The sequence below is a fragment of the Cupressus sempervirens genome, chromosome 4, assembly GCF_028749045.1.
Source record: "Cupressus sempervirens isolate cs-2001-9-10 chromosome 4, ASM2874904v1, whole genome shotgun sequence".
In the NCBI taxonomy this organism is placed as follows: domain Eukaryota; kingdom Viridiplantae; phylum Streptophyta; class Pinopsida; order Cupressales; family Cupressaceae; genus Cupressus; species Cupressus sempervirens.
Genome location: NC_143121.1, coordinates 255,986,506 through 256,130,684, shown reverse-complemented (window position 1 = coordinate 256,130,684; position 144,179 = coordinate 255,986,506). Strand labels below are relative to the sequence as shown.

At 32.5% G+C, this 144,179-nt stretch overlaps 1 protein-coding gene across 1 annotated transcript; it reads left to right on the top strand.

Annotated features, from left to right (window-relative positions):
* Window positions 1-26,249: 26,249 nt before the first annotated feature.
* On the top strand, window positions 26,250-124,487 carry LOC149560954 (putative nucleoredoxin 2). Its single transcript, XM_089827714.1, has 3 exons — window positions 26,250-26,534; window positions 121,214-121,813; window positions 123,586-124,487. The coding sequence occupies exons 1-3, from the start codon at window positions 26,445-26,447 to the stop codon at window positions 124,252-124,254; spliced, it is 1,359 nt and encodes a 452-aa protein (XP_089683840.1). The 5' UTR covers window positions 26,250-26,444; the 3' UTR covers window positions 124,255-124,487.
* Window positions 124,488-144,179: the final 19,692 nt, after the last annotated feature.

The following is a 144,179-nucleotide window of genomic DNA, read 5'->3' as shown; positions in this document are numbered from 1 at the left end:
TGCAATGTAGAAATTTCAAATTACTAGGATACATCCTTTCTTACTTGGGTCAATTTATGTTCTAGGTGTAGCAACAAATTCCTCCTTCTCCTCAATAGACTTCACATAAACTATCATTTTGTAGGTTGCACCTGTTGTATTCCTAGAATAGTCTCATAAAAACTAGCTATATATACCTCTATATATATTACGCCGAGAGTAATAATTCTCGAGGCGCCTATTTTTATTTAATCCCAAAGTTATTTTAATCGAAGTTGGGATTAATGAAAATAAAAATAGGTGCCTCGAGAACGATTACTCTCAGCGTAATATATATAGAGGTATATATAGCTAGTGGCAGTTGCGGCGCAATAGGAAAAATATTTACTTTTTATTTTTTATTTTGATAAGGTTACTATAAAATTGTTAATTAATTTTTAATTAGAGTTGTATGAAGTTAGTATAAAATTATGCTTCAAAATATTTTTAAAAATTTAATATAAGGAGTTTAATATAGATTAAAAATATATTTTTTATTTTTGGGATATTGTAATGTAAAATGTTATAGTCATACATAGATATATGGTTAGGGACAAAGTTACCATTATAGTTAATGTTAACCTTAGGGATAGAATTAGGGTTAGGGTTAGCATTAGAGTTAGGGTTGGAGTTAGGGTTAGGGTTTGAGCTATGGTTAAGGTTAGGGATAGAGTTATGGTTATGGTTATTGTTAGAGTTATGGTTATGGTTTAGATTAGAGTTATGTTTATGGTTAAGGTTAGGGTTAATGTTATGGTCATGGTTAAGGTTAGGGTTAGAGTTATGGTTATGGTTATGATTAGGGTTAGTGTTAGGGTTATAGTAAGGCTAACGTTAGAGTTATGCTCATGGTTAAGGCTAGGGTTAGAGTTATGCTTATAGTTAGGGTTAGGGATAGGATTAGAGTCCAATTATGGTAGAGTTAGAATTAGGGTTAGAGTTAGGTGTAGAGTTATGTTTATGGTTAAGGTTAGGGTTAGAGTAATGCTCATGGTTAAGGTTAGGGTTACGGTTAAGGTTTGAGTCAAATATTATTTTAAATTTAATATAAGGAGTTTAATTTAGATAAAAATATATATTTTATTTTTGGGATATTGTAATGTAAAATGTTATAGTCATACGTAGATATATGGTTAGGGACAAAGTTAGGGTAAGGGTTTGAGCTAGGGTTAAGGTTAGGGTTAGGGTTAGATTCTAATTATGGTAGAGTTAGATTTATGGTTAGAGTTAGGGGTAGGGTTAAGGTTAGTGTTAGGATTAGAATTAGGGTTAAGATTAGGATTAGAGTTAGGGTTAGGATTAGGGTTATAGATAGGGTTAGGGTTAGGGTTAGGGTAAGGTTATAGGTTAGGGTTAGGGCTAGGGTCAGGTTTAGGGTTAGAGTATGAGTTAGGGTTAGAGTTTGAGTTAGGGTTAGGGTTATAGTTTGAGTTAGGGGTAGACAGAGCATTATAATTTGGGTTAGGATTAGGGTTAGGTTTAGGGTTTGAGTTTGAGTTATGGTTAGAGTTAGGGTTAGAGCTAGAGCTAGAGTTAGAGTTAGGGTTAGAATTAGGGTTAGTTTTAGGGTTTGAGTTACCAATAGAGTTAATTTTATAGTTGGGTTAATGTTAGAGTTAGGGTTAGGGTTAGAGTTTTGAGTCAAGGTTAGGGTTAGAGTTAGGGTTAGGGTTAAAATTAAAATCCAATTATGGTAGAGTTAGATTTACAGTTAGAGTTATGGGTAGGGGTAGGGTTATGCTTACAGTTAGGGTTAGAGTTAGATTTAGGGTTAGGGTTAAGGTTAGGGTTAGGTTTATATTTAGAGTTAGGGTTATATATAGAGAGAGTTATATCAATGTTAAGGTTAGGGTAAGGGGATTGAGTCAGGGTTAAGGTTAGATTTAGGGTTAGGGTTAGGGTTTCAGTCAGGATTAAAGTTAGGGTTAGGGTTAAAGTCTAATTATGGTAGAGTTAGATTTACAGAAAGAGTTAGATTTAGAGTTAGAGTTAGGGGTAGGGTTAGGGTTAGGGTTAGGGTTAGGGTTAGAGATAGGGGTAGACAAAGGGTTAGGCTTAGGCTTAGGGTTAGGGTTAGGGTCAAGGTTAGGGTTAGGTTTAGGGTTAGAATATGAGTTACGGTTAGAGTTTGAGGTATAGTTAGGGCTATAGTTTGAGTTAGGGGTAGACAGAGTATTAGAATCCTAGCTACGATTAGGGTTAGGTTTTGGGTTACGGTTATGGTTACGGTTAAGGTTAGAGTTAGGTTTAGGGTTATAGTTATAGTTAGGGTTAAAGTCCAATTATGGTAGAGTTAGATTCAGGGTTACAGTTAGTGGTAGGGATAGGGTTACAATTATAGTTAGGGTTAGGGTTAGGGTTAGAGTTAGAGGAAGGGTTATATTTAGAAGTTTTCTTATGGTCACAGTTATAGTTAGGAGGGGAGTAAGGGTTGGGATTTTAGATTATATTTATTATTATATAAGGTGCCCTATATAATAATATGTATATTCCCACACTCATGGATAAGGTTAGGGAAAGAAGTAGGACTGTGGTTATTAGTGTTACATTTAGAATTTCATTTAGGAGGGCATTGTGTGCTATTTTTTCCCCCTATTCAACCCATCACTAATGTCTGATCTGAGAGACCTTAAATGGGATAGGTTCTTTGCAGAGGGTTAACATCGCTAAAGTTGGCGGCTAACATTTTGTGTTGGCTCGGTTTCTTCATTGACCACGCTGGATCATTTTTTCTTGGTCGGGTTGATTCATGCTGCGAGATTCGATAACTCTTATTTCTTCGCGAGCTATCTTCCCATCTTCCCAAAAGTGCAAGATGTTGCCATGCATTCCCATTCTAACGTTTCTTTATATGCTAGTGTCTTCGAAACACTCTAAAGCCTAGAATTGCACAAGATGCTGCCATGCATCTCCATTCTAATGCATCGTCATGCTACATTGTTTCTTCAATTCTCTGAAGCCCAAAATTGCATCATGCTACCACGCATTGCCTTTCCAACATTTCCTCACTCCACAATGCTTTCATGAGTCTTTAAGACCCAAAATTGTGCCACATGGAGGGGGTTCACACCTTTTGTGCTATCTGCTTCGTTTGTTGGGAGGAATCTCTTCACTACATCTTAGTCATCCATTGGAAATAAAGCCAATCTTGATCGACGAATGTGACTTAATCCTTCATTGGGAGGAGTTTCCTCGTTGCATCTCAATCATCCTTTTTGAGGGGAGAATCTACATCGACAGTTGCAACTTAATCCTTCATTGGTGAGGATTCACGATGCATCTATGCCGTCTATTTTGAGAGGAAGACCTTCATCGATGACCATCATTCATTTTTGGGGAAACTAAATTCCCCCTTGGGATCAACCTTGCATTTTTTGTGGGAGGTTAAGACATCATGTTATCTCTTTTCATAGTTTTTTGCCAGCGACATGAATGTCTTTCCTCTTCTTTCCATGAGTCTCCATTCTAGCGCCTCCTTAAGCTGCATTGTTTCTGCAATGCTCTAAAGCCCAAAATTGCATCATGCTACTACATGTCACCTTTATGACATTTCCTCACTTTGTAGTGCTTTCGCAAGGCTCCAAGACCCAGAATTGTGCCATGTAGCAGGGGTCCCCACCTTTCGTGCTATGGTTACAATTTAGATTTTAGGGTTATGGTTAGAATCAAGGTCAATTCTAGAGTTTATAGAATATTTAGAGTTAAGATTAGGGATTAAATATACATGAGGGTTAGCATTGGGTTGTATGATAATTACAATTAGGATTATAGTTAGATATATCATTTAGATTAGGTTTTAGTCAGGGTTTAATTAGACTTAAGATTAGGGTGAGGATCAAGGTGAAGTCTATATTAGGGTTCATATCATGGTAGGATTGAAACTAATGTTAGGGTTAACATTGAAATTATGATTAGGGGTAAGGTGAAGATTTATATTTGGTCATGATTGTGGTTTGTGCTAGGATTAGGGTCTAAGCTATGATTAATTTTATGATTGTACCTTTAGGGTTAGGGTTTTGTTTAAGTTTATGATTATAGTTGTGGTTCAAGTTTAAAGTTGGGAATGTGATTAGGATCAGGGATTAGTAAATTTTTTAAGAGTTCGGTTATAGGTTTACACCATGGTTAGGACCTTGGGACTGGATTTAGAGTTTAATATCATGGTTATCCATATAGGTAGGTTTAGGATTTTGATCAATATTTTGGAGTTTTTTTTTACATTATGGTTAAGGGTTAGATTTTAGGGTTAGGACTATAACCAATATTAGTGTGTAGGTTTTTTGTTTAGATTATGGTTTGGAATGAGATTTTCGTTATATCAATAGGGATATGTTTTAGTGCTATAATTATAGTTTAATGTTGGATTATAGTTATATTGTACATCATTGTTGGGGCTAGGGCTAAGGTAGGGGTTGTTGTTAGGGTTAACTAAGGATGACAATTAGGATGGTTTATCTTTTCAAGTAGAAAATAAAACTCATATTGATTCAAAAACAAAGAAATTATACTTCGAAAATATTTTTCTATGTCATAATAGATTCATTTATTTTAATTATTGTATTAGTTAATTAGTTGTTTGATGTTTCAAAGTAAACATGGCTTATTTTATTTAAATTTAAATAATATTATTGTTTTGAATTGAATTTAGCTTAATTGTTAATGATCATATTTATATTTCTAATATTAACTCCAATTTGATCAAAGACCAAATATATTTTTGGTATTTTTGTAAACGAACTTGCTTAACACTTCCCTATTTCAAAGTTAATAAAATATCATTTCTATTGTCTTAGATTTGAGAGTAAGTATATTAAATAAGTAATAATAAATGAACATTATGATTAATATATTTCTAAAATAAAAATATATTACTTAAAAACTTGTTTACTTTAAATGAATAAAGTACTCATTTACTTGTAAATTTTAAAAATAGAAATTAATCTACATATATATATAAAATATTTATTCTTTTTCCTATTTGCATACAAATTAATTAAAATCTAAACTTTAAACTACATAAATATTTTTAAAATATATATCCATCAATAAATAGTTTAGAATAAAGTAAAATCTAAAAATTAGACACATATAGAATCTTTTTAATTTCTATATACATGTTTTTCTAATTTATTTCTATAAACATGCAACTGATATTTCTATTATCCATTTTTTTCCATTCTAAAAAAATCTAGATGTAAATAGAATTTTTTTAGATGCATGCAATGTTTCTAATTTTTTCTACATACATATATTAACATTTCTATTTTATATTTTGTTTTTACATTATGGTTATTTCAATCAAAATATCTAGATGTAAATAGAATTCTTTTCAATAAATCTATATGTATATAGAATTCTTTTAATTTTTTACATACATAAAATCTTTCTAATTTTTTTCTACATACATAAAAGAATAATTTCTATTTTCTATTTTAAAAAAAAAGCTATCATAAAGATTGATAAAAAAATTGATTGCATATGCATTCTTTAGTTTGTGCACTAAATGCACAAAATAAATTGTATAGATTAAAACTTCCCGTGCTGGGCATGGGAATATACAATAGAAATATCAGTTACCAAGAATAGTCGGCCATAAGCAATCAAATCTTAAACTCTGCAAAATTTCTTGCAAGCAATCTTTGTTCTGTCTTCGGCTGAAAAGGAAAAAAAGAATTTCAGATTTGAGATTGTTTAGATTGCCCTATTCGATTCAAAAAGCCATGGAAGTCACCGCAATTACATCTCCAAGAGGCCTAATGTGCCTTGATTCAATACCCACATGCTTATCTCCACGAAAAACTCTGCACAGGTCCTCCAGTGGCCTCAATTTCGGTCATATGAACAGAATTCTAAATCTAAATGAAATTAATTAAAATTGAAATATAAATCAAAGTAGAATATTATAACTAATTTTGAATTTCAATTTACTTCTACATCTAAATCTAAATGAAAATGTAAATAAAAAATAGAAATCTCACCTGCAAAAATGTTACTCCAAAACTTCAATTTACTCCTATTCAAAAACTCCAATCTAATCCTCCAATAACCTCCACCTCTTCCTTCCTGCAAAAACATAAAATGAAAATGAAATGAGGAGCCTTGGATTTATAACTTCTGAGAGGCTCCTCATATCCCCCAATAGACGTCTCTTCACATTCCACGAATTTGTTTCAAATTCCCCCACTCCCCGCAAAAAAAAAAGCATGAATGTGCATGCAAAATTATATTTAACAAAAAAAAAATCATATTAAAATTATTTCGCCCCTATTTTTTCGGGCCCATTTTTTCGGGTCCTACTTTTTCGGGCCCTACTTTTTCGAGCCTATTATTTCGACCTCCATTTGGCTTCCTATTATTTCGGCCAACTATTATTTCGGGAATTCTTTTTTTATATTTAATTTGGAAGTTTGTAACTGCTCCCAATTCTTTTTTATTGACAAGGAATCTTGGCATATTCTCGTGCTGGGCATTTGTGCTGCCATTGTATAGAACGCCTCTCGGCGTAATGACTTGGGAATTTCTCTTTTTTCTTGTTCATAACAAGAAACCATCATAATTCCAACACCATACAATTATGTTCATCACAATGCTGACAACCACATGCTCTATTTAAAAAAATTGCAAAATATTCACAATTTCCTTAGCCATTAGAAATGGTTGTTGGAAGTGACCCCCTAATGTATAGTACTGGCTAATCTCTTGGCAAAACACACTAAAAGATAAAACAAAGTCAAACTTAATTTTTTTCCAGATTCATGAAAACACAATGATTATTTTTTTTCCAATTTTTTTGCTATTTTCAATTACAAACTATGCAAATCATGAATATCAAATGGTGAAATTTTTAGAAAAACTCATGATGCTTTTTATTTTTTAAATTTTGGTCAATGATACATTTTTTCTAGCTTAGCCATGTCCCTAATGTATTAGTGTCTTGATCAAAATAACCATCACTCTTTAAAAATATCCTTAGTACCTCATAGTGGGTTTTGCTAATAATATTGGTTCTCAAAAAAGTCATTGCATTTAAAATTATGATATTGTATTATTTACCAATTACACATCTAACACTTTTAAAAGTGTTTTTTCAGTTACTTATGAGCTTCTTGTAAAAGAAATAAACATCCTTTCTATTGAAGCAATCTGATATGATTCATCTTCTAAGATATCTACAATAAAGGGCTTGATTTTGTCACTATTTATATCTTAAGCAAAAGAAAGAGGTCATGGATGAAACAAAATGATAAATTGTAAGAACCATGTCCTAAAAAAATATGCCACATCAAACATCAATGAAAATGTGGAAAAGAAACCAATTACAACCATTGTGGAAAAGTCAAAAGTCTCATTTAATATCCATTAACTAATATTACAAATAGTTTATCAACAAATTTAGCATGACATTAAGGTGCTAAAATACAACGAATATACATCACATGTCCATCATAAACTTGATCAATGGCACATTACTAACTTTAAAGTTTACAATATCTGATAATCAACATTGCACAATTAGAATAATACCATACAACATCATTGAGTTGAAGATACAAGACCATATGATAGGTTTTGAAACATGGCAGGTGCCTTGAAGCATAACTGATCTCTAAAGCCATTAGATATCGTCCATCTACTATCTGAGAATGGGAGTGTGGCCCAAGAAATTTTACCTCACCAACCATGGAGTGTTTACTCCCTTGAGATTCTTTGTGATATGTAGAATACCTCGACCCTGGCACGAGAAGCCTAGCTTCCCGGAACAAGATGGATCGAATGGATCCTGTGTAGCTGTGAAACATACTACAAACAACCATGTGCCTAGTAGCTTAATCATGAAATGTGGTAGGAAAAAGAAAAGAACACTACAAATATACCCATATGGTGTGAATGAAAAATTATAACATATCTACCCACATGTACATTTCTTTTATCTAAGCATATCTACTCATATGTAGAATGAAAATAAGCATAGTCAAACACATATGCTAATGTTAGAAAGTAGCATACTTAAATGCAGTATAAATATGTCTTGGCCAAGTAGAACATCCATCAACATCATTGAAAAGGAAAGACAAAGTGTCATGTATCCTTATTTTCATAATCTGACAGGTTGAGAGAAGCACATCAAAATCCATTCATCCCCACCCTCTCTATTACCACATGACAACCTTCGATAAGGATATAAACAACTACACTCAGTCCATTAACCAATAACAACTATCTATCTCTAAATCTACTCATTCATATATAGTATAAGAAATTTATGAACTAATATTTCGTTGAGAGTAGTAACAATAGTATGAAAAGAATGTCAAACAAACAAGTAAAAACAAGGTGTAGGATCAACCTAAGATGTTGCACAAATTGCTAAAAAAACTAGTTAAGTTTTAACATGAAGATGGAAATATATGTTATTTAGCCGTTTACATAAAGATAGTAAGCTCTACATAAGTAATTTTACATTTCTAAATCTATGAGAAAACTTAACCAAATATCAAGGAACTTATAGACTATACAATCATAGAATAACAGGATTAACTCTATTAAAAATCGATTATAATTCAATAAAGAATATATATACAAATTTTACTCAAACTATGAAGTTTTGTATGTCTTCATGAATATACAACATGCACTGGTGAGAAACTAAGTCATGTTTACTAAGAGTGCTAAATCATTCTTTGAGGTTTACCATACTTAGATTTATGGCAAAAATTGACATAAATTATTCCATTTGAAGTCTTCAACAGATATGTAAGGGTATCCATTTCTCAAATTGATATCTACATCAGACATAAAAATGACAATTTAATACTAACAATCCAACACATGCCTAATATGTAGAACATGTTCATCAATAGTCAGTTTGAAGGGCTATTATTCATAACTTCTCTAGGCTCACAGCTTATAAGATTCTAGAGACGTTGAAGTTTAAGATTGGTCTTAATGCATTCCTAATATTTTACGTCTTAGTATTAATGCCAAAGTTCCAACTAGCCCACATAATATTTTTTTAAGCAGGGATGATAATCGATTTAAGCAAATACATGACTAAAAGAAATATTTTTCTCTTACTCTTCAAACATTGGTAATGTTATTAAGTAAAAAATAGAGAATAGAAAATCCCACAGTGCTATAAGAACCAAAATTAATGAGTGATACACAACTGCATGCACTAGTTAGTTGATATATCTTCTTCACCACACAAGGAGGTTTACGTACGACTGAGAAAGTTACCAAAAATGATTCCTTACTAGATCAAACATGATTCCTTATTGGCTTGAACACATCAAAAAAGATTATAATAAAAAAAATGGATAAGGAACGTTCCACTCTCAATTCAAAGAGAGAGAGAGAGTTGCAAAAAGAATATATCAAGTATCAAGAAAGTCAACAATTACGAGTAAAATAAACTCATTCTCCTACTCACAAAAGGAAATAGGTATGTCAATTAAGGAGAAACATTTTAGTTTATTCTAAAAAAGACCACAGACTTCTAGATGGGATATATATATGAAAAACTTAAGAATAAAAATATTTTCTATTGTAAATAAAACCAAAATAGGAAGTAAAACACCACAACTTCAAAACCTTTCCTTTCAAATTGACTCTGATCTATGGAACAAATTAAAAACTAGATATTAATATAGAGACAAGGAAACTTGGTACTCACTGGCAGAATCCTGAGTTGTAATGTTTTCCTTCTAGTCTGTCCCTTCTCCAATTACTTTTCTAGCCACTGATGGTCTCTTTGTTTTCTAGATGCCATCTGCTATCTAGACCCTATCTTCTTCCTAAGCTTCCCACTACAACCATCTTTCCTAATTCTCATTTCCCTTATCAAGATTTAGACTATATTAGTAATCGTAATCTCCTCCACTCCCTTCCATAACTGTTTCCCAAATCCAACCTAAATTCTCTCCTCGTACTTCTCCCTTAGTTGTAACTCAATGGCATTTAGGTAATAGCAATAAATGAAAGTATCATGATATGTTTCAACATAGAAAGAAATACCACCATCATGCTTAAATTTACCATCAAACAATCAAATAAAATATGTTTTGTTTAATCTCAATATGCTTGTACATTTGCATATTTTATTTATTGAACATCATGTATCAACAAAAGAATACCTTAAACACTCACATTCTAAATATACCTTTTGTAAATAAATAATTAAAAATAACATGTCACATTAAATAAAATCATCATAAAAACTAAGTATATATTTGTGTGTAGTTGCTAGACAATTCGATGCATCCCCTTTTGAGAGGCTAACCCTGTCTACCTCAACCACACTCTCATTCTATTGATCTTGCATCTACTCAAACACTCACATCTAATTATGAAGTCAGTATCCATAATAATCCAACATATTATATCATGAAATCATATCATCATCGTGTTCTATAAAACATGACAATATCCTTAACTTTTCACAACTATGAATTTAAAATATTACACAATGACATTGAGTTAAAGTTTGAAACATTTAACATCATATTTATGGTAACATCATCATTATAAAAGAAAATCATACATTTTGACTTGCATTCGAAACATATAATTTTGTTTGAAAATTTAAGATATTAAACTTCGTTTATCTTAAACAAGGTTAAAACTATATTTGACCAAGTTAGCATTTGGCTATTCACCACATAAGAATCCAAATACGAATGTTTACAAATGAGACATGACATTCCTTCCCTCTAGGAAAAGGCACCATCTTGATGTCAATCACAACAAAATAAACACACATACATCCAAAAATGAGATAAGACTAAAACAAAGTAACTGTACAAAATGATGGGGGAAGGATTTTTGTAAATCCTCTACATCCTCCCAAGTGGCACTATCCACACCAAATTTTTCCCATTGGACCTTGTATTGGAGGATGTCCCTATCTCACACCCTAATGGTACACTACTCAATGGGTCAGTTGGGCTAAACTGAATCACCCTTGGATTATGTACCTGCAACGCATGCTAGTGAAGCACATGAGATATCTCAGGATGGTATAGCTTAAGAAAAGACACATGGAAGACATTATGAATTTGGGCTAAAGTAGGTGGCAGAGAAAGGCAATAAGCGATTGAATTGATAACTTCTAAAACCTCAAATGGACCAACAAATCTCGAGACAAGATTTGAGCTCTTGTAGAATGAGATTGAACTCTTATGTTGTCTAACCCTCAAAAACATCTTATCCCTAGTCTGGAATCATTCAAAAGTGCATTTCTTGTTAGCATAACTATTTTGATGATCTATGACTTCTTTTAGCTGACTATAGATCGAGATCACCTTCTCTTCCATCTCTTTTAACATTTCAAGACCAACTGTAATGCCCCGCCTGGAGATCCTTGAAAACAAGGATGAAATACAAGCCAAGAATTTTTTTTTTACAAGTATGAATGCACATGACCACATCATACAGGGATCACAACAATCACAATGGTAGACATCACCACAATCTCGGCATCCAACGAATCTTTGAACACCACTACCAAACTAACACAAGCAAACAAAAGACAACAACGACCATGAACATGATGAGAGCTCAAGAAACAACCACTCATCAACAAAACACCAAGCTAGGGTAGAATAAAGAATCCTAAAATTTGGCTAAGCCTGAAATCTTGAAGCCCTGAAAATTGGCTAAGTCTAGATTTTTGAAGCCCTGAAATTTCCTAGAATCTTTATCTTATCTCGGAGAGGTTTGAAACTATCTCAAAAGATTCCTCACATATATTAAAATATATCTTAAGTATAAGTTGATGTATAATTAATTCCTTCATATATTTAATTCCTTATACTTAAATGATATATTTTAAACCCCCTAGAAAGACTGTTTTGAACTAGAAAGGTGCAAAATCCTAAAGGGTGTTCAAAACCAACTTTGAAAACTTCTTCAACCAAGCCTAACTATCCCCTATTTCTCGTGCGAGAAAGTGCATTGGTCTCGAGTTTTGCACGAGACCTTTCAACACTTTGCACAAGAAAGTGCATGCTTCACACAAAGATTCATAGCACACCACGTGAGGACTCGCATTCTCACGCGAGGAAATGGATTCTCGTGCGAAGAAGTACATTCTCGCACGAGGAAGTACATTCTCACATGAGGAGATACATTCTCATGTGAGGAACTTCCTAACCACGTGAGAAAACATAGCAGCACGACAACAAAACAAGAATAAAAAGCATAAAAATATGAAACCCTCCACATTGGGGAGTACTAGATCCACATAAATCGAGGAATGAACACTGGAGAACATAAACAACAAGAAAGAAGAACATCTATCCATCTAAATCATAATAGTAAAGAACATACTGAATGCAACATCATAGTGAACAAAAGTAACATCGTAATGTACATAAATAACATCACAAAAATTGAACAACCAAGTACGTGGTTCCTCCCAACCATCAATAGCATCATAAGACCATCATGGGTCCTAGCCATCCCCCACACGTAACATCCCAAGCCACTGATCAGATCGTCAATACTATTGTAATAGGGATGTCACTACTAAAACATGCTACAATATAAGCATAAGGAAATCTAACATGCTAGTAGTAAAGCATAAGATAATCCTACAAGGTAGATAAAATCACCTATCACATGCTAATCAACATACTAAGGAAATCTAGCATGCTATCCAAGAAGCAATAGATAATCCAATACAACAATTTACATCATCTAGTCACATGCTTAACATCATAATATGGGAATGCATCAAATAAACTAACATCATCCAAACATGATATCCAAGTGTTCCAATGAAAGCATAAATCAAAAGAAAGCATACTCCGAAACCTGAAGCATCAAGTGAAAACATCCAGCAATAGTCACACTAGAATAAGAGACCATCTCTATACACTGATCCCTAGTAGTGGTGAAGGTAGCTATGCCTCCCAACTACATGGCACCCATAGGTCCACACCCACCATGTTGTTGGAGATAAAGATCCAACCACAAACACACAAAAATAAAATCCATGGCTAACACTCATGCCAAATAGTGTGATAGCTGTAATGAAGAACCTAAGATAATGCAAGGAGTACAGGTCCTGGCCAGACACTCAATAGGCTACTAAGTAGGGGTTGAAATCATGGAGAGTCACTTAGCATTGAAAATCCCAAGCTTGGACTTGTGCAGATTCAACATCCCTCAATGGAAAGGCTCTAGCACCCCACATTTTTATTATCTTAAATTTATTACCAATAACACATTTTTAATTTAGTTATCACTTATTTAAAACTTCCTCTGCCAACCCTTTAGGTACAATGATCACTAGGCTACGGGATAGAAGCCCCCTCCATATGCTACCCTACCCTACCCATGCTCATCCTATGACGAGTTCTAGTGGGCATGCATATTCCCATCCCAACCCCAATGATCATAACTTCCAGAACTACCATGGAAGATCAAGCCTTGCAAGTCACTCGACAAATGTACGCACACGTACTCATGTGTGGCACACTGCCATCATGAACATCAAAACACAAGGACATGATGAGAATAGAATGCAATACAAAACACCCAACCGAAAGCAACTCAAGAGGACGGATTCTAGATGAATCCCAAAGACAATAAAACCATACATCATCAAATCACTCAACCGACCTCAATCCAAGAGTATGGATTCTACATGGATCCTAGCACTCATGAAACAAAGGCAAAGGTCTAAAAGAAACAATAACACCAGGTATAAAATCACTCAACCAAACACAATGTCGGGAGTACAGATGCAACACATATCCCAATGCAACATAAAAGTGCAATAGTGGTCTGACTGATATCTAAATGGATCATCCAAGTCCACGAGCCACATTGTGCCAAGAAAACCTGAGAAAATAGGGCAACACACAAAACGAGGTAAAAATCCCAAAATTTAGAAAACTTCAAAATTAAAACTCATTTGGCTTTTGGGTACAAAAACTCCAAAAATCCATAAATAAACAAGTTTAGACATCGTATGCAAAAACAACTAGTATAACGATGCAAAACCCCAAACCCTCATCTTGATAAATAAGGAAATGTTTGTACTTACCCAACTGGGTAGAACTAGCATACAAAAATAAAGGGGAACACTAGTTCTCAGCCTCTAAACAAACAACTACCAAAAATAGAAGCAGAAATAGAGAAAAAACAATAAAACAAGAAAGTACTACCTCACAGCCAAAAGGGTAAAATGAGAATCTGAACCATAAAATAAATATCTTGCAGAAGTAGCTAAAAATCATGGCAATCCAAGGTTTACTCGAGCTGGATCCAACAAGCTCAACCTCGCGATGATCCCATGCCCGTAGCTCCCACAATGAACAAAACAGTAAATCCTCATGAAGAGGATTTTGGGTTTTACTCTCCAACTTTCTAATTCAAAAGTGAGAAGTGAGGAATTAAATTTTTTTTTGGATATTTATTCACTTTTCAAGTGAATAATCGATTAGGGCAAATAACTAGCCAACCTAGTTAAACCTTGAATTGACCCAAACGAAAATAGGCTATTCATAGAAATAGAAATTCATCTATGGAAAAGCTGCCAAAAATTAAAATAAATCAATTAAAAAGCCTAAAAACCCAAAACACATAAATCTCCTTAACAACTTTCGTGACAATGCAAAACTCTAAATGCACAGACACGCTCACTGGTCTAATCACATAATTCAAATGAGTTCAGATTTAATAATCACTGAAAGGTTTAAATTAAACATTTAATTAAGGATACGTTGACCATACAAGGACAACATTGGTAAAATATGAAAGGCTGAATCACTAACTCAATGTGCCACTGCTAGGGATATAAATCCTACGCACTAAACAACATGATCAAATGCAATTGCATATAATAACATAGCTGAAGCAATAAATGCATTAAATCATCTAATTTAACCATTCATTTAATTATATTAAAATAATATATTTAAATCACTCACGTTCGCATAAAGAATAACAATGCAAGAATGAAGTAAATAGCCATAGCATTAAATCCATCACCTAACATAATCAGAGGTATGTCCAAATACAAGATAACTAGATATCATAAAAAAAACACATTGTCATCTCAAAATGGCATCATCATGCAATATGATCAACTGAACAACATAGTAGTCTAACATCTATGATACTAAAATCAAAGTATAAAATCTAACCCTCAGGTCCTCTCAAATATAAAACATCACATAAGCAACGAATGTCTCTCAGATCAAAATATAACAAGGTAAATGCCGCAACACATAACCAAATAATCCAACCTGAACAATCCATTTCTAATTACTTAAGCATTAAATAATGATTGTTTAAACAACATTAAAAAGGCACTTAAAACACATAAGCGAACATAGTCATAAACATGACTATCCACTGCTACAGGAACCTAGTCCAGAGTAGCATGGTAATAGTACATAGTGCAATCTCTGCACACATCTCAAGGTAATCATGGAACAACCTCATGATACCACATCAATCCTGGTAAGCACCGACACGAACCTTAGTGAACCATAAATCATCATAATCTAATAGATCAGTCAAAAGCATAATCAAAGTGACTAATATAGAAACATAAATCCCATCACCTCAATGGTGTAGACCACTCATGGTCACAATCATGATCCTATCTCAAGGAGAGATCAACCAGGTTGCATCCATCTGGATGACTCATTGAAGTCAAATGGGAGAGGCACTACATCATGCCCCCCAAAGGCTAGGCTTACTCCTAGAAGCCTGCAATCCAAGAATAGAAACCAAAACACACAAGAACCAAAAATTCAAAACTGAGCAAAAAGAATGACTCAAAAAACTCTCCACAAGTCAAACCAGATCACTCCAACATTCTCAAACCAACACGTCAACCCCCAAATAGGTCAACAATACAAGGTAAGGAACAAGCCACTCTAACCTGTCAACAAGTGCCCCAGCTAAACATGCACCTACCACATGACCACAAACAAGGTCAAAACAAGACATACTTCCAACAAGAATTGGAATCATGGGGAATAACCATCCCAAAATTCCCAAGAATACTATCATGTCACACATGATCATTCTGGAATCCATGTAAACTCACTCTTAGAATAAAGTGGATGATAGTTTACCAACAAAATTACACACTCCAAAAGACTACTCACCACCAAGCATAGGAGCACAATGCCTCTCCAAGGTACAAAAGCTCAACTACCACTAGAAACTAGGGTAACATAATCCAACTAGACAAGATATCACCTTTCCACAAGGTTCAAAGACTTTTGTCAGTGGACATAATCATGCAATGTCTGTATACCAACTCATAAGATGGTAACATTTTTCCAACAATACCATGTACCTCTAGCACAATGCTAGGAAAACTACACCCAACCTATTGCTAAACTCAATCTCTAGCCTCAAGTCAACGGTCAATGAGAAAACTTGACTGAGACAATCCACATGAAGATATAATCTTAGGAAGAAGGATACTATAGAGTATTAGGACTGAGAGGGAGTAACTCTCAACCTCTGCACCAAAATCAGCCCAAGATGCATTAGGGAACTCACAATTTCCCCAACCATCAAAATACTCACTTGAAAACACTAATTGAGCTAGTGGCATAACCACACTAGCCTACTCTCTCAAGAGAGATAGGGATACAAATATGCACCCAAGAAAACATCCAAAAAAAGAGAGTCTAGACTCATCAAGAGCTGAGTCATTCCCAAACGATAAGGCAACATCAACCACAAACAAGGAATGCTCACAAACCACACTTCACCTCACAAGGGTGGGTTAGTGCAATAGGAACTACACAAACCCAAGCACAAATTCCAACAAGTACCTAGTAGATTATGAAGACAAGATAACTCTTCCATTAAGAATAACATGAAGAGTTAAACTTCTCCAATGGCGATAAGTATGATATGTCATGATTGAGTTGGCCTCTACTCGAAAAAGGTACTCGAAACATTGATCAACAACTCTAGAAGTGTGAAAGAGTTACTTCTTGTTCCCTAGGAAAATTTTTCATAAGCACAATCTCATGCAAAGTTTCTCAGCCAACCAAGTGAGAAAGTGCATGACCACCAGTCTCTCGCACAAAAACTCAGATCAACGCAAAAAATACCTTCACTTTGGAGTCCATAACTTTCACATTCACAAACGGATTGAATCCATTGAAAAAGTGTCAGAAAGATATCAACGAGGACTACAACATGAAGAAGCTAAAAGAGACCTAAGACCTACGATTTGAGTCACCACTCAAAACAAAACCACAAAGGCAAAAATAATAGTCTTGGCCACCAAGACAAGCGACAAACAAAACGTCCAAATCCACTCAAGAACACACATGCCTAAAACAACATAAGACATGGAATGGAAGGTAATTCACACATTGAAACCATCATTACTTATCTTTCATAATCTCATTAATTAAACATAACATGAGCATTAATGCACAATGAAATTGAAAGGTTTTCAAAGCAAGGGTCCAAGAGTCACAATAAAACAAGTACATATCTTTCAATTTCTTTCAAGAATAATATTACATTTACTTATCTTTTAAACCATCCAATTACATTAACAACTTTTAAATCTACCAAAGGCACACTAGCATGTTCTCTATGATATTATCCCTTGAACATACTACCAGAGGTTTGAGATGAACATCATAGAGTCTCAACACACAACTGGGCAGCAATAAAACATGTCTAGAATAGTCATCATGAAACAAAACAAAAGCCCAAATAGGGGAATTGTCAATTCCAATAGTAAATATCAAAAAGAGCTCATTTCAACAATAATCCAAGTGTGAAAACAGCCACAAAGAGAGTGATGGATAAAATTTGATGACTACTCCAAGAGAGGAAAATATTGAAAACCAATGCTAGCCCAACAACATGAGGAAAGTACCTCCAAAAAAATAAAATAAGGCATCAATTAAATCACATTACACAAGAAGACTGAGACCACTATCCTTACTGATAGGAGTTCAACACTTCCATCTGTAAAGAGCCTCAAAAGGATCCATACCCAAGGAAGAATGATAGGAGTTGTTATAAGAAAAATCTACCAATGGAAGACACCCCTCCCATTTGTATTGCTTATCCATGTAGTACATACATAAAAAATCTTCAAGAACATGATTCACCCTCTCAGTCTACCCATCAATCTTAGGATGGTAAGCTATGTTGAAGTTCAGACATGTACCCAAAGAGAAATTCAAGGTTGTCCAAAACCTTGAAGTCATTAAAGTATCCCTATCAAAGATGATGGTTTCCAAAATACCATGTAGTTGAAAAATCTCTTGGATAAACTTTCTTGCTAGAACTGAAGATCTACCCTTCAGACTACCAAGAATGAAGTGGGAAAATTTTGTTAATTTTTTGACTATGACCAAGATGACATCATGCTTTCATTGAGTCATGGGTAAATCGTGTACAAACTCCATGCTAATAACCTACCTATTATACTATAGAATCTCACGTGGGTATAGAAGTCCTGCTGGATGGACATGCTCAGCCTTGACATGTTGAAATTCTAAACATTGGGCCACATACTCTGTCACATCCTATTTGTGTCTTAGCCAAAAGTATAAAGGTCTCGAATCAACCATCATCTTGTTTACCCCTAGGTGCCCTAAAAATGGAGTGCAATGCATCTCCTCAAGAATAACTTTCTACAACCCTTTACAGTTGGGAACCTATATCTAGTTATGGTATTTAAGCACATCATCATCATCAAAAGAGTAATCATCAAATCATGAATTAGAGGCATTGGTGTCCAAAAATGACTTCACCCATTCATAATGGGTATCTCTAGGGAGGTACTAAAGAATATACTCTTTGATATGAGTTTTAGATGTAGTGATAGTAGTGACATACCCTATTCTCTTTTCTTTTAATATACTCTATGCCAAAATCATATTAATTAAGGAATTCAAGCCACCACCTTTGTCTAGAATTTAGGTTAGGTTGAGTGAAAATGTATGTCAACTCCATATGATCAATTTTAAGCTCAAATAACTTTCCCAATAAGTAATGCTTCCACATTTGCAAAGCATGTGCTACCACAACCAACTCTAAATCATAAGGAGCATAATTTACTTCATGCAATTTGAGCTTCTTGGACTCGTGGGCAACAACCTTACTATCCTGCATTAATACACCCCCAAGCCCATCTCCTAAAGCATCTGTTCTGACAAAAAAGTGTCCATTTGGATTTATTATAACTAAGATAGGAGCAATGGTAAGCCTTTGTTTAAGAAAATAAAATGCTTTCTCACATGCTTCTGTCCACTTAAATCTTTTTCCCTTTCATTGAAGAGATGTAATCAGTGCTGCTATGCTAGAAAATCCCTAAACAAATTTCCTATAATACCTAGCAAGGACCATAAAACTCCTAACTTAACTTACATTTTGCAGAGTTGGCCATTCAAGGATGGATTTTATCTTTGCTAGGTCTACTGCTATGCCATTAATTGATAAAATATGTCCCAAGTAGTCAATCTCTTTCTAATAAAATGAGCACTTAGAGAGTTTCCCATACAACTTTCTATTCTCAAATGCTACAGAACTATGTGCAAATACTCTTCATACTCTTCTAAATCTTGGAGTATTTTAAAATATCATCAATAAATATCTACACAAATTTATCTAGATAGTCTTTGAATATGTTGTTGCTTAGGTTCATGAAGGTGATAGGTGCATTTGTCAATCCAAAAGGTAAGAATACAAACTCATAATGCCCATACCTTGATCTGAATGCTGTCTTAGGTATGTGTTCATCTCAAATTCAAAGTTGGTGATATTTGGATCTCAAATCAATTTTAGAGAATGTGGTTTCTCCCTTCATTTGATCAAAAAGTTCATGAATTCTTGGGAGAGGGTACTAATTCTTTATGGTAACCTTGTATCATGTGATAATCAATGCACAACCTTAAGGTACCATCCTTCTTCTTGATGAAGATTATAGGAGCTCCCCATAGTGATACACTAGGTCAAATGAAACCTTTATACAAGAGTTCTTGTAGCTGAGCATTCAACTCATACATCTTCATGGAGGTCATGTGGTAGGGAACCTTTGATTGCGGTTCTGCTCTTGGTACAAGATCTATCGAGAAATCAAACTCCATCTTAAGGGGTTGTTTGGGTAAGTCATTCAGAAACACATCTCTAAATTCCTAAAAAATAGGATGATCCTCAAGTTGATGTGACATGGGCAACATATAACTGGCAACCTTCCTCTTAGCTTTCTTCAATTGCATTGCTAAAATTTGTCTCAATTCAAATGGCCATTTGACACCATTATGATCATTGAGTGACCTACGTCATTGAGGCATTCAATCACCTTATCCTGATAGTTTACTAAAGCTTTATGCTCACTTAACCAATTGATACCTAGGATGACATCGTATGTGCCCAAATGAGCTACATACAGGTTGACCTCTGTTCAAAAACTAGGGAGTTCCAACTCACTACAAAATAAGCATTGCTTTACCCAATGTTCATCCCTATTACCATACTCCGTAATCCAAGGTTCAACCATAAAACTAGCTCTTACAAGTATCCTAGAAACTATCTCAAGATCTACAAAGAATTTAGTAGAACCAGTATCTATATGAATAGAAATAGGGTATCCAAAAAGTGTACCAGTCATCTATATAGGAGTGGCTTGATAATTTTCCTATCTATGATCAATTGTAACATGAATGTGGTGTTGTGATAGAGAGTCCTTGTCAGATCACTATGGATACTTAGTGAAAAATTGGTTACTACCACATACAAAGCATCCTGTCCTAGGACCTCTCCTATAATCATTCCTATTCTAATCACCCATATTGTTTCCATTCCTTCCATTTTCATTTTAGTTATTTTGGTTCTTGTTGCTATTCCAATTTCCCTTGTTCTTATTTTTTTCAAAATTTTCTTGATCCTTAGCCTTCATGTTTTTGATTTTTTGTTTCTTTCCATTTTCCTTTTGTTTATCATCATGATAACCCCTATTATCCTAATATGACCTATTATCCTAGAACTCCCTTTTATAGTTCTAGTTGGAAGATTTAGATGAGGAAGCATTCTTCAGACTCTATTCCTGCTTAAGGGCCTTACACAGTGCAAAATCCATAGTCTTAGGCTCTTGCATTTCAATTTCACTGTAAAATATAGGTTGCAAACCCATGACAAACTTTCAAGTTCTAAAAAGCTCATCATGCTGGTATTGCAAAATATACTTCACTAAATGACAAAAGCACACATGATGCTATGTAACATTCATGTTCCCCTGAACTAGCTTGTAGAAATTTGATGATTTCTTGTCATAGAATAATTGAGGTAACCATTATTTGTTGAAAAGCTGTAGAAATTCTTCCCAAGTTACCTCTCCATGCTGAAAATTTCTTTCAGCCATTACATTTTCCCACCAAGTAGTTGCCTTACCCATAAGCTAAAATATGGCCCAAACTACTCTAGATTTCCCTATATATTTTCGTACTAGGAAATGCTTCTCCATGCTAATAATCCATGCCTCAACATCTTCCCTAGAAGCTCTACCATGAAATGTAGGTGCTGTCACCTTCTTGAGATCTTTGCTCAAGTTAGCTGCTGTCTACACTCTATCAATATTAACGCGAGAAACTTGACAGTCATCTTCCAGCTTCTTCTCTACCTCAGATCTTCTATGAGCCTCAATCAACTATTCATCCTCATGTTTCTTCCTTGGTTCCTCCTCTTGATTACAAAAGGCTTCAATGTGCTGATCTTCTTTACACTTCCTTTCCTGTTTATCAACGTGCCTACCTCAAGTCTCATGCTAAGGATTATCCATCCTTTGGCCTTATTGCTATAACAAAGCTCTTGGTAGGGTAAATAGTGTCAATATCTGATCTAACCTCTCATTAGGTTCCTTAGCTCATGCACCACTGCTGGACCCACCTCTACGGTTAGCTCTTGTGGCCATGAAGATAACTCAAATACCTGACACACATCAATGCAAGTTAGCACAATAACCCAATGACCTAGGGTTTAAACACAACTTTGATAGCATATGTAAGAACCATGCCCTAAAAAAATATGCCACATCAAACATCAATGGAAAATGTAGAAAAGGAGCCAATCACAACCATCATGAAAAAGTCAAAAGCCTCATTCATTATCCATTAACTAATATTACAAATTGCAAATCAAAAAATTCAACATGACATTAAGGTGCTAAAATACAATGAATATACATCACATGTCCATTATAAACTTGATCAATGGAACAGTACTAACTTTAAAGTTTACAACATTCGATAGCATTACATCAATAGAATGATATCATACATCATCGCTAAGATAAAGAGACAAGACCATATGATAGGTTTTGAAACATGACATGTGCCTTGAACTATATTTGGGCTCTAAAGCCATTAGACATTATCCATCTTCTATCTGAGAATGAGAGTGTGGCCCAAGTACTCTTACCTTGCCAACTACGAAGTGTTTACTCCCTTGAGATTCTTCCTAACATGAAGAATAACTTGACCCTCACATGAGAAGCCTAGCTTCCTGGAACAAGATGGATCAAATGAATCTGGTATAGCCGTGAAACATACTACATACAACCATGTGCCTAGTAGCCTAATTACAGAATGTGGTAGGGAAAAGAAAAGAACACTACACATCTACCCATATGTAGTGAAAAAAAACTATAACATATCTACCCACATGTACATTTCTTTTATCTAAGCATATCTACTCATATGCAGAATGAAAATAAGAATAGTCACACACATATGATAATGTCAAAAAGTAGCACATTTAAATGAAATATAATTATGGCTTGGCCAAACACAAAATTCATCAGCATCACTAAAAAGGAGAGACATAGCGTAATGAATCCTACTTTTCATAATCTCATAGGTTCAAAGAAGCAAAACAAAATGTATCCATCTCCACCCTCCATAAGGACTTAAACAACTACACTCAGTCCATCAACTAGTAACAACTATGTATCTTTGAATCTATTCGTTCATCTATAGTATAAGAAATTTATGAACTAAGATGTCATTGAGTGCAGTAACAATATGGAAATAACATCAAACAAAAAAGTAAAAACAAGGTATAGGATCAACCTAAGATGTTGCACGAATTGCTAAAAAACTAGTTTAGTTTTAACATGAAGATGGAAATATATGTTATTCAACTGTCTACATAAAGATAGATAGTAAGCTTTGTATAAGTACTTTTACATTTCTAAATCTATCAGAAAACTTAACCAAATATTAAGGAACTTCTAGACTGTATAATCATAGAATACCAAGATTGACTCTATTAAACTTCGATTACTGTTCAACAAAGAATATATACATGTAGCTTTCAATTTCTCAAACTATGAAGCTTGTATGTCTTCATGAAAATATACAACATGCACTAGTGAGAAACTAAACCATGTTTACTAAGAGTGCTAAATTGTTCTTTGAGGTTTACCCTACTCAAATTTATGGAAAGCATTGGAATAAATTATTCCATTTGAAGTCTTCAGCAAATATGTAAGGGCATACGTTTCTCAAATTTATATCTATAGAAGATATAGAAATGGAAATTTAATACTAAAAATCCAACACATACCTAATATGCAGAGTATGTTCATTAGCAGTCAGTTTGGAAGGGTATTTCTCATAAATTTTCTAGGCATGCAGCAGATAAGGTTCTAGAGATGTTGAAGTTTAAGACTATTCTTAATGCATTCCTAATGTTTTAGGGCTTAGTATTAATGTCAAAGTTCCAACTAATCCACATAAGCTTATGTTAACCATGAACAATAGTTAGATTTAAGGAGATATATGACTAAAATAAAAAAAATTCTCTTATTGTTCGAATACCAGTAAAGTTACTAAGTAAAAAACAAAGAAAATAAAAGCCCACAGTGCTATAAGGACCAAAATTAATGAGTTATGATACAAAATCGCATGCAGTAGTTAGTTGAAATATCTTTTTCATGACACAATGAGGTTTACATATAGCTGAGAAAGTTATGGAACATGATTCCTTACTGGCTTGAACACATCACTTGAAAAAGATTGTAATTAAAAAAAAAGACAAGGAATATTCCACTTGTAGTTCGAAGAGAGAGAGAGAGAAAGAGAGAGAGAGAGAGTTGTGAAAAGAAGATATCAGGTATCAAGAAAGTGAACAGTTACAGGTAATGAACTCATGCTCCTACTCATGACAGGATATAGGTATGTTAATTAAGGAGAAGTGTTTTTGTTTATTCTAAAAAAGGCCACAAAATTCTAGATGGGATATACAATTGACAAACTTAAGAATAAAAATCTTTGCTATAATTGTAAACAAAACCAAAATAGGAAGTAAAACACCACAACTTCACAATCTTTCCTTTCAAATTGATTCTGATCTATGGAATAAAGTAAAAACTATATATTAATATAGAGACAAGGAAACCTTGTAGTCACTAAGTAGAATCCTAAGCTGTGATGTTTTCCTTCTAGTCTACCCCTTTTCCAATTACTTTTTCAACCACTGATGGTTTCTTTGCCCTCTAGATGTCATTTTCTATAGACCCCATCTTCTTCTTGAGCTTCCCACTGCTACCCTCTTTCCTAATTCCTGCTTCCCTTATCAAGATTTAGGTTGTATCATTAATAGTCACCTCCTCCACTCCCTTTCCATAACTATTTCCCCAAAACCAACCTAAATTCTCTCCTCATACTTCTCCCTTAGTTGTAACTCAATGTTGTTTAGGTAATAGCAATAAATGAAAGAACCATGATATGTTTCAACATAGAAAGAAATACCACCATTATGCTTAAATTTACCATCAAACAATTAAATAAAATATGTTTTGTTTGATCTCAACGTGCTTGTACATTTGCATAGTTTATTTATTAAACATCATGTATTGGTAAAAGAATACCTTAAACACTCACATTCTAAATATACCTTTCATAAACAAATAATTAAAACAACACGTCACATTAAATCAAATCATCATAAAAACTAGGTGTATATGTGTGTGTGGCTACGAGACCATTTGATGCATCCCCTTCCGAGAGGCTAACCCCATCTACCTCATCCACACTCTCATTCTATTGATCCTACATCCACTCAAACACTCACATCTAATAATGAAGTCAATATCCATCATAATCCAACATATTATATCATGAAATCATATCATCATCGTATTCTGTAAAACATGACAATATCCTTAACTTTTCACAACTGTGAATTTAACATATTACATAATCATATCAAGTTAAAGTTCAACATTTAACATCATATTTATGGTAACATCATCATTATAAAAGAAAATCATACATTTCAACTTACATTCAAAATGTATAATTTTGTTTGAAAATTTAAGCTATTAAACTTCATTTATCTTAAACACGGTTAAAACTATCTTTGACTAGGTCAACATTTGGCTATTCACCACATAAGCATCCAAATAAGAATGTTTACAAGTGAGAAGTGACATAAATGGATGAGAAAATGAAATGTCAACTTGAATACATGCACAAATAATAGAAAATTTATAAAGGAGTTTTCAATGTCAGATTCTACATAGCTACATTTGAAAAGATGCTAGAGAAAGAAAAGAACTGTCATTTTGATGAATTTAGTCCAATGTATGTGTGGACTCTAACAACCTCTAAATTAAGTAGATAGAAGCAAATATCATTTGGCAAATGAAGATTATCATACCCTATATATATAATAAAGATGGCCATTACATTATGTAGGACTAAGTTAAATCATCATTTGCACAAAACAAATAGATGAAATTGATTAGAAAGGTAAAAAAAGGAGAGGATTTATACCATTTGTAGAGTTAGGATATTCAAATAAAAAAACTCTTCATATTGAATTCTAATGTATAAAATGACATCCATATTGAATTCTAATGCATCCTAGGTACAAATATTTGTTAGTATAGGTTTTCTTATAAGATTTAAAAATATTTGTTATTATTAAAAAAATAAAATAATTTATTATCAAGTTCCATAACAATAGATCATCATTAAAAAATAAATTAACCATCTCATAAACATCTTTAAGGATAGTCATTATCCGTTTGTCACTGTCACAAAGCATGGTAAATGCTTTTTTTCCAAATGAGCACCTACGAAGAAACTGTGGGCATTGACTTAAACCACAATTTGGGTTGTCAATGAGCTTTTTGATTTGGAAAGGTGGTATTTTAGATTTAAATAATGTGATATTTTCAAGATGCCGTAGACAATAAGCCAAGTAACAATTTGATGAAAACCCAAAAGAAGACAATTGAGAGGAGACAAAGGAAGGCGACGAGAACTTGGTTTCAATAAATAAAAATAATTAAAAACTCTTCTTGTTTATGTTCTTTCATTGAAGGGAGGATAAGAATGCTCACAAACTATCCATAGATTGTTCATACAATATTGATAAGTTTTGAAGCAGGAAGAATCAAGTTTAATACAATGGCCGAGCCTGAAACCCCCAAAACCCTAAAGTCTTTGCTCTATACCGAAGAAAGAGATATCTTCTTGATCAGAAACAATGGAGAACAGGTGTGATTTTAACCATTTGGTGTTTTTATTTGCTAGTTATATTTATCTTTTCTCTGCATTTTTGTTTTCCTTCAATTTGAATGATATTAAGTTTCACCTGTTTACATGTGGATGGATAAAATTGTGCGTATTTGGATCAAATTTATTGTTGAATATACTTAAAACTGTTTTCTATTAAGACTAAAATAGTTATGGGAAAGACAATATGCTGTTCTTTTAGATTATATTTGCTACTGGGTATTCTGTGTACAAAGGCATGTTCATCTCATGAAATTTACTAGTGTGTATTTTGCAGATTGAATTTGTTATTGTTTTGTGAAGTATTATGAACTTTAGGTTGAAATTTAATATTGGGCGTAGATTATTATGATGTTTTCGATTAAATTTGTTACCGTACAAAAAATTGTAAGCATACTATATTATTCTTATGTTAGTGTCGATGGATCAAGGACCCTGTTTCTATAAACCAATGCTAACAAGCAAGTGCACAGATTTCTAAATCAAACTCATTTTATGTTATGTTATTATTTACATTAAAATTGTTACAATAATCATTCAAATAAGTTGGATTGTTTGAAATTATTTAGGTTAAAATAAAGAAATGTGAAGGAAAAATGGTCTGTTGACTTTTTTTCTTCTCATTCTTGACTTCTATTTACAACATTTACACAATTTTTTTAAACATATATAAACTTTCAAGATGATTGGAATTTTGAAATTATCTTCTTTTGTGAAGTTGAAGATGGGGAATGAGTTTTTTTTTAAGAAGTATCATAAGAACATTTATTGACTTTCTTTATTACTATTAGATTCCCAAACCAATGAGAAATTATATTAAATGTTTGATGTCAAATCATTCTTGCTCTTATTCTATTAGACTAGAAGTGCACAACTACTAGCACTTTGGTACGAGTATTATTTGAGGTTATGGTGCCATTGAACATCCTTGAAATATCCTTATGTGTTTTAATAAAGGTTTAGGAAGTTATGAGTGAGATTTACCTTATCATGAATAAAAACTAAGGTTTGTACCTTGTTAGTATGACTTTATTCTCCCATTTACTTTTTAAGATAGGTATGCTATACTTTGTAGTACAAGTAGCATAACATTTATTTATGTTATTTCCTATAGATATATGCAAATTATTCAAAAATACTTTTTCTTCATGCATTGATGGGTATCTCTATTGAATTCAATGGGAAATATTGTTTGTCTCTTTGTCAACTCATTGGCTTGCTCCTTATAGAGGGTTTATTCCAAAGGTTATAAAATTATATAGCAATTTGAATCATGTAATGATTATGTTGAACTCAAGTGACTGAGATACATAGGCCTATGAGTGATGCAAGTTGTAAAAGAAAGATTAAGGATGTGTACCTCAGTACCCCCACCCTAAGGACAATCAAGTTACAATCAACAAAAGGTAGAAGCTAAAAAAACTTCATATAATCATGTATATGTACCAATTATAAAAGATAATATATTAGATAAATATATTAATATATTTAGAATGACATTAACTATTTTAAGTACATGAAACTACATATATGAGACTACCTAACAAATGGATTATTTAACTAGGAAATTATCATCTCATTATAAATAAAGCGATATTTATTAAATTATGAAGATATAACAACCACTAGAAATTTCTACTAGGATTGTATAGAATCAAAAATTTAAAAACATAATTGCTCATTCCTTGCATGATAACGACAACATAAATAGTTAGTTGTAAATATAAAGATTCTTTTCAATAGGTCTCTATCATCCCTTATCTTCCAATATATCAGCAAGGTGGTTTCACTCCATTTGACTGGTTATATCCTACACTACTACATGGAAGCAATACTTTTGATAGTCTTCACTAGTAGGAAGTAAGCTATTTAGAATGCCCTAGTGTTGGACCAAATTGTTAGTAGACAAATATTTTTTTTTTCATCTTTTCTAATAAAATTTTCATGAATAACTATCCATATAATCATATAATCATAGAATATTAGTACTTTCATATAATGGTGTCTCATATATGTCTTCTAGTATACCAAAATAGTCAAGTATCATGCATCATAAATAGATTCGGCACATAAAAGTCTTAAACAAAGTCTATAGAAATTTAAGATATAAAGATTGTTAAAGTAGCCCAACATTCTCCTTTACTAACTTCACAACTTGTCTCAAAGAAGGTTTGAATAAATAATTCGTGGAAAAAGTTACTTCTCTAAAGTCATCACACGAAGTGATCCCAAGATTGGGTCTAAGGGTATGCTAGTAGAATCAATTAGACCTACTTATTTTCATTTACCTTGGATCCTCCTTGCTAGCATTGTACTAAGTTCTTCTCCAATCTAGCACAAGACACAATAATAATGGAGGATGAAAGGGAAATGTGATTTAGGTAATCTCCTTCCTACCAACCAACTATATATATATATATATATATATATATATATATATATATATATATATATATATATATATCTTCAAAATCTCTACATGGAATTTACATAGGGAATGAGGTAACTTATAAATAGGGCCTTCCATCTTTGTGGAATGTATTTTAACATACTCCCCTTGGTATTTTTTGCTACTTGACTAAATATTTGCGTAATTATTTATTCTATTCTATTGTATGCAGTATTACGTATATGGCCTATTCATAATATGCCAAAATTATTCAAGGTAGAACCCAAGAGTCTTGATTATTCTCTCAACCCTAGAGAAAGTGTTTTTTCACTTTTTAATAACTAGTCATTTGTATATCAAAAATCTCTTAGAAGAAGGTAATTAACAACAAGGCATTCTATTCTACATTATAGGGTACAAAAAGGCCTTGTCAATATAAATCACATAATTCATTAAGTTTTTGAATACATTAAATGTAATTTTCCACCAAGAAACCCTTAATACATAAGGTTAAATATGAACTAATTTTTGTTTTTGTTTTGAAATAGAGATATAATATTACAAGCATAAACTAATATTCATAACAAAATTTCATATATAATTAAGGAAACAAAACATAATTTGATCATGCATACATGCAAGTGTTAGAGATTTAGTTGAGCATGCTAGAGATTGTTGAGGTTTTATTACATTAGTGTTTTGTCATTGATGTCAAAATACTATTTGTGGCCATAGACAATGTATTGTGCATTGTTTAGTTTGATGATTTGAATGGCCTAGTTAATCTATTGAATAAATATTGGTGTGGTTAATGCTAAAGGTTTCTAGATGTATGTTTTCAATTCTTTTCAACTTATAGAGGTTCACATGTTGATTTGAGTGAGTTTTGGTCAAGCTATTGTTTACTAGTATTTCAGTGTTACAATGCGTAGAGGTTGAGTATTTGGTTTGGTATAAGTTGGATTTGATGATCCAAAGGTTGTAAAGATGGTATTATTAGTGTTCCAAGTTATCATTTTGTCTTTAGTTCTTATTATTCATGATTATTATTTCAAAAAGCTATCTTTTGATGTGACAAAGCTTGGTAGTACAATGTGTTGACATTAAGGTTAATTTTTTAATCAATGACTCAACACTTAGTCAAATGGTTACATTGCTACTAAGCTCTATAGTTTCTACCAAGCTTATCATTCACCCTGAAATGTTAACCAAGTGTTTCAACTACTATTGAGCCAAGTAGCAAGAATGTAGTGTCTATTAAGAACCTGAGTTAGTTTATAGTGTTTCCAAGCCACACAATGTTTATCGAGCTTCAAAGACTATGTACAATGCAAACCAAGCATTGTAGAGGCTACTGAGCTATTCAAAAAAAGTGAAGAAGATCGTAGTGTTAACCAAGCTCTACTATAATTACCAAGCTCACAGTGTTAACAATGTGAATCTAGTGTTGAAAGAGTCATGTAGTGTCAACTGAGTGATTTAGCAGCTACTAAGTTTCTCAGTGTTTACTGAGTCACATAGTGCTGACTGAGTCTGAGCCAAGTTACAACAGTTGGGCCAACTTTGTGAATTATGATGAAATTGGTATGTTAGTCGACTCTAGTAAGTGGTTATTTGGATTGGTATATATGTAATGCATTTTATCATATCCACACATGTCATTAAAGAAGATTATGAAGTGCATGAGTGTGAATTAAAGAAGGCTACAAGTAGTATAATGGACAATAGAGATTTATCTATCACAGTCAGGTGATCATTGTAAAACAAGGAATCTCATGCAAAAAATCAGAGTTGCAGATTAGAGATCAACCACCAGTTCATCCTAATAGGTGCATTAGTCAAATTCTTTAATAGGGTAGACCTAACATTCTTTTGCTAAATCTCCTAACTAAGTGCATACATCATTGCATATTTGTAAATCCTTTACTAAGGTGGACCTTAGAGTCCTTATTGATCCTAATAGGGAAGATCACCAAAAGTGGTCAATTGTAAGCCTTAACAAGTTAACTTTATACTATAGTACTAAAGCTTGTGGGTATAATCCCCACCTTAGATTTACTTTCTAATTGGAAGGTTTCTAGGTCACCATATCTTGTGTCAAAATGTTATGAATTTTTTATTGCTTTCATTCTTTCATGCATGTAATTAGATCAAAATATTATATGAATAATTAATTGGAGAAGTAAGATAAACTTTTATTGGTTCTTGATTCATCCCTTCCCTCTTAGTAACCTTTCCTACCTTATATTTCCAACAATTGGAATTAGAGCTATTGGTTCTCACTTAATGAGTTTGACAACTTGAGATAAGATCAGAGACAATGGAGGTATACAGGCTAGATAAGGCTATTGAAAATGAAAAGTTGGATTTGGAATTGGCCATTGGATAAATAAAGAAAGAAACGGAGCAACTCTCTCAATAATTAAAAATAAGGAAAGATCTTCCAGTACAAATGAATGCCAATCTCTACATTGAAAATATAATTATAGACTTATGTCCAAAAAGAAATTTAAATGAAGCTGATGCAACAATCAAAGATCTATTAGAAAAGAATTCCAATCTTCAAGAAGAAGTTAGAAAGCTGAAAAGAGAGAAAGAAATCTAATCAGTTAGATTATGTGAAGTCATGGAAGAAAAAGAAAAAGCTAAAGAAGTGATAGAAGAGAAGGACAATGAAGTTCAACAACTATCCCTTCAACAAGAAGAATTTATTGATCAACTCAATGATTTAAATCAAGAGCTTATCAATCTAAGGATAGAGAATGAAAGATTGCATAATGATCTCAGCTTTGAAAAGCAAACCAATGAATGAATGATGAAATCTCAAGAAAGCACAAGTCAATTGAATGAGCAAATTCAGTATAGACACAAAGGAAAAGATGGATTAGGATATACAGAAGAGGTGAATCACCTCAGCAAGGAGCTCAAAAGAAAAAAAGGCCTATTTGCAATAACTGTGGTAAGATAGGTCATACATTAATAAAATGTTGGAGCAATGTGAATAGGGTGAAAATACGACTTATCCTCAATCCTAATTTACAATAGAAATGATCCAAATTGATTAGGCACAAGAAAGTGATCAATGCACAAATGAATCATGTAAAGGAAAATAAGGAGAAAGGAGGTCCTATGGTCATCCTATTTGAGAAGTACATGCTTAAATCTTAAAATAGATAAAAGAAAAATACTAACCTTGAAGTAGAATAATTCTAAAAAATGCCAATTTCTAGTGTTTGTGTAGAGTTTCAAGGATTTTTGCAACTTGTTCCAGACTGGAAATGTCAAGACGGAGAAAACCAAGAAAACTTTTATCATTTTGAAGGGTGGTCGACCTTGACCATAATAGTAGGGCAGAATTACCCTGGGGTACAATTATACCCTAAAAAGTTGACCTTGACCTACATTTCTCTAACTAAATTTTTGTTCACGGATCTCGCAAGTTCGACAAAAAGGGTATCCAAATCTGCTCTTGAATTCACCATTCTACACCAGTATTTGTAAGAAAAATGGGTTTGTTGTTTGGATGAGGAGTTTGCCTTGGTCAAACCCCAGTTTGGAATCAACCTTAATAGTAGAATTGAAATAAGGAATGCAAGCAAGTAGTAGAAGTAAATCTAACAAGGAATCTATGATATTCAATAGATATGCAATTGCATTTGAAATGTAAACAAGTATATTGAAATGAAAGTTTGAACATAACATTAACAAATGTAAATCAAAACCTCCATGATTGAAATGAATCTTGAATGCTTGAACCAAATTCCTTTAAAGGCTTGAATGCTTCAATCCTTGATCTTCAATGGAAAAATTGAATGCTTGAATGATAAAATTCTTGATAATATCTCCTTATGAAAAATAGGTAATGACTCATAGTAAGTAGATAGTCATTTGTATGTGATAGATCCTAGATGTCAAAATGAGGGAAGAATGCTTCCTTATATAGAGATCTAGGGCACAAACTTCTAGAGAAGGTTGACATGGGAGCATTAAATCCCAATTTAAGAGTCTACCATTCCAAAACCAAAAATGGTTAACAAGGAAGTGGGAAAAAGAAACTTTCTAAAGCCTGATATCCTAAAATTCTCAGAAATTGAAAATTGGACTTGTGGTCAAGGATGAGGTTGACCTTGCCCTAGGTCAGGATCAAGGTGAAGTTTGACCTTGACCTAAAAGGTCATCCTTGACCTAGGAAGTCAAAGACCTTAGTTTCACAAAGAAATTTTTAGATATAGGCTAGAAATAGAGAGAAAGAAGCAAAACATAGGGAAAACTACCAAATCCATGCAAAAACCTATTCAAGGCACTTGACATGACCCCAGACTACTTACTTGGAGAGCTAAACACTCTTAACATGAAAGTGCTTCCATTTTAAGATGATACACAATGGTAAAGCAAAATTCAATGGAAAGTGTTATAGTTGCAACAAGCATGGTCATAAAGAAAGTGAAGGCATAAAGAAACCTAAGTTTGAAGGAAAGTGTCACAATTGCAAGAAACAAGAACAAAAATGTTCAAAGTGCAAAACCAAGAAGTGGAACCCAACAGAACAAAATGTGAAAGCAATATTTGGATGGGATTACAATACATGGTGTAGATGTTACTATTATGGTGAGTTTGGACACATTGGAGCAAATTGTGTGAAACATCATATGAGAAAAAGAGATACTACAAAGAAATGTTTTATTTATACAAAACTTGGGCATCTTTCCAAGAACTGTATGAACATAGGAAGAATTGAAGATGAAAAGAAAGCCAAAGCTAACAATATCAGAAAACAAATGAGGTAGCAATGAGTACCAAAATATCTGGAGAATGCAAGCCAAAATTATGAAGTGAATGATACCCAAGTCAATGAGTTGGGTGGAACACTAATTTCAACTTAGTTCCCTATGGAGATCATTGGAACTCTAATTTAGAAGAAGTCATCTAACATCAGTTCTAGCTAGCTAATAGAAAGATCCATACTAGCATTCAAGATGTAGAAGAATCATCAAGAAATGATGGAAATTCAAGACCTTACTGAGCTAGGTCAGGCCGCAAGACCTTACTAAGTGAGGTCAGGATATACTAGAACATTGGATGTAGATATCGAGTAATGGTGACTCTACTGAGATGTGAATGACTCTCAAGTATTAAAAGCCAAACCAAGTGGAGGACCATCTGTCACTGAGAAAATATGAGATACAAAGCATTAATGGTGATTGAAAGGAAGAATTTTTTTAAAAGGAAGAAATCAATTGCATTATATCATTGTGAATTTTTAGAGCACAGAGTGGAGAGTGAATTCAGAGCCCTCAAGTGATTTGAGTATTTGTTGTTGAAGATTTCTCACAATTTTAGAAACCCTATTGAGCATGACATCATCAAGTAGAAAAGTCAAGAAAGGTTTTGAAATATTAGTCCATGGAGTCGTCTTCAAGGTACCTACTTTCAAGTTGAGTCCGACGATTATAGAGGTGCTTAACCCAACCGGTGCTTAGTCTCAAATTCCAGCCAAGGTATTACTCGTCCAAAATATCCATTCATTTTACCACTATTCTATTCAAGAACTTGGCACTCTAGAAATGAATGAGGTGTTCAATAAATTATGTGTGGATGGTGCATTAAAACCCGAACATCAACATTTTGAAACTAAGTGTTTGACACATATTTCACATATGCCAAGGGATTTTTAAGTCAAATAGATTGGACTCATTCTAAGTTGTGTTCATAATGGGCAATTATTGTTGGAAATGATTGACATAATCATAAGAAAAGTTGTTGGAATAATTTATGGAACTGGTAAAGAATGTCCTCAATCATTGTTTTTTCATTGATGTCAAACTTGCTACTTGTAGGGATGGCAATTGCTTTAGTGATCCAAATAGTATCAATTAGTTAATTGTCAAGGTGGAGGCAATCAATAAGATGTAACTAGAACACCTAGAGAAAGGTTGAAGTTATGATGTTGTAATGAAGTACAAGGATCAACTAAGCCATTGATGAAAAAGTGTAATGGATGACATACTAAAAGATACAAAGAATGAGCACACTGAAACATATCAAAGATCTAAGGTTTTAGCCAAGTCTTTTATAAAGTTCAAACTAAGTTCAAGTGCCAAGCAAGTTTAAGTGCCGAGCAAGTTCAAGTGCCAAGCAAGTTCAAGTGCCAAGTAAGTTCAAGTGCCGAGTAAGTTCAAGTGCCGAGCAGAACCAAGTGCCGAGCAGAACCAAGTAGAATCAAGTGCCAAGCAGAACCAAGTGCCGAGCAGGTATAGGTGCCGAGTAACACAGAAGTGCCAAGCATCAGTAACTCAATAATGTTGAGTTGCTGCATTATTTAAGAAATCGAAGATTTGTTAGATCTAAGCTGACAAAGTTGTTATCTAGAAATTTGTGAATCAAAAGGAAGATAAGAATGATGAGTTGGTGGCATAGAACACCATGTAGAACATTTTTAAGATACAACCGACAAAGTTTCAAAAAGAGAACAAGATATGGGGTGGATACATTGTATCCTACCTAATCCATTTTGAAACCCAAAATTGGAGAGAGAGAATTGAGAGGCAAAGGCAAATTAGACTTCTATATAAGAAGACATAAGTTAATGAAGAAAAAGAGTGGAATAGAGGGGATAGTGAGAGAAAGAGCCATGGTCAAGCATAAAAGCATGAAATGCTGAAGAATGTGCTAAGGAGAAGATAACATATGAACTCTGTTTGAATAGACCACCACAAGGATGATTGCATTGGAAGAATGAGTAAGACGATGCTTGAGAGGGAGACAAGCAGTCAGAGCTGAAGTGATTGAAGCCAAGCATGAGGATTGAACTAAAAGAGTGATCTGAAATATGCAAAGTATGTTGTAAGTTATATCAGATTAAAAGACCATTATCATTACTTTCTTGCAATTGTAACAGTAAGATAAATCCTATGGACTTAGGTTGGTTTAACATCCATTAGACAAATCCTTTAACAGGGTGACATTCCAAGTGAATGTTCTAAAGACCTTTAACTAGGCCCATTCCTAATAGTTTGGTGAAATCCTCTAACAAGGTCACATTTAACAGTGTGTTGTAAGCGCTTAATAGGGTAGGCTTTTAACAAAGCATCACTTCAGAAGAGTGAGAATCAAGTAGCATGTTACTGGTGGTTTTTCCCAAATTGGGTTTCCACATAAATCATTGTGTCATGTGTTGATCTTGAATGTTTTATCTTTGCATGTTGATTTACAATAATTTTCTTATATGACTGATTTAAGTTTGAACAGATGAAAAGGGTATGGATTCATTAAAAAAGGTATTAATAGGGCATTTGGACCTTGAATAACTGATTCACCTCCCCTCTCAGTTATTCTTAAAGAATTCTAACAATTATCATTGGACCAACCTATTTAGATTACAAAGAAAATGATTCACAGAATCATTAGATTGCTAATTTTAAATAAAACAAAGACCACCAAAACATTAGGTTGGGTTGAATTGGCTAAGAAAACTCTTTCCAAGTGGGATAGAAGAGGAAGGAAGTTGAGTGGCATAACCATCATGGAGCTAAAGTTTGTCATACATGTGATTGCTCACAAAATTTACAACTCTAGTTGGTTGAACAACATGTCATGTGAAGTTGTTGATCTTGCATACAAGGTGGTAAAAAATAATCTATCCTTCGACCTTGCCAAGTTGCTATTGAACCAATTCAACAAGAACATGGAGAGCATTAGATTATCAAAGAATAACCCATATAAGTTTGGTTCTCTTTTGACATGTCTATTCTTCTTTGTTCAAAAGTTTTTCCGTTCCAAAGGTTCTGTAGTTTGGAGGAAGGATGTTCCAATTTTATATCAAATCAATGAATATATAGCTGAAATGGGTGAGAATTTTGACAAATTCATGGATAATAATTTTGAAACATTCAAAGAAAAGATGCAAAATAGGTTTAGGATACCTAGGAAGCTTGTGGAAGACTATGAGAAATATATCTATTTCATGGCTGACTGTGACAAAGTTTATAATCAAGAAGTCAGACCTAGATTGGTACAGGTTAAACATCTAGAGTATGAGGTTAAAATTAATGACATTAAGTATATCATTGAAGCTCTACTAAATGAGCCTATGGATCCTAAAGCCACCTATTTTAGAACATACAATGAAGCAAAGGCAAGAATTAAGCTTGGGATCAAGCTACCTCAAGTAGTGAACAAAGGAAGAAAGAGGGTAGGAAAGTTAATGAAAAACACAAAGCAAGAAAGTTCTCCCCTCATGCTAATAGAAAGAAAAGGAAATGATGAAGAATATGATGATGAAGAGGATGAAGCAGAGGAATCTAAATTTGAGAAGGAAGAGTCTCCCAAGAAGAAGGGGAAGGTCATTATAACTAAACCTTCCAAATCCTCCCCTGCTGTATTTACAAGAAGGGCAACCAAATGCAAAAGCAAGTTGAAGTTAGGTGAAGATGAAGGTGAAAATTTTATCTTTAAATAATCTACACCTACACTCCAAGAATGATTGAAGTTGATGGGAGAAGGAACTAGCATGGCATGTTTTAAGTTTGTCAAGTATGAGACAAGGAATGAAGAAGAGAAAAAGTAGATTGAGGATATTCTTGTGACTAAATTGGACAAATGGAAGTATTCACTAGATGAAATTTCACAACAAATTCCTAATGAACTTATTAAGGATAGTAAAACCTAGATGGGAAAATACAAAGAAGACTATTAACGACATATTTTAAAAAAATTTGAAGCAATTCATGCCGAGGGTCAGTGAGAAGAAAGTGAAGGAATCCTTGAAGCAAAATGAGGAAAAGTTCACTCTCAAGTTAAACACATGTATGATATTGCTTAAGGATATTGAATATGTGGTGAAGAAAACTACTACTACATGGAAAAACCTCTATCATCTACACAAACCTAGTGAATTTTTTGTGTATGTTGATGACAAAGATGGTGAAGATGAGGAAGAAGTAGAAATAAAAGGTGATGAGATAGATGATGTCAATCTTGATGATGAGGAGGAAGAAAAAAAAGCTACAGAGGAAGCCTTCTAGAGATACAAAGCATTGAAAAATTTGATGTAGAAAGGATTATAGCTTAGATTATGACTACATTTCCTCACTCTTTGATCATAGCCTTAGTGCAATCAAACTTAGAGAAAGCTTCCACCAAGTTGGTTGTGGATACCACTACTACACCAAGCACCCAACCAAGCTCTAGATCTATTTTGCCAAGTGTTACATTGATTGAAGTTCCCAACACTTCATTTTCCAAGCAACAAGCTCCTCCACCATCAGGCTTGATTGAGCAACAACTAGGTATTCCTATTGTTAGTGCCATTTCTACATTTATTGCTATTCCACATATTTCTACAATTATTTCTATTTTGAGTGTATCCATAGCTAGTGCAATGATTGTTGAGAATTAGTCTCAACTAAGCACTAAAGTTCTAAATAAGGGTAAATAAATTATTTCTACCATTCTAAAAGAAAAGGGTAAAGAAGAGGAAGAAATTGATCTGGATGAGGACATTGTTATTCCAAATTAGGATATCTCTCTCCTCACTCTTGATCAAATGGATACCCTGGGAGAACTATTAAAGAAGAGAGATAAGAAACATAAGCTTAGAGAAGAAAAGAAGAAGAAAAATCAATTCCTTGAGGACATGAAGAGCATATTTTTTGATGCTATGATTATTAGGGTTGATAGTACAGAACCTATTCTTGATCAACTAACTAAAATTGTCCATAAATTCAATGAAGACTTGAGTGGATAGGAAAAACTACTACAAAGAGTTGAAAGAAAATTTGAGAATAGAGTGTTGGAGAATGTTGCACCAAAAATTGCAATAGATCAAGTAGAGTTATCTACTATTCTTATTTCACTGGAAACATCTATAAGTAATGTTATTTTACTATTTGTCAAATTGAGTGACACATCTATCTTCACAAAGGAGATCAAGGATAAATTGTCCAAGATAGATGAAGATATGAAGGAAAGTGCACACTAGCTATCACTTGACCCAAGCTATAGTTTTGCACACTTCACAAAGATCAGATATCTAAAAAATCTATAGGAAAAATTATCGAAGGAAGAAGCTAGAATTAGGGCCACACTTGCAAAAATTAAAGGCATGATTATTCCAAACATGGATGAATTATAGAAGCACATTGCACATGTAAAGAAACTCATCCATGACAACAACTTCTCCATAGCTAACCACATGATGGAACTATTAGCAAAAGTTAAGATAGCCTTACATACAAGTAAGATATTACAAGAGAATTGGGACAAGACTATGGTAATAATTTTGAAGGTACATTCTAATTTCTTGTCACATTTGGGTATTAACATATAGATATTATACACCTTTGGCATTTATGTCAAAAAGGGGGAGAAGGTTTTGTATTATTACATAAAGAGGGAGAAGATATTGTAAAAGGAGGAGAAGTATACTATACTCCAGATGTATGTATATAGGAGAGATATATGTATGGGGGAGTAGTATAGTATTATGCAAATACATGCATAGATGAGCATAAAATATCTTTACAAAATAAATTTTGAAAAATCATAAAAACAAAGTATGCTACTGAGCCATAGTAGTTGGAAGTCAAAATCGAGTTAAAGACTCAAAATGATGATAAAGGAAGTTTTTGACTTATAGTTTTGAATGTTCATATTTTTGGTTTGATAAGTGTTTTTATCAAAAATCCCAAAGGGGGAGATTGTTGACAGTAAGGTCAATTTGTCTATCATTGATTGACCACATAGTCAAATGGTTACATTCCACCGAGCTCTAGAGTTGCTACCAAGCTTATCATTCATCCTATAGTGTTAACCAAGTGTTTCAGCTGCTCTCGAGCCAAGTAGTTAGAATGCAGTGTCTACCAAGCACTTGAGTTAGTTTATAGTGTTTTCCAAGCTACACAGTATTTACCAAGCTTCAAAGACTATGTACAATGAAAACTAACCATTACAGAGGCTACCAAGCTATTCCATAGAAGTGAAGAAGATTTTAGTATTAATTGAGCTCTGGTATATTAATCAAGTTCTACTATATCTACCAAGCTCACAATTTTAACAATGTGAATCTAGTGTTGACCTAGTCATGTAGTGTCAACTGAGTGATTCAACATCTACTAAGTTTCTCAATGTTCATTAAGTCACACAGTGCTAATCAAGTTTGAGCTAATTAGAAGTGTTTAGTATGGACCAAGATTCAAGTTCAATCAAGTGCCAAAGTTTGCTAAGCATTGACAATATTTTCCATGTATTTGAACATCACCGAGTTTGACTTCAAAACTTGAGTTACAGTAGTTGGGCCAAGTTTCTAAATTATGATGAAATTGGTATTGTAACCGACTCCACTAAGTTGTTATTTGGATTGGTATATATGTAATGCATTGTATCATATCCAAACATGTCATTGAATAAGATTATGAAGTGCATGAGTACAAATTAAAAAAGGATACAAGAAGTATAAAGGACAACAAAGATTTATCTATCATAGTCAGGTGATCATTGTAATACAAGGAATCTCATTCAACAAATCAGAATTGCAAATCAGAGATCGGCCACTAGTTTATCCTAACAAGTGGATTAGTCAAGTCCTGTAATAGGGTATACTTAATAGTCTTTTTCTAAATCTCCTAACCGAGTGTATACTTCATTGTATGTTTGTAAGTCCTTTAATGAGGTAGACCTCACATTCTTTATTGCTCCTAACAGGGTAGATCACTAGAAGTGGTCAATTGTAAGCCTTAACATGTTAACTTTATATTGTATTACTAAAGCTTATGTGTATCATCCCCACCCCATTTTTACTTTCTAATTGGAAGGTTTTTGGGTCACCATATCTTGTGTCAAAGTGCAATGAATGTTTTATTGCTTTCATTCTTTCATGCATGCATTTAGATCATAATATTATATGAAGAATTAATTAGAGAAGTAAGATAAAGTTTTATTTTTTCTTGATTCACTCCTCCCTTCTTAGTAACCTTTCCTACCTTGTATTTCCAACACAATATTCTTGATGATTTCTGGTAAATAGGAGTTTGTATTTTGAATCATAATTGATGCAAAGGTTCTTCATGATATTTTTGTTTTTTGTTTGTGTTCTTCGATCATTTAGTTGGCTTCTAGTTCAAGAGAATTTATTAAACAACCTTTTAAAAGAAGAGAATACCTACGAGTTAGCTAGAAAGCATAATGTGCATTCTGAGAAAAAAATTAAAAGGAAAACTATCAAGACTCTATAATGTCTTCTCTACTTTGAACTCTACAAAATTTAGGTAGGTTTACTTAGGAATTCATCTTCTATATCCAATTTTCAAAAATTACTATAAATTCCAATATAATATATAAATTTTTCCTTAATTCTTCTAACTCTAGGACTATAAGATAGATGATAAATGACCACTCTATCAAATGCTAAAACTCTAGAAACAAAGCACATGCTCACTTTTGAAATCTTCAACAATGAAAAATAAAAGATTGATCTATAAAAGGATTATACCATATAGATATTCCAAACTAGATCAATTTTAATGGATGACCAATGCCTTATCTATTGGGCTATTATCTCAAAGGAATTTGACATTTACTTATCATATCTAATTTAGTACTTTGTGAGAAGAATATCAATATTCAACTCTATATCTCATTCTTATGAAAATCCTCTTTGCATACTAGGGAATTCTTCCAATTCAAATCAAGTATTTACATAACCCATTTTAGATTATAAGAATAATGTAAACTGAAATATAATTCAAAATGATTACAACTGAGAGTTAGTAAACTTTTCTATTAAATTACAGAGAATTAATTGGTAACAAAAGAAGAGATGAGATCTAAAATGTATAGCCAACTTTCTACATCTTTGTATTACTTTCTTTGAAAAATATATAATTTGATGTCTACTTTTAGAGAAAACTCAAATTGATAAGCCATTTTTAACTCTTACTTCTTTCATTCTATCTTTTTGAAAAAATATATACAATAAATATGGACTAACTAAAAAATGAACATGACTCTGTTCAACAAAATCACTGAGTTAGACCCTCACTCCACATCTTGGAAATCCTTTCATAGAAAAAGGATTGCAACAAGGTTTAGATGAGAGGACACATGTTCAAAAAATAGATGTAACAATATTGTTCCACATAAGACAAGATAGTTACATAAGAGAATGGTGGAGATAGCCAAAATTGAACAACTATCATTCTGGATGTTCAAGATCAACTTTATTATTTGAAAAAAAAGAATAACCACAAAAGGTGAACCACAAAGATAAGGTATCTCTTTGAGATAGTTGTCCTTCCTCATCATATTACTTTATCTTCTTCTAGCTTGCTCAATCACTATCTCTAGATGGTATTTCTTTAATATCTGCTACAACTTACCAAATGGTAATATTAGACTCTTCATCTACCCAAGTCACTTATCTAAGAGTATTCAACCCATTCAAGCTATTCTTCCACTAGGAATCTATTACAACTCAAACTTCTATAACTATCTTGTTGATATCCACTTCAAGTTTGTATACAATGTCAATGATATCAAAAACTATAACAATATTAGTTTCTGCTTTGCTATAATCAATAAATCTCTCATGTATTAAGATATTATCAAAGGAATACCACCATTCTTTCCACACTTTTAAGTTATTATCATCATCAACAATTTTCTAAATGAAGCTAGGTGTCCCATTAGCAATGGTCTTCATCTTATTGTTTATCAATTGCATTTTCCCCAAAAAGAAACTATTCGATTCCTTGAATCATTTTATCATCTTTTGTGTGGAAATGATAATATCCTTAGGTAATTCTCTCTTCTGTGTCAAAATTGAGACAAGCCTATCAAAGAATGTAATGCATGGGCCCCACTTCATAAATAATGGAGAAAGTAAAGCTAATACTTTTGAATATTGATATTTTTCTCCTTGTAAAGAAATGCATATAAACTATTGTGGAGATTTTGTAAAGCTTGCTTCAAGATATTTATTTTATGTGATAGCATGCTTTACATTGTCCTTAATTCTATCTCTTTTCCTACTTCTAATTCTTTCACTTCCATTTGTTGATCCATACCCACATTTGATGAATCAATATATGTGTGGGTCTCTTTGTCTTTTACCTCAATGACTAGCCTTGTTACATTCTTCAAAGTTTAAACCTCATTCTCTAAAGAAGCCAATCTTTGTTCAAGAACATATGTTTTCTTCATTTCTTCTTCATATTTCTTCCTTGTCTCAATGTACATTCTATAAGTGTTGAATAGTTGTTCTTCCAATATGTCCATCTTGTTTTTCTCCATAAGCGATACTATGTTCATCATGTTCTATATCTAGTCACTGGATATGGTAGTGGCATTCCATAATATCATATTTCTTTGGGGGCTGTCTCTGACCTCCATAAGTGTTGGGTTATCAGACTTAGGAGCCACATTCTAGATTACCATTGTCTTAGTATCAATATTGAAACCATTCCCCTACAATTCTCCTATGATATTGGTCTCCTCAAATGAGATAGATTTACTTTGTCTTCTAATATGATCCAACATAAAAGATGAGCTTATTTCTCATCCAGGGAAGAGAAACATTCCACTTCTCTTTACTAGCTCTCAAGCTTCATCCATAGTGAGGGTTTGACTATTTGGATCATATTCTGTAAATTTTTGAAAGTTAGCTCTACAACTTTCTCCTTGGAATCTCCTGGTTGCGATTGTAGAGATAATAATCTTGAAGAGAAAAGATTTGAAATCCTCAAAACTAATGAATTCATTATCTTTCATAAAATCTTGAGCTTTTAGAATTCTATCATCTATTATTCTGGCTTCAAACTTGAGTTTATTTGGGATTTTCTCATTTTTATTGGCCTTTTTAATCAAAAAATTGTGTCTGATATCATCAAAATACTTACTCACTCTTAGCATAATATAGAGAGATTTCTTCTATTCTTTGTTTGGTATTTCAATTAACTTCTTCCTTTTTCTACCACCTTGAGCGCAAGAAGAACTTTCTAGTTGCTCCTCTTCTTCATCAATTTCAATCATGATGTCCTGCTTAGGATATTAAGGTTCTATTGTATTTCTAATTCAGGAGGCACTCAAGACATTATGATTTCGTAATTTTGGACATATTTTTTGAATCTATCCAAATATCTCTCTTCATGATAGAAACCCTTGAAAGAAGGATATGTTCTTTTCATTTCGTCTTCAATTTTCATTTTCTCTTTCCACTTCAAGCTCCTATATCTACATTCCTTAGTCTCCAAGCAATTTGTAATTAAATCTTCTTCTCAACAAGGTTTGCTACTTGATAAATTGTAATTTCTCATTTGTTTCACGACATCACTAACAAGATAATTAAGGTCATAGGTCGTAGCAGGAGCTGAAGGTAGTAGAATTTCTTTCATAAATTCATCCAATTCTTCTATTGCATCCTTGTCTATGATAAAATCCCCAACTTTGAAATTTCTACATACAAAATATCCTCTTCTAATTGAAGGTCCCAAGTATTCTCAATTCATCATAATCAATTGCCAAAAAAATTCAATGATTCTCATTCTCTTTGGCATATGTTTTGTTAAAAGATGAGGAGGTTGGGAGCATCCATAAAACCTTATGATGGAACAATTTTCAAACATAAAAACACTTCATCAATTACGTCCCAACTTCCTATCATCATCATAACATCTAGAGGGTTTAAATAACATTCTAACACCCTTAGGGACCTTCTTAGTTATACTAGCTTACATATTTGAAATTGAATGCAAAAAATCATTATAGAAAGCTAAAGAATTTGCATAGGGATATAATATTTTCCATACCCTAGTCCACCATTTTACTGGAAAACATTTTCCCATCTCCTCTATTCCTTTAATAAAATTAGGATTGATGTGCCCTATGTTCTTGTACAATATTATGTGCATTAATAATGAGTAATGCTAAAATTTGAAATTTCCCATGTCTCCCTTTTCTGTAGCTATGATCTCATTGTACAAAATATTGATTATATGGGTAAAAAAATGATACCCCACATTGTGGTCCAAATCCTATATATCTAAGGCCATGATATATACATTACTAGGAGCTTTCATAGTTCCATCCAACCCTATCACCTTTTCCACTCAAAAAAATTGTATACTGAAAAACTCCAAGGACATGAAGTATCCTCCCTTTTTAGGGATTTCACCCTTTTCTTTTATGGATATTGGAATGTGCCTTCTCATAATTCTTCTAGTGAAGAAGCTTTGATTCTTGAAGGTATCATCAAGTTTGTCATGTTCAATAATTTTTCTCATAGGCCCTCTTAGGTTGAAGACTTCTATGAATGTCTACCTATCCATTGTACACATGACACTCCTATCCTTTCTTTGAAATCCATGATTTACAGGATTATATGCCTTTATTAGGGATTTTACCAAATAAACATCAATAATGACTTTTAACATAATTAATTAGGCCAAATTTCTATTCCAGTGATTTGAAATGGATGACATTCAAAACTTGTTGTTATTACGTACCAAAATAATTCATTACTATTCATTTTTGACACTTTAGCATCTTTGCAGAAATTGTATGGATCTCTAAAGATGTGTGAATTGACTAATTGGACATTTGTTGACCCTAGCAAAAAAATAAACCCATTCATCAACATAGATACATGCTATCTTTTTTTTCACTTGCTCAGTACTCTGTGTAGCTTCTTTGATATTCACTTGAGAAATCAAGTTGTCCTCCTCTTGTGCCATGTTTTCTCAATTCAAAATCTTCAAACACTTCTCTACAATTCAACCCTTTTAAATAATTTAGCGTGCAAATTTCTTCTTAGCTCAAAACTTTGTGAATGTTGTGAATATTTTTTTTACATCACCCCTTTTAAGGGTGCTTGAGCATGGAAGTAGCATTAATGAAATTTTTGAAGAACATGCATGAATTTTTTTTGAAAACTTAGAAAAGTTTCATATTCATGCTTTATGATGCCCATATTTCTAGTGCTTAAATATTTTTAACCCTTTTCAAAAAGTACTTTACATTTTAGCAATTATGAAATATCAACAGTCACTTTATCTCTTTATGTTTTATGCAATGACCAAACAAATACTTAACACTTTGAGTTGTTTGTAGAATTGCAAATTTTTCTATCTAATTCCACTATCTTACCTACGACCACATAAAACCCTTCATCTCTGGTTCATGGTCAATCTTCACACTTGATGTTCGAGTCATGCCAAACAATAAATATTTCTAACAACACCTTGTCATTGTTTCATGACTTCTATTTTACTTTATGCTCTTACCAACACAATCGAGTGTCAACACTAAATTGTTCACCTCTTAATTGGGTCACAAGGTCTCACCTATTTGCATTAACTGCATTCTCTGGACTACAAAGCCACAAACACTTTAATCTCCTCATCTCTGCCTTAGAGTAGCATTCACACTTTTGACCCATGATTGTGTGTTACATCTTACGCTTGAGTGATTAGTGCTTCGCCACTTAATCTCCAAGGATTTCAAAGCAATGAAAAAAACCAACTCAAGATTAGTCTATTATTCATAGCTTTTATTTTACTTTATAACTTTAACTATGAGACTTAGTGATAACCAAGCCCTTAAAAGATCTTAATTTTTTCACCAATTCGTGACTATCTAGAAAACTACAATATTTAGCCATGAAAATCCATGATCAGAGCTGGTCTCTAGATCATTTTGTAATACTATCTCTTTAGACTTTAAGCTGTAAAGTGGTGTGAAGTGTTCTCTAACATTGGTCTCCACTTTGACACTTGATTCTTCATGCTATAACAATAATATATTTTCTCCAAATGCCTCCATATGTCATATTCTCATATTTTTATGAGGTTAGAGATCTAGTGTGAATCCCCTTTTTGTGTCATCACCACTTAAGCCATGCCCTCATGCTTGATTGTGAAGAAGCTGCAAAAATTGCCTACTTGATTGTGTCACACCTTTATTGCTTGATCCAACTATTTATAATAGATAGCAGAGACCTTGCAAACACTTTGCAATTAATTGAGTCACATCATTGTGCCTTAGAAAAGGTTAAAACTTGACAAGGTAATGATATATAGATGAGCCTTGGTCACACCATCACCACTTAAAATTTCCATTTTTTCTTAAAGCTTAAAACCTTTAGCAGATTTATTTAAAACAAGAGAGGTTAAGATATGAAAATATGCATACAGACATGAAATTAGGGCTTATTTAGGAAAATTTTTGCAACATGAAAATGTAAACCCTAATTATATCAAATTAACCTATATTTTCACAATAAGGTCTCAATATTTTGAAAAGGTGAAAATACAGGGTAATAGTGGCTCTATCTGAGGATAATGGATAGCTTGCATGCATATAAGGATTCATAATCTCTAGGTTAAGCATACCAAAATCATGATGAATTTTTTAGAGAGCTACACCTAGCATAAAAAGGATAACACAAGATATAAATAAGGATTTTCAAATTTACAAGGACCTAAACTATTGTTCATGAAAAAAAAATACTTTCAATAGAAGTACTTCTTCAGGAATTATCCATGAACTGATAATTCTAGAATATCTCCTGACAATGCTTTGACAAAATAGAAATCTTGTCCCCATTTCTCATGAATTAGATATGGGTCTAACCAAATAGGGTCAAAATTTCCATGCTTACCCTTGTCTTCTATTCTAGCATTCCACATCAATACCAAATCTTCTAATTCAAATTTTCTTGTGAGTGCCCTTTTTACAAACAAATGTTTCATCTACAATTGCAACTTAATCCAAACAATTTATCCAGAGGCTTCTCTCTTGTGCTCACTTAATCCAAACAATTTATCCATCCTCTCTTTGATATCATCTATGATATCCTCATCAAACACTTGGATGTAGTTGTATAAAACAATCAAGTTGTTCTGAGACATTCTTGCTTGAATTTAACACACCAAATTAAAAGCTGACACACCCATTTCTTTCTTGATTATTACTCTATTAGCCAAAAATTCTATATTTAATTTGGAATCCCATGCCTTTTCTTATTTTTTCCATTTATATTTCTTTTAATAATCTTCAACAAACTTTTATTGTAGATTCAACCCACCCATTTCCTTGTGGGTGATATGGAGATAATGGTGATCTAGTGATGCCATACATGTTACAGATTTGTATGATTTCATATAATTTGAAGCACATTGCATTATTAGTTACAATCCTTTCTAGACATCCAAATATAGTGATTATGTTATTCAACCATAAATTGTTCACAACCTTACTAGTGGCTTTTTTGGTAGGAATGGCTTCTACCCATTTTCTAAAATTTTTAGTTACTTCAAGAATTCATGAATAGCCAATAATAGATTTATTTTATATTTCTCCTATGAAATCCATTCCCCATTGTTAGAAAGGTGCTTGAACTTCTACTGGATTCAAAAGGGTGTTCTAGGAAATTTTTAGTTTGGCAATGAATCTTTAACAAGGATCACATTTTATGACTAAACAATGAGTGTCCTTGAATAAGATTGGCCACCAAAAGCTATCTCTCATCACTTTGTGGGATGTTGTCTTGGCCATATAATGACCTCTATAGACTCCTGAATTCATCTTAGTGAGTATTTTGGTTGATTCTTCATGATTAACACATTTCAATAGAAGTCCTACAAAATTTGTCCACTAGAGCCTCCCATCAATGATAATATATTTTATTGCCCACAACTTCACATATCTTCTTTCATTGTCAGTCAAATTGGGTGGAGCTTCCATATGTTGTAAATAATAAATGACATTCTTATACCACTCACAATCATCCATATCACATGTAGTGGTCTTTATCAACAAGATTATTTGATTGGCATCCAAGTTAGATTGAGCCATTATCTTAGCCAATCCTTGGCCTCTCACTAGTTTTTTTATTTGGATCTACATGTTGAATTCTTGGATTCTATTTATCCATCTGCATCTCCTACCTGATACCTCATGTTGAGAAAAAATGTCCTTCACAACATCACTAGGAACAAAGGCTATGATAGTAGCACCTAATATATTTGACAACCTTCACAAGAGCATATTCTTTCTTCTCATTGATATCATACTTAAGTTCTACATGTTGGAGTGATTTTTTGGGAAAAATAATTTGTTGTTCAAAAGCCTCTTCATTCTTTTGGAACAAAACTATTGCAATGGTGTACACAAAGATACAAATGAAATGATGTGCATTGGCATTGTGTAATTAGGTGTTCTAAGCACTAGGGCATTCTTTATTGCATCCTTTATTTCTTGGAAAACAATTGATAGTTCACCTTCCCATTTGATCATTGCCCCTTTTTGAAGCATCTTAGATATGGGTCTACTAATCTCAACAAAGTTGGTTATAAATCTTCTTATGAAATTCACTTGGCCAAAGAAAGATTGTATACCTTTGACATGTTTTGGCTTGGCAACTTTATCTATGGCTGTAACCCATTCTGGGTCAATCTTGACTCCATCACTAAACACTATATGGCCTAGCAACTTCCCCTTTGTAATTCCAAATACACATTTCCTTGTGTTCAAGGAAACTCCATATTCCAAAGCTTTTAATAATATATTTTTAAAAAATGTCTATAGTGATCTTCTTTCTTGGAATAGGATGTCAAGTAATATTGGTAAACAACCATGAATTTATCTATATATTCTGCAAAGGAAACATCCATGGCTCTTAAAATAGCCCCTACATTGATTAAGAAAAAGGACATTCAAACATACATATATGTTCTCCATGGAGTTGTAAAAGTTGTCTTGAACTATTATTTTTCATTAACTAGCACTTGGTTGTAACTAGAAAACCCATCCATCATAGACATCAAATCAGAGCCAGTAACCTACTACAACATGGCTTCTAGATTGGGTAAACTATAATTATCTTTCAAGGAGGAAATATTAAGATTTCTAAAGTCTACACATAACCTAATATCACCATTCTTCTTTGTGGCTAGCACTAAGTTAGATAGCTAAGTAGAATGTCTTATATGCTTAATAATTACCTAATCCCTACGGTTCATTAACTCCTACATTTTTGGAGCTAATGTGGGATTGATAGATCTTTTCTTTTGTCTAAATGGTTTAATATTCTCTTTTAGTGGGATAACATGGTGGAACAAATATTCCTTATAGGATTTTAAATCATCATAAGACCATGCAAATACATGTCTAGTCTTCCTTAATAAATCAATTAAGGATTTTGTTATAGTAGGGGATAGAGTTTTACCTATATACACCCTTTTGGGAGACTCATTTGTTCCAAGGTTAATTTTTTTAAGCTCCTCTAGTTTTTTGCCTTTGATCTCTAGGTGAACTCTGTCTTGATTGTCAAATACACTTTCTAGCACTACTAACACTTTATGTACTTTATTTGTTTTCAACTATAGTATTTCTTGACCAAAAATAGTGTCCTTTCCATTTATGTTCTCAACTAAGGTACTATAGTCTAATTCTTGACCATGGTATTTGTCTTCATTCAAAAGAAAATTCAAAATATCTTTGTCATCTTCAAATACTTGACAATTCTCTATATTATCAGGAATTGAGGGCCTATTTTTCACTTCAATCTTTGAGACCCCATCAAAAGATATATCATTAGGTTTGATGCCTAAATTAGCTAGTGGATAAACCATTTTATTATTACTCCTATCCATCCAAGTGATTCCAAAAGCATAAAATGCTTCAATCTCATCCCATACAACATTCATATATTGTTTTAGTCTCTTGTTCTTGGATATATATGTCTCCTTAATTAGAGATACCACTAGTTCAGAATCACCAATAACATGCAATTTTTTAATACCATGACTTGTAGCTACTATTAATCCAAGTAAAGGTGATTTATATTCTACTATATTATTTGTGCAAGTGAAATTTAGGGTGAAGGAGTATTTGAATGTGTTATTTTCTAGTGATATAAAAACTACCCTAGCCCTTGACCCTACTTTGGAATTAGCCCCACCAAAGTACATTGTTCAAAGATTATATGAATCTATGCATCTTGTTGCTTCTTGTGAAATCAATGGGATTATCTTATTAGTTTCTAGAATGGTAATTTCAGCCTTGAAAGCATTTATTTCTGTATCTAGAAAATATGTAGAATCAGTATCAATGTTTCTTCACTCATATGAATAACCCTTGGTTCTGTATTGACCTTGATATATTTTTCCTCTATGTTAAATGTATCAAAAGATAGATCACATTTTAGGCTCCCTCCCATTGCAATACTCTACTTTCTTGAGAGTAACATTCCATATTGAGGAGGAATATCAACTACTAGGACACTCATGGTTAAGTCAAGATCAAGATAAGAAGCTAACCAATATGGTAACAAATAAATAGTTCCTATGATAGGGACTTACCTTGCATCCATGACTCGACATCTACCTTTTTTAGTATGTACTTTTAGACCAAGGGATCCTATGATCTTAAAAGGCTTGACAATACGAGAGGTTCTAGAATCAATCATGCAATTCTTCAAGGTTTTTCCATTTGTAATTAGGTTGAGGAAGAAAGGGAAAATATTATCTACATAGGATATTGATGAACTATCCAAATACATTTGGGGTATTTGCGATATGAATCCTTTATGTTCCTTTTATTTTAGTACAACTTGTACCTCCTACCCTAATGATGACTCTCCTTTGATAACAATACTGTTCCCAACTCCCCCTAACCAAGAAAGGGCTTTAGTTTTATGTTCCTCTATCCTAAACATTTAAGATAAAGGGACCTTGATAGTAATTTTTAATAACATAGAGATCATATCAACCGGATCATAAGCAAGGGGTTTGCATAAAATACCTTTAGTTTCTTGTACTTGAATAATAGGGTCCTCAATTTGTTTGACAACATCAAGCTTTAACTTCCTTTCATATGTTTTTGTCTTAACTACTTCTACACTCCGAGTTTGCACTTTCTTCTTGGGTTCCCACTTCTTAGCTTTACCATTGTTGATTTTGAAAACCATTTGATCCTCTTCTTTATTGCCATTACTCATTTTGTGGGTTATATCCTTAATGAAGATTCCCGATGCCTTCCCAATAGCATTATTGACTACTCTATTCCTTAGATTATAAGTACTATGAACTTGAGCCACCATTTCAAAAATTATTCTATCAATTTCTTGCTTGGAAGGTTTTCTTAGATTCATATGTTCAACATCTAAAATCATGTTTCACATCTTGTCATCAACTTGATCTTCATCGTCTAATTTTTTTTTTCTAATGGTATAGTTGGTACATGTTTCCCTAATCACTCACATCTATTTCATATTCTTCACAATTATCTCATGAATTAACTATGTTGTAGGCCACATCATCATTATTATTTTGTTCCTCCCCCTCTTCATGATTTTTCCCTCAAAATATAAACCATCTTACTATCAAAATCATTGAAATAGGTAGCAAGACATACATTCTCACCTAATCTCATGACTTAGAATAAGTTGTACATTCCTTTTTAGAACCACACATTAAAATTGAATGTAGATTGATTTTGATTTTTCTTAATAGTCTTAAACTCATTCAACATAAAACTTGCATTACTATTATCCCCATACCGCTCCTTAAAAAACTTCTCTAGATCATCCCATGAACCAATGCTATCATCATGAAGTCTCCTAAACCAGTCTCTAGCATCTTCTATGAGTGAATGTACAAATAACTTCATAATAAAATCTTCATGTTCTACATCATAATCATTCAACATGGCAATAAATTTTTTGAGATTTTCTTCAACAATAATGGCATTCTTTTCTAAGAACTTTGTGACTTTATCTATTAAGTCATTGGAGATAGGATGAAGAAAACTAGGGATACCTATAAAGGATACTTTTTTGCATCTTTCCATATAAATGGGTCTTTTCTAAAATCCTAATGCATTTGAAGAACCAGGTCTAGCCCCTTGGGTTTGTATGGGAATTTTGCCTTGTTGGGTTGCAGTTAACTAAGTAGTAGTAGTGGAAGAGGAAGCCGATATTGATTCCTTGACTATTCATCATAGTCCACAAGTTCGGATAGAAGGTATAGCTTGTGTAGTATAGTTTTGCCAAGTTGTTAAGCCAAAATTGGATTTAAGAAAATGAATTTTCATCCTTGTATCTACTGCCTTAGCCTCATTTTCAACTTTCTCCAATTTTTTTGCAAGATCTTCCCTCTCCTTGTTTTCTCTTTCCAACTCTAAGTCAATTTTGGAAATATCAATTTTTTTGGAGGAACATGAGGCTCATTAATTTTTATATCCACCACTTTTTTCTTTCCTTTATCAAAATTCTTAGTGGTAAGATATATTACATTTTCTTTAATGAGTTTATAGGGTTGGACTTGAGAAATGACATGTCCTTCCTCTAATAGAAGATGTTCTTGAGCTTGGATTTTATACCTTATTTCTTCAACATCTCCAAATATATATAAATGTAAAGTAGAAGATTTCTCTTCCAACTTCCTATTTTTCTCCTTGAGTGCTTTCATTCTTCTAAGCAAGCTTTCCCTCTCTATGAAGTCATTCATAGAAATCACTTCTTTTTCTTTCTCCAAACGTATATGTTTGGCATCTTCCTCTACAACCTTTTTCTAAGTGTTTTCATCTAAGATAATAAGTCATTAGGATCTGCAGAGGTGGTCTTTGAATATACATGATCATCTATATTATCTTTAACTCTTACTTGTTTCATTCTATCTTTCTGAAATTTAAATATATATAGAAAATATCAACCGAATAAAAAATGAACAAGAGTCTGCTCAACAAAATGATTCTTAGACATTAACTCCACATCTTGGAAACCCTTTTATAGAACAAGGATTGCAACAAGCTTCATATGGTAGGATAGGTGTTCAAAAATTAGATGTAACAATATTGTTCCAAATAAGACAAGATAGTTACATAAGAGAATGATGGAGATATCCAAAATTGAACAACTATCATTCCAGATGTTCAGGATCAACTTTATTGTTTGAAATAGGAGAATACCCACAATAGTTGAACCACAAAGATAATCTTTTTGAGATAGTTTTCCTTCCTCATCATGTTACTTTAACTTCTTCTAGCTTGCTTAGTCACTATCTCTAGATGGTATTTCTTTAATATCTGCTACAACTTCCCAAATGGTAATATTAGACTCTTCATCTAGCTAGGTGCCTTCTCTAACACTATTAAACTCATTCAAGCACTTATTTTACTTGGAATTTTCTACAACTCAAACTTCTGAACCTATCTTGTTAATATTTGATTCAAGTTTGTACATAGTGTCAATGATATAAAAAACTACAACAATATCAGTTTCTTCACTACTATAAGCAATTAATCTCAAATGTCTTAAGATATTATCAAAGGAATCAAACCATTCTTGCCACTCCCTTAAGTTATTATCATCAACAAAAATCTTTTGAATGAGTCTAGGTGTCCCTTTAGCAATCACCTTCATCTTATTGTTTATCAACTTGTTGACTGTGTTTATCATCTTCTGTGTGGAAAAGATAATCTCCTTAAGTAATTCTTTCCTCTATGTCAAAATTGGGACATGCCTATCACATAATGAAATGTATGGGCCCCACTTGATAAATAATAGAGAAATTAAAGCTAATGCTTTTGAACATTTATATTCTTCTCCTTGCAAAGAAATGTAACTACTGTGGAGATTTTGTGAAGCTTTCTTGAGGAAATTTATTTTATGTGACAACATGCTTTCCATTGTCCTTACTTCTATCACTTTTCCTACTTCTAATTCTTCCACTTCCATTTGTTGATCCATACCCACATTTGATGCATCAACATATGTCTAGGCTTCTTTATCTTTTACTTCAATGACTGGCCTTGTTATATTCTTCAAAGTTTTAACCTCATTCTATAAAGTAAGCATTCTTTGTTCAAGCACATATGTTTTCTTCATTTATTCTTCATATTTCTTCCTTGTGTCAATGTGAATGCTATAAGTTTTGAATAATTGTTCTTCTAACATGTCAATCTTTCTTTTCCCCATAAGTGACACTGTGCTCACCATGTTGTGTATCTAGTCACTAGATGTGGTTATAGTAACATTCCAGAATATTACATTTCCTTTGGGGGAGTCTCTAACCTCCATAAGTTTTGGGTTATTAGACTTAGGGGCCATACTCTAGATTACCATTGTCTTAGTATTAATATTGAAACCAATCCCCTATGCCAATTATTTAGTGATCTTGGGCTACTCCAATGAGACAAATTGACTTTGTCTTCTGATTTGATCAAACATAAAAGCATAACTTATTTCCCATCTAGGGAAGAGCAACATTCCACTTCTCTTTTCTAGCTCTCTAGTTTCATCTATAGTGAGGTTTTAACTACTTGTATCATATTCTTGTAATTTTTGTAGTAGCTCTACAACCTTCTCCTCTAAATCTCCTAGCTGCAATTGTAGAGATAATTCATTTTTCTTAGTCTTGAAGAGAAAACATTTTAACTCCTTAGAAATAATGCATTCATTATCCTTCATAAACTCTCGAGCTTGCATAATTCTATCATCTATCATTCTACTTTCAAGCTCAAGTATATATGGTATTATTTCATTTTTATTGACTTGTTTTATTAGAAAATTGTGCATGATATCATTAAAGTACTTGTACTCTGTCTTGGAATAATCTAGAGGGCCTTCTCCCTTTCTTTGTGTTGTATTTCAATCAACTTCTTCCTTTTTCTAGCACCTTGAGCCTAAGAATAACTTTTTGGTTGCTCCTCATCTTCATCAATTTTTAATCATGATGTCCTCCTCAGGAGATTCATGCTCTATTCTATTTCTAACTTCAAGAGGCACCTAATACATTATGATTTCATAATTTTGGACACATTTTGTGAATCTATCGAAATATCTCTCTTCATGATAGAAACCTTTGAAAGAAGGATCTACTCTTTTTATTTCCTCTTCAATTTTCATTATCCCTTTCCCTTTCAAGATCCTATCTTTGCATTCCTCAGCCTCTAGGTAGTCTGTGATCACATATTCTTCCCAACAAAGATTTCTAGCGAGAAAATTCAATTTCCTCTTTTTTTTTAGGGTATGCCTAACAAGATAATTAGGGTCATAGGTCTAAGAAAGAGCTAAAGGTATTACAAGTTCTCTCATAAATTCATCAAATTCTTCTTTTGTATGCTTTCCTATGATAAAATCCCCAAATTTGACATTTCTACATACAAAAGACCCTATTTTGATTGTAGGTCCCAAGTACCCCTAGTTTATCATAATCAAATGCTAGAAGAATTCAATGATTCCCATTCTCTCTGGAATATGTTTTGGTAAAAAATGGAGAGGCTAGGGGCATTGAGGAACCCTTATGATGGAACAATTTTCAAAAAGAAAAATAATTCCCCAATCATGTCCCAACTTCCTATCATCATCATAGCATCTAGATGGTTCAATTAATATTCTAACATCCCTAGGGACCCTCTCAGTTTTATCAAGTAACTTATTTGAAATTGGATGCACAAAATCATTGTAGAAAGCTAAAGAATTTTCATAGCGATACAATCTTTTCCATATCGTAGTCTACTTTTGTATTGGAAATCTTTCTCACATCTCCTTTGTTCCTTCAATAAAATTAGGATTGATGTGTCCTATGTTCTTGTACAAGATTATATGTATTAACCATGAGTAATGGTGAAATTTTAAATTTCTGATTTTTCCCTTTTGTGCAACTATGATCTCATTGTCCATAATATTAATTATATGGGTAAAAAAATTGTACCCCACATTATGGTGCAAATCCTGTATATCTAAGGCCATGATATATACATTACTAGGAGCATTCATAGTTCCATCCAACCCTATCACCTTGTCCACTCCAAAACTTTTATACTGAAAATATGTACTAAAAATCTCCAAGTATATGAATTATCCTCCCTTTTTAGGGATTTCACCCTTTTCTTTTTTGAATATTGTAATGTGCCTCCTCATAAATCTTCTAATGAAGAATCTCTTCTAATTCTTGAAGGTCTCATTGAGTTTATCTTGTTCAATAATTTTGGTCATATGCCCTCCCAGGTCAAAGAATTCTATCAATGCCCCTGTAACGAGTGTACATAGGACACTCTTATCCATTCTATGAAACCCATGGGTTACTAGATTATATGCCTTTATCAGGGATTTTATGAAATCAACATCAATAATGACAATTGGCATAATTAATTTTTCCAAATTTATGTTCCAAGGATTCGAAATAGGTGGCTTACAAAACTTGTTGTTATAGAAGTACTGAAATAATTTAGTACCATTCATTTCCTGAAATCTAGCATCTCTGTGGAAACTGTATGGATCTCTAAAGATGTGTGAATTGACTAACTGAATATTTGTTGATCCTGGTAGAAAATAAACCCATTCATCAAGATATAGACTTACTATATTTTTTTTTTCTTGCTCAGTACTCTACAAAACTTCTTCAATATTCATTTTAGTGATCATCTTTCCCTCCTCTTGTGCCATATTTTCTAAAATCAAAATCTTCAAAAACTTCTTTGCAATTCAACCCTTTCTGATAATTTAGCACACAAATTTATTCTTAGCTCTATACTTTATAAATGCTGTGAATGAAATTATATTACATCACTCCTTTTAATGGCACTTGAGCGTGGAAGTAACATTAATGGCATTTTAAAAGTGAAACATGCATGAGTTTTTTTTGAAAACTTAGAAAAGTATCATATTCATGCTTTACAATGCCCATACTTCCAATGCTTAACTATTTTTTACCCTTTTCAAATAATACTTTATATTTTAGCAATTTTGAAATCTCAATAGTCACTTTACCTCTTTATGTTTTATGCAGAGACCATGCAAATCCTTAGCACTATGAGTTGTTCATGGCATTGTGAATTTTGGTATCTAATTCTTCTTTCTTGCTTGTGACCACATGAAACCCTTAATGTCTAGTTTGCAGTTACTCTTCACACTTGATCTTTAAGCCATGAAAAATACATAACATTTCTAACATCACCTTGTCATTTCTTCACAAATTCCATTTTACTTTATGCTCTTAGCTGTGTGATCGAGCATCAACACTAACTTGTTCACCTCTTAACCGCACTGCAAGGTCTCACCTATTTACATTAATTGCATTCCCTAGGTTATGAAGCCATGAAAAATTTAATATCATCATATTTTCCTAATAGTAACATTAGCACTTTTGATTCACAATTGCATTTTACATCTTACACTTGAGTGATCATTTCATCACAACTTAATCTCTAAGGCTTTCAAAGAAGTCAATGAAGTAGCGAACAAAACCAATTCAAGCTTAGTATCTATTTCACAAATTCTATTTTGCTTTACAACTTTAACTATGAGATTGAGTGATAACCAAGCCCTTATAAGATTTTAACTATTTTTCTAGTTTATGGCTACCTAGAAAACTATAGCATTTAGCCATGCAAACCCATGATCAGAGCTACTTTCTACATCACTTCACAATACTAACTCTTTAGACTTTAAGCTATGAAGTTGTGTGAAGTCTTCTCTAACATTGGTCTCCACTTCACCACTTGATTCTTCATGTTTTAGCAATAATATGTTGTCTCCAGATGCCTCCACATGTCATATTCTCATGCTGTTATGAGGCTAGAGATCTAGCCTAAATATCCTTTTCACTTTGTCACCACTTAAACTATGCCCTCATGCTTTACCATAGAGGAGCTACAAAAAATGCCTACTTAACTGTGTTGTACCTTTGTTGCTTTAGGCAACCAATTATCAAAGACTACAGAGATCTTGTAAACACTTAGAAAATAATTGAGTCACATCATTGTGCCTTAGAAAAGTTTAAACTTGACAAGGCAGTGATATAGAGATGAGCCTTGGTCGTGCCATTGCCACTTAACATTTCAATTTTTTCTTAAAGCATGAAACCTTTAGCATATTCATTTAAAACAAGAGAGGTTAAGATATGAAAATATGCATATGGACATGAAATTAGGGCTTCTCTAGGAAAATTTCTACAACATTAAAATACAAACCCTAATTATATCAATTTAACTTGAATTTTCACAATAGGGTCTTAGGATTTTGAAAAGTTGAAGTATAGGCCAACACATTTGATGATCATGTTGTTGGTCCACATTGATTGACAAGATATGAATTTCTATTATCATAGCATGTGGATATTTCTTTATTTTGGTCCTCACGAACTTGATGGTCTAATGTCTTGTAATTTATTTATTTTCATATTGGAAAATAGTGAAGTGTGTTCATGAATGAGGATTTGGGTCCTATTTAAGTCTTGACTGACTTTATTTTGGATCATGTTAATGTTTGAGTACGATGTTTAGTACTAGCTCATCTTGTGTACCTAGTGATTGTTCATTCTTTATGATCAATATAAATGAGAGAGGATGATATGAGAGAGGTGAATGAAAATTATGATTCATCAAAACTTAATAGATATAGAAGATGATATTTTCCTATTTGATTTTAATGGATTACTTGTCCATTTTGTTTATAAATTGTAGTGTAGATTGGTGAACCCATCTAAAGGGTGGATATAAGATTGTATTGTGATAAATGCTATCTTAGAAGTGTTCCTAAAGATTATTTATTAAGGCTATGGGTATAAGTACACATTTTTTTCTCCACTTATTCTCTTGAATAGGAATCATTTCTAGCAAAGTAAATCATCTTGTGGGTTAGACTCCTATCGAGGTTTTTCTTAATTGATTTCCTCAAGAAAATATCTTGTCTTCAAGTTTATGTGCTATGGATATGGCAATTAGTTTTTATCATTTAGATATATATTATGTTTGAGAGGTTTTGAGATATAATTAATTTAACTAATTCACCCCCCTCTCAGTTATGAATACCTTCTTTGGGCTTAACAGTAAGACTTAAACAACTTCCAAGGGTTCCATGAAAACCCAAAACAAACTTAACATACATTTTATTATAACACCCTATAAGATTCTAGATAATATTAACAAAATTAAGAAAATAAGATCAAACCATCAACTATAATAAAAAATAAAGGAGACAAGGTCCATCCTTGACATAGTCACTCACTAGGTTAATTTTATAATCAAATTAAAAAGTGAGCTAACTAATATCAATCCAAATTATAAAATTAAAATTAAATATTTCTTATTGAGGAAATGGATGTGTTGATGAATTCTATAATTTGAACTATCTAGTATGAATTCATTAACCAAACATGAATTTACTAAGCCATTTAATACAATAGAAAGAGGGTCTTTGAAAATAATCCTTGACATCACCCCAAGTTATATTAGAAAAACACAACTAGATGAAGGGAAGAAAATTATAAATCTAAATTATATCAAGGAACTATGCAATAAATTCCTCTTTCATTTAAAATGTAATTTGATTTAACATTTACAATATGAATTCTAAATTAAACCAATTGATCTAATGATAAGAGTAAGATAGATCTAGGTGTTAAATATATGCAGTTGACCCACTTAAAATATGAAAATAGGTATATGCTAAGAGATAAAATATGTAATGAATAAATTACCTTAAAATATACAAGAGAAGATGTCTTTTCACTCTACAAATTATTGATTTGTAATTGAATTTTAGATTGCAGATTGATGATCATGATGAAAGACCTAGATAACCCTATATTTTTAGACCTATAGGAACTTGTTGAATTGGTAGTAAAGTTTATAGATACTTTATGGTAAGATGGGCATGTTTCTGGGGCATTGTAGCAAAATTGACCCAGCTTCTTTGGAAAAGGGTTGATAAGTTATTTATCAATTTGTGGTTGTAATTCAAATATCCTACCCTCACACACAACAAAGATTAAGTTTTTTTTTTGTTTTGGAATGAATTGCCTACTTCAATACCTTGACTGAAGAATCAATCTTGAAATTAATTTAAAAATAAATCATGAAAGGAAGCAACAAAAATATAAATATTCACCTTTCTTGATGAAACCCTTGTCAACCAAGATTTGGCAATGCTTGTGTATTGCAGATGCCAAAATCACAATGAATGATGTAGAAAATCTTCACAAATATGACGGATCTACCAAAAAAATATCATGGACCTATGGATGTAAATGTGAATGAATGAATAAGATGATGAATTCCATAATGTATATCTGATCCCTTGACAACCAACAAAATGTTAGATCTTGAAGGAGTTTTATCACAAAGGATCCTTGAATCTTGAGTGCCTTTAATAAATGCTTAAAATGTCTTAGGAAATATTATATTTGTTGGAATACCTTAGAATAATTGAGAGAGAGGGAGGTGAATCAATTATCAAAGGTCCAAATGTCCCAATAACACTTTTCAACACTTAACAAAACTCATATATATAATAAGTTACTATCATAGGTCATAATCACTTTGCAGAAATGTAAACATTAAACACTACAAAATCATTCAAACATTTTGACACAAGGATTTTATGTAGAAACCCAATTTGGGAAAAACCACCAGTATCATGCTACCAATTCTCACTCTTATGAAGTGATGCCCTATGAAAGGCCAAGCCTGTTAAAGGTTATACACACTATTAAATGTGACCTTGTTAAAGGATTTCAATCACCCTATTAGGAGTGAGCCCTAATAGAGGACTTTAGAACATTCCATTAGAATTTCACCTGATTAAAGGATTTACAAATTACTGTTAGGTCAACCTTAATCCAAAGGATTTGCCCTAAATTGATAAAATCATTAGAATGTAGTAGTAGGACTTGATTTGATAAAAAATAACAACTCACTTGAAAATTATAGATCTTTTTTTTAGTCCTCCATTCTACTTGGCTTTCACACTTCACCTCTGATAGCTTATTCACCCTTCAAGCATTCATCCTCTTAAGCCTTCTTTCTTTGCATGCTAGTTGTAAACTCTTCTAGTCGGCCACCATATGAAGCAACACCCTAGACTCCTTGTTTTCCTTGGGTTCTTGCATATGCCAATTGTTACTTTAAGCCTTGTATCTCCTTATATAAAGAATTTAGGTCTTTTGCTACTCAATAACAATCATCCATTTTAGGTTTAGGTGAGATTCATTGAATCCTCCCTCTTTTCCATTTTATTCCCTCTAAAAAATTCTTCTATAATCCACTTTTAATTTTCCTCAAAATGGTTTATCTTGAATTCTATGCCCCTAGCTCATCAATATTATCTTTCGCACACTTCAGATAATCTAGGAAATTAACTTTGTCAACTCAAATTTAGAAAATATTCTATCAAATTCATAATGTTGTCACTTGGCATCAACTAACCTCTAATGCTTAACACATATTATATTTCCTAACATCCACTAAAATTCACTCGACACATACTAACTTTTACTATCACTCGAAACTCACTTAGAATTTACTTGGCATGAACTAACTTCACTTGGTATATACTGTATCTTTACTTTGCTTGGCGCTAACTAATTTTATTGTCCGATTGAACTAACATCGCTCAACTCCAACTAATCACTCTATCAAGCTTAGTAGACACAATTTATATTCTTTTCTCTTCAAGACTTAGCCAATGTACCCATCAACTTCAATTTTAAGTATGTAGACAATAGATCATAACATCCATGTCTTACTTTATCTTAGTGCTCTATTTATGCACCAAATAACTCAACCCTTCCTTTAGGTGCTCTTGCTATTTGATCTTATCAAATCCTCTTCATCAATCAAACAAATGATAACATTTAGATGAAACAAGCAATTGTCTCACCAACAAGTAACAGGTTTGACATCATTGACAATTAATGATTTTTCCTAATTCCATACAACAAACAATCTTGTTTTCAACAATCTCCCTCTTTGGCATTGATGGAAAACCAATACCAAAAAGAAAATTAATAAAAAGTATTACAATCTCTCCCTCTATCTCTATGTGTCCTTCCTCTATGTAAAGTAATGTGAGCTTTGTCAATCTCCTTTAGTGTAATTCTCTTATACCTCCCTATTTGTGACTTTCTTTCATTTCTCCCTCATAGTGTGTCTATCTCCTCTTATCAAGTATATCTCTCTAGTACGTATCTCTACCTCTTAGGTATTCTCTCTTGATTTTTTCAATGTATTTCTCCTTCTATATTAAGGCATCTCTCCCACTTTTTTGGGTATTCTATCACCCTCCTTGACAACAATGCCAAAGACTTGTCATCTCAACATGCAGATGCTATCAATTTAGATTCTCCCTCTATCACCTTGCTTGTGACTGATCTTCTATTCTCTCTTTGGCATTACTTTAGGAAACTCCTAAAGTAAGATCTAGTGCATCAAGTTGTAAAATACAACATTCAACTTAGTTGATGCAAGACACTTCTCTTGTTGCTTAAACAACTTTGGATAGGGCTATCACCCCTAGTTTACCTCTTAGATACTCATGAGCATCCTTAGGTAAATCTTTTGTGAATATATCATCTATCTATTCTTTTGTATTCACATATTCCATCTTCACTTCTTTGTTTTGAACCATCTCTCTCAAGTAATGATACTTGATTGCAATGTGATTTGTCTTTATATGCATCATATGGTTCTTAGATATATTTATAGCACTTGTGTTATCACAATAAAGTATCACAATAAAGTATCACAGGTTCAATAATTTCCTTCTTCATTCCTTTGAGTAACTATTTGATCCATACCATATTTTTATAATTCATTGCAATGGCCACATATTCAGGTTCAATAGTAGATTGTGATATATAATTTTTTTTCTTACTAGTCCATGAAACTAGTCTCTTTCCCAAGAAAAATGCTCCACCACTTGTGTCTTTCTATCACCAACATTTCTAGCCTAATTAATATCCATATAGGCTCTCAAATCAAATTCATCATTTTTCTTGTAGTATAGACCAAATTACTTTGTTCCTTTCAGATATCTCATAATCCTTTTTACTACCATCAAATGATTCTCCTTAAGATTTTCGGAAAATCTTGAAACAATCCTGACAACTAATGCAATGTGAGGTCTTCTATGAACTACATAATGCAATTTTCCAATCATAGACCTATACAATGTTTGGCTCACTTCAACAAAAACACTTCAGTAGAATCATTCTTCTTTGATAGTTTATGTCTTATGATGATAGGTGTGCTTATAGGTTTTGAATCCTACATACCGAAATTTTTCAATATTTCTTTCACATATTTGGACTGAGTGATGTAAATACCATACTTCATTTGATACACTTGTAGACCAACAATGAATTTAATCTCTCCAACCATGGACATCTCAAATTATTTCATCATCTCATAAACAAATGTCTTACACAATGAATTTTTTCCTCCAATATGATATCATCAACAAAAATTTCAGCTAGTAAAATAGCTTTACAACCTTTAGTCTTCAAGTAAAAGTTATTAATGTCATCAGTTCTCTCAAAACTAATCTTCACAAGATAATTATGAAGTCTCTCATACCATGCTTTGGGAGATTTCTTTAAACCATATAAAGTTTTTTGTAGTCTACATACCATGTTCTTGTTGTTTGGATTAACAAATCCTTTAGGTTGTTCAATGTATACCTCTTCTTCCAACATGCCATTGAGAAATGCAAATTTCACATCCATCTAATAAAATTTGAAAGCTTTGTATGTAGAGTAAGAAAATAGAGTTCTTACTCCTTCCAATCTTGCAATAGGGGCAAATATTTCTCCATAGTCAATTCCTTCTTCTTGAACATACCCCTTGCAAACTAATCTTTCTTTATTTCTTGTGACTTCACCATTCTCATGAAGTTTATTTCTATACACCCACTTGGTAATTCTTGTTCTCCAGTTTGGGTACAAGTGACCAAGTTTTGTTCTTCTCAATTTGATCAATCTCTTCACTTATAGCTTGAATCCATTCATCATTTTCTAATGCATCCTTCAATGACTTAGGCTTATGCATTCTTAGCAGACATGTGTCACTTCTCAACTTGTTTCTTGTCATAGGTTTGGCCTTTTTATCTCCAATAATTTGTGTAGCAGGGTGATATCTTCTGACATATTTTGACAATCTTGGTTTTTCTCTATTTTCTTCAATGGATCTTTCAACTTCATAATCACTGTGTGTTTCTCTATTAGGTATCCCAAAATTCCTTTCATGACTATAACTTGACACTTGAATTTAGCTTAGTTCCTGTTGCTGAATGCAGCTTGACATTCATTGTATGTGACTCGACAATCACTGAAGCTTGTTGTTGTTGATTTGCAACTTGGTTCACATCTTCATCATCACTTGTGTCATCATAGAAATACACAAAAGTTTTGTAGTCTTTAGGTTGCTTTACAGGTTTAGCTTCATACACCTTTTCATATTCATCAAACTTCACATTTGTATCTTCCACAACTTTGTTAGTGTTAGTATTTAACCATTTATAAGCTTTACTTCTTGTGGAACAACCTAGGAATATACCTTCTTCACTTTTAGCATCAAATTTTCCATTCCTATTGTCCTTAAGAATGTAGCAATTGCTTCCAAATACCTTAAAATATTTTACATTGGGTGAGTATCCATACCATAGTTCAAAAGGTGTAATGCATGTACCTTTCTTCACTTGTACTTGTTCAGGGTATGGATAACTAGACTAATAGCTTCTCTCTAGTATTTCAAAGCAACATTCTTCTCCATCATGAGTGTTCTAGCACAGTCCATCGCAAATCTATTCCTCCTTTCAACAATTCCATTTTGTGGTGGGGTTCTACATGTAGAAGTTTGTCTCTTGATTCCTCTATCATTACATAATATCTCAAACTCATTTGATGTAAATTCTTGACCTCTGTCAGATATCAAACATTTAAAGCTCTTGCTAGTTTCCTTCTCAACTCTTGCTAACTACCACTTAAACATTTTAAATGCATCATATTTTTTCTTCAAAAACATAACTATCATCATCCTAGAATAGTCATTAGCTTATAGGATAATTTACTTGTCACCTTTGTAGCTTTTCACATTGATTGGTCCACATAAATCAATATGAACTAACTCCAAAATTTCTCTAGATGTTTGAGTCTTATTCTTAAAACTATACTTTTTCATTTCACCTAAGTGACATTGTTTACAAATTGCATTATCTAGTTTCTTTGGTTGTGGCAAACCTCTGACTCTCTTCATCTTACTGATACTAACCAAATTATCAAAATTTACATGACATAGTCTTTTGTGCCATGGCCACACATCATCAAATTGTACAACTAGACAAGTAGCATCATTAATGTCAAGGTGGAATAGATTACATCTATTTTGATCATCATTACTAATTAGTTCAACATCAAGATCACATATATTAGCTTTTTTGCTTCCAAATTTAACCTTACATCCAACACTATTCAATTGTGACACACTTAATAGATTATAATTAAGTCCTTATACATAATAGATATTATCACACATGATCTTATCTATTAATTTAATTAATCATTTTCCTTTGATCAGACACGGTACATCATTTCTAAACCTAACACTATTACCATCATAATGCATAGGGGAATTGAACTTACTTTTATCTCCAATCATGTGATTAGAGTAGCCACTATCAATAATTCATTTTGTCACTCTTGCTTGCATAAGACACCAATGTAGTTGCCTCATCTTCATCAAAATCATCCTTTATTGCAACATAGATAACTTCATCATCATGATCATCGGATTCTTCATTGGATTCCTCTTCAACAATGTAGAAAGCCTTCTTTCCTTTGTCTGTATAATCTTTATTGTTCTCATCTCTTTTGCTTCTGAATTTGTCTCCACTTCTAATGTTCTTCTTCTTAGGAAACCTTTCAGCAATATGACCAATGTCATTATAGTTGAAACATATGACAGGTAATTTACTTTTGTATTTTCCTTTGCCCCTATGAAATCTCCCAGTCAAAAATGCTTCAAGCTCTTCTACATCTTCTTCATTTGTATCACTGTCACTAGAAACATGTTTTCCCTTTTTCTTTTTCTTTTCCTTAGGTTATTTTAGTGACCACTTAGCTTTGAAACCAAATTCAACATTTTTAGTTCTAAAATTATCAAAATTAGAGAGTTTAAAGGTTGTGTGTCTACCCATCAATCCTTCAAGGGCTAGATCATTACTAGGTGTGCATGTTAGCTCTTATATGGAAGAGACGCTAATTACATGGATACAAAACAATGTTCTCAATACTTTAATAATTATAGTCTCATCTTCAATCTTACTAGTTGCCCCTTTTATATAATTTAAAAATTCTTTTACACTGGCACAATATTGAACTATATTCTCACCTTCTTGCATTCTCATATCATAGAACTTACCTCTAAGACTTTCAAATTTAGCTCTCAACATATTTTTGTCTCCTCCATAGATCTTTTCTATGGCATCCCACATCTAGTTAGTAGAATCACATCCTTTGATGTCATCAAACTCAGTGTAGCTTAGGGAATATGTAGTCTCCAACATAGCTTGATTGTGATCTTTCTTCCTTTTTTAGATCTTTAGCAGTAGCAACTCTAGTAGGGTCAACATGCTCAATAGAAATGGTAGTTTTTGCATAGTTGCCAAGTCCCCCTATATGTAGCTTCATCAAACTTTTCCATGTAGGAAAGTTCTTCTTATTAAGCTTGGGAACCTCTCTTTTGGGCATTTTGATCTTTTGGCCTATAGTACCTTCAAACTATTGCTCACAAGCAACCAACGCTTTGATACCAATTGTTGGAATAATTTAGAATAAATGAGAGGGGGGGTGAATTAGTTATCCAAGGTCAAAATGTCCCAATAATATTTTTTATAACTAAACAAAACTCATACATATGTATATCTTTATCTTGTATCTTGCATGCATATACAAATTCTAGCAACTTAGTAAGTCACTGTCCTAGGTCAGAATCACTTTGCAAAAATGTAAACATTAAACACAACAAAATCATTCACACATTTTGATACAAGGATTTTACATGGAAACCCAATTTGGAAAAGACCACCAATAACATGCTACTAATTCTCACTCTTCTCAAGCGATGCTATGTGAAAGTCCAATCCTATTAAAGGTTACAATACACATTGCTAAATGTGATGTAGTTAAAGGATTTCAATCACTCTGTTAGGAGTGAGCCTTGTTAGAGAACTTTAGAACATTCCATTAGAATTTCACCTTCTTAAAGGATTTAGAAATGACCATTAGATCAACCTTAATCGAAAGGGATTTATTCTAAAATGATACAATGATTAGAAAGTTAGGACTTGATCTAATAACAAATCACAACTCACTTATAGATTACAGATCTATGTTTTAGTCTTCCATTATGCTTGGCTTTCACACTTCACCTTTGATAGCTTGTTCACCCTTCAAGAATTCATCCTCTTAAGCCTTCTTTCTTTGCATACCAATTCTAGATTCTTCTATTTGGCCACCATATGAAGAAACACCATAGACTCCTTGTCTTTGTTGGGTTCTTGCATATGTCAACTATTGCTTCAAGCCTTGTATCCCCTTATATAGAGAATTTAGGTTTTTTTTTACTTAATAACAATCATCCATTTTAGGGTTAGGTCATATTCATTGAATCCTCCCTCTTTTCCATTTTTTTCCCTCTAGAACTTCTTCTACAATCCACTTTGAATTTTTTTCAAAATAGTTTATCTTGAATTTTGTGCCTCCAACTCATCAAGCTTATCTTCCACATGGTTTACATAATCCAAGAAATCAACTTTGTTAGCTCAGATTAAGTGAATCTTTGATCAAATTCATAATGTTTTCAATTGATATCAACTAACCTCTGATTCTTGGCACACACTACATTTCTCAACATCCACTAAAATTTACTCAACGCATACTAACTTTTACTATCACTTGGCACTCACTTAGAATTTACTTGGCACATACTAAATTCACTCAGAATATACTGTATCTTCACTTTTCTTAGCACTGACTAATTTTCTTCTCAACTTGAACTAACTTCACTTGGCTCCACTTGATCATTCTGTTAAGCTTAGTAGACACAATTTGTATTATTTTCCCTTCAAGACTTAGCCAGTGTATCCATCAACTTCAACTTTAAGTATATAAACAATACATCATAACATCCATGTCCTACTTGATCTTAGTGATCCTTTTATACACCAAATAACTCAACCTTTCTTGTAGGTGCTCTTGTTATCTAATCTTATCAAATGCTCTTCATCAATCAAACAAATGATAGCATTCAGACCAAACAAGCAATTGCCTCACCACCAAGTAGCAGGTTTGACATCATTGACAATATAATGATCGTTCTTAATTCCATACAAAAAATAATCTTGTTTTCAACAATTTCTTGAGTGCTTGAGTGCTATTAATTTTATATTAATATGACAAGGATTTTTTAAGATGTTCCTAGGCTTCCTTTTACTCTATTTTTTTGAGTGTAGGAAAAACTAAGGTGATTGGTTCATTGGATTTCTAAATTTGTAGCTCAGAGACAAAACTAGCCCTAAGACCCAAAGTCATTAAGGAATAGGTTGACTTGGGTTAACCTATTTGAGGGTTAACCCAAAAATGGCTAACATTGAGGTCTTAGAAACAGTGTTGATGAGAATTCAAGAAGTGGGACAAAGTGAGAGAAAGAGTTGATTAAGCACAAATCCAACCATGGTACATAAGGTCACTAAAGGGTGAGAGATAAAAGGTATTAAATTATGGTTACTTTAATTTTAATATGATACAAATACCTATAAATGATCTTGAGGATGTAAGGAAACTAATTCCAAAACTCATTTTGAGATAGACACTCAATAGTAAAAAATTATTATACATGAGAACGACATTAAAAAATATACAATTTTGTTGATTCATGTTGAAAATAAAGAAAGAATATAATAGTATAGAAGCCTTAATGTGTAGGAATAGAAAAATAGTGTTTATGTATAGGATCAAGTAATGAATGTATAGGAGAAAGTGATGACTATGTAGAAAGAGTGAGCATATACATATAATTATTGAAGTAGGGTAAAAATGTAAAATTTAATGTACATACACCAACATATGATATAATTCATATTCTCTACACTAGGGAGTTGAAAACATAAAACTAATGACTGATTCATTTGATTCAATCAATAAAGGAGAGAAAATATGTAACCTACTAAGAATAATGATATTAAAATTAATCACTAAACCATAAATGGAAAGGTCTAGATTTGACCACATCATTCTTGGCACTCCATGAAATAATTACTAAGAATGATTTTGGTATAATAATTTAATAAGTCGTAGGAAAAATCCCTTAACCAAGTAGTACTTAAGAGTGTTGTTGTCACCCTTAATTCAGAAAACTCCTAACAAAGCATATTCTAGAGGAGTACAATTATTTGTGGGCACTAATCTCACACTGTCATTTTCACCCTAATCAAATTTTGACAACATGAATAATAGTGTAATAATTGTTTTATTAATTCATTTTATTGAATGTATTCTTAATGTTTTAATAGTCGATAATATTGATATAGTAAAATTGGAGTTACTATTGATAAACTATGAAAAAAGTTTGAATTAATAATTTTTTGTTTAAATTGGTGATTAATTATTCACCCCCCATCTCTCTCAATAATATATTTCTTTCTATAGTCAATATCAACCTTTAATTTTTCTTCCTTTTACTTGACAATAACCAATGGTAAGCCAATTGTCTATCTAAAACTTTGTATACGAACCCCATATTTAAAGCTTTCTATAATTATACATTAACTAGTGGATTTGTTCTTATTCAAGACTATCTTATTGACATCCAATCATCCATGATGTATATGTTAGAAATGCTTTAGAATTGAAAGGTCTGCCTTGTTAAAGGCTTACAACACACTGTTAAATGTGACCTTGTTAGAGGATTTAACCACCCTATTAGAAGTGGGCCTAGTTAGAGGACTTTAGAACATTCACTTGGAATGCCACCCTATTAAAGGGTTTACACATGGCTATTAAACCAACCTAAGTCAATAGGATTTTCATATCTAATGCAATTGCTAGAGAGTATTAGAAAATCTTTGACCTAACTACAACATACAACTTAACTTGCAGATCTCAGATCACTTCTCAGCTCATACCATTGCTTGGCCTTCAATCTCTACAAATTTGACAGCTTGGCCTCCTTTCAAGCTTAGTCTCCTTGAGTCTTGATGCTTAATGCACCAGTGAAATAATCTCTTCTTGTCCACTTGTAGAAGCATAGCCTCTGTGCTCTTCCTTCTTCTAGATGCCTTCTTCCTAACACCCTTCTGACTACTTCATAATTTGGCTCTTTAGTAGTAGCAACATCAGCAAAATTTTCTTTTGGTCTATGACTCCTTAAATAGAAGTCTTGGAGTTCTTTTCCCGCTCGATTCTTCCTTCCTTTTGATTTCAATTTTTATGGATTAGGTAGGATTCATTGTATCTAACCCATATTTTGTTTCCACTAGAAACTTCTTGAATAATCCTCTTGAATTCACCTAAAAATGGTTTACATAGAATTTTGTGCCACCAACTCATCATCCTTATCTTCCAACTAGTTCACAAAATTCAAGGTAACTACTTTGTCAGCTCAGATTTGGAAAATCTTCATTATTTAAAATAATGCAACAAGTTGACATGATTGAAATACTGATGCTTGACACATACTATGTTACTTGACATCAACTATGTTTTTCCTAATGCTCGACATCTGAAGATCACTCTGCACCAACTAAGGATTTCTAATGCTCAACACTTGAACTTCACTCGGCACCTGAAGATCACTCGACATACACTAGAATTTCCTATTACTCAGCTCTAACTAAGAATTTTCTCAGCTTCAACTAACTTTCTTGGCACCCACTAATGATCTTAGTTTAAGCTTTGTAGTCAACCTTGTTACAATTTTTTCCTTCAATATTTCTAAGTATGACCAACCTCTGTATCTTTGGGTAAGTTATCAATACATCATTTAACCATTGTCTTAACTAATCCTTGCACTTTATTACAACATCATAACTCAACCTTTCCGTTAGGTAGTCTTGTTACATCTTGTTGATCAAATCCTCTTCATCAATAAACTAAGTGATAGTACTTGGATCTTATAAGAAAATGCCATTCATAAAAATAGCAAGTTTGACATCAATGAATAAACAATGATTGAAAACATTCTCTTAACAAAAATCTTCCTTCTTTGCAATAATCTCCCTCTTTGATCTTCAACAATGAGCTTTTCAATCAGATTTCCATCAGACTAAACTATTCAACCACAAGCTAACTAGGTTAGAATAGTAAGTCAGATGCTAAAAAGTAATTGTAGTACCATCAGTTTTTACATCTACCTCTACTATCTTGATTGCTTCATTTATGCTTCTCCCTCTTAGTTGATGTATCCTTGTTCTTTATTTTTCTCCCTCTGTATTGCTAATCTACTACTATTCTAATCAACTTGATTATTTTTGTCAACTTCTCCCTCATACTTTTGATCATCAACATTTGATCAGTTTCTCACAATTTCTCCCTCTTTGACAATAATTCCAAAGACATATTAGCATTTTATTATCTTTTGTAGGTTCATTCAATTTCTCCCTCTATCACCTTGCTTGTGATTGATTTGGAACTTCAACACCTCTAATACTATAGGAATGAATCCTAAAGTAAACATCATCTGCATCAATGTGTAAAATATTTTAACAATCCACTCATTTGATGCAGGGCATTCATTTTTTTGCTTCAAGTAGCCTTGGCTAGGGGTATCACCCCTAACTTACTTATAAGATATTCAAAAGCATCTTTAGGTAGTGCTTTTATGAAGATGTCAACAATCTGTTCCTGTGAGCTAACATATTCCATTTTCACTTGTTTGTCTTCCACCAACTCTCTTACATAGTGATACTTGATTTCAATATGCTTGATTTTAGCATGCATTAAAAGGTTCTTTGATATGTTGATGGCACTTGTTTTTATCACAATAAAGTATCATAGGCTCAGTTACCTCTTCCTTCATACCTTGCAGCAAATGTTTGATCCATACAATATTGGTGCAATTTATAATAGCTGCAACATATTCAGCTTCAACAGTGGACTATGAGGTACAACTTTTGTTTTTGTTGGTCCATGTAATCAACCTTTTTCCCAAGAAAAGTGCTCCTCCACTAGTGCTTTTTCTATCATTAATGTTACCTGCCCAATTTGCATTAGTGTAGGCTTTTAGTTCAAAATTTTAACTCCTCTTGTAGTACAAACTAAAGTCATCAATCCTTTTTAGGTACCTTAGTATTCTCTTTACTTCCGTTAAGTGATTTTCTCTTGGATTTACAGAAAATCTTTCCACTATTCCAACAACTAATGCAAAGTTTGGTCTACTAGGTACAACACATTGCCACTTTCCAATCATTGATCTATACAATGTCTGATTCACTTTAGCTGATTTACCATTCTTGGATAGCTTATGTCCTATTGCCATTGGTGTGTTAACTAGTTTTGACTCTTCTAATCCAAATGTTTTGAGTATCTCCTTGATGTGTTTGGATTGGGTCACAAATATGCCATGTTTCAATTGATGTACTTGCAATTTGAAAAAGAATTTGATTTTTTCAAACATTGAGATCTCAAATTTATGCTTCATTTGATCAACAAAATCTTTGCATATAACATCTTTTCCTCCAAATATTATATCATCAACAAATATTTTTGATATCAAAATGTCTTTACCTTTGTTAGCTTTGATGTACAAGTTTCTATTATCATCCGTTCTCTCAAATCCTATCTTCACAAGATATTTGTGCAATCTCTCATACCATGCTCTAGGTGCTTGCTTCAAGCCATAAAGTGCTTTGTGCAGTTTGGAGACCATGTGCTTATTCTTGTCATCTAAAAATCTAGTTGGTTGTTCTATGTAGACTTCCTCTTCTAATATACCATTCAGAAAAGTAGACATAACATCCATTTGGTACACTTTGAAACCTTTGTATGCAACATATGCAAGTAATGTTCTTACTCCTTCCATTCTTGCAACAAAGGCAAATGTTTCCCCATAATCCAATCCTTCTTCTTGTGCATATCCTTTGCAAACTAGTCTGACTTTATTTCTTGTTATCTCACCATTCTCATCAAGTTTTTTTCTAAACACCCATTTGGTACCAATTACATTCTTATCAACTGATCTGGGAACTAGAGTCCATGTTTTGGTCTTCTCAATCTGATCTATCTCCTTTTCCATAGCTTTATACCAGTCATCATCTTGTAGTGCATCTTTCACCTTTTTAGGTTCAACCTTGCTCAGTAGACATGATTCATTCCTCAGTCAATTCCTTGTCATTGGTCTGGCATCCTTGTCACCAATGATTTGTTCTGTGGGGTGATGTCTTCTTACATACTTGGCTAACCTTGGTTATTTCTTTCTTTCCATGTTTGATCCTTCATCTTCAGAGTCATTTTGTTTGTCTTTATTTGGCACTTCAACATTCCTCTCATGTATACTATTTTCAAAACTAGAATGTGCATTTTCTTCATTCTGTAGCTCAGCTTCTAAATGCAGCTCAACATTCACTGGCTATGACTCAGCTGCTATTGAAATTTGTCGCTAATTCCCAACTTGATTTGCAACATTGTCTTCAACAATCATTCCTTCATATAAGTATAAAAAGGATCTATAATCCTCTAATTTCTTAGTTTCATCAACCTAAACTTTTTCATGCTCATCAAAATTTACATTTGTACTCTCCACAATCTTGTTAGTGTTAGTATTCAAATATTTATATGCTTTACTTCTAGTGGAGTATCCAAGGAATATGCCTTCATCACTCTTTGCATCAAACTTGCCATTTGTAGTATCTTTAAGAATATAGCATTTACATCCAAAGACTTTGAAATTTTTAACATTAGGTGAGTGACCATACCATAATTCAAAAGGTGTTGCATTTGTACCTTTCTTGGTTTGAACTCTATTCAATGTGTAGGCTACAGTGCTTACAACTTCTCTCCCATACTTTAGTGCAACATTTTTCTCCATCATCAAGGTTCTTGTGTAGTCAATCATTGACCTATTCCTTCTTTTAGCAATACCATTTTGTGGTGGAGTTATTGTGTTGATATTTATCTTTTGATACCTTTGTCATTGCAAAATATTTCAAACTCTTTTGATGTGAACTCGCCTCCTCTGTCTAACCTTAGGCATTTCAGGTTCTTTCTTGTTTCCTTCTCAACTCTAGCCAAATACCACTTAAACATTTGAACTACAATAGATTTTTTCTTTAAAAACATAGCAGTCATCATCCTAGAATAACCATCTATATGTAGCACTATGTATCTATCTCATAGGTAGCTTTGCACTTCTATTGGACCACATAAGTTTGTATTCACTAACTCTAGTACTTATTTGGAAGTGTATGTTTTGCTTTTGAAGCTAGACTTAGTCATCTTGCCTAGTTGACATTGTTTACACATTGTGTTTTTAGGTTTCTTTAATTTGGGCAACCCTTTAACCTTCTTCTTCTTACTGATGCTAATTAGATTATCAAAGTTAACATGACAAATCTTTTTATGCCACAACCACACATCATCAAGTGTAACAAAAAGACATGTTGCATCTTCCATATCTAGGTAAAAAAGATTACTCCTAGTTTGTTCACTTTTTCCTATCAAATTTCCATCAGTGTCATAGATCTTGGCAGTTTTGTTTCCAAACTCTACTTTACAACCTATATTACCAAACTATGACACACTCAACAAGTTGTAGTTCAATCCTTCAACATATTATGCATTATCACGTGAAATTTTCTCTGTGAGTTTAATAGAGCCTTTTCTTTTGATTTAACATGGAGCATCATTACCAAATCTAACACTATTTCCATCATATTGAGTAAACATAATGAACTTACTTTTATCTCCTATCATGTGATGTGAGCATCCACTGTCTATGATCCACTTTTCATTCTTGTTCACACAGGTAACCAATTTTGTTGCTTCATCTTCATCTTTATTTGATTCATCCTTTATGGCCACATAGACTACTTCATCATCATTCTCATTAGAATCTTCTTCAACAATGTAGCATCTTTTTCCTTTCTCCTTGTAGTCTTTGCTATCGTCTTCTATTTTGTTACTGTACTTGTTTCCTTCTTTGTAGTTTTTATTTTGTGTACATCTTGCAGCAATATGACCTACTTCATTGCAATTGAGAGATATGATAGGGAGCTTACCTTTGAATTTACCTTTACCTCTATGGAATCTCCTAGCCAGTAGTGCTTCTAATTGCTCCTCATCTTCCTCATCTATGCTACTATCACTGGATGCATGTTTTCCCTTTCTTCTCTTCTTGCTTGATGTCTCCTCTTCAGTGTCTTTTATTGTCATCTTGTCCTTGTAAGTAGATTCAAGATTCTTAGGTTTGTAGTTATCAAAATTGGACAACTCAAATGTAGTAAGTCTTCTCACCATTCCTTCAAAGGTTAGTGTGTTTCCTTGTACACACCTTAGCTCTTGAATGGCTGAAACTTTAATAGCATAGATAGGGATTAGAGTTCTTAAGTATTTGTTGATGATAGTTTCTTCTTCCAATTGACCACCTAGACTTCTTATTGCACTTACCACTTCTTTTATTCTTGTAGCATATTGAGCAACATTTTCACCTTCCTCCATTTTCATGTCATCAAACTTTCCTCTTAGGCTTTCTCTCTTTACTCTCTAAACATTTTGATCTCCTCCATAAATATCTAATAAGGCTTTCCACATCTTGAATGTAGTGTCACAATCTTTGATGTCATCATATTCTACATAACTAAGTGTAGAGGCAATCTCCAACATTATTTGGTTGTGTTCCTTCCTTTTTTTCAAATCATCTGCAGTAAGAGGTCTTGTTGGATTTACATGTTTTGTTCCAATTGAGGTTTGTGCATAGTCACCTATTGATCCAAGGATAAATTTCATTAGATTCTGCCATGCAGCAAAGTTGTCTTTGTTGAGCTTGGGAACTTTTCTTTTGGACATCTTGATCTTCCTACTTCTAGTACCTTGAAACTAAATCAGCAAATGGCTCTGATACCAATTGTTAGAAATGCTTTAGAATAATTGAGGGGGGAAGGGGTGTGAATCAATTATTCAAGGTCCAAATGTCCTATTCAAACTTTTCACTAAGTATAGTGAGCCCATTCATTCAAGCTTTGACTTTTCTAATCAACAAGTTACTGTAAATCAACATGCAAGCATAACACATAGGAAATCAACACATAACACAATGATTTACGTGGAAACCCAATTTGGAAAAAACCCTTAGTAACATGCTACTCATTTCTTACTCTTCTAAAGTGATGCCCCATGAAAGGCCTACCCTATTAAAGGCTTACAACACACTATTAAATGTGACCTTGTTAAGGGATTTAACCACCCAATTAGAAATGGGCTTGGTTAGAGGACTTTAGAACATTCACTTAGAATGTCACCTTGTTAAAGGATTTACAAATGGCTATTAAACCAACCTAAATCCATAAGATTTTCATATCTAATACAATTTCTAGAGAGTATTAGAAAATCTTTGGCCTGATTACAAAATATAACTTGCAGATCTCAAATCGCTTCTCAGCTCATACCATTTCCTGGCCTTCAATCTCTGTAACTCTAACAACTTCACATCCTTTCAAGCTTAGTCTCCTTGAGTCTCCATGCTCAATGTACCAGTGCAATCATCTCTTCTTGACCACTTGTAGAAGCAGAGCCTCTGTGCTCTTCCTTCTTCTAGATGCCTTCTTCTTGACACCCTTCTGACTACTTTGCAATTTGGCTCTTTGGTAGCAACAACATTAGCAACATTTTCTTCTTGGTTTGTGACTCCTTAAATAGAAGTCTTGGAGTCCTTTTCATGCTCAATTCTTCCTTCCTTTTTATTTCAATTCATATGGATTAGGTAGGATTCATTGTATCCAACCCATATTTTGTTTCCTCTAGGAACTTCTTGAATAATCCTATTCAATTTGCCTAAAAATAGTTTACATAGAATTCTATGCCACCAGCTCATCATCCTTATCTTCCAACTAGTTCACAAAATTCAAGGTAACCACTTTTATGGCTCAAATTTGGCAAATCTTTGTTATTTAAAATAATGCAGCAGCTCAACACTATTGAAATACTGATGCTTGGCACATACTGTGTTACTCAGCATCAACTATATTTTTCCTAATGCTCGGCATCTAAAGATCACTTAGCACCAAGGTTTTCTAATTCTTGGCACCTGAACTTCACTTGGCACCTAAAGATCACTCGAAACATACACACTAGAATTCCCTATTATTGAGATCCAACTGAGAATTTTCTTGGCTTCAACTAACTTGCTCAACACCCACTAATGTTCTTAGTTTAAGCTTTGCATTCAACCTTGTTACAATTTTTTCCTCAATGTTTCTAAGTGTGACCAACCTTTGTATCTTTGGGTATGTTGTCAATACATCATTTAACCATTGTCTTAACTAATCCTTGTAGTTTATTACAACATCATAACTCAATCTTTCCCTTAAGTAGTCTTGTTACATCTTGTTGATCAAATCCTCTTCATCAATCAACTAAGTGATAGTACTTGGATCTTATAAGAAAATGTCATTCCTACAAATAGTAGGTTTGACATCAATGACAAAATAATGATTGAAAACATTCTTTTAACAACAATCTTCTTTCTTTGCAACAATCTCCCTCTTTGATCTTCAACAATGAGCTTTTCAATCAGATTTCCAATAGTATATCCTTTAAGTAGAGATATTTGGATCAAGTCTTCATGTCCTAGTAATCCCATAAAAATGTCAAACTATTTTCCTATGGTAAAGAAGTCAAATGATTCTTTTCTTTTTTAATATTACTATTACCATTGAGATATTTCTTAGATATTAATTCTATCCATTTAATGAGAAGATGTTGGTATCCCTAACTATTATTGTCTATTACTGTCAAACACTTAGTCATATACTAGGAAGAGTTAGAATGTCATCACTATGATTGAGCTATGCTATATAGGTCAAGTCATGAGATGGATTTGTAAATAAACATATATACCAAGCACTATAGGAGTCAACAAAGTCTTTGGTAACCGAGTATTTTTAGTATAAGCCAAGCCTAATGATTGCCAAGTAGTTCAAGGCTATTGATGCTAAGTTACATAGAAGGTGTTGTGAAACAAAAAAGATCGAGCATCAACATAATATATAGTGAATGTCAAGTAATAGAGATAATAAGTGTCAAGCAACATATAATTGACATTCAAGTTAGGAATGATACAAACTTTGAGGAAAATTATTTCAGGCTGATATTGACAAGATGTTTAATACTTGTGGAGGTTGTTACAGAGGTTATTATGTGTTTTATGACATGGATTACAAATTCCTATGTGTTTTGATTAACAAATAAGATGAAGAGGAAAAATAAGGAAGCATCTAGAAAAGTCTTTATGAAATCTTTAAATAGAGAAGATTAAACCTATTTGAGACATGACATAGTATGGTGATGTGATAAGGAGTGAACAAGTTATTCATGTGATCACATAGTAGAACAAGTGTGATAGTTCAAACATTGTATAAGAGGAAAAATAGTTTTGTTATTTAGTGACCTTGTGTATGCAGTGAAGGATAGCAAAGCTATATAATATTATAGATTATATTGGATGAAATATAGGGTATCCAAAACCATCTTATCAGAGAATACCAAGTATTAGGTACTGAATTAGTTTTAACATATTGAGTCAGGGATAATAGCTTAACATAGTGGTCTTAATAGATATTTGTAAATCTCTTAATTGATTGCTTATTTTTTTGTAAGTATAAATGTCTCTCATAGGGTAAGACCTAACAATCTTAACAACCTTTAATGGGGAATACCCCTTACAGGGTAGATCACTACATATGGTCAAACATTGTAACCCTAACATGTTAACCTTATCACTACAGTAGTGAAGATTTGTGGGTGTCATCCCCACCCTAGTTTTACCTTCATCTTGGAGGGTTTCTGGGTAATCAAATCTTTGTGTTATGTGCTTTCATTACATGCATGTGATTGATAGATTAGATCTACATGTTACTACGGTTTGATTTTATAAGTTATTTTATGCATACACAAGACATGAGATGGTAAATGTGGTGAATGAACTAAAGATTTTTTAAAAAGGTTTAAGTGTTATAGATCCTGATTCACTCCCCCTCTTAGTATCTTAGTTTCCCAATTAAGAATTCCAATAGAAGATTCATAAAAGAATCATGTATCCATGTGGTTCCTTTATCATTAGTATGGGGCTTAATTTTATACAATAGTTTGAAAGTGGACATCTAATTTTTAGTGTTTGTTATAAAAAGAAAGGTATGTAGAGAGGAAGATAACTATGTTAGCCATGTCAAATTGTGAGGGTCATGGTGATCATCATTTTGGATTATATGGAAAAGCACAGTATAGCCATATTTAATTTGAGAATGGGAATCCTAAGTATGCTCATACAAGTATGTATTTAATCTTCATTTGTATTCTTTAAGATAAGCTAAATTGTTAATTAGGCTCTGAGGGAAATTGAGTTGGTGGATGAGAATTACTATTTTCTTCAAGGTTTTTAAATTTTCTATGATTTTTTTCCTAATTTTCATCCTTTAAAAGTGTCAAAAGTTGAAATCCATGGTATTCTTAAAGGGATTCGGTAACTACCAAGATTGATCTTAGGCTACAAGTGTGCATGTGAAATAGAGTACTTGCACAAACAACACCACACTTCAATAGAGCATTATATTGTTAGTCCATAATGAGAAAAGCATGATAATATAATCAAAGGAACTAACAAGATTATATTTTTCTTTTAATCTCTATCTAGAAAAATTATTAAATGGATCTTGATCTTCTCTCAGACATTATAGATCCATGATTAGTGCTAATGTGTTTTGGAATGAGAGATTAAAAAAAATGAAACAATGCAATTTCAAGCCATCTAAGATTCAAAGTAAGGCTAAATAAGTTGATTCCATTATTAAATTTAAGTTATCTAAATGAAAACTACACCATTAAGCTAGGTGAGTATGAAAATCTATAACATGTACTTAAGATTCAATTGTATGATATTTTGACAACATATAGATATGAAGGCAATAGCATGGGAAAATGAGCTAAAAATTCATTATTTATATAACTTGAGTAGAAATGATGTTGGAAATATAAGAGGAGTAACTGAGAGGGGAGGGCTGTATCAGTTACTACAAAAATAAATCCCAGATCCCTTAGATGTTAGTACAAAATAATTCTGTCAAGACTTAATTTTGTTGATGCTTGACAAACAAAGAAATGTTATAACTTGTAAACACTATAATTGCTCAATAATTACTTAATATGAAAATCTTAAGATTTTATCTATGATTATCATTACTTTAGCTTGGTTGCAAACATGAAAAATAAATAGCATGAACACATTTGACACCAAGATTTAATGTGGAAACCCAATTTGGGAATAACCACCAATTGCAACTAGTTACTATTTTCACTCTTCTAAAGTGAGCCCTACTAGGAGCCAACCTTGTTAAAGGTTACAAAACACACTATTTGGTGTGACCCTATTAGCAAATTTAGTCACCCTATTAGGAGTGTCCTTGTTAAAGGTCTTTAGGCAATTCAATAGGACTTCCACCTTGTTAGAGGATTTACAAATATTTGTTAAGCCAACTCTATTAAGAGATTTAGATCACTACTATAATGGTTAGAGAGCAACAATAAGATGACCTAATTTGGATACAATTGAATTTTTGATTACAAATCTCAATTCTGGCTTGTTTACTTGATCATTTTTTATCAAATATATCTTTTAAGCTCCACAAGAATATTCTTCTTATCCTTCTATTTCACTTTGCTTATCTTCATCAAATCTTCAATTTATTCACATTGTCTCACACACACTCTAATTCTCAAGTTGACCTTTTATTTATATCTTTCATTTCGTCAAGTTGGCTCAAATATAACTTAGAATAATTAATATTCATCTTCTCATTTGGTTAGAACCATCAAATAAATCAATTGAACTCAATATGCCAAAATAAGAAAATCCTTTGTTAGCCGACCCTGCTCGGTAGACACTAACACATAAGTGATTTTCCTATGTTAACCAACTAAAGCTTAGTCAATATTGCATACTAGAAAAGTTCCTTTGGTAACTAAGTGAGCTCAGTTAAAACTGGTTCCATCAAACATTTCCTTCATTAACTAAGTGATCTTGGTTAGCACTCATCTTCTGTAGGCTTTCCTTTGACACCCAAGTGAACTCGGTAGACATTGCCTTTTGAACTAAGAAAATTCTAGATTGCTCGATAGCCATATAAAACTGTCTTCAATTCCTGAGTGAGCTCGACATATACTGACTAGTAATGATATGACATTTTGTGTAACATCAAAGACAATACACAATTAGTCAATTGTTTCAACAATCTCCCTCTTTGGCATTGATGGCAACATAAAGTGTCATAGTAAAATAATTTTTTTGGGGCCAAAATAAGGAACATATCATTAGTTTCATTTAGATTCTCATCCATGAGAACTCCCTTTATTAGTATGAATTTTGTCTACTTTTAGTTTCTCCCTCTTTTACATCTCTTTACTATGACAACACACTTCTCCTTCTTTTCAACAAAATTTCTATGAGATATGACAATATACTTCTCCCTCTTTGACATCTCATGCCAAAGACAATGCTTCATGAAAGTCAATGTACCTTAAGTACTGATTCATTTTCAATATACCCTTGTCAATACTGCATCAATTGATTGATCTTCAATATGCTTTGGTTGATGCATCACTCGACTTTATTTAGTGAGCTTGAGATAGGGGAATGACCCCTAGCTTACCTCTTAGATACAAAAATGCATCCTTAGGTAATGGCTTGGTGAATATGTCTGCAATTATTTCTTTTGTATTTACATATTCCAATATGACTTCTTTATCTTGCACTAATTCCCTTAAGAAGTGATATTTTATAGCAATGTTCTTTGTTTTGGTATGCATCACTAGATTCTTAGATATATTGATTGGACTAGTGTTATCACAGTATATGACTATTGGATCCTTGATCTCTATCTTCATACCTGTCATTAGTTGTTTGAACCAAACAATGTTAGAACAATTAACTTCTAGTACCACATATTCTGCCTCTACTATGGATTGAGAGATACAATTTTGTTTCTTTCTTGTCCAAGACACTAGTCTTTTACCAAGAAAGAATGCTCCTCCATTAATGATTTTTTTCTCATCAATACTTCCTGCCCAATTAGCATCTATAAATAATTTTAAGCCCAAATTGCCTCCTATTTTGTACCATAAACCATATTCTTTAGTACCTTTTAGATATATCATGATTCTTTTGACTACCATAAAATGATTTTCTTTGGGATTCACTAAGAATCTTGCCACCATACCAATTGGTAATGCAATATTAGGCCTTCTATGTACCACATACTACAATTTTCTAATTATTGATCTATATGTGGTCTAATCTACCTCTTTGGAATCATCATTTTTGGAAAGCTTATGTCTAGTAGACATAGGGGTTCCAACTAGTCTTGAGTCTTCCATTCCAAATTTCTTTAGTATCTCCTGGATATATTTATATTGAGTAATGTAGATACCATCTTTCTTCTACTAAATCTATAATCTAACAAAGAATTTTATTTCTCCAAACATAGACATCTCAAATTCATTACTCATTTCTTCTAAAAATGCCTTGCACAAGTAATCATTGCCTGAGAATAAAGTGTCATCAACAAATATTTCTACCAACAAAATCTTCTTGTCTAGTCCTTCTTTGATATATAGACTACTATTATCATTTGTTCTTTGAAAACCAATTTGTATCAAGTAGCTATGAAGTCTTTCATACCAAGCTTTGGGTTGTTCCTTGAGACCATATAATGCCTTGTGTAATTTGTAGATCATGTCCCTTTGGCTAAGATGTACAAAATCTTATGGTTGTTTGATGTAGACTTCCTCATCAAAAATTCCATTCAAGAATGAAAATTTTACATTCATTTGATAAACATTAAATCCTCTAAAAGTTGCATATGCTAGTAAAGTTCTAACACTTTCTAATATTGCATCAGGAGCAAAAGTTTCACCATTATCAATACCTTCTTTTTGAGAATATCCTTTACATACCAACCTTGCTTTGTTTCTAGATATTTTTCCATCTTCATTCAGCTTATTTCTAAACACCCACTTTGTGCCAATTACATTTTTATCCTTGGGTCTAGGATCAAGAGTCTAGGTTTTGTTCTTTTCTATTTTTTCTATTTCTTCATTCATTGCTTCAATCCAACTTTCATTTTCCAATGCATCTTTAACATTTCTAAGCTCAAATTTATCAAGTAAACATGTACCTTTTAATTTTCCTCTGGTCATTTTTCTATCTGATTTGTCTCCAATGATCTGATCAGGTGCATTGTGCCTTTTGAGATATCTTGCTAGCATAAGTTCTTTGGATTTACTGATTTCATTATAAACTTCAGCATCAAGCTTGGGTCCCATTTTCTGTGACTCGGGTCCATTAGAATTGGTTTTCTCTTGAAGTAGCTCAGTTGCTTCTGACTGCAACTTGGGTCCTTTAAACTATGACTTGGGTTGCACTGTATATAACTTAGTAGCTGTTGGAGATTTTAGGGAATTGGGAGGTGAAGCCTCTTTTCTTTCAAATATATTTGGTAGGGTATTAGGTTCATATTAAACAAATCTTCTGTAATCCTTAGGTTCTTTACTGCTTTCTTCTTCACTCTTTTTTGCAAATTCATCAATTCTTACATGTGCACTTTCTATGGTTTTATGAATAGATAAATTCAAACATTTGTATGCTTTACTTCTATAGGAGTATCCTAGAAATATGCCTTCATCACCTTTGACATCAAATTTTCCTTTTCTAGATTCTTTCAAGATATAACATTTGCTACCAAATACTTTCAAGTAACTTACATCAAGTTTATAGCCATACCATAGTTCATAAAGAGTTTGATTTGAGTCTTTCTTCAGTTGTAGTCTATTTAAGGTATGAACTATAGTGCTGATAGCTTCTTTCCAATATTTGATTGCAACATTCTTTTCTATCATCAATGTTCTTGCATAATCCATCATGGATCTATTTTTCTTTCAGCTATACCATCATGCTCTAGTGTACTAGGAGTTGATACTTGTCTTCTAATTCTCTTTTCAATACAAAATTCATTGGAGATGAATTCACCACCTCTATCTGATCTTAAGCATTTTAACTTCTTTTTAGTTTCTTTCTCTACTCTTGCCAAGTACCACTTAAATTTTTGAAAAGTTTTAGATTTTTCTTTTAGATACATTAAAGTCGTCATTCTAGAATAATCATAAAAAAAAAGAATGAAATTCTTTTGTTCACTGTAGCTCTAAGACTTCTTGAGAATGATAGTTTTTTCTTTTGAAACTAGTCTTTTCCATCTTACCAATTTGGTAATTTTTGCATAGACCCATATCAGGTTTCTTCAAACTAGGAATACCTCTTACTCTTTTATGTTTTCTTATCTTAATTAGATTATCAAATTTTACATGACATAATCTTTTGTGCCATAACCAACTTTCTTCTACTTGAGCAATTAAACATGAACTTTCATTTAGATCAAGATAAAATAGATTACCTTTTGTTTGCTTGCCAGATCCAATCAGATTTCCTTTACCATCCAATAGTTTGGCATTTACATCCATGAATTCTACCTTGAATCCAATGTTATTCAATTGCACCATACTCAGTATATTATGATTTAGTTCTTCAACTCAATAAGCATTATTGCATACAAGTTCATTAGTCAAAGAGATGCATCCTCTTCTTTTTATGTTACAAGGTTCATTTTTTCCAAATCACTCTACCACCATCATAGTGTTCCATGTGTTCACACTTTGTTTTATCTCCAATCATATGATGTAAGTAGCCACTGTCAATAATCCATGTATCATTTTTGCTAACATGAGAGATAAGTGCCATCTTATCTCCTTCATCACCAGATTCATCTTTTACAACAATATATACCATTTCATCTTCACTATTATCAGAATCATTAGCCATAAAATAAGATTTCTTACCTTTGTCCTTGTAGTTCTTGTAGTTTTTGAATTCCCTCCTACCTTTGTACTTTCCTCTACCTTTGGAGTATTTCTTTGCAAGTAGGGCTTCAACAATTTCAAGATTATTATCAGAATTTTCTTTTATTTCTTCTTCACTTCTTGATTGATTGGTCTTTGATTTCTTGCTCTTTTATTTGAGTGAAAGTTTGGCTTCAAATGTAGACTCAATTTTTTGAAACTGGGAACAAAGTTATCATAGTTATCCAACTCGAAAGCTATCAATATTCCAAACAGAGCATCTAAAGATATTTTATTATTTGGATCACATATCATCTCTTGAATAATAGACACTCTAGTTGCATAAATAAGAAGAAGAGTTTTGAATATCTTGCTAACAACAGTTTTGTCATCAATGTTTCCTCTATATGCTTTGATTGCACTCACACTTGCTTTGACTCTTTCCACATATTTTTCTATGTTTTCATCTTCTCTCATTTTCATTTGATCAAAATGACCTCTAAGAGTTTCTTCCTTAGCTCTTCTTACATTTTCATCTCCTCCATAAATTTCTTTCAGTTTGGTCAATATTTCATGAGCTATTTTACAGTCTTCTGCTTCATCAAATTCAGCATAACTAAGAGTAGATGCAATATCAATCTTCATGATGTTATGATTCTTCTTTTCAAAAATATCTTCAAGTGATAATGCTCTAGTAGGAGTCTTATATTTAGCATCATGATATTTACAACTTGAATCGTTGATAGTAATCTCATAAGTCTTTTCCATGCTGTAAAGTTTTCTCTATTCAACTTGGGAATCTCTCTTCTATAAGACATCTTGATCTTTAGCTTAGGTCCTTGAAACCTTCTCTATAAGCACCAAATGCTATGATACCAATTGTTGGCCATATAAGAGGATTAACTAAGAGGGGAGGGGTGAATCAATTACTACAAAAATAAATCCTAGATCCCTTAGATGTAAATACAAAATAATTCCATCAAAACTCAATTTTGTTAATGCTCGGCAAACAAAGAAATTTTGTAACTTGGTAAGTACTATAATTTCTTGATAATTACTTAACATGCAAATCTTAAGATTTTATTTGCGATTATCATTACTTTAACTTGGTTGCAAATATGGAAAAGAAATAGCATGAACACATTTGACATCAAGATTTAACATGGAAACCCAATTTGGAAAAAACTACCAATTGCAACTAGTTATTGCGTTCACTTTTTTGAAATGAGCCCTACTAGGAGCCAACCCTATTAAAGGTTACAAAACATACTATTAGGTGTGACCCTATTAGAAGATTTAATCTGCCTATTAGGAGTGGCCTTGTTAGAGGTCTTTAGAAAATTCAATAGAATTGCCACCTTGTTAGAAGATTTGCAAATAGCTATTAAGCCAACTCTATTAAGAGATTTAGATAACTGCTACAATGGTTAGAGATTAACAATGAGATGACCTATTTTTGATGTAACTAAATTTCTGATTATAGATCTCAATTCTAGCTTGCATACTTGATCTTTTATGATCAAATATATATTTTCAGCTACACAAGGATATTCTACTTATCCTTCTAATTTGCTTCCTCTTATCTTCACCAAATCTTCAATGTATTCACACTCACTCACACACACACACCCTCTTATTATCAATTTGAACTTTTATTTATATCTTTCATATAATCAAGTCGGCTCAAATATAACTTAGAATAATTAATATTCATCTTCTCATTTAGTTAGAACCATCAAATAAATCAATTGAACTCAATATGCCAAAATAAGAAAATCCTTTTTTAGCTGACCCTACTTGGTAGACACTAACATAAAAGCACTTTTCTTGTGTTAACCAACTAAATCTCAATTAACACTATGTACTAGCAAAGTTCTTTTGGTAATTTAGTGAGCTTGGTTAACACTAGTTCCATTGAATGTTTCCTTCATCATCTGAGTGAGCTCAGTTAGCACTCATCTTCTGCAAACTTTCCTTTGATGCTCAAGTGAAATCAGTAGACACTACCTTAAGGATTTTGGTATATGTTTGATGAATTATGCAAGTGATCACACAATTATTCTCGCATGATTAAAGATTATGTTTGTATTTAGACAAAGTAGGGACTCTAGTTAGGCTAGCCCATTTTACAATGGTTATATTTTCCCCTCTTTAAATTGACATGTGAGTTGTGCATTTATTCAAAGACACAATGAAGTTAACATAGAGATTAGTTTGATATGGAGTAATGGAACTATTCCAAATTTTCGAATTGAGATTTCTAAGCTTGATAAAATAAAATAAAATTTATTAAAAAATTTAAGGCATTAATTATGAACTTGATGGAGCAAGAACTAACTATACTGACTCTAAACTTGATGGAACAAAGGCCAATGTGAATGATAATTGATTGTACTAGATTTGAAATTGATGGAACAAAGGCCACTAAGAGTTAACTAGCATATATCTAATTTTATTTGGTGTAATAGAATTTAATAACTAGGAGATTGTGATTATCACAAAAAATCAATTTGATTTGAAATAATGAATTTGATCAATGTCAAAAGGATATTCAAAGAAATGATTCTTGATAGAAGAAAACCATTTTAATTTGGTATGATGAAATTGATCAACTATAATATATGAGTTGATTTTGGTACAGATAATTGATTTGATATGGTTCTTGAAGAAGTCAATTATATGATAGAGTCAACATGATGTAAGAGAATTGTGATGCCCCTAATTTCAATAGATAGCTTAATTGATTGACTAGATTTGGTGATTTATTTACTAATTCTAATAAAATCCATAACTATATTGGATAAAAAATTATTTCATTTAGGTATGATCATTTCTCTGTAGGAGTGAAATTGAAATAGCATTTTGTAAGGGATGCTTTAGAAGAATTTTTAGGAAATGGTTATCCTCAACTATAAATGTATTCTTTTATTCTTCTTTTTAAGGTTGTAAATCCAAATTTCTTCCAAAACCCTCAAAATTTGTTGATGGAGTATTTTCAAGATTAAATGTCTTTGTCAATATTGAGGTATGAAGGGAGAAGTATATTACAAGCTATGAGTAAGGGGTATATGATATGGATGGATATAAGTATCCAATATAGATGGAAGGTTTGAAGGTTTTTATCCTTGAGATATAAGAACTAAGGATGAATTTGGAAGATGAAAACAGATAATGGATAGGGATATCAACATATATAGAGTGAGAAACTTTGACAAGGATCTCATATTTAGGATACTTATTTATACCAATAGGTTCATAAATAGCTATGAAAGGAAAAAAAATGATAAGAGAAGTTGAATCTTGGGCCTGAATTTATTCTTATGCCAATGGTTAAGAAGAGTGGTGAATTTTTAGGTGGATTTATTCAAGTTTAACAAGGGGCCGATGGGATACTCTAATATTGACAAGGATATTTGGATAACATAAGAACAATACTCATCTCATAATTTTCAATAAGATCACTAGAATTGGTGGAAGTGATATTTTGATATTTCTTGGGATATGTATAAGAAATATGACATTGAGGGATATGATGTTCTTAATATGGAGGGATAATATCTCAAAAGAAATGAAAGGGTATGTAGGGATCTTGGTCTTGGTCTTTGATACTTGTTTCTTCATCTTTTAAATAGTCCTCTCAACATTGACACACTTCTAAGGATAAGGGAGTATCTCACATCTACATGGAAGGAATGGTAGAACATGAAGGTTTTGAATCTTTTTATTTTATAAATATTGAAAATATTTGTATCCATATGTAGATTAGCTTGGATTTATTTTAGAGGTATCCCTTGATGATAAACATAGTAAGTATTAAAAGAGAAAACTTATATATTCAAAGTAGTCATGTCAATTAGATTTGATGATTTAAAATATGCATGGGTGTTGGAAGAAGTAGAGGCTATAAGAGAACCACTACTAGACTTAGGTTTATTGATTTGATCTTCCTTGAGAGTAGTATCTTCATTAGATGAGTCATTACAATTTTTCAATCAAGCCATCATCAATGAGATATTGGATTTTATTTTTGAACTCTATATAATCTAAAGTATTATGCTCATTATTTTGTGATGTGTACAATAGTTTCTCGAGAATAATATTCAAAATGAGGTGTTTTGAGGCAATGTAATGAAACTATTATCAATAAGTTTTTCCAAATCTAATTCATAAGATTTTTCCAAAGGAAGTAATTTAGATTTTCTCTAAGGGTGATTAGACTCTTCCTAATGTTCTTTTAGATAGAGAATACTCTTTAAATTGAATAGGATATATTTTCTTCTTCATTTTCTTGATCAAAGATAGGCTCATCATTAGATTATGGCATGATAAAAGATTAGATTGTCATACCTTGGAGTTTCTATGTATAATCAAATAGAAAAGTAAAGATTAATCCTAATGGATACTCATTTGATCTCGCCTCCTTTTCTTTCTTCATTTCTTAAATTATTAATTAAAAATATTAACATTTCTCAATGAGCATAAAGATATCTTGATTATCAATGTCTTAATTTTTATAATTTTATCAATGTTTATCCCAATCATACCAATTTTGAAACATGATTTTAGTGTTTTTGGGTGTTATTATTTGATCTCTTTGTGTTTTTCTTTGTATAGTAGGTGTTTCCAATGTGAATAAGAGTTTCTTTCATAATATTTTACCATATTCAAACATAATTATCCTTGGTAACTCTTCATTAGTTTGTGTCAAAAGATTATTGGTGTTCATATTGTATTCCTTGGATCTTCTAAGAAACATGAAATACTTATAGGTGATAGTGTCAATATAAAGTGTCCCAATGTCAGATCTACTACCTTCTCCATAAGACCTACCTCTTCATCTTTGGAATCTACCACCTCTACCTCCTTGTCTTTTTTCATGCTTCTTTGTCAAGATCTCCTCAACTTTCAAGGCATATTGATATGCTTCTTCCACACTTTCCAATTTCAAGAAAATTATCTCATATTGAATTATAGATCTTAATCCATTTAGATACCTTGAAAATTTCTCAACCTAATCATCTACATGTCTAGATTTGATGTTCAATCTATAGAAATCTTGAGTATACTCTTTCACGGTTGTGTCCTTTTGTCTTAGATTTTGCATTTTCCTCAATAAGGTAACTTGGTAATAAGGAGGGAACTTATTCTTCACTTTGTTCAAAATTTTTAGCTAGGTCCTGATCTTATATTTTCCTTTTCTCTGTCTACGAGTTTGGAAATTCTTCCACCATAGTGAGGCATGGCCTTTCAACCTAGTTACTATAATCCTCACCTTCCTATTATTAGGAGTGCCTTCAAACTCAAAGAGATTCTCCATATCAGAGATCCAATCCAATATATCATTGGTGTCTAATTTTCTATCATAAGGAATAACTTCCACAATAGGCTTTGATTGTACCCTACACAATACTCTTAATAATATTTCCTTGCCTTGTTTTTCCTTAGGCTTTGGATTAGGGTTTGGTGTCATTTTTTCATCATCACTCACATCATCAAGATGTGCTCCTCTCCTCTAGGCTATCTCCAAATTATCTAATTTGGCTACAATTTGTCTCAACATGTCCATAATAGCAGTGTCGACATTTCCTCTTCCTCAAACCTCTTTACAAATAGGTTCTTGCAAATTTGTAAGCCTCGGAAAGTTAAAGGTCAAATCTGTAGATCTATGACCCTATAGCCAAATCCAACTTAGGGTTCTACATGATCCAATCTCCACAAGGACAAACATCAAGCTCTGATATGACCTAACATAAGGAAGGTTTGAGGAGTTAAAGCCAAAGGAAAACCTAACTATTCAATAACCTTGCTAAGTAACACAATGGAAGAAAACAACATAGAGAACAACACCAAGGAGAGAAGGAACTTCAAAATTCTTTATTAACTCATCAAATTATTTGCATACATGTCCAACTATAAGGCCTTCTTGGTTACAACCAACTAAATACAACTTCAAAACCCATGATCCAAATTCAATTCACTATTCCAACAACATCTTCTCTCCAATCTCTAAGTCTTTTTTCACATAAACCTAAACACCCCTATTTATACTTGTCAAAATGGCTTATAGAAGATTCTAGATCATTACATAATAGAAAGGTTGACCTTTAAATGGTTTTTACACATCCCAAGACAAGATCTAGACATTAAATTCAAGATCCAAATTAATTGCATAAGTCAGCCAAACTAAGAATGAATCACATACAAACTCGGTCAAAGAAGGAACTGAGCATCTATAAATATCAGGCTCACTCAAAACATGAAGGAATACTTAGCCAACATTGGATATCTTAGCCAATACTAGATAGGTCAAACAATATTGGAAAGCTATAGTAACTCGGTTATCACTAGGTACATTAACTTGGCCATCACTAGCTATAGTAAGTGAACTATCATTGAACAACTTGACAATAATAACAACTTGGAAACCACTGACACTTGGGCTCAAATAGGTAGAATGAAAAAAGATGAGAGGGATAAGAAGACAACTTAGGATTCTCCTACATCATAAACATAATTATATCTTACTCCTACCTAGTCAACTAAAACACCTCGATAATGGATACTAAAAAATCATTTTAAGAATAGTGGTGACCACTTCCTTATTGTTTCCTAATCCCAAGAAAAATGTTAACAATGAAGTAGTGCTGTGAATCTGAGGGCCCCTACCCTAGAATTTTATGGGCAGATTATTGCTATGGGCCTTAGGGCTTATGATCTCTATCATGCTTAACACTATCAATAGTATTATCAGTAGATGAATCTAATCTTACTAAACCTTTAATATATGAATCTTGAAAAACTCCTTCCAATTTGTGATAAATATGTGCTAGTTTATCCAATTCAATGCGCATGTTAAAGATGTCTTGTTTAAGCCCTAGGTTAAAAAGAGTGTAAAATTCACTCTTAGTTATGGATAAAATTTCCTCCTCAATGTTTTGGTTAACAATTGTCTTTCTATTTTAATGATAACAATATCAATAGTATTATCAGTTGATGAATCTAATCTTACTAAACCTTTAATATATGAATCTTGAAAAACTCTTTCTAGTTTGTGATAAGCATGTGCTAGTTTATCCAATTGAATGCACACATTAAAGATATCTCCTTTAAAGCCTAGGTTAAAAAAAGTGTAAAATTCACTCTCGGTTATGGATAATATTCCCTCCTGAGTGTTTTAGTTAACAATTGTCTTTCTATTTTCATGATAATTTTGAGTGCATGTAGAGTTATAATTTCTAGGCAAGGGAATACTCAAGGTACCACTAGGCATACTAATCCACTAATCAACACAACAATTTTATTTGTATATGCATTAATAATTTTTTAAAATTTGAAATATCTTATTGCATTTTGTGAATCTTTGCACTTATTACACAATAAAAATATAATTTGCATGATTTCCTTATCTCCATGCACTACTACATTTGGAACCAAATTGCGATGGTAGGATGTCACCATTTTGATAGCCACCTATCATCCAAGTGACAACACCATGAATTGGTTCCCATCAGATGGATGTTAGACTTTTTTTGTCACAAATTATGATGACAAGGGTATCTATCACAATTGTGATGGATAAAACTATCATAACTTGGAAGAAGGAAGGGGCAAGAGGTCATGTTGACACTATCACAATTGCGATGTCCATTGGATAGATGTGTTGTGGAAGTAATGATGAACCATCATAACTAGCTATTTTAATTATAATAACTATGCCATCTAAGGGATGGCTAGTTATCAAAATGTGTTGTCACAATTATGCTGGATAGCTAAATTATTAGAAAAAAATTGTAAATTCATCTTTTAACCCTCAATTTGATTACTAGATGTGACCAAGAAATTGAATAGAAAGAAGTTAAATTCATGTTATCCCTTTGAATAAGATGTATTTTCATCTAGATTCAGAGAAAGAAAAATCATAAGCATAGATTGAAATGTTTATTTGAAGAAAGTTTGTTGCATTGTGTCTATTTTGAAGGGGGTTGTCAAGCATGTGGAAAACAATAGGGGAGAGAAATGAAATTTGGGATTTTACCTTTAGTAGATACCATAGGCTAATCCTAACATGCATTTCAACCATTCTAGCCCCAATTTCAGTGATTGGTATTATACCTGAAGTGGGTGTTATATTTTAAAACCATTTTTATTTTCTAGATCCACACAATTAGTTGTCATACAATCATAGGTTAATGTCGAGCTTCACTTAGTTTTGAGAATAGTTTAATATTCTCTACTAATCAAGGCCAACCATGTGAAGGTGGAAACTCATTTGGCGCCAATACCTCCACCCATAAAAATTCCTAGTTAACATCTAAAATATTTAAGAAAGGATCAAATTTTAAAGTACAAAAAGGGTTCCAGACCTAAAAATGTGACATCATTTTCCCATCTTCTAGTGCATGTCATTTTTTTGTCGCATCCAAAATAAGATTTTTCCACTTTGAATCGAGAGTGCACATGTAGTTGTGTTCTATATACATGGAAATTAGGCAGACCTCTAAAAAAAATCACAATTACATTTATTTAATAGGTCTATTAAGTTTTGAAAATTATAGACCATCATGAACATTAGAACTCTAGCTGTAAGAGTCAAAGTTACAATGTTCATGATGGTCTATAACTTAAAATAGCTAATACCTAATGTCATATGCATATGAATTGAGTTTTCATATTGAACTATGGCCTCCTACATTGCCTGAAACTAAGAGATTTACATAGTTAGTTGTATGCAATCATAGGTTAATGTTGGGCTTCACTTGGTTTTGATAATAGTTTAATATTCTGTACTAATCAGGGCCAATCACATAAAGGTGGAAGCTCAGCCATCCCCCCCAAACATCTAAATTCCTTGTTAATATTTAAATTTTTTAAGAAAGGATCAATCTTTAAAGTACCTAGAAGTTGGGCTACTCTCAGGGGAAGTCCATCTTCATTGCTCATGAGAAATTCATCACAATTCTTTAGTGTTCTCATACATCTAACACGGGTACACCTAGGAATGTCCTCATCTTGTCCTACATAAAATGAATCCAATATTACAAAATGCCCCATAAGAAATAATAGTTCAAGTTAAAAAAACATGTGAAAAATGAGAGATAAAAAGAGGAATCTACTTACCAATAGGTGTTGCCATCACATCTGTGGTCATGCTATGTTTTGAGTGAGTTTTATTTCTTTTCTATTGTGCCAAAATCTCTTTGTTTATATACATAAATACATACATACATACATATACACCCACATGTGTCTATGTATGTATATATACACATAGATATACATTTACGTACATAAATACATACATACATACATACATATATACATACATACATAAATACATACATACATACATACATACATACATACATACATTAATATATAGCTATCACAAGGGCACAACAACGAGATGCAGAGACCACAAGGGAAAAAAAATGAAATGTAGTGATCACAAGGGCATGAAAGCAAAATCCTAGATATTCACTAATCTGCACCAATGTTCAGAGTTCTCTACCCTCTTTCACTTGCATCTCTCTACAATTGATCAAAAAAAATGGGGAATGATTAATGTCATATTTTCTTATTATGTTTTGTTTATAATTCATAATCAACAATCTACAAGGTCTCTCTCTATATATACATACATACATGCATAGGAACACACATATGTGTGTGTGTATGTATATATTTACATATGTATACATACATACATACATATACATAAATAAGAGTAATATATGTATTACATTTGCATTTTCTTTTTCATTGCTTATAAGAGCGTTTCAAGGTTGGGAAGCACTTCAACATCCTTTGCATGGTTTACAGGTAATGTCATTGTGATGGAGGATTTTGCAAGGCAATGAGCCTCATGATTATGGCATTCACAAAGAAGTAGATCTTTCTTCTTCAAATCCTTACACTCAACTCCTCACTAAAGTTATTCTTACACCAGTGAGAATAGGTGTTACAAATTCTAGGGAGCCAAGGGACCTTGAACCTATGCTACATTTTCTAGAGACATGGGAGAAATTACTACCATCTTCATCACTTAATAACATTTTGGATTATATAGTGATTCCCAAATTACTAGTAGTAGTAGATACTTGGGATCTTCCTAGGGAAACTGTGTCAATACATGCATGGTTACATCCTTGGCTTCCATTTTTAGGCCTGTGTATGTGATGTAGGAGCATCAAGACATGCGAGGATCCCTAAAGAAGACAAAAGAAGATGGATGTGAGGAAAGGATGAGTTTAAACCAATCACTTGGCATGTGTTGAATCTAATCATGGTCTTAGAAGGCTTTAAAGATGATCTAAATATAATGGATCCTAAAGGGCTTGTTAAAGACCTTAGGATCTTTGATAGTGAAATATGGGCATAATGGAATATTGGAGTTAATTGGGTCCGTAGCAGTCTTAGAAAGATTTAAGATTGGTTAAATTAGTCTCGAGGACCTAAAAGGGAAGTTTAGTGGGTTAATTAGTTCCTTTATTCAATAAATTGTAAGTTGGGAAATTCAAATATTTGAATCCCAATCGTTACTTCCATTTTGGGGGGAAATTAGTTTTAATGAGTTTTAAGGATAACTAGGAATTGAAACCAATCCAAATAACTTGGCATGGTTTTAAGGGATTCTATTAAGTTAATTTTTACATATTGTACAGAGAGAGCATTATTGGGATTGATCAATTGTACATACTGTGAAGAGCCAATAAAAACTTCATTTTTCAAGGATTTGGTGCATGGTGGCTTGGCTATCATTGATTTCTTGTAGTATGATGATCTTAGAAGACTTTTTGCATATTGTTTGATTAGTTCCCAATGCACTAAGATTTGTGAAGTTCATTCCTTTCAAGTTTTTTATCGTTGCTTTAAGGGTTTCATTATTTTCATTAACAAGTTTGAGTTTCTACTTGAACTTTTGATCATTCCATGAGTGTAGGAGTCTCATTCTAATGGAATGATCTTGTAATAGTATGTAGAAATCATATCTAACAATGTTTTGATAGGAAGTTCTAAGGATTGGTGATCACTATTAGAGTTTTTGAAGTAAAAGGCACTAAATTCATAGCTATGGAGTAGCAGCAAGAGTTCTAGCCATTAGAGGTTTAGTGTTTAATGATTGGAAGTGATTTTCTATGTTTGATACAAGGAGAAAAAAACTTCAATTGAGTTTTAAGGTGCCTGGAAGGATAAAGATTTAGAAAACCCCACCTTTGAGGGTTTGTAGGAGACTAATTTAGGGATTTCTAGGTTACAAATTTTTTGGGACTAATTCCTTCTAGATTTGGAACATTTGCAACATAAGGAGAGACTTCCTAGAGTTCAGAGTTTCGGGAATACAAGAAACTTGTAGTTACTTTGTTAAATTGCCCTATTTTTATGCATTTTTGAGCCACAATATGGTAACACTAGGATATGGTCCATAGGAACACATCAAAGCCTTCTGATATGTTGTAGTATGGCTTAATGAGTATCTGAATCCACTATTTTTTTGGGGAGTGTTTTGGAATGTCTGAAAGGAAAGTTCACTTTTGTGTCTTTGTAGGGCTACTAGGAAATCAATTAGGCCTCTAGGATAGTTTGAGGGATTTGGGTTTTGGATGTTACTTGAGGAACAAAAATTGGATGAAATCTTTCAAATCCAACTTGATTTAGCCTAAGACACCCATCCTAATCATTGGGGAGGTGTTGGAGTTGTTTGTGTACTTTTTCCTTTGTAGAGGATTTGGGGAACCTTATACTTCCCTTATAGGTTTAAGTGGGATTAACCCTGTTTTGACTCTCACCACCATTACCTCTACATCACTATGGAGCCTTTATGTGCAACCAATCATTATAAGTTGGGGACTATGCTTCATGCATGGCATGCAAGTGATGCATTTGCATATGCAATTTTATGAACTTGGAAAACTATATTTGATCATGCTAGCAAGGAACAACTAATTGTTCGTCTTATTATACCTAATTTGATGACACTACCACAAGAATTTGTAATCAACCTAGCTAATAAAAAATTAGACCTATTTAAATAGGTTATGGATTGTTTCTTTCTAAAAATATCTCCTATTAAATGTTTTTGAAAAATTTCTTGCGAACTGTACCTATTTTTCCTAATTAGCATTATTTGTGTGTAGGATTTTGAGGTAAGTCACTTAGCATAGGTTGAGTGAGTTTTATTATTTTATTATTTTGATTCTAGAATATGTATGCAGTTGGATCAATTTTTCTATTGTGCTAAGATGTAATAAACAACTTAAAAAATATCTCTTTGTATATATATATACATACATAAATAGACACACATGTATGTGTGTATGTATATATATATACATATACATATACATAAAGAGAAGGTTATCTATATATACACACACAGACACGCACACGTGTGTGTGTGTGTGTGTGTGTGTGTATGTATATATACACATACATGTACATAAAGAGAAGCTTCTATATTCACCTGCTAAGGGAAATATAAAGAGATAAATGTTTAGAAGGAAAAAATAACATTTATATAGGCACCGCTTCTCCCCTTGAAGAAAAATATAGAGGAAGGGCACAAAAATCACAAGGGCATGACATGACAAAAAAATCATAGAGAAAGGGCACGAAGATCACAAGGGCATGACAACAAAATGTAGAGATCACAAGGGCACAATAATGAAATGCAACAATCACAAGGGAACGGAAAAATACTAGATCTCCACCAACATTCAGAGCTCTCCACCCTCTTCCATGTGCAACTCTCCACAATTGATGAAAATAAATGGGGAATGATTAATTTTGTGTTTTCTTAATTTTTTTTATAATCCATAATCTGCAATCCACAAGATCTCTTTGTATATACATATATACATAGACACATAGATATGTGTGTGTATGTATGTACACACACACACACACACACACACACACACACACACACACACACACACATATATACATACATACATACATACATACATACATATACACATACACATATACATACATACATATACATACATATACATACATACATACATACATACATACATACATGAAAATAACAATGCACTTTCTAAGAGTTTACAATTCTTCAAAAAAATTAATGTTTGACAAGAAAATGTACGTGAAGAACTGTTAGCTTAAAAATGTGAACATGGTGTTGAAACAGTACATAAAGTGCTTGACATGAGAGGTTTGCAAGTGAGGGTGTTGACCAATCTTGAAAACTTGAATGCTGAAATAAAAGCTATCGATGACCAAACACCTATGCCATAGTTACAACACAATGTGAAGTTGATTTTAGATATGGTAGAGGAAGATATTTAGAAGTTTGATAATCAAAATTTAAGGCACAAGAGAGAGTTTGTGGCAATATACCAGAAGGAGAAGGAGTGGCTTTAGAAAGAGACCACATGACATAATCAATAGCTAGCCAACATAGAGGATATTATTGGAGCCACTAGATAGAATCTAGGAAAGTGTTGCGATAGGTACTATGACATTGGAATCACTTGCAAGTGTCTTTGAGAATTTACAGTCCAAATATCGAGAGGACTACAAGTTGTTCAATTTGTCATGTATTACATCTGCATTTTCTTATAAGAGTGTTTCAAGTATTGAAACAACCTCCCTGCTTATAAGAATATTTCAAGATTAGGAAAAACTTCAACATCCTTTGCATGGTTTAGAGGTTATGTCATTGTGGTAGAGGCTTCTAAAAGGGAATGAGCCTCGTGATTATGGTATTTATATAGAAGTAGAACTTGCTTCTTCAACTCCTTACACTCAACTCTTCATTGAAGTTGTTCTTCCAACAGTGAGAATAGCTTCTACAAATTCCTAGGAACCAAGGGACCCTAAACCAATGCTACATTTTTAGGAGATATGGAATAAGTTACTACCAGCTTTAGTACTTCATAAAATTTTGGATCATATAGTGATGCCAAAATTAAAAACAATAGTACATACTTGGGATCCTCGCAAGGAGAGTGTGCCAATACATACATGGTCACATCCTTGGCTACCATTCTTGGGCCAATGTATGGAGCCTTTATATCCAACCATTCATTATAAATTGGGGAATGTGCTTCATGCCCAACATGCAAGTGATGCATCTACATATGCAATTTTATCACTTTGTAAAATTGTCTTTGATCCTACTAGTTGAGAGCAATTGATTGTTCATTTTATTATACTTAATCTGATGGTAGTTCTATAGGAATTTTTAATCAACCTAGCTAATCAAAAACTACAACTATTTAATTGGGTTATGGATTTTTTCTTTGTAAAAATATTTTATATGATATGCTTTTGTAAAATTTCTTGTAGACTCTACTTTGTGCAGGATCTTGACATAAGTCTCTTAGCATGGGTTGAGTGAGTTTTATTGTTTTATTATTTTGGATTTTTGAATATGTATGTAGTTAGATCAATTTTCCATTGTGCTAAGACATAATACGCACCTTAAAAAACATCTCTCTGTATATAAAAAGATTAAATGTTTAGAAGGAAATAAAGAGATACATGTTGAGAATGAAAATAAAGGAACATTTATATAGCCCCTTGAAGAAAATTGCAGAGCAAGGGCATGAAGATCACAAGGGAAAAACATGAAAACAAAATTTAAAAACAATGGAATGACAAAAAAATGAATTGATCACAAGGGTGCAACAACATTTAGAGCTCTCCACCCTCTTTCGTGCACAACTCTCACAATCAAAACAAATGGGGAATGGTTTATATTTTATTTTGTTTTCTTTTGTTTATACTCATGTGGGAATCACAATTATGATGCCAATTTCAGTATTGCAATGGGGTCGATGAAAATTGCAAAAATTAAAAACGTTAATATCACCAAAAATTAAACCATCGTCACAATTTGATCCCAAATGTTGTAGTAATGGATAACAAGATAAAAGAATGTCATGATATTCATCAGTGACACCTCAGTTTTTAATAATTTGTTGAGGTCTATAATGCCTATCTTTTGGTTTGCACTTGTACTAGATGTTTTTGAATTATTTTTCCCCATGCCATCTACTTATATTTAACCATCTTGAATCAAATTTGAAGTTGACAATCAACGATTAAAATTCAAACTTTAAGCCCTAATTTATAAGTTGTAGACATAAGACTCCTAATGTTTGATGCAAGGGCACCTAGGTTGCCTAAGGAATACCTAGGGCTCCCTTAGAGTTGTTGGCTTGTAGTGGTGCTAGCGACACCACTAGGTGAATAATAGGGTCAATCTAGTCCTTAAGTGAGGTTGCTTAGGCTAGATTTTTCTTAGTTGCTCAATGTTGGTCAATTTGGCTATATAGAGCATTTTTTGGTTTTAGAGGATAAAAAGGTCAAATAAGTGTTTGAAGGACCGTATTAGGTGTTTTTCAACCATTTAAGGCATTTAGCACATGGTTTGACATCATTGAGAGTAATTTTGAGGGTTAGATACTCAAAATTACAAAAAATGCTCAAAGTTGTCAATGTTGTCATTAACAACATTTTGACACCTTTTCCTACATTTCAAGCAACTTTGTCAAGAAGGTATTTTAACTGTCTAAAAAAGTTAGGAGCATGGGTGGAAAGCCTAATAAGGCCATTCTCAACCTGTTCAAGGGGTTGGAGAAGTGAGTTATTGCATTGTACAACCTAAACAATAAGATATGAATAATAGTTTTGTGTTTTTGAGTGTTCTTGGCATGTAGATAGATTGGACCTAGGATCTTTAGTGTTGGATATGTTAGATTATATTATTTTGAGATTCTATACATAGCTAGTTTTTTACTTTATAAGGTTTTGTGTGCTTGAATTAAATATTTTGGTTTTCACCAATTTGTTTTCCTTAGACAGACCATTTGCACAAATGGAGTCATAGGGCCATTTCCCACCATAGGTACAATATAGTCTCTTGGGATTTAGAATGTGATTCCATGTACATTTTTTTGTAGTGAATATGGGGCCCTAGAAGGCTGAAGAGCTACTATTGAAGTGATGCCCTAAGCAAGTCCTAGCCACTTTCTTAGGAATCATAGGCTATTGCAGAGAAGATAGGTGTGGTTGAATGTATGGATACTTAAACCTAGGCATGAAATTTTGTGAAGGAAGGAATGGTGTAACTGCAATCCAAATGTGGAGTTTTGGTGGATGCCCTAAGGTGTGAAAATCAAGTTTTTCCATTAGACAACATTAAAACCCTTAAAACCCTTGATTCTAGGCTAAAATTGTGCTTGTACAGTACCTACAATTTGGGGGTAAAAGCACAAACCTATGTCATTTTTTATAAAGGAAAAGTGATATCAGAATTTAAAGTCTTCAAATTTAATGACATAAAAGTGGCATTTGTGCTTAGAATTTGAAGATGATGTAAACTAATGAAATGTGTAAAATTAGATGAAGTTTATGTTTGTAATTTTTTAAAAAAATTGAGAGAAAATTTTATCTATTTTTTAAATTTTTGAAGTTTATTTTTTAATTTTTTAAAAATGTTGAAAATATAGATTTTTTTCCTAGTCAAACAAATATATGCAAATATTCATATTTTGGTTTGATTTTGGAATATGTTAGAGTCAACATGTATACCTAGTGAACCAAAGAAGAAAAATTGAAATTTGGCTAATATTTTTCAAGTTATAATTGGTCAAAGTCAAAGTTATCAGAAATTGAAAGTTTTTTTTTCCCGTCAAACTTTTTCTATCAAATCTACATATGTTTAAAAAAAATTACATATTCTTGAAGAAGACTCTCTCCTCTAGTCTAGCATTAAAAAATAATAATTTTTGAACATGATTTACTATTTTTTTCTTATTTTTGAATAGACATCTTCATGAATCTTAAAATACCTACTTGTACTATTTTCAAATTATAACATATTATCCCTAATCAAAATAAAAATAAAATTATATGATCATAATCTTGACTCCAAGATCTACAAAACTATATTTTTAGTTTTTAAAAAACTTCAATTTAGTAAGTCAAATTAGCCTTCAAAGTGAGAAGTTTGTAGAAGTTCTTGCTTGTGTGGCTACCACCGAGGATGCCACATAGGTAGTTCTAGCTGAAATTGTTTTGCTGTAACCCTTCTGGCTGGAATAGTTATGACCAAAACACCCAAGCTTATAAAATTGCCATCAATCACTTTTTGGCTATTTTTAATGATATTTTGAGTCATTTGATACATGGGGGTTATAGCCGAAACTGTTTCAGCTGGAAGTGTTTCAGCCGTAACCTTGCATGCCACGTCAATAGGAAAACTTTTCACGTATGTACAACCAGAATGTGTTCGGCCATAATTGTTATGGCCGAAACTATTTCGGCCATAACCCTTCCAAATATCACAAATGGTGACATAGGTTTGTGCTTTCACCCTAAAAAACTCTAGACCTCCAAAATCCTTAATTTCTCTGAAAAGGGTATCTAGAATGGTGGTTTCTTTTACCCTTTTTAAAGGAGTTTTCCAAGACATTTTGGTTTTAGTACATTTGGAAGGCTAATTCTAGTAGCCTCTTTACAAGCTTTTTAGTGCATTCTCCTTTGTTGATTAGAACTCGATTAGGGTTTCAATGTTGGATTTGGTTTGGAATCTAGAAGGGAGTCCATAGATGTTCTAAGGTGACCATCCACCCATTTGGAAGTCAAATGAGCATTTAGGGTTAATTGTGTTGATGAGGATTAACAAGCAAGTTGTTCTACCTTGTTCATGTGTGCCAATTGAATGGGTACGATCTATTATATAGTGTCCTAAGGAGTATAGGGTGAACAAAAACCCTATTTGGTCAAGTGAAAGACCCAAGGAGACCCTAGAAGAAATTGGGGAAGAAGCAAGATTAGTTGTCATATCAGAGTGGTATCAGAGCTAGTTAAAGATTTGGGCAAAAGTGGTGTATGTTTGTAGCTATTGGTGATTGAGTGGGTGAGTTCAACATGGTGACTAATGTAGAGTTAGCCAAAGAAGTTGATGAGAAAAAGGAAAAGAACAGGCTCCTTGAGGTAGCCTTGGAAGAGGTGAAGACAAAATTGGAGGAAGTTGCTGATGCAGCTAAAAGTAAAGAAGAAGAAGACAATGAGAAGGGTAAAGAGGTAGTAGAAGAGGATGTGGTACTTGAACCTAACCCTGTCTTAAATGAGGAGTCCTTTTTGAAAGCTATAAAAGTGCTAGGAGGGAGAGCTTTGGAAGGTGTGCCACTATTTAATGGAAAATTGGATATTGATGCAGTGATGGATTGGATAGATGGAATGGAGAACCATTTTGAGTGTGAAGGGGTGTCAAAAACATAAAAGGTCAAAGTGGCTAATTCAAGGCTTAGAGGATCAACATTGACATGGTGGAAATATGTCCAAGATGAGAGGATCACCATGGGCAAGAAGCCTATAGCCAATTGGAATGCTAGGGTTACTATGTTTAGGGAGAATTTCCTACTAGAAGACTATGAGATTCAAATTCATATAAGGAGACAAGGACTGAAGAAAAAAGACTTAGATGTGGCCTCTTAAAAAGAGGAGTTTAAGTTATTGTGTCCTAGATCCAAGAAACAAGAAGATGAGCCAATAACGGTGGCTAGATACTTAGGAGGTTTGAAGTGTAATATTCAAGAAGAGCTTAGTTTATGGGCACCTGCCACTTTTTAGAGATTCCATCAACTAGCTCTAAAGGTGGAGGAAAAGAACAAGAAGAAAGGGGATTCAAACTTCAAAGATAGAGGCAAGGACATAACTTAGAGAGGAAAAAGAGGATGTTACCAAGGTAGAGGTAATGAGCAGAAGAATCAAGGTGAGAACAAACTCACTAAACAAACCAATGTAGGAACTTGTAGAGGAGGTTATGGTAGAGGTAGGAGTAACCAAGGAGGCTCAAATAAAGGTAGAGGATTAGGAAGGAGTAATTCCTATTTTTCCACTATTAAATTTTATAATTATGGACAATTAGGAAATCCAACATAAAGATTCCTTGACAAGCCTTCTTCTTCTAATCCTGACAAGAGAAAAGCATAGCTTTAGGAGGAAAACTATAATGAGAATTATAAAGGGGATCATATTGAATCAAAAAAGGGAGAAAATCTGACATTTGGAAGGGTGTTGATTAAACAACCTACTCCTGATGAGCCTAAGCATAGAAGAGCTCTATTTAGGATTAGATATAAGATCCTATGGAAAGTGTGCAAAGTAGTAGTGGATTCTAGATCTACTGATATTATCTTATCAAAGGAGGCAATCAACAAGCTCAAGTTGACTAAGGTACCCCATGTGAATCCTTATAAAGTGACTTGGCTCAATAAGGATTAGAGCATACTAGTGAATGAGAAAACTTGGGTGAACTTCTTCATTGCAAGGTATAAGGATAGATTGTTGTGTGACATCATACCCATGGATGCTTTCCATCTATTGTTGGGAAGACCTTGGGAAATTTGTTAGAGAAGTAGTATATGATGGAAAGGAAAATTCCATCTCATTTAAGAAGGGAGGTAGAACATTCAAAATGCAATCTTTATTGGAGGGAGAAGATCCATAGAAAAAGGTACATAGCGTATTATTTTGTAATGGGAAATAATTTATTAAGGACCTTAAGGATGAGGAAAGTTAGAGTTATGTCATAGTGCTAAAGTCTAAAGGAGGAGAAAATTTAGTCAAAGAACCATTACCTAAAGAAGTGCAGGTGTTGCTTGAGACATACAAGGACATAGTGAGTGATGGGGCTCTTGCTACACTACCTCCTAGAAGGGTTATAAATCACCAAATTGGCTTTGTTCTAGGTGCATCCCTACCTAACAAAGCAACATTAAAATTCACTCTAGATCATAACTTGGAAGTAGCAAGGTAGGTACAAGAATTAATGGACCAAGGTTTGATATAAAAGAGAATAAGCCCATGTATAGTGCCTATTGTGTTGGAATCCAAGAAGGGGGGGAATAGAGATTGTGCACAAACTCAAGAGCCATAAATAGGATCACAAACATGTATAGGTTTCCCATACCAAGTATTGAGGATCTCATGGATTGTCTTGGAGGAGCTAAGTACTTCACTAAGTTGGATTTGAAGAGTGGATACCACCAAATCACGATTAAAGAGGGGGATGAATGGAAGACAACATTTAAGAGTACAAATAAACAATATGAGTGGCTAGTGATGCCATTTGGTCTCTCCAATGCTCCTAGCACATTCATGAGGCTCATGAATGAAGTGCTTAAAGACTTCATAGGAAGATTTTTGGTTGTGTACCTAGATAATATACTCATCTTCAACAAGACAAGCAGGAGCACATCAAGCATGTGGAAGAAGTATTACAAACGTTGCATAAGGAGAAGCTTGCCATCAATCTTGAAAAGTGTGACTTCTTCAAGTAAGAATTTTTGTACCTAGGCTTTGTGGTGTCCTAAGGAACATTGAAGATGGATTAAGAGAAGGTTGCTACAATTCTCAACTAGCCACCACCTACTACTTCAACTAATGTAAGAATTTTTCATGGTCTTGCTCAATTCTATAGGAAGTTTAATTAGAAACTTTAGTGTCATATGTGAACCATTGCTAGAAACCATAAAGGGTGGGGTCAAGTCCAAGTTTAGATGGACCTTAGAAGCTGAAAAATCATTTGAAATGTTCAAGAAGCAAGTAGCTACCGAACCTATTTTGAAACTATCTAACTTTCAAAAAATCTTCACCCTAGAATGTGATGCAAGTGGCCTAGTAGTAGGGGAAGTGTTGAGCCAAGAAGGTAGGCCAATAGCCTTTTATAGTGAAAAACTTAATGAGGCCAAAAAGAAATATTCTTCCTATGAGATTGAACTCTATGCCTTAGTTTGGTCCCTTAGGAAGTGGAGGCACTATATTTTGCCCAAAGAATTTTTGCATTCATAGATAATTAGGCTTGAAGCTACATCAACACTCAAGAAGAGTTGAGCAATAGGAACTTGAAGTGGATGGAATACTTGTAGGCATTCACTTTCACAACCAAGCACAAGAAAGGATTAATGAATAAAGTGGCAGATGCATTAAGCAAGAGAGTGTTGATAGTAAAAGAGGTATAGTTGTATAGCATTGGAATAGAGAGTTTTAAGAGTCTCTACAAGGAATATGAAGACTTTGGGGAAGCATACAAGGTATGTAATTCTGATTTTAAGAATCACTTTCATAGCAAATATTTTGAACTTACCTTGCATAATGGATTACTCTTTAAAGGTAACTAATTGTGTGTACCAAGGGGATATATAAGAGGTAATCTTATACATGAGAACATAATGACAGTCTAAGTGGATACTTTGGAGTCAACAAGACATTAGATCTGGTCTAAAGGTTTTATTATTGGCCTAAGCTAGTCAGAAATGTGACTAAGTATGTGGAACAGTGCATGGTGTGTATGAAAGCTAAATGAGGGATGAGTAATACATTTTTTTACCATACCTTACTAGTCCCTAATAGACCATTGGAAAGTGTGAGCATGGATTTCATAGTAGGATTTCCCAAGACAAAATAGGGCTATGATAGTATCTATGTGGTTGTTGACAGGTTTAGCAAAATGAGGCATTTCATCCCATGTAAAAAAACCAATGATGCAAGCAACATTTCCCATTTGTTCTTCAAAGAAGTTGTAAGGATTCATGAACTTCCATTAAGGATAGTGTCAGACAGAGATGTGAAATTCATGAGTCATTTTTGGAAGACTTTATGGGGAAGACTTGGTACAAATTTGTCATTTGGATCAGCATACCATCCTCAAATAGATGGTCAGACTAAGTTGGTAAATAGAGTGCTAAGTAATCTCTTAAGATGCCTAACTAAGGAATATGGAAAAACTTGGCATGTCATCCTTCCCAAAGAAGAATATCCCTATAATGATAGCAAGAACAAAATAATAGGTAAAAGCCCTTTTGAAATTATCTATGACATGCATCTTAGAGGTGTGTGTGAGTTGAGAGATCTTGGAGGGATAGAACAAAGAAGTGGCCATGCTAAATATTTTTCCTACACCATGAAAGAGATACAAGACCAAGTCAAGAGGAATATACAAGAAAATACCCAAAAGCTCAAAGCCAAGATGGATGAAAGAAGAAAGGATGTTCAGTTCTCTATTGGAGATTATGCCATGGTGCATTTGAACAAGGCAAGGTTGCAGAAGGGTGTCCCTACTAAGTTATAGATGAAGAGGGTAGGACCTTGCAGGATCATGGAAAAATATGGGGTACAAATGCATACAAAGTTGATTTTCCATCAGATTTAGGCATATCTCTAGTATTTAATGTGCAAGATTTGGTGCAGTTCAAAGGATAATTTCCTACTGATGCTACCAGTAGTCTAGGAGTTGAGAATGATTTGGACCCTATTGTAGTTCCTTCCACTACCAAATTAGAAGTTAACAAGGTGATAGACTCCAGATTCAAGAAAAATACAAGAAATAAAGTATACATGGAGCACCATATCAAGTGGAAGACCAAACTAGACTTAGAAACCACATGGATTTCTGAGGAAGACTTCAAGAAATTGGGCATCAACAAAAACATAATACCCATAGGAGTGACATGACTTTTCTCTCTAGGGTAGTATGATGTAGGGGCACCTAGGTGGGCTAAGGAATACTTAGGGTTCCCTTAGATTTTTTTTGTCTTTTAGTGGTGCTAGCCACACCACTAGGTGAATAATAGAGTCCATCTAGTCCTTAAGTGAGGTTGTTTAGGCTAATTTTTTCTTAGTTGCTCAATGTTGCTCAATATGGCTATATAGAGAATTTTTGGGTTTTGGAGGCTAAAAAGGTCAAAATAGTGTTTGAAGGACCTTATTAGGTGTTAAAAAAAAAAAAAAAAAAACTATTTAAGGCATTTGACATGGTTTGACATCATTGTGAGTAAGTTTGAGGGTCAGATGCTCAAAATTGCAAAAATTGCTCAAAGTTGTCAATGTCATCATTGACAACATTTTGAAAAATTTTCTTGCATTTCAAGAAAATTTGTGAAGAAGGTATTTTAACTATCTAAAAAAATTAGGAGTGTTGGTGGAAAGCCTAGATAAGGCCATTCTCAACCTATTCAAGGGGTTGGAGAAGTGAGTTTTTGCATTTTATAACCTAAACAACAAGATATGAATAACAATTTTGTGTTTTTGAGTGTTCTTGGGATGTAGATGGATTGGATCTAGGATTATTAGTGTTGAGAGTGTTAGCGTAGATTGTTTTGAGATTCTATACATATCTACTATGTTACTTTGTAAGGTTTTGTGTGCTTGAATTAAATATTTTGGTTTTCACCAGTTTGCTATCCTAAGACAAATTGTTTGCAAAAATGGAGTCATAGGGCCATTTCCCACCATAGGTACAGTAAATTCCCTTGGGATTTTGAACATGAACCCATTTACATTTTGTACAGTAGAGATGGGGACCTAGAAGGCCAAAGAGCTACTATAACAGTGATGCCCTAGGCAAGTCCTAACAACTTGGTTTGGCATCATAGGTTGTAGCGGAGTAGATAGGTCTAGTTGAATGTATGGATACTTCAACCTAGGCATGGAAAGGAAGGAATGGTGTAACCCCAATCCAAATGTGAATTTTTGATGGATGCCCTAAGGTGTGAAAATCAAGTTTTTCCATCAGACAACATACAAACCCATAGAACCCTTGATTTTAGGCTAAAATTCTTCTCCTACAGTACAATCAATTTGGTTAATCTAGACCTCCAAAATCCTTAAGGTCTTTGAAAAGGGTATCTAGAATGGTGGTCTTTTTTAACCCTTTGTTAAGGATTTTTCCAAGATAATTTTGTTTTAGTGCATTTGGAAGGTTAATTCCAGTAGCCTCTTTACAAGCGTTTGAATGCATTCTCACTTGTGGATTAAAACTTAATTACAGTTTTAGTGTTGGATTTGGTTTGGAATCTAGAAGGGAGTCCATAGATGTTCCAAGGTGACCATCCATCCATTTGGAATTCAAATGAGCATTTGGGGTTATTTGTGTTGACAAGGATTAGCAAGCAAGTTGTTCTACCTTATTGATGTGTGCTAATTGAATTGTTAGGATCTATTGTATAGTGTCCTAAGGAGTATAGGGTGAATAGAAACCCTATTTGGTCAAGTGCAAGACCTAAGAAGACCTTGAGAGGGCTTGGGGAAGAAGCAAGATTGGTTGTCACATTTGAGTGGTATTAGAGCTAGTTAAAGATTTAGGAAAAAGTGGTGTATGTTTATAGCTACTAGTGAGTGAGTGGGTGAGTCTAGCATGGTAACTAATGTAGAGTTAGCCAAAGAATTTTATGAGAAAAAGGAGAAGAATAGTATCCTTGAAGTAGCCTTGGAAGAGGTGAAGACAAAATTAGAGGATGTTGTTGATGCATCTAAAAGGAAAGAAGAAGAAGACAATAAGAAGTGTAAATAGGTAGCAAAAGAGGATGTGGTACCTAAACCTAAACCTGTCTTAAATGAGGAGCCCTTTTTTAAAGATATCAAATCCCTAGGAGGGAAATCTTTGGAAGTTGTGCCACTATTTAGTGGTAAATTGGATATTGATGCAGTGATGGATTGGATAGATGGAATGAAGAACCATTTTGAGTGTGAAGGGGTGTCAAAGGAATAGAAGGTAAAAGTGGCTAATTCAAGGCTTATAGGATCAACATTGATATGGTGGAAATATGTCCAAGATGAGAGAATCACCATGGGAATGAAGCCTATAGCCAATTGGAATGCCATGGTTACTAAGTTTAGGGAGAATGCCCTACTAGAAGACTATTGGATTTAGCTTCATAGAGGGAGACAATGATTGAAGAAAAAAGACCTAGATGTGGCCTCTTACATAAAGGAGGTTTAAAGATTATGTCTCGGATCTAAGAAACAAGAAGATGAGACAATAAAGGTGGCTAGATACTTAGGAGGTTTGAAGTGGAATATCCAAGAAGATTTTAGTTTATGGGCACCTACCACTATTCAGAGATGTCATCAACTAGCTCTAAAGGTGGAGGAAAAGAACAAGGAGAAAGGAGATTTCAACTTCATAGATAGAGGCAAAGACATAAATTAGAGAGGACAAAGAGGAGGTTACCAAGGTAGAGGTAATGAGCAGAATAATTAAGGTGAGAAAAAACTCATTGAGCAGACCAATGAAGGAACTTCTAGAGGAGGTTATGGCATTGGTGCTAGTATAGAGCATGTGTGCTTTCTTTTGATCAAGTTTCATAACAAAATTAAATCACAGTCTACAAAGGCATATAATTTTTTTTTTTAAACAAATGTGAAAACCCTATAGTCTCGAATCTTGACTCTCAATAACTTCATAGTATAAAAAATTTAAAAGAATTTTTTTAAAACTTAAGAAGGTAATAATTACTAATGGTTTAAAGTACTATGAAAAGTACATGTAATAGATAAACTTAAAAATACTAACATTAGTAATAGTAATAGTAATGTACATTAGTACAATTCTTTAAAAAATTAAATAATAAAAAGTAAAATTGAAAATCAACAACCTGAGATAAAATTTGGGTCATTTTTGTGAATGTTATCTCTTTTTCCTAGATTAATCTAGATTTTTGTCATGTTTCATCTCACTATATCGAGTAGTGAGTGGACATGTGTCATGAATCAAGGAAAAGAGATAAAATTCCTAAAATCAACTCAAAATTTATCTCAGGTTATCAATCTTCTTTACATCAATGGTTAGAAATAAGAAATAGTCTCGAGTCATGAGTGATGAGTGATACAATATGATTACAACTGTCATCAGTCATCATAGTGACTTAATTTGGGACATGTGCCCTAATTTTAGGAAGAGTTAGACTTTATGTTATAACATTTAAAATTAGTCCCAAAATAGAGATGAGGTAATTGGTATATCTTATATTTGATGATTGAAATCAATTCCTTTGACCATAACCATGGTAACAACCACAAGGACACATTATTAATTAACACTTAATAGATTGAGAAACTACAAGTACAATGTATAGTATACACTTGGCATATGGGCCATTACCAACCTGTGACTATGTAAATTCACAAATAATAAATGTAATGCTTATTCAAAACAAACATTGAATTGTTAAATTTTTTATTAATTGAAATGATTTAAAAAGTTTCCTTTTATTATTTAAAAATGAACTTGATTACACTCCGAAATGTATGCATTTGCCATCAATTATTGAAGTTTATTGTAGATCATATAAATTTTCAATTGAACAATGAAATTTGAAGCTTTGATAAAAATTTTAAAATATAATCTTTGACTTTAAGTGATCCTAAAATAAAAGGAAAAAGTTATAGCTACTTACTAAAGGGAAAGTTGAAACCATTTTTCTTAATAGTTCAATTTTTATAATAGACTAACAATTTAATTATGCATTTGAAAAAAAAAAAACACTCAATAGTAATAATAGTTGAAACAATTCAAATTTGAAAAATAACAATGAACAACAATTTACACATTTATAGTAACAACAAATTGAGAAACCAAAAATTAGTATTTTTGGTTATATTCATCATTGTTTACATATTGATAGCATATATATTCAAAATATCTGATTTTACTATTTATAGCCAAGGGCAAGGCCCAATCCAAGACTCAAGTAGTAATAGTTTTCAGCCCAAAAAGATTTCTAAAAAGATTTTTTCCCCTAGGGCATAGATTGGTTCAACAGAGTCTAGGGAACATGAAATATAGGGAACATGAAACACTACAGAAAGTTTGAATCCTTTGATGATAAATTGAATCCTTCAACCAGAAAGGTCTTCAAGCCCCTCCACAAAAGAATCTTTAGGTGATGATTATATTAATGAACTCATCCAACCATGTGTAGTCAATCTCGTTAACATCATCCAACATCAACCACTTTCATAGATAGTCCCTCCCAAGCCACTTCCACTTCTGATGAAAAGTCACTTGTCATTGATTAAGGCCCACCAAGAAGGGTTTCATTCACACATTTCTACCTAAGAATCACTCTCAAAACTTGTTTGATTTGTCTACAAAAGGGATATGCATGCCCTGTTCAACCGATACAATGATTTTGACATTGTCCTCTAAAAATTTCCTTCAAAAATATTATGCAAAAGCATCAAAATATCTAGTTTCTCCCCTTCTAGGTGGAGACGAGACATGAGGAGGTGGGATACATGTCTATAGACATGCAGCATCTCTTCTCATTTCTTAAGAATTCAAGATCGATGACCATGAACAAAGAATAATGAAAAGAAATGCCTAGTAGAATCTTCCTTGCAGACTAGAGAGCACATCCTCTGGTATCCTAGCCCACAAGGGCTTTTGTAGATCCATTGTGCTTTATCTCAACCTAATTGTTGTATCCACGACTCCAACCTTTGAACTCAAAAATAAATCTAAACCTACGAACATCTCCAAACTACCAAAATTGAGAACCAAAAATAGAATTGAGAATTTGACAATGATAGAGGAATCAAAGAGACTCTTTAAATAATAGTTTCTTTAAATTATTTGCGATCTTTTATATTTTAAGTTTTCATCTACCAATTACTTTACAAGTGTGGGAAATGTACTCACATTAATATATCAAACTACCTTCCCAACTACCTAGAATGTACTAATTATAGTTGTTAGTCCTACATTTATGATTTTAACCTTGATATGACATTCACTACATTCTAGTTAAGGGTTGTCATGTAAAACTTGGTGCATGTCTCCATTCTAAATAATTTTAGGAGGCTACTAGTCTTTTTGAGTAACCGACCCCAAAATACATCTTCTATCATTAAACTTATTAATAATGGACACTACACTTGCCAACCATAAAGGTTACTAGCCACTACACTAATCACTTGGAAAGTTCACCTTCAAATTAAATAATTTTTACATATACTACCAGAGATTAACCTCAACCATTATTATTTGTTTCCCTACAAAAAAATGAATTCACCTTTTACATTACAAAATCACTTTTGTCTATCCCAAAAAATTGCCACCATTTATTTATTTCCAAGAAAGATTTTTTTTTTATCTGCCACATTTTTAAAGATTTTTGTTAGGGAAATAAAAAATTTGACTGTATACATAATATTTGATTTCCTTTCATGGAAAACAAATTCATCCTTGAGCTAAAACTTGTCCTACCCGTACAATGTTGGATTCACCAACATTTTATGCATTTGTTTTGAGAGAGTTTTCTTAAATTTCTCTATCCTCTATTGGTACCACTGAGGTCAAAGAGATAAAGAAAGAGACAAAGGAGATGTATAAGGTGGAGTAGGATGCTATTGAGTTGCTGAAGTGCCTTGAAATGGGTTTTCCTTGGTGTGTCATTTTTTGGCTTTTTTGTATCTTGATTAGTAGTCATTTCCTAGGCATGGCCCTTTTTGTTGTTGTTGTTGTCCTTCTATCTGACTGACTTTTGTCTTTAGACTTGCCTATTTTGCGACTAGTTTTATTCTTCTTGCTAAGATTTAATCATTTCCCTCTTTAGATATTTTTTTATAGGGTTTTAGGGCCCCTTCAAAACCTATTTTCACTTAACCAAAAACTCTTTTTCCCTAAGGGCATAGGTTGGTTCAACAAGGCCTGGGGAACAGGTATTATAGGGAACATGGAATAATGCAAAAAATTTAAATCCTTCAATGCTAATTTGAAGCCTTCAATCAGAAAGGTCTTCAAGCCCCTCCATGAAGAATCTTTTAGTGGTAATTATATTTCTGAACTCATGCAACCATGTGTAGTCAGTCCCGTTAATGTCATTCTACATCAACCACTTTTGCAAATAATCCCTCCCAAGACACTCCCACTTCTAATGGAAAGTCAATTGTCATTGATTATGACCTAGCAAGAATTATTTCTTTTGCACATTTCTCCCTAATCCTTACTCCCAACACTTATTTGCTTCATCTACAAAAGGGATCCATATGCCCTATTCAACCAATACAATGATTTTGACATTGTCCTCTAAAAAATTTCCTTAAAAAATGTTATGTAGAAACATCATAATATCTAGTTTCTCCCCTCCTAGGTGGAGAAGAGATTTGAGAAAGTGACATGTATGTCTATAGACATGCAGCATCTCTTCTCATTTCTTAAGAATTCAGGATTGATGATCATGAACAAAGAATAATGGAAAAAAGGCCAAGTAGAATCTTCCTTGCAAACCAGATTGAGCACATCCTCTAGTATCCTACCCAGAAAGGTCTTTTGTAGATCCATTATGATTTATCTCAACCTAACTGGTGTATGCATGACTCCAACCTTCAAATGCATAAATAAATCTAAACATAAGAACTTCTGCAAACTTCCAGAATTGAGAACAAAAAATAGAATTGAGATTATGATAGTGATAGAGGAATCAAAGAGACTCTTTAAATAATAGTTGTATTAATTTTTTTGTGATCTTTCATATTTTAAGTTTTTGTCTACCAATTACTTTAGAAGTGTTAGAAATGTACTAACATAAATATATTAGACTTCCTGCCAAGCTACCTAGAATGTACTAATTATAACTATCATTCCAACAATTATTATTTCAACCTTGATGTGGCATTCACTACATTCCAGTTAAGGGTTGTCGTGCAAAAAATGTTGCATATATCTATTCCAATAGATTTCAAGAGGCTCCTGGTTTTTTCAAGTAACAATAACAATTGATAACAATAATGTATTAATGATACCAAAGTGATGATGAACAAGTGTTTGGGCTTATTAATAAATGACACTACACTTGTCAACTATGAAATTCACTAGCCACTACACTAATCACTTGGAAAATCACCTTCAAATTAAATAATTTTTCATTTACCACCAAAGATTAACCTTGACCATTATTATTTGTTTCACTGCAAAAACATTAATTGGCCTCTCAAATTACAAAATCATTTTGGTTTAACCAAAAAAGTTGTCACCATTTATTTATGTCCAAGAAAGGACTTTTTCTTATTTGCCACATTTTACAAGATTTTTGTTAGCGAAAGAATTTTTTTTCCAATAGATAATATTTTATTTCCCTACATTGAAAAACATATTTTCCCTCAATTTGAAATTTTTTCCTGCCCATATAATGTTGGATTCACTAGCATTTTTCAATTTTTTTCAGGAGAGGTTTCTTAAAATTTTCCCTACTATAATGCTAGCCCTGAGGTCAAAGAGATAAAGAAAGAGATAGAGGAGATGGATAAGTTGGAGTAGGATGTTATTGAGCTTCTTAAGTGCCTTGGGTAGCTTTTCTTTAGTGTTTCATTTCTTGTGTTTTTTGTGTCTTGGGTAGTATTTATTTTTTGGGCATGACCCTTTTTGTTGTCATTGTCATTGTTGTTGTTGTTGTTCTTCTTCTTCTTTTGTTTAAAAATTGTTTGTCTTTAGCCTTACCTATTTTGTGTCTAGTTTTATTCTTCTCGCTAAGATTTAATAGCTTCCATCTTTAGATTTTTTTTTTTTAATATGGTTTTAGGGCCCCTTCAAAACCTATTTTAAGTTCACAAAAACATTTAAATATTGAGGAAAAAGCTAATAAAATAAATAAAATTTATATTTGTAGCTCAATGAGGAAAACTTATTGCTTTAATGAGCATTAAAACTATATGATTACATAACTCTAATTAATTGGGATTTTGCATTTGAGATTGATCAACACTTAAATTGATAAGTAGGAGATATTTTCCACAACACATCAAATTATGATATTGCTATTAGGATTTAATCGTGTGATTTGTGAGTCAAACTCATTGACCCATAGTTCATGAGTAGTGGTTCAATGAACCCATCTCTCATGATAATGAATGGTACACTTAGAACTCATTGCATCTATCTGATGCTCATAGAGGTGAAGCACTAAGACTTCCTAGGAGGTCACCCATCCCAGTACTATGCCAGCTCAAGTGCACATAATCATAAAGTTCCCTACATGGTTAAACCCACTCTTATTGCAACCCCATTTGCAAAACCTTCACTAAGTGTTGTGCCTTATGAACTATTCATTATGAAGCCCCTTAAGCTCATCAATTGATTAGTAGGAGGTACTTTTCACACCAACTCAAATTATGATGTTGCTTTTAGGATTTAACTACGTGATTTGTGAGTCAAACACATTGACCCATATTTCATGAGTAGTGGTTGATCAAACCCATCTCTAATGAGAAGGAATGGAACACTCAATACACATTGGATCTAGGTGATGCTCATAGTGGTAAAGCATTAGAACTTCTCAGGAGGTCACCTATCCCTATACTACTCCAACTTGAGTGAGCTTAACTACAAAGTTTCCTCAAAGGTCAAATCCATTTTTCCTCCAACCCCTTTTGCAAAACCTTCACCAAGTGTTGTGCCTTACGAACCATTAATAACAAATCCCCTTAAGCTCGTAAGGCACAACACTTGGTGAAGGTTTTGCAAATGGGGTGATAGGTAGAGTGGGTTTAACCATGGAGGAAACTCCATAATTAAGCATGCTCGAGTTGGAGTAGTACTAGGATGGGTGACCTCTCGGTAAGTCTCGGTGCTTCACCTCTATGAGAATCACCTAGATCCAATAAGTGCTAAGTGTTCCATTCATTCTCATGAGAGATGGGTTCAATGAACCACTACTCATAAAATATGGGTCAATGAGTTTGACTTACAAATCATACAGTAAAATCTTATAGTTATTATTCTTACTACTCATCCTCATCTTATGTGTCCATTCATATACTAGACCTAGAGTATTTGATTTCTTCCAGGTTTTCTCATCAAAATTAAATACCTCAATATCAAGCTTGTGGTTCTAAGTTTCAAATATTGTGTGATGCTTTGCTAAAAAAAATGCAGTACAAGTATGTTGCAAACCTAAATATCTTCACTGCACCTTGTTTCATCATTAGTAATTGTTATTTCATAGATTCAACAATGTGTTAAACATAATTATATATTAATCCTACTTTTTCAACTAAATCACCTTGATAATGGATACTATAAATCATTTCAAGAATAGTGGCACCCATTTCCTTGTCATAAGATTGTGCTAGTTTATCCAATTCAATGTGTATGTTAAAGCTATATGCTTTAAAACTTAGGTTAAATAGGGTACAAAATTCACTGTTAGATATGGATAAAATATCCTCCTAGCTATTTTGGTTTACAATTTTCTTTCTATTTTCATCATGATTTTGAGTGGATGGCATTATAATTTCCAAGCAAGAGAATACTCGAGGTACTGCTAGGCATACTAATCCACTAACCAACAAAATAAGTTTATTTGTATATGCAATAATTCTTTTGTTAAATTTGAAATATTTTTTCCCATTTTTTGGATCTTTCCATTTATTACACAATGAAAATAAATTTGCATGATTTCCCTATATCCATGGATAACAGGATAAAAAAATGTCATGCTATTCATCAATGAAACCTATTTTTTTAATAGTTTGTTGAAGTCTATTATGTCTTTCTTTTGGATTGCACTTGTACTAGAGGTTTTTTACTTTAGTTTTCCCATGTGTACTATTGGTATTTAACTTTTTTGAATTGAAATTGAAGTTGATAACAAATGATTAAAATTCAAACTTTAAGACCTAATTTATAAATTGTAGACTTAGAACTCCTATTGGTGCACTATAAAAAAATAAAATTTTAAATTTTAAATACCCAGAATCAAGATTTGATTATTAAAATTTGAATTTGAGTTTCACTAGTGCTAGGAAAGAGAATGTGTACTCTCTTGTGATCCTCAAGTTTTAGAACAAAATTCAATCATAGTCTATAGAGGCATAGAAGATTTTTTATAAAGAAAATTTTGAAAACCATAGAGTCTCAACTCTCGATAGAGTCAAAAACCTCATAGTCTAAAAACTTTAAAAGAAAATGTTTAAAACCTAATTAATTAATAATTATTAATGGTTTTAAGTACTATACAATGTACATGTAACAAATAAACTTAAAAATACTAACATTACTAATAGTAATAGTAATGTACATTAGTGCAATCCTTGGAAAAATTAAATAATCCAAAGAAAAATTGAAAATCAATGACTTAAGATAAATTTCGAGTCAATTTTATGAATGTTATCTCTTTTGCATATATTCAGTCAAATTTGTGGCATGTGTAATCTCACTATATCAAGAAGTGAGTGAACATGTGTCATGAATCCAAATGAATAAATGAAAAAGAGATATAACATTTTTCAAATCAACTCAAAATTCATCTCAAGTTATCGATCTTCTTTTCATCACTAGTCATTCATAAAAAATAACTCCCGAGTCATGAGTGTTGAGTGATACAATATGATTATATAACTGTCACCATTTATCATAGTGAGTAAATTTGGCACACGTGTCCTGATTTCAAGAAGATTTAGACTTTATGTTATAACATTTAAAATTAGGCCTAAAATAGAGCTAAGGTTGTTAATCTATCTTACATTCGATGATCCAAATCAATTCCTTTCACCATAAAAATGATAACATGCAAAGTGATGACAACCAAGTTGGAAACAAAAAAGAACACATTATTAATTGACACTTTATGGATTGGCAGACTACAAGTACACTTTATAGAGCACACTTGGCACTTAGTCAAAGTTTTGTAGATGAGGTTGCAAGTAGAGCAGGTTTAACTACGGAGGAAATTTTTTAGTTAAATGTTCTTGAGCTGGAGTAGTATAGGAATGGGTGACCTCCTAGGAAGTCCTAGTGCTTCACCTCCATGAGCATTTCCTAGATCCAATTAGTGTTAAGTGTTCCATTCATTCTCATAAGAGATGTGTTCGATGAAGCACTACTCATGAAATATGGGTCAATGAGTTTGAATCACAAATCACATAGTTAAATCTTGATAGCAATATCACAATTTGACTTTCGATGGAAAATATCTCCTACTTATCAATGGATGAGCTTTAGGCACTTCGTAATGAATGATTCATAAAACTTAACACTTGGTGAAGGTTTTGCAAATGGGGTTGCATGCAAAGCAGGTTTAACCATGGAAGAAACTCTATAGTTAAGCACACTCGAGTTGGAGCAGTACTGGGATGGGTGACCTCTCGAAAAGGCCTGATGCTTCAGCTCTATGAGCATCACCTAGATCCAATGAGTGCTATGTGTTCCATTCATTCTCATGAGAGATGGGTTCGATGAACCACTACTCATAAAATATGGGTCAATGAATTTGTCTCACAAATCACACAATTAAATTCTAATAGTAATATCGCAACACTTAAATTGTATACTAAAATATTTTATTTTAATACATGGTTGAAGGTCTTAGTTTAATAAAATGATTAGATTATGTATTATGCATAAAAAAGAGACTAATGAGAAAAATGAAGAGGGAAAGAGACATTTCTACACCTTATAATTAGAGTACACAATTCAATATCTTGTCAATATCATAATCAAGGTTGTAAATTGTAAAAATTGGGATAAGTCTAGTGACATTGGAATGCAAAAGTGATAGATAGAAATAAGACAATGATATAGCATGGATGAGTTAAATAATTGTGAAGGTTACATGGGATGATTGGGTAGAAGAAACTTTCCTTTTAAGTTTATACAGCACACATAGCATGATGTCCAAAAATGAATTTTCATCACAATACTTTGTGATGATACCATAAAAATGTTTTATTAGCACTCGATGAATTCATATTTTCTTCCCAGTTTTTTTTAGCTTATATTTTGTACACATTTGAGGTATTTGACTAATGAGTGTTGGGATTCTCGATATGAAGATTCGGAATTTCATAGTTAGGCTTTTTATATTTTGAAGTTTTTGCATTTGGATCACTTAGTAATTAGAGTTTTTGGCTGTCACTATTATAAGTGTTTGCATGGGGATACGTGGATGCATCCAGATGTATTCTAAATCTCATTTAAAGGTTCTTTAGGTACATATTCCTCTTATGGAGTCTTATAAAGCTTTTGATAACTTTATCATTATAATGTAGATCAAGTGGCGTGTGAAATGTTTTATTTAGAGTGATGGATCCACCAGTGGATGGGCATGCTTGTGATAAAATGGTGTATGATATTCCTGTGCTACAGTGATCGATTTAAGAGGTGGATGGGATGATAGGGTTGATAAAGGTTGGTGACAAGAAGATTTATTTTAAGATCAAGAAAAAGGACCCATTTTAGTGTTGAGAGAAGTTCCCTAATGCACATTGGAGGATCATTAGAAACCTTATTCTAATTATTGGGATACTTCTATACACTCCTATAATGTTTATACATGCAAAACTCAAATCATTAAGTTTTATATCCATTATTGAAAGGTGCTGTAGTTTTTCATCTATGTGATAGAGCAGCTTCACTTCCATAAACAGTAAATTTACTCAATAACCAAATCGGCCAATGCTTTAATATGTTTCGATGCCCATCTAGAGTTATAGCTTTTTCAGTATTGTAATGGGTGCAAGCCGCTGATATACGTGCTAGAAACTCATTTGAGCCATAAATGAAATGATCTTTCTTGACCATGGTTCTGCTGCAGGTGCCACTTTCTGAGCTCGCAGGAAAGACCGTTGGTTTCTATTTTTCTGCTCATCATTGCCCACCATGCCGTGCATTCACCCCAAAGCTTATAAATGCATACAATAAGCTCAAGCAAAATGGGGAAGCTTTTGAGATTGTTTTTCTCTCTACTGACAGAGACCAAGAAGCTTTCAAGCATTACCATGCAAGCATGCCATGGTTAGCTCTTCCATCTGGAGACAAACTCAAAACAGATATAATCGAGTATTTCCACATTAAAAGAATCCCATCTTTGATCATAGTTGGCCCTGATGGAGAAACTGTGACAACAGATGGCAATGTGATTGTTTCTCTCCATGGAGCCAAGGCTTATCCTTTTACCAATGCTTGCGTTGCAAAGCACGACAAAGAGTTAGAAGCAGCAGTAGAGAAATATCCAAAGCAAATAATGCATAGCCTTCATGAACATTCTCTAGAAAGTAGTCGGAGGGAGAAATTCATATGTAATGGGTGTGAAGAACTTGGTTTTGTTTGGTCCTTCCACTGTCAAGCATGTGATTTCGATCTTCATCTAGAATGTGCTTTGAAGGATTTTGGTGGAAATGAGAAACAACAGAAACAAAAATAAGGATTTTGATAATAACAATAAGGGAGAAGAAGTCATTCGTGGAGGAGACAAGAAAGTAAAACTTTCCTAGGGCTTTTTTTACAATAGCCTTTTAAATGTAGTATGTGGGATGTTATATAGGCTGTTTGAACATTATATCTGTTTCTAGAGTTAGCAATGTTGTCAAGTTCCTCTAAAGACAGATATGAAACCATGAATAGGTTTGCAGAACATGTGGAAACCTTCCATAGTTTTGAAAGATTACGAATACTATTGATAAGGATTTTAATGAATAGTGATGGTGCAAATTATGAATGTCAAGAGATGGAACAATACAAAGTACTTTTCTGAAAGTAGATGTATGTAATGATTGTTTCTAACATTACTAAATTTCTAATAATCACTCATTATTCTCGTAAGGGTTGTTATAAAGAATCAGGGGAAGTTTCTTCGAAAGGGAAAGAAGGATGAATAGAAACATATATGTATAGGTATGAAAAATTGTATTACAAGATATTATCTAAATCAAAATATAAAAATGATTCAGAATTTTTTTTTCAACATTATCAACAAAAAGCATTATTTCATTTCATAATATTTATTCTACCATATATATTATACTACACATTTTCTCAAAATCAATGGAGCTTGGATTCATTCTTCATTTCTAACAATAATTTTGGAACAGGTTGTAGATGCATATTATCAATTATAAAATTAGTAGATCTAATATTAATGCTTGTAAGTAGAAGATATTTATAATTGCTCATGAAATAGGAAAAAATATCTACATTTATAATTCATATTCAATTTAAAGAAATACCCTTAACAACTAAATCATATACCAAAAAGGGAACACTGAAATACTGAACATCAAAACGATGCTGCTAATGCACAACTATTCTTTAAATCAATATCATTCTTGAATAAAAAATGCAATACAATAAGTATAAAGAATTATAATTCTAAGAAATACTCTACATTATTCAAGAGCTTATTATAAGTTCCAGCAGTCTTTAAATATCACACTAAGAAAAAAATTAAATTTGCAAAAAATAAGTCAATTTCAATTATTTAACAATTTTAATTTAAGAATCACATTTTAGTCTGCAATATTTATGCCATTAGATAAACTTGCCCTGATTACCACTTTGATGAACTAACTACCCATGTTATTCTACTCACATATGCGATAGTCCATAACTTCTATAAGACACCACGTATAAGATTATGACTGTAGGCTGAAATGTACCAATTCCATTGTTACTGCAACAACTTTTATAGTTCTAGAAATATATTTGAAAAACCGTTAAATTTCTTTCTTTCAACATTTGTGTCTTCTTCTAGATTTCATCATTTCCCTCCAATGTTATTAGCTTTCCTTTCAATAGAGTCTATTTCCATGCTCCTCTTTTCCCTCCCAAACGTTTCTAATCTCCTTTTGGAGTATCCTATTTTTCTTTTCAATGGGTCTACAGTGGGAAAGGTGAAACATTGGAAGGAAAAAGCTGCACTCCTAACTCATGAAAATCTCATATGATTGAATTATTTATTTGCTTTAAGGTGCTGTAGCTTATTATCTCTGTGAATAAGTAGCTCCACCTCAATAAACACTAGATTTGCTCAACAACCAAATGACTTAAATGCTTTAATTTGTTTACATGGCCATCTATTAGAGTTCTTAATTTATAATCAATCCTTTGCATCGTAATGGGTAGAAATGTGTTAGAAGCTTTGTAGAGTCATAAATGAGATGAAAATTCTTGACCATGATACTCCTGCAGGTGCCAATTTCTGAGCTCGAAGGTAAGATGGTCGGTTTATATTTTGCTGCTGATTGGTGTCCGGCTTGCCCATCATTCACACGAAAGCTTATTAATGTATACAACGAGCTGAAGGAAAACGGAGAAGACTTTGAGATTGTTTACCTCTCTAGTGACCGAAGCCGATATGGTTTTAAAAAACACCATGGAAGCATGCCATGGTTAGCTCTTCCATTCGAAGACAAACTGAAGAAGGATCTCAGCGAGTACTTTGAGAATAAAAGAATTCCATCTTTGATCATAGTTGGAGCTGATGGAGAAACTGTGACAAAAGATGGGAGCACCATTGTTACTCTCCATGGGGCGAAGGCTTATCCCTTTACTCCTGCTTGTGTCCCAAAGCTCGAAAAAGAGTTAGAAGCAGCGGTGGAGAAATATCCAAAGGACTTAATGCATGGCTTGCATAAACATTCCCTGGAATTGACTCGGAGGCCGAACTACATATGTAATGGGTGTCGGGAATCTGGGTTTTCATGGTCGTTCTGCTGCCAAGGATGTGATTTTGATCTTCATCCAGATTGTGCTTTCAAGGATTCTGATAAGCAATCTGATGGAAATGAGGATCTATATTTGATGTTAGGTGGTTATCGAATTTGGGCACGTGAAGACGATGATTATCGACGGGTTTAAGAATGCGAGAAAGTTACGGCTTTTTCTACTATAGGTCTTTCAATATAATATATGGAACACTGCAGCTTAATATATATGGATGATTATATAGACTTTCAACATAATGTATTAAAGATTTTATAGGCACTTTAAACTCAATATATGGACCCTATGTCCATAATGTATGGAAGATTATATAGACTCTTTGAACATAATATTTCAAAGATTATATTATATAGTCAATTAGAGCTAAATATATGGATGATTATACGGTTACTTTAAGTTTAATACATGGATGATTATATAGGGACTTTGGGCATAATGTATTAAAGATTACATAGGCATTTTGAACAGATTATCCTCTCTTTTTATTGTTATGGATAAATTCTTATGACTTTAAGTTTTTTATTCTCTCCCACAAAGTTGTATATAAAAACTTTAATGAGATAAAACTTGTTTGGTCCCTTTATGATCTCAACATATCATATCATATGGAATACAATATCTGGTCACAAAATATATTTCAACTGATTTTGGATGTTTATGTGTAATTTTGGTAGAATTTTAAGTATTATTTGTGAATTTTATCATGCAAATAGTTCTCAGTTTATTATGTGTAAATAGTACAAAACTCTTTTATTAGGGTTGGTAAAACAAGTGTTTTTTTGAAGCATAATTATAAATTTTGCACTTTATTTATTGTAGTTTATATATTTTTATTACAAGAGGCAGGGGAAGGTTCATGAACCCAAGTAACAACAAAGTAACAATAGTCTTCACTATCCTGGGCCATTATAGCTAAGCAATAGAGAACAACAACACTAGCCCAAACAACCAGAGCTAGTCAACCTAATTAATCAAAAATAGCTATAAGTTTCTAGATTAATTGATGTCCCAAACAAAAATACTAAGAATAGTAAAGAATATAAAAAAATCCATCCCAACCAATGTTGGGGCCCAAAGTTTTGGTAAGAGATACTTGTTTCTCGAAATAATTACATGGGAGAAAAAAAAAACAAAGAAAATTTGAAAAAAATACTTATCATAGTAAGTACAATATCTAAAACTAGAACAATATTAGTGTTGGTAGCCTATTCATGCATAGAATTGAGAATACATATTTTTGTGATGCGTGATTGTAAACTTTGCACTTTATGTAGTGTAGTTTATTATTATCACTATTATAAGAGGCATAACAACAAAGTAACAACAATCCTCACTACCCTGGGACATTACAACCAATATGCAGAGAAGAACATCACTATCACAAACAAGCAGAGCTCTACCAATCAATGAAATTAATAAAAAAACTATAATTTTCTAGAGTAATTCATGTGCCAAACCATAATACTAATACTACTAAAGCACATAAAAAAATTCTAATCCAACCAACATTGGATTCTCAAGTTCAGGTAATAGATACTTAAGATGCTTCTTGAAATAAGTACATGGGAGAAAACAATAACAAATCAAAATAAAAAAAATGTTATCATAATAAGCACAGTATCTAAAAATAACGCATAAAAAAAAAAAAATAGAGCCACCTTAATTGGGCCTCTTTGATGTTTTCCCAATCATTAACCAATATTCTGAGGTGCTACAACCAACTCATGACATCCTCAAGAATCTTTTCTTCATCAAACTTATCATCCAAAATCTAACCAACCTTCTTCAATTTGATCCTTTCAGTGATGGTTTTGAAGACAACCCTTCTCATGATCTCCATTTAAACCTTGCAGATAGTCAAAACTGCAACCTCGACCTCAATATTAGTAATGGCCACCACAAGCTTTTTGGAAAGGATGTTAACATTATCATTGAGGTCCTTAATCTGACTTGATAAGTTCCTCTCCACACAATCCATCTTATTTTGCACTTTGATTAGAGGGTCCTCCATTGTTTTAATTTCTTCCCCGACCTATTGTTTAACTTGTTTTTCAGTTCTCGGGATATCGTAATTCAGCCCCAAGTTGACCTCAATTTGAGTTTCCTCAGTGTCCTACTCCTCTTCTTCAACCTTTTCCACTTCTTCAGCTTCATAGTCTTCATCCTTAGTAGCACTTTCCTCCACCTTTTTAGGGGTTTCCTCAACTTAAGTTTCATAGTTTCTGTTAATATGATGCTATCAAAATTTAAAATTTAAAATCTTTTTATAATTGAATACTATTGATACATTACATTTAAATAATTCAATTTCAATGCACTCCATATAACCTCACTATTCTCTCTCTATATATTAGGTAATATAAGGTGAAAAAGTCAATTTTATTTTATAAAAATTTTTGGAAATGTTTTTAGTAATTTGTTTGAGAATTCTTCTATAATATATTAATTTCCAAATGGTATTTTATAAGTCATTTATATAATTATGTTATAAAATTAGTTGAAAAAATTTATATATAGTATTCTATCATTGTAATTTTATCTATATAATCTTACAAGAGTTTTAACATTATCGCATTTTACATCACATATCTTTCTTAGGGAGTGGGTATGTGCAGGATCATGATGTGCCACAAAAAGTGGTGATCTAAAAAATTTGTAGTCTTAAAATATCTCAAACCATTTCAAAATCTATTCCAACTTTTTTCCCACCCACCCTGATACTAAATGAAAACAATTAATATCTTTATAAGGTCTACTATATCTTTTGATATTAAACTTATATGGTCAATTTTAAAAACATCTTATAAATGTGCTTTTGGTCTATTTTTATGTGATTTTTACTTCAAATATGTAGCTGACGACTCTTTTTTCACCAAAATTTGATGAAATGAAAAGGGTTTCTTAAGAATGTCCTTATCTTTCTATAAATGCAAGGTTTGTCAAATTATGAGTTTAGTAAATAATTATTACTTATTTTCTAATGTAGTTATGTATAAAGTGTTGACTGACACACTACTTGAAAAACAACTGTAACTTTCAAATGATATAACATTTTTAAAATCCAAAAGATGCATCACATTCTATGCTTCTTCTACTAAAAGGAGAAAAAATGAAAAATTGAATTTTTCAGAGTTTTGAATTAGTTAAGGTGGTCAGACACGTGAGTTTTTTAATTCCAAAAATACTAAAGTCAAAAATTAATTATTAATTATTTATTTAAAATAAAAATACCCAAAAATATGTTCACATCCAAGCATGAGTCTACTACTTATATCTAGAATATTATTAAAAAATATTATCATTTGATTTTGATTAAGGTGGTCAGACATACGTTTACTTCTTATTTTTGTTCTAAAATTTTTGTAATATTGCATTAAAATTCAAAATTTTGACCAATCAATTTTTATTTTTCTGAGATAAGTTCTAGTATTTTAGAAACTAGATTCAATTTTCTAGAGATTCTTTTCTTTCAAATTTTTGATATAAAGTTAATAACAAGTAGAAAATTGCACGTCAAGTTGACATAACCTCGATTTTCTAATTTTTTATTGCCACTTAAGAGCATAGTTTGGTTGACCATGATCCTGCACATACTCAAGTGACTAATGATCATTTTTTAATGTTATTATTTATGTCATACAATGAAAAATTAACTTTTTCCTTCTTTGATTCAGTGTGCAATCTTATGATATAATTTCACATTGTTGTGTGTCTTTATTGTTGTCTATATTAGTTTTCAATCAACTATCTTGTATTAATCTTTGTTTCCCTAGTTGTGCAATTTTCAAAATTTACTTTTATTTTAGTCATTTTTGGTGGAAGTCTTTTCATTTTTCTTCAAAGAAATTCAAGTAAAAATGATATTGTGACATTTGGCAATAGTGTCATTTAGAGTTGCTATATGGATAATAGTGTAATCTTCTCAACTTTATTTTTTTAATTAAATATTATACTTGTATGCTTTTTATGTGTTTTGTAATCTTAATAGGTTCCATTAGTATTCTCATAGTAAATATTCTATTCTTTTGATTTTAAAAAAAAATTGACGTATAATTTGTAGTATCTATAATCATAGTGTAATTACCAACTAAATGTAAAATACTTATTAATTTTTTAGATTATTATTTAGGTTTGAATAAATTTTATCTTTAATAAAATTTTAGATATAAACTAATTAAAGATTCACTAATTTTTTTTTTTTAAATGATACATTTTAAAATATAAATACTAACTACTAAATTCAATTCTTTATTTAAGTATTTTAATATAAGTTTATACACTTTTTCAAAAAATTGATAATTTTTCATAAAAAAATTCTTTGTATCTTTTTAACTTTCACTCTTCATTTTTCTTTTTAAATTTTTTTTTTTTTACTTCCACTTTATCTATATAGATGGGACTCTAGCTTCCTGAGCTCTTGTTGTTTAATGTTTTGAGACATAGTAAAGTTTATATAATATTTAATTTGTAAGTTATTATTTTGTTGAATATAAAATGATTGTAATTAAAATAAATGTAAGGTCTATAAAAGCATGTTTGTAACCTTCAAAATTGAACTAACCCATTCACTTCTATATTTCTTCACTTTCTAATCGTTGGCGTCTATTTTCATGCTCCTCTTTTGCCTCCCAAACATTCCTAATCTCCTTTTGAAGTATCCTTTTTTTCTTTTCAATGGGTCTACAGTGGGGAAGCCGAAATATTGGAAGGATAAAGTTGCACTCCTAACTCATGGAAGTCTCATATGATTGGATTGGATATTTGCTTTAAGGTGCTGTAGCTTATTATCTCTGTGAATAAGTAGCTCCACCTCAATAAACAATAGATTTGCTCAACAACCAAATAACTTAAATGCTTTAATTTGTTTATATGGCCATCTGTTATCGTTCTTAATTTTTTCTCAATCCTTTGAATTGTAATGGGTAGAAATGCGTTAGAAGCTTTGTAGAGTCATAAATGAGATCAAAATTCTTGACCATGATACTCCTGCAGGTGCCAATTTCTGAGCTCGAAGGCAAGATGGTTGGTTTATATTTGGCTGCTGATCGGTATCCGGGTTGCCCATCATTCACACGAAAGCTTATTAATGTATACAACGAGCTCAAGTAAAATGGAGAAGACTTTGAGATTGTTTTCCTCTCTAGTGACGAAAGCCGATATGGTTTTAAGAAACACCATGGAAGCATCCCATGGTTAGCTCTTCCATTCGAGCACAAACTAAAGAACGATATGAGCGAGTACTTTGAGAATGACAAATTTGCATCTTTGATCATAGTTGGGCCTGATGGAGAAACTGTGACAAAAGATGGGAGCACCATTGTTACTCTGCATGGGGCCAAGGCTTATCCCTTTACTCCTGCTTGAGTCGCAAAGCTCGAAAAAGAGTTAGAAGCAGCGGTGGAGAAATACTCAAAGGATTTAACGCATGGCTTGCATAAACATTCTCTGGAATTGACTCGGAGGCCAAACAACAGGTGTAATGGGTGTCTGGAATTTGGGTTTTCATGGTCGTTCTGCTGCCAAGGATGTAATTTTGATCTTCATCCAGATTGTGCTTTCAAGGATTCTGATAAGTAATCTGATGGAAATGAGGATCTATGTTTGATGTTATGTAGTTTAAGAATGCAAGAAAGTTAAGGTTTTGCTAGGGCTTTTCCTCCAATAGGCCTTTCAATATAATATATGGAAGACTACATAGGCACTTGTAGCTTAATATATATGGATGATTATATAGACTTTCAACATAATATATTGAAGATTTTATAGGCACTTTAAACCTAATATATGGACCCTATGACCATAATATATGGAAGATTATATAGACTCTTTGAACATAATATTTTAAAGATTATATTTTATAGACAATTAGAGCTTAATATATGGATGATTATATGGATACTTTAAGTTTAATACATGGATGATTATATAGGGACTTTGGGCAGAATATATTAAAGATTACATAGGCATTTTGAACACAATATCCTCTCTTTTTATTGTTGTGCATAAATTCTTATGATCTAAAGTTTTTTATTGTCTAGCATAAGGTTGTTTAATTTTTTTTTAATAAAATAAAACTTGTTTGGTCCCTTTATTATCTCAATATATCATATCATATGGAATAGGATATTTGGTCACAAAATACATTTTAACTGATTTTGGATGTTTATGTGTAATCTTTGGATCTTTTAAGTATTATTTGTGAATTTTATCACGCAAATAGTTTTCACAAGTGTTTTTGTGAAGCGTAATTGTAAATTTTGTACTTTATCTAGTGTAGTGTATATATTTTTATTATAAGAGGCGGGAAAAGGGACATGAATGCTAGTAACAACAAAGTAACAATAGTCTTTACTGCACTAGGCCATTATAGCTAAACAATAGAGAACAACAACACTAGCCCAAACAACCAAAGCTCTACCAATTAAAAAAAGTAATCAAAACTAGCTATGGTCCCATTTGGTTGTAGGAAGATGAGGGCAAAAACTAGATTACAAGGGCAAAAACTAGGTTTTGGAGCTTTTCACGAACCCGATTTCAACTTTCATCTTCCATTTTTGGATGAATTTTGCAAGATGCATCTTCCAAGAAATAGGTGGAATTTGAAATGAAAACCTAGGTATTGCAAATTATGAAGTCATTTTAATAAAATCGTCAAGTCCATGAAAATCGTGGTTAGGTTTTTGGAAGATGAAAGGGGCATTTTGGAGATGAGGTGACATTGTTCTTCAACTTGTTTTTGGGGTTTCTGGTGCCATTATTCTTGGGTGAGTTTGGGAATTCTCTGGTTGTTTATTTGGCTTCTTCTTCGTTGACAACTATGGTTGTAGGGTTTGTCTAGCTTTGGACAATGGTGACAGCTTTGTCTAGTTCTCTTCTCCCACCCACCTCTACATTTTTTGGTTTTTTGTTCAAAAATGAGTTTTAGTATGTGCTCATGTCATTACTTCTGATTACATGTATATATCAATGTTAAAGCTTTGATTATTTGTACTAATAGAAATGAAATGCACAACTATAACAATAGTTTATGAGTTCATAAACTATGTATAAATCAAGTATGTATAGATCCATGCAATACCATTAAATAGAGGAAACTCATAAACTAGAATTACTTCAAATGTCAATCATGTTAGTGCCAATGAAATTAACAACTAAACTATGCAATAGTTTGTTGCTGTAATGAGTTTCAGTTTAGTGCTGTGAGAGATCAATGCAATACCACTAATAGAGCCAAGTCATAAACTATGTCTGGATCAACTATCTATACATAGTTTATGAGGTCATAAACTATGTATAGATCAAATGCAATTCCATCAAACAAAACCAACTCATAAACTATGTATGGATCAACTCAATGGCTCTATTTCTATCTTCTTAGTAAAATAGTTAATATATGTTGTTAACAGTTTGTTTCAAATCTACTTAGAAAATAGTAAATATGTACTCAGTAATGAGATCAATGCAAATCATGTCAATGAAATGAGCAACTAAACTATGTATAGATCAAAGCAGAGATAAACCCTATTCCCACATGCCAACATTGCTCTTTTCATCTTCTAAAAGATGAACCTCAGTTTTGATAGACCCAATGGTTTATTAAAATGCATTCATAAAAACCCAAATTAATGCTATAATTTGTGCTTGTGTGTGTACATACATACATATGTGTTTGTAGCTTTATACATGTGTGTATGTATACATGTGTGTATACATACATACATATATACATGTGTGCATACATACATATATACATGTGTCTCTATACACATATACATGTGTTTGTGTTCATATATACATGTCTGTGTGTACATATAGACAAATAAAATCAGTAATATGCATTCATTGCTACAGGAGTATAGACGTATTACATGGAGTAGAATGACATGTTATTGTAGCATTATTCATTATGGGCTTATGATCCTCACCAATTGGTACTCCTTGCTATATTTGAATAAATAATTGACTTCTTAATGCAATGAGGCTAGCAAATAATCATGTTGTATCTCAATAGGTGATAGTTGATATCTCATAATTTATAGTGTATGATTTGTCCATGTTTCAGGCCACTGATGGATCCTATGGACAACATACAAGTTCAAGGATGCATAGTTAGGAAGACCACATACACTAGCATTCTCACAGTTTTTTTCTTTTCTTTTGTTGCTATAGCTAAAGTACTAGTAGCCTGAGAAGGTGGTCAAATAGGTAAACAAATAAGAAAAGGAAATTCCTTTTGTAGAGACATTATTCATTCCAATGAGGTGGATTTTCATGACTAGATTCAGATGAGTAGGGAAACCTTATTCTCTTTAGCTCATATTCTCAAGTTGAAAGGAAGCTTGAGAAATACAACTCACTTAAAGTTAGAGGAACAACTAGTGATGTTCCTCCACACCTTTGGGCACAATCTAAGGAACCCCAAGATTGCCCATAATTTTGGGTACTTAGGAGAGATAGTAAGTCGATACTTCCACAAGGTGTTAATGGTTGTCTTAGCCCTTCATAGGGATTACTTCATACCACCTAGTCTAGGCAGTCCTCCTAAAATTAGTGGGAAGGACTATTTTGAACTGTTCTTCAAGGTAAATCATGCATTTTTTGGATTGTTATTATTATTATCTAGATTGTTATTCTTACCTTATTGTTTCTTGAACATACATTTGATCAGTGTGTCATATCCCATAGGATTATGTTGGAGCTATTGATGAAACCCATATTCTAGTGCGAGTTGATGTTAACATATAGGGTAAATATCATGATAGAAAAGGGAACCTGTCACAAAATGTTATGGGCATTTGCTCCTTTAATTCTAAGTTTCAGTACTACCTTGCTAGTTGGGAAGGCTCTGTTGTAGATAATCGTGTTCTAGCCTCAGCTCTGTCTAGAGAAGATCCACTTGTAGTTCCCCCTAGTAAGCCAAATCACATTTTAATATACTCAAGGGTAGCTAAATATTTCAAGTATTCACAATATAATATTTTTATGTAGGGAAATATTTTCTAGTGGATGTTAGATATCCAAATGCACCTGGATTTCTCTCTCCTTATTGGTGTACACGCTACCACTTGAAAGAGTCATCAAGAGAAAATCCAATAAACTCTGCACATGAGTTGTTCAACCATCAACACTCCCCACTTAGAAATGTAGTAGAACATATGTTTGGTATTCTGAAGTATTTTTTTCCAATCTTGAGACATGCAACATATTATGGTATCATGACACAATCCTATACATTGTTTTGGCATATTGCATACTTCACAATTTTATTACAATAGAGGATGGCCTTCCATTGGAAGTAGCTATTGAAGAGGAAGGTGATCATGATGGGATAGAGGTGCCAATGCTTGATACATATGGGTTGTCTTACGAGGATAGAAATGAGTGGGAACAATTTCGAGAATATATAACAAGTAGGATGTGGGAAGATTACAGATCTCGAGAATAATTAAACTTTTATGGGATGATGTATTTTATTTGATTAAAATGATGTATACATATACAGTGATGGATGATTTCCTTTTTTGATGTTTATACCTATTGAATATGTTATCCTTGTTGCATTAGGATGTTTAAATGAAATACAAAAAGGAGTACCAAATGATGAAGATTATAAGCCCACTAATGACAAGAGAACAATGAATTTGCTGAAAATCCTATTTTTCTAATGTTAGTCTTTGCTGCATTCTATTTAAATTTAAACAATATTAATTTTCAATTTCAATCATATGATTAGTTTAAATTGTAATACATTTATACCTATTGAATATGTTAGCAAGTAGGATGTGGGAAGTTTACAAATCTTGAGAATAATTGAACTTTTATGGGACAATGTATTTTATTTGATTAAAGTGATGTAATACAATGATGGATGATTTTATTTTTCTAATGTTTATACCTATTGAATATGTTAGTCTCATTGCATTAGGATGTTTAAATGAAATAGAACAAGGAGTAAAAAATCATGAAGATTATAAGCCCACTAATAACAAGAGAACAACGAATTCACTAAAAATCCTTTTTTCTGATGTTAGTCCTTGCTGCATTCCATTTAAATTTAAACAACATTAACTTTCAATTTCAATCATTTGATTAGTTTAAATTGTATGTGTTTATACCTATTGAGTATGTTAGCAAGTGGGATGTGGGAAGCTTATAGATCCCGAGAATAATTGAACTTTTATGGGATGATGTGTTTTATTTGATTAAAATGATGTATGCATATGCAATGATGGATGATTTTCTTATTTTGATGTTTATGCCTATTGAATATGTTAGCCTTGTTGCATTAGGCTGTATTAAAAATGATAGGCCTCTTAGCCTTGTTGCATTAGGATTTTTAAGTTAAATACAACAAGGAGTACCAAACAATGAAAATTATAAGCCCACCAATAACAAGAGAGCAAAAAATTCACTAAAAATCATATTTTTCTAATGTTAGTCCTTGTTGCATTCCATTTAAATTTAAACAACTTTAATTTTCAATTTCAATCATATGATTAGTTTAAATTGTAATATGTTTAAAGCAATGACAACAATATATACTTTGTGAACATCAATTGTAGAATATGGCATATATTGAGCTCATGAAGAGCATGAACAGACCTATTAGTATGAACAAGATGTATTCTCCCATTAGTTTTAGCAATATGGATGGATCCGTTAATGTGAGCAAAAAATCTTCTTCTTCTTCAAAGAAGATAATGTGGACAAAGTAGATTAAACACAAGTTTATAGACTTGCTCCTTGAACAAGTTCATCTTGGATGAAAAGGTGAAGGTGGTTTTAAAAAAAAACTGTGAACCACCGTAGAGAGGACGTTCAATGTAGAGATGAACTTGAATCTATCACGAGATCATTTTAAGAATAAGTTGAAATCATCGAAAGTAGGATATAGAGTAATGATGGACTTAAAAAATACAAGTGGGTTTTCTTGGAATGAAGCAACTCAAACTATGGATGCTGAGGATTCTATGTGGGATGACCTTTTTAAAGGTAGGATGTTCTTTGTACTCTTTTGATTGAAAAAATATTGCCTTCTTATTTTAATAATGAAAGAGTAATAACGTAATCCATTTATTTATGCTGCTTACATGTAGGGGAGAGAATTCAAAAATGCAAAAATGTATAAGAGGTCACCCTTCCAATATTTCAATGAGTTGGCTGTAATTGTTGGCAATGAAATTTCTAAAGGGTGCATAGCTACAATGCCTCTTGTTGCTAAAGAAGGGCATCCTATGAACAATGCATTCCACCCACTTGGTGAAGATGACACTAGTTGTGATACACCTCTTGATAGCCAACCGGATTTGGATGAAGAGTTTGATCATTCCAATCAGTCTAGTGCAAGTGGTAGAGGTACTCCTCCACCACAATCATCAAGGAGGGGAGCGAGGAAGAAGACAACTCTGACTGCATCATTGGATGTGATATGCGAGACTATGAAGGAACTCAAAGATGGCCTCAATAAGCCTCAGATTGTAAAAATAGACAAATCTAAAGAGGATAATATTTTGAGTGCTGCATATACCACTCTCAAAGCCATCCCTGAACTGAGTTGAGGTGTTTTCCTTAAAGCACACAACACCTTCATACTTCAATGTGAAAGAGCCAAAGGGTTCTTGATGATGGATGAGGTAGAGAGAGTGGATGAGATTGCAATGAGATTTGGTTCAATTTAGCTATTTTAGCTAGTAACTACTGCTTTCAACAATTTTTCTAAGCAGACAATAAACTATTACATAGATTAGTTCATTTTATTGGCATTGGCATGATTGGCATTTGAATAAATTCCTATTTATGAGTTGCCTCTATTTAATGGTTTTGTAGTGATCTTTGATAACACTAAACTTGAACTCATTACTAAGCACATATTAACTATTTTGTTAAGCAGACTAGCAACAAATTGTTACATAGTTTAGTTGTTCATTTTATTGGCATTGGCATTATTAGCATCTGAAGTACCTCCAGTTTATGAGCTTTCTTTGTTTAATGGTATTGCGTGGATCTATACTTACTTGATCTATCCATAGTTTAGTTGTTCATTTTATTGGCATGATTGACATTGATCAATACATAGTTTAGTTGCTCATTTCATAGAAATTGGTATGATTGGCATTTGAAGAAATTTTAATTTATGAGTTGGCTCTACTTATGATCTCGTAAAGTATTTCTATAGTTTTACATTTCATTGATATTGCTAATCAGAGCTTTAACTATGACATATACATACTTGATCTATGCATGATTGACATTTGAAGTAATTCCAGTTTATGAGTTATCTCAATTGAATGGTATTACATGGATCTATTTTTACTTGCAAGGTAAAATTTAGTGGCTAATATTCATACATTTTCTAATTTTAGAAAAATTTTGCTAATAATCTAAGATTTAAGGCAACCTAAATTGCCACATTTTTATAAACTTTAGTTCTAAAAAATTCAAAATCGCTCAATAATTTATTTTATTAAAAAAATTAAGCTCAAAGTTTCACCACAATATTCAATAAATGATTATTATAGATTCTCCTAAACATTATATATTTTTGGAAAAATTATAATTAATTCACCAATAATTATCATAAATACTAGTTACTTTAAGGATATATCATCAATATTTAGTTTTCACTATTGATTTAAAATATAATGCAATGATCCTCATAATAATCCATGAGGTAAAAAATGTTCAAGTTTGATTTGTAATTCCATGGTTATTAATAAACTTCCTCTTATTATTGACATTCACTAATATTTTCTATATAAAAATTATGATTCCAAAATAATCGTCAATATAATAATATTTAAAAAAAAAAATTGAGACATTGACCAATAGAAATAATTTCATTTTTCAAAATAATGAAAGATTCACCAATAATTTATATCTTTATTTGGAGGAGGGTTTCTTAAAGTTTACCTTGCTTACTTGATCTATCCATAGTTTAGTTGTTAATTTCATTGACATGATTGACATTGATCAATACATAGTTTAGTTGTTCATTTCATAGACATTGGCATGATTGGCATCTAAAGAAATACCAATTTATGAGTTGGCTCTATTTATGACCTCCTAAAGTTTTGCTATAATTTTACATTTCATTGATATTGCTATAGATAATCAGAGCTTTAACTATGATATATACAGACTTGATCTATGCATGCTTGGGATTGATCAATACATAGTTTAGTTGTTCATTTCATTAACATTGGCATGATTGGCATTTGAAGAAATTCTAGTTTATGAGTTGGCTATATTTAATGGTATTACATAATTAATCTCTGATAGCACTAAACTAGAACCCATTATTGAGCACATATTGACTATTTGCTAAGTAGACTAGAAACAAACTATTACATAGTTTAGTTGTTCATTTCATTAGCATTGGCATGATTGGCATCTGAAGTAATTCATGTTTATGAGCTACCTATGTTTAATGGAATTGCATGGATCTATACATACTTGATCTATCCATAGTTTATGACCTCGTAAACTATTGATATAGCTATACATTTCTTTACTATTGGTATATATGATGAACTGTTATAGTATAGTATTATGTGTAGATGAACTATGTATAGATAAGAGCCAAGATTGGCATGGATCTATACATACTTGATCTATCCATAGTTTACTTTTTCATTTCATTGGCATGATTGGCATTGTTCAATACATAGTTTAGTTGTTCATTTCATTGGCATTTTAATGGTGTGTTTTTACAGTGCATTTTTTTATTTGATGGTGTATTTTCACACAACCATTTAGATCACAACACTAAAATGGAACTCATTATAACACTAAAATGTTACATAGTTTAGTTCATTTCATTGGCATTGGCATGATTGACATCTAAACTAATTCCAGTTTATGACTTGGCTCTGTTTAGTGGTATTACATTGATCTCTCACCACACTAAACTAGAATTCATTACAACAACAAACTATTACATAGTTTAGTTGTTCATTTCATTGGTATTGGCATGGTTGATCTCTCATTGTACTAAATTGGAACTCATTACAGCAAAAAATTGTTACATAGTTTAGCTGTTCATTTCATTGTATTGGCGTTGACATGATTGGAATTTGTAGTAATTCCAGTTTATGACTTGGCCTTGTTTAGTGGTATTGCATTGATCTCTCATTGCACTAAACTGAAACTCATTATAGCAACAATCTGTTACATAGTTTAGTTGTTCATTTCATTAGCATTGGCATGATTGGCATTTGAAGTAATTCCAGTTTATGACTTGGCCCTATTTAGTGGTATTGCATTGATCTCTCACTGCACTAAATTGGAGCTCATTACAATAACAAACTATTACATAGTTTAGTTGTTTGATTCATTGGCGTTGGCATGATTGGCATTTGGAGTTATTCTAGTTGGTGAGTTGGCTCTATTTAGGGGTATTGGATTGAATGAATGACAACACTAAATTGGAACTCATTGGCAAATGATTCTATAGTTCATGATTATGTCCCATGTTATATCTATAAGTCCTAATTTTCTTGGATATATTTTTATTTCATGTCTTCTTGTCCCTAGTTGATTTTCTATGTATGTTCTTGCTGACAAGATTATCAAAAGTAATTGAGAAAATGCTTTTTTTTGTGTTTTTCTAGTAGATGATTGTACAGTACATGATTCTGTCCCATATTATATGTATATTCCTAATTTTCTTGGATATTTTTTAATTTCTTCTCTTTTTTCCCTATTTGGTTTCCTATGTATGTGTTCTTCCTAATAGGATTGTCAATGGTATTGATAAAGTGTCTTCCTTTGTGTTTTTTTGATTGATCCTAATTTGCTGATATTGTGAGATGACAAATGTTGATAGAAAAATGAGCTATTTGATGATTTTTTACTATTCATGTTTGTAAACGGTCAATGTTTCTAATGCTACTCCTTGGCATATTCCATTAAAAAATTATCAAGTTTTACTTCTTCAAGCATGTTTAGTTTGTATATGTAGGATTCACCATCTACAATACAGACAGTAATGGGAAGATCGAGCAACATATGAGAGGGTTGATCACCGAATGTGGGAAATAAGGGTGTAGAGCATGGATTTCCCTGCATTTTTATATTTAACAGTGTGTTTTCACACCACCATTCAGATCATGTGGATATTGTTCTTTCCCATCAATTCATGGATATTGTTTGTGCAGACTATGGATTTTCCCCATGTTTTAATATTAAAGGGTGTGTTTTCAGACAACCATTCATATCATGGATATTGTACTTTCCCTTCAGTTCATGGATATTGTTTTTCCATCTTCTATCTCATGCTACATATTTTAATTTGAATTATTGATGAGATTCATAATTTGAACATATTTGGAACACTAGTGTTTTGTACTTGTTTGCTAGAATCACATTGTTATTTGAATGTTGATATATTTTTATAATACTTGTGTTTCATAATAAAATAAGATTAAGAAAATCTACATTAAATTCCAATTCCATTTCAAAAATGAACAACCAAATGCAAGAAAGGGATTTTCCCAATCATAATCTGTTCCAATTCCAATTTCTAAATTGGCAACCAAACACAAAAGATGGATTTGTATATTCATCTTTTGTGTCAACCAAACAGTCCAATTGTCTTCCCAAAATGCAAAACTAGGTTTTCAAAAACCTAGTTATGAGATAATAAGGTTTTGAACGGAATTCTTCTTTCCCAACCAAATAGGGCCTATAAGTTTCTAGATCAATTCATGTCCCAAACAAAAATACTAAGACTACTAAAGAATTAAAAAAAATCCAACCGAACTAGTGTGGGGCCCCAAGTTCAAGTAAATAATACTTAATTTGTTTCTCAAAATAATTACATGGGAGAAAAAACAACACATATCATAGCAAGCACAATATCTAAAACTAGCACAGCATTAGTGTTGGTAACCTATTCATACATAGAATTGAGGAGACATAGTTTTGTGAAGCATAATTGTAAATTTCACACTTTATGTAGTGTAGTTTATGTTTTTTTTATTATAAGAGGCAAGAAAAGGATCTAGAACCTAAGTAGCAAGAAAGTAACAATAGTTTTCACTACCCTGAGCCATTACACCCAAGCAATAGAGGAGAAGAACACTAGCCCAAACAACCAAAGCTCTACTAGTCAACATAACTAATAAAAAATAGCTATAGTTTTCTAGAGTAATTCATGTGCCAAACCATTATACTAATACTACTAAAGCATATAAAAAAATTCTAGCCCAACCAAAATTGGATTTCCAAGTTTAGGTAATAGATACTTAAGATGCTTCTTAAAATAAGTAAATGGCAGAAAAAAACAACAAATCAAAACCTAAAAAGTGTTATCATAATAAGCACAATATCTAAAAATAGAACATAAACAAAATAAATAGAGCTGCCTCAATTAGGCCCTTTTAATGTTTTCCCAATCATTGAACAAGATTCCAAGGTGCTCCAACCAACTCATGACATCCTCAGGTCTCTTTTCTTCATCATACTTATCATCCACAATCTAACCAACCTTCTTCTATTTGATCCTTTTTGTGATGGTTCCAAAGGCAACCCTTCTCATCATCTCCATTTAAACTTTATATTAGGAAATAAAAAGTGCAAATATCAGTTGTATTTTATAAGAATTTTTGGAAATGTTTTTACTAATTTTTCTGAGAATTCTTCTATTATATATTAATTTCCAAATATTATTTTATAAATCATTTATATAATTATGTTATAGATTAGTTGAAAAAGGTTATATATAGTATGCTATCATTGTAATTTTGTCTATATAATCTTACAAAAGTCCTAACATTATTTTATTTTACATCACATATCTTTTTTAGCAAGTAACTAATGATCATTGTTCACTATTATTATTTATGACATACAATGCAAAACTATTTTTTTCCTCCCTTCACTTAGTTTGCAATAGTATGATATAATGTCACATTGTTGTGTTTCTTTATTCATGCATAAAGACATATACTTTTGAATATCTCCATGATTTAAGAATATGATAGAGAAGGTATCAATGACCTGTATAATTTGGTATCTATGCCAATGGAACTTTAACAAGTTAATTCTACATCATAAGGGAAATAATAAAAGGAAAAAAAGTGAAGGGATTTTTTTGTAACATCATTTTAATCAATGCAACATCCATATGAAATCATTTGACAAGATTTTTATTTTTTATTTACATTGGGTTGTTTCAAAGGTTATAAATATGACTTTTAATATTTTATCTTATTATCTTCAAAAATGTCCCATATGTTTTCTATCAAGGATAGTATATTACTCTATTTACTCTTTGAATCACCTTTAACATAACCTATAATCTATATGATATTCATTTAGTATGTTCATTTTTATTTTTGAATATTGTAATGATCTAAATTGTAATTCGTGAAACCTCCTTCTTTCAATTTTAGGTTTACATTTAAAAATTATAGCTATAACATTTTAATAATTATGACCTATAATATTAGATCACATTATCTTCAAATATAGCATATGTGATTTCCAATAAGGATTGCATGGTTATTGTTTAATGTTTTGAAACATTGTAAAGTTTAAATATAATATTTAGTTTCTATGTTATTATGTCTTTTGAATACAGATTAATTCTAATTGAAATTACTGTAAGGTATCAACTATTTAATGTCAGGTCTATAAAAGCATGTTTGTAGCCTTCAAAATAGAACTTAATTCTTGAAAACCCTTTCACTTCTATATTTCTTCATACTACTTAATTTGTGTGTAAAATATTGCCCATGTTTTATTACATGAGATCTCGTGCACTAAGAGACATTTTATTAATGAGATTAGGAACTATAAAATATGTAAAATAAGTTTACTCTACCATCTATAACCAAAAAATAATAATCTATAATCCCTGTGATGTTTAAATATTTTCAAATATTTATTGAAATGATGTAATTTCCTTTATTTATCACAAATTCTTATATCATTTCTTATAGTTTTTAAATTAATATTATTGACAAATACTTTTATCACTTTATGCTTATGTTTCTTTCTTTACAAAATATTTGTTTTTACAATAAGATCTCCATTACACTAAGAGCCCAAATCAATACATTAGCATAAATAAGAAGTAAATTTTTAAAACTATTCTTGAATCTTATAATCATTGCATTGAGTGGTCTATAAATCAACTGGTGGAAGTTGGATACAATCTTTGAAGTGATTGAAATTAATTATAATAGTAGTTCCAATGATGTCTACATTTCTCTAACTATTTTCACCATCTTAAGAAAACTATGTACGAGATCTAGTTGTGACAAATGCCTATTATTGATAATTTACTTTAAATATAATGGAAAATGCAAATAAAATGGGAACATACAACTTTGAAAACTTTTCATAGGTCTTGAACTCATTTTGTTCAAGTGTATTGGCATTTGAGCTCCTTGAATCAATGTTCTATTGAAAGGATAGTGGGAAGCTCACCCTTTACCCAATTTTTTTTTGCAAAATACACACATATACACCTACACTTGGAATATGTACAAGAATTTTTTGTGGCAATTAACTGTGGCACAAAGACCTGATGAAATTGTTGGTTGCAAGAAATACCTAATTTTTAGCATTTTTATTTAAGGGCCAAGACATTGTAGGAATATTAATCAAGTAGTGCACACTATTTGTGAATTTTCCATGCATTTTAGTTTAAAAAAATCATGCATTTTAGAGCCTACTAACACATTAGACATTGTATACAACTATTCTAGATCTAGGAAATAATGATACTTTATTTGAATGAAATTAAAAAAATTATTGTATGATTTTTTATACACATATGCCAAGATAACTTAGCTTCATAATTTAAATTTGGAGTGTCTATATTTTTAATTCTTTCTAGTTTAATTATTTTTTATATATACATTTTCTCTATAGAGATCAAGATAATTTTATCTTTAACTGAATATCTATATTTATATTTCATAATTATTTTCTTTGTTTCTATTCAATACTTAAATAATTTTTTAAAAAAAAATCTGAAACATAAAATTAATTAAAAAATTAAATTATTTAATGTGTATTCAACTTTAAATGAGTATACAAGTAATTATATATGAATTTGTTGTCATTAGCCTGCATGTCAGATTTTTTTTTTAAATAATAATGTTGTATGGATTTTTTAATAATAGAATAGAAATCTAAAAATAATTAAGCTCTTTATGAAGTCCATTTAAGAATTTTAATCTAGAGACCATTTTAAAGGTAAAAACTTATCCTTTAGAGACTAATGAAAATGTGAGTCCTTATCTTGGGTTAGGTCATGTTAGTTGTACATAATGTCATCCCATACCATGGATAGCAATGTTGCATAGAATTGCTTTAAATACTAGTTTTATTGGTATAGATTTTGGGTTTCTTTAATCCTAATATGATCCACCAAAAATACCAAATTAGACTGTAATGTCTAAGGTAGGTTATTTTGTGGAATTAGAGCCACATGTTTGTTGTAAGATTTTTTTTTAAAATTCTTAGAAACACATCTTAGAAAAGTTGTTGATCATTATCACTATCAATAGAGTTGTTTTGTGAATTTACTATAACATAGAGCATAGTAGGCCATGGGATATTTTTATCTTCTCTATCCTTCATCTAGAACATTCTAAAGGCATTTTAGGTAGTTTGAGGTAGCACAAAAGTGACATATTGAGTATAATTCAAAAAAAATAACATATCTATTTTTTTTAGAATTTTTCTATTTTTAGAAAAGTAGATCCTTAGAGGCCTCAAGATAAGAATCTGGAGTTGAAATTGTCATACATCCCTTAAATTAATATGCCAAATGCATTATCCTCAAAGACTTATTCTATATCTCTTGCATGCATACTTTAAGTAGCAATTAAAATGTTATGAACCTGAAATTTTGGGAGAGGAATGCTAAAATTGAATAACTTTTAACATATCTATAAATTACTTTTCTTCAAATTCTTTCACTTTTCATAGTGCACTCACTGTAAAGAGTTCTACATGTCTATGTATAGCAGTTTTTAAGTCTAAAAGAAAGGAAAAGACACAAGAAATCCTATGATCATGCCACATGTCATAACTATAGGGTTTTA

Coding starts and splice junctions, on each gene's coding strand:
- LOC149560954 (XM_089827714.1), top strand. CDS start 26,445: ATGGCCGAGCCTGAAACCCCCAAAACCCTAAAGTCTTTGCTCTATACC. Junction 26,535..121,213: donor TCAGAAACAATGGAGAACAG/GTGTGATTTTAA, acceptor GTTCTGCTGCAG/GTGCCACTTTCTGAGCTCGC. Junction 121,814..123,585: donor GAAATGAGAAACAACAGAAA/CAAAAATAAGGA, acceptor ATACTCCTGCAG/GTGCCAATTTCTGAGCTCGA.